The sequence below is a fragment of the Rattus rattus genome, chromosome 4, assembly GCF_011064425.1.
Source record: "Rattus rattus isolate New Zealand chromosome 4, Rrattus_CSIRO_v1, whole genome shotgun sequence".
NCBI lineage: Eukaryota > Metazoa > Chordata > Mammalia > Rodentia > Muridae > Rattus > Rattus rattus.
The window spans coordinates 112,784,199-112,926,359 of NC_046157.1; the positions used below are offsets into that span (position 1 = coordinate 112,784,199).

At 49.3% G+C, this 142,161-nt stretch overlaps 4 protein-coding genes across 6 annotated transcripts in view; 2 read left to right on the forward strand and 2 right to left on the reverse strand.

Moving 5' to 3' along the window:
* Positions 1-2,151: 2,151 nt before the first annotated feature.
* On the reverse strand, positions 2,152-88,078 carry Fam178b (family with sequence similarity 178 member B). 3 transcript variants are annotated; one of them, XM_032899512.1, is made up of 15 exons: positions 87,857-88,078; positions 86,566-86,627; positions 83,668-83,781; positions 73,872-74,024; positions 65,183-65,288; positions 62,708-62,792; positions 46,525-46,639; positions 39,952-40,045; positions 39,491-39,667; positions 39,229-39,326; positions 25,556-25,643; positions 18,123-18,248; positions 4,278-4,355; positions 3,800-3,952; positions 2,152-2,465 (listed from the first exon to the last, which is right to left on the reverse strand). In XM_032899512.1, exons 1-15 carry the CDS (start codon positions 88,070-88,072, stop codon positions 2,433-2,435), a joined length of 1,698 nt encoding a protein of 565 aa, XP_032755403.1. In that variant the 5' UTR covers positions 88,073-88,078; the 3' UTR covers positions 2,152-2,432. The 3 variants fall into 3 exon arrangements, with proteins under 3 accessions (XP_032755403.1, XP_032755402.1, XP_032755404.1); XM_032899511.1 differs by lacking the exon at positions 83,668-83,781 and having other exon boundaries at positions 87,857-88,072; XM_032899513.1 differs by lacking the exons at positions 39,229-39,326; positions 39,491-39,667; positions 39,952-40,045; ... (5 more) ...; positions 86,566-86,627; positions 87,857-88,078 and adding an exon at positions 26,559-27,069.
* Positions 88,079-117,609: 29,531 nt separating this feature from the next.
* Positions 117,610-119,488, forward strand: LOC116899295 (cytochrome c oxidase subunit 5B, mitochondrial). The gene is made up of 4 exons (XM_032900942.1): positions 117,610-117,775; positions 118,298-118,371; positions 118,534-118,633; positions 119,291-119,488. The coding sequence occupies exons 1-4, from the start codon at positions 117,673-117,675 to the stop codon at positions 119,401-119,403; spliced, it is 390 nt and encodes a 129-aa protein (XP_032756833.1). The 5' UTR covers positions 117,610-117,672; the 3' UTR covers positions 119,404-119,488.
* Positions 119,489-124,597: 5,109 nt separating this feature from the next.
* Positions 124,598-134,808, reverse strand: Actr1b (actin related protein 1B). Its single transcript, XM_032900943.1, has 11 exons — positions 134,647-134,808; positions 133,035-133,099; positions 131,701-131,776; positions 128,990-129,115; positions 128,614-128,738; positions 128,241-128,457; positions 127,886-127,978; positions 127,599-127,773; positions 126,984-127,045; positions 126,782-126,822; positions 124,598-126,624 (listed from the first exon to the last, which is right to left on the reverse strand). The coding sequence occupies exons 1-11, from the start codon at positions 134,692-134,694 to the stop codon at positions 126,522-126,524; spliced, it is 1,131 nt and encodes a 376-aa protein (XP_032756834.1). The 5' UTR covers positions 134,695-134,808; the 3' UTR covers positions 124,598-126,521.
* A 6,719-nt stretch (positions 134,809-141,527) lies between these two features.
* The window catches only part of C4H2orf92 (chromosome 4 C2orf92 homolog), a 30,946-nt gene continuing 30,312 nt past the window's right edge, over positions 141,528-142,161 (forward strand). Inside the window, exon 1 of the mRNA XM_032899514.1 lies at positions 141,528-141,612. Coding sequence (XP_032755405.1) covers positions 141,528-141,612 — 85 coding nt within the window. The remainder of the gene's footprint in view (positions 141,613-142,161) is intronic.

Below are 142,161 nucleotides of genomic sequence, written 5' to 3' on the forward strand. Positions count from 1 at the left end.
CCTTTGGCTACGGCTTAAATGCTTGTAGCCAGATAAAAGGAACACAAGATATGTTAAATACCTCCCAGACCCACTAGAGCCAACCCTTGCGGAACCCAGTACTGGGCATGAGACTGGGAGTGCACACTGGGGGCTCTATTCAAGGCCTGCCTGGATCTGGACCATTTCCAAGATGTCCAGCAGTTGTTTCCCCACTGGTGGCTGAGTGAGAAGATTAGGGTCAGCCATCTTTCAGGGAGTTCTCTAACCACTGGGACTCAGGGAACTGGGCCATAGGAAGAGGACGTCCTCCAGAAGGACAATTATCAAAGCTGTCCACCTGGGAAGCCCTTCCCTTCCCAGCCCCTCCCTTCCAGCCTCACCAAGAGGAAGCAGGAAAACATCCGTCATCGAGGCCCAGGATGCTGCTTTTCCAGTGCTTTTTTCAGGATATCCCTTGCCTTTTCCCCAAGGCTTAGGGTCAAAAACCTGGAGGGCAAACGGTGAATGGGCAAATGGTGAACTAGCAAATGGTGAGCAGGAACGGTTTCATAACAGAATTCTTGGCCTTGGAGAGGCTCCATTTCTATTGTCCCAACTTGGTTTTAGACCTGGTCAGCCCCCAGTGAGTCCCTGAGCGGGGAAATTACATGACCCAGGGGAGAGTGTCCACCCTTGAGTGACCTCGCATTGCATACTGCTGCTCGGGTTACAGCCAGGCTTCTGGGAGGGAATGAGTTGTCACCAACAACTCTTGCCCAGTAGATGTACCTCCCTCTCAGGGATAAGTATGTTTTGGGAGAAAAGGGCCAGGGAGGATTCCAGATGTCTACATTGATGGACAGTTTGATCCTTTCTCTTAGAGCCAGGTAAAGGCAGCTTCAAGAATGGAAACTCCCAGTTCAGCCTCTCAGGTCTCCCTACCCCAGCTCTGCCCTTGGCAATGAGAACAAAAGAGGGAAATTTCAAGGTGATTTCCAGGTTTCCAGAGCAAAACCAGTAACTGAGGATTAACTGTCAGGGTATGCAGTGTCGGGCAGGGGTGCCCAGAGGCTGGGGGAGAGGGGTTGGCTCTCCAGAGTCCCTGCCCTCCTGTCACCATCTGAGGCTGACCTGCTTGCTGCTGCTGGGGTGTGAGGGTAAGCCAAAGGGGCATGTGACACGTCCAGGAAGAGAAACCAGAACTATCAGTCAAGTCACTGGGCATCCAGGTTACCTGGCTCCAGAAGGGTTTCTTCCACTTCTCATTTGGCAAGGGCTTTGAGGCAGAAAAGATGTCTCTGTGGTACCCAGTAGTGTGCAGCCTATGCCGTGTCCTCTAAATAATAGATGGCCTCTAGCGCCTGGCCTTCTGGGGAGCCGGAGAGCAGGGTAGCTGGGTCTCAGTCAGGCCTGGTATATGGGGTTGACTTGGGGTGTGACCCCAACCCTGGGGCATCTAAACAGAGAAGATTGTATGCAGCAACCTTGGGCCTTCACTCACTGAGAAGTGGGCATGAGTCAGGGTGGTAGGAGTGTCCTCCTCCGTGTCCGGCTCCCTCTTGTACCTGATGTAGAACTCATCCTATCCTAAGTATCAGGGGGCCCGGGGATGAGCATGGATTCTGTCAGAGGAGCGGACAGTAAGAAAGTAAATAGGGCGGGGGGGGGGGGCCGGACTGCTGCTAGAGGTACAGAAGGACCCACTTACTCCTCTAGGGGTTCAGATCAAGGACATGGAGATAAGCAAGAAGAGATTAGGGCCCAGGAAACTGATCTGGAGACAAGGCAGAGAAAGAAACAGGAGGATCCAGGGCTGTCTTTTCCCTACTCCTAACTCTAGGACGTTGGCTTCAGAGCTCAGCTCTAAATTGAATTAAGCAAAACCGCAGCCCTGATCCACCATCCTCTCCGTATAGTGTCCCTAGCAGGGTGAGGTAGACCCAGACAGAGTCCAGGTAATTGTTCCTCATCCAAGAGTGTCCAGGCTCCAGAAATTCTGGTCACTGCACTGTGGACGAATCCTAGAATCACTGAGTCCTTGAGTGCAAGAGGTGGGTCCTAGGCCCCAGTCACATGACCTGAGGTGAACCCTGTAGTGGCTGGATTAAGCAGAGGTGAGTCTTCTGTCAGGCTAGGTGCTGGGCATGAGCCCTCAGGGTAGGGATGGAAGGAACACTCTGGAACCACGGATGCTGGAAACAACACTTTAATTTGTACAAATGAACATCATATTCAAGATGGGCAGAGAAAGCAGGGTGTGGGAAAGACAGTAGCCAACAGAGAGGGCTCGGGAGAGAAAAGACAACCGGGCCCTCAAGGGAGGGAGCTCATGGGCAGGATGGTCAGGGACACAAGGACCCTGTGCTGGGTAGTGGCAGTCGTCTAGCTTCCCTGCATGCCAGGCTGACTCTGGCTCCACTCTTCTCCTACAGTTCTCTTCCAGAGCCTTGGGCCACTTGTCTCTTGTCTCTTTAAATGTCTTTCCAAGGGCTGAAGTACTGGCCCTGTGAAGAAGAGAAAGGAGCCTGTAATGGCCCAGCCCCAGTACCCCCTCTATCCACAGGCCTCTGTACTGATGACATCCATTCTCAGGCTATCCCAGAGGTCTCCTTCATACCAGGTACTGTAAGACCTTTAAGACTCAGAGTCTAGACACAGTAGGTCAAGAGGCAGTGCCTAGAAGGCTCAGCCAGGGTCTCCTCTGCCTAACGCTAAGGTCCACGGAGTATGGAGGAAGATGCTGTCTATGTAGACTCAGTCAAGCTTTAATTGCTTCCTCTTTGTGACAAACAATGCTTCCCACCAGAGGCCAGTGGGATCCATTTCCTGGGGATCAGGGTGAAGTCTGAGTTCCAGCTTTCTTTTTCTCAGGGACTTGCGAAATTTGAGCACCAAGCCACAGCCTGTGGCCAGTGTGTCAGCCTCAAGTCAGGGGTTAAAGGGAATTGTAAGGGAGGAGTCAGGGAGACAGGCAAGTGAGGAGCAGAGTCCAGCTGTCTCCACTAAGGGCTTGGGAGCTCATGGCCAGCCCAGCAGGCACTGCTTGTTGGAGAATTAGGGGTGGAGGGAGTGTGCAGATGGGGCCGCTCTGTGCCAAGGAGTGGCGCTGGCTATGAGCCCTCATCCTCACATTCTCTCAAGCTGCCTGCATGATGGGGCAAGCTATTGACCCAGGAGCCTCTAGATTGCCCATCTGTAAAATGAGTTTCTACCCATCCCTGCTTCATGAATGTTCTTCAGGTTCCTATAGAAAAAGGTCTTCTGTAAACTTTAGCTATAAAATGTTACTACCTAGATGATCTGAAGCAATTCCAGGGATAGAGATTACTCCCACAGAAATGAGAGTGGATGCTGGGCACGTGGAGGAGGGACGGCGCACATGCTAGCATGCATGAGGCCCTGGGTTCAAGTACTCTCCCTGTGCTCCTTCAAAAAAAGCCAACCAACAAACAAAAACAAAAACACAGAGCAGTCTGGGAAATGCTCTTAACACAGCAAGAAGCCATCTGAGGTCTACAGGACAAGTGGACAGGGGGTGGACAACAGCTGCTACCTCGAGTGCCCCTTCCTGGCTGTTCAGCTCTCCCGGGCTGTGTTTTTTTTCGCATTTATTAATAAGCAGGCCTCCCCGTGTTCCCTTCTGCATCCCTCCCTGGGTCCTGGATTAGGAATGAAGGTCCCGGGAGACATCCCCACCCTGCATCATGCTTGCCCATCCCACCCTCTCCCTTTGGAGTCCAGCAGCTGCAGTGGGGGTGGATGTACTGCTGGATCTGCCAAGTCCTGCTCACTGACCACTTCCCTTTCCTCCCAGGTCTAGGGGATTATGGGACACCACCTGGGGCTGACAGTGGGCCAGCAAGTCCTGCCAGCGGATGTAAGTCTGGGTAGCCAGGTCCTTGAGTTTGGTCCGGTGCATGGCCTGGGGGCTCTCCCGGATATGGGTGCTGATGTGGCGGTCCAACTGCATGCACAACAGCTGCAGCTCACCCTGAGGAGGAGGAGGAAGAGGAGGAGAGGCATGGCATAGCCAGGCTTAATCTAGAGGCCAGGGCAAGGAAGAGAGCTAAGTCAGAAAGGAGGGGATCTCTGAGTGTCTGCTGGGAAGCTGGAGTGGGAAGGGCAGTTTCTAGGAACTGGGCCATCATCCCTTGGGAATGGCTTTTGGGACATGGTGGGAGGAGGAGGCCCTGGCAACCCTCGCCACTTCTTTCTTGGCCTCTCATCTGCAGTTCCTGAGGGAAGGCTGGCTCTACCCTGGGTGGCTGCTACTGACCATCCAAGCCTTTCTTGCTCCAGCATCTTGGGAGACTCACCCACTGATCGGGAGTAATGTCCTGGCTACTGACCACGACCCCAGCCAGTGTCAGGAGGCTGTGGCACAGATAGCAGACCTGGGGAGAGAGAGCGAGAGCACAACAAGGATGCTTTCCTGACTCCTCCTGAGCCTGTGAACATCCCAACCTCCTAGCAGCAGCAGCAGCAGCAGCAGCTTCTAGGAAAGCATCTTCAAGGAGGGCCTGCATGGGCAGAACTTGGCAGCACTGTCTCAGAGCTGTGACTGTCCCAGTAGCATGTACCCAAGACCCACATTTCTTCTAATTAATGACTGTCCCCAAATGGCTTCTGAAAAAGAAAGAATCCTTGCCACTCGGAAAGCCATACCCCCTATGCCTTATCCTGGGACTCCAGAAACAGCAGAAGCCCAGAGGGTCTGTACCCTCCCCACCTCTGCACAGCCCGTTGGCTAAGTCATCCACACTTGTGTTCAAGGACTGAGGTGACACTATCCCTTATGCCACCTCTAGGTCCCCATCTTTTAAATGTGACTCACAGCGGATAAGCACCTGCACAAACCTAGACATGCACCTTTGACAGTCAGTCCTGATGACAGACAGGAAGATGGCGAGGGAGGGGAGGCCAGTAGGAGCAGTGTGCAGCATGCTGCCTCCACTCAGTCCGCTGCCCTCACGGTTGCCACTGGACACTTCAGAGATCAAAGGCCATGTGTGAGAGGCCATACCTGGAGTCCCTAACTCAGAAGCTAAAGCAAGGAGATCATATTACAAGTTCAAGGACAGCCAATGCTACTGCAAAGACCGAATCTCAAAAAATGAAAGAAACAAATACAGCAACAATGAACACAGACAACAGAAAGAGGAAGAAAATTAGGACAGTTGCCAATTCTACTGGATAAGAAAAGGATTAGCCCATGACGCCCTTGAAATCTCTATCAGAGATATTCACTTAGGGGACATCTGCCTGCTATACAGAGTAAATGAACTGTGTAGTTCCTGATAGACAGAGTTACTGACACCAGGCAGCCTGCTCTTGTTACTGTGGACCACAGTCTGCAGGTACACTGTGGCCCTTCCCCTCTGTCCCTTTACATCTAAGACAAGGAGAGTGGCTGCACATCTGGGCCTGGGGCACATCTGCCATCCTGGGGTGAGGAGACGGAAGAGCCAAGCCCTGGGATGACCAGGAAGCGCCAGGGACCTTTCTGGATGACTTCCTTGCCCTTTGGATGACCAGACAGCGGCCAAGAAAGGACTGCAACAGTCTTTTTGCATGGACCAAGGGCCCTCCCCAAGACCCACTTGTGGAGGTGTGCAACTCGGAGCCATGGACTAACTTCTTTTTTTTTTTTTTTTTTTTTATTAACTTGAATATTTCTTATATACATTTTGAGTGTTATTCCCTTTCCCGGTTTCCGGGCAAACATCCCCCTCCCCCCTCCCCTTCTTTATGGGTGTTCCCCTCCCCATCCTCCCCCCATTGCCGCCCTCCCCCCAACAATCTAGTTCACTGGGGGTTCAGTCTTAGCAGGACCCAGGGCTTCCCCTTCCACTTGTGCTCTTACTAGGATATTCATTGCTACCTATGAGGTCAGAGTCCAGGGTCAGTCCATGTATAGTCTTTAGGTAGTGGCTTAGTCCCTGGAAGCTCTGGTTGCTGGACTAACTTCTTGAGACCAAATATTCCCTGTGGAGAAATGCCACCGGGTGCCCAGCAGCAGTCCTTGCCTTGCTTCAGACCAGCAGAAGAGCCAAAGCCTCTTGGGGGCCTGACTCTGCAGATAGACCTACTAGGTGGCAGTGAGGAGTTCTACACGTGACAGGTCCAAAAGAAACAAAGCCAACAAGCGTGGGCCTCCAGGAGGGCCATCACGGGGGAGGCAATAGCCAAGTTTCTCAAACTGGGCTCCTGCCCACTGCTGCCACCTCCTCTGGGCTGCCCCCGGAGTCCTCAGTAGACCCCCTTTGTTCTATAGCCTCAGGCCTGTGCACCCCAACTGTCTAAGTCAACTTATAAAGCAGTTTCATTCAGAGCAAGGAGCTTTGGGAGGCATTGAATGATTTGCTTAACAAATACCAAATCTCAGCTTCCCAGTAGACTAGAGAGGGAATGAGTCCTTCTGACTCTGGACAGATTGTGGTGGGGGCCTCAGAGAGGAAGTGACTAAGCCAGAGTGGGCCTCAAAAGGACAGGATTTGAGGCAAAAAATGGCCCTAAGGGGGCAGAGGCAGGAGATTACAACACCAGACAGATCCTGAGGGCTGATGCTAGAGGCAGGCAGGCATAGGGAGGGGGCAGGGCTGGTCAGCCAGGTAGCCCGCAGGGCTGGAATTGGGTGAGGGAGGGCATGGCTTGGGGGTGGGGCTGGCAGCAGAGAGGGTGAGGAGCTGAGGAGCACTGGGTTGTTGATGGCTGATTAGAGGTGTGTCTTTTATATTCCTATTGCTGTCCTCTGTATAGCAAGTCGTGTCTGTCTGTCTGTTTGCACTAGAAACTAAACTCAGCTTACATATGTAAAGCACACACTCTTCCATGAGCTGCATCCTCAGCCCACATCCTCCTTTTCCCTCAGCTATGAATACGGGGTGGAGGGGGTGGGGGGTGGATAGAGAGATGGCAGCGGCCAGCACCCCAGGTAGAAGGTTCACACCTATAACTCCAGCTCCAGGAGATTCCGATGCCTTTAGCCTCCTTGAGCACATGTACTCTACTCATGTGGACATTCCCCACCCCAACACACACACACACACACACACACACACACACACACACACACACACGCACACACACACACACACACGCACTATAACCTATATAAGTAAACAAAGAAAAAGAGATCACGATATTGGGAGCAAGGTGGTGGGCAGTACAGGGAAGGACAGAAAGAAAGAGGGGATGTAATTGTATTTTAATTTTTAAAATAAAAATATGTTAAATAAATAATAAAAATATTTTTTAAGTGGCTACTTCTGGCGACTAGGGATATAACTCATTTAGTACAGTGCTTGCCTAGCATGCAGGGGACCTCAGGGACAATTCCTGCCACCCTAAACCTGGGCCTGGTGTCACATGCCTGTAATCCCAGCACGCCTTAGAGGATCAGAAGTTCAAAGTCATCCTTAGCTACACAGTAAGTTCAGGGCTGGACTGGAGTAAAATCTGTATAACAGATTTCACTGATAGAATCAGACACAACTGAATTTGTGGAAGTTTTTTTTAGTGGGACCCTGACTACTTTAATTGAGCCTAACAGGGTTAAGAATAAGAAAGGAACATGGCCTTGGAAAGAAGTTAAGGCCCCTTAGTGACAACAAAGCATCAAGGTGAGAAGCAGGAGAGGATGCCCGAGAACGTCCGAGGGCAGAGGGGCTGGGGGTGGTGGGGCTGGGGGCAGGCCTAGTCTTGGAGGACTGGGTACCATCCCAGCTCCAGAGACCTCAGATGACTACAGCAGCAGAGGGGGAGGATCTAGTGTCTCCTCACCTCTCAGACCTTTCTCTTGTAAATGCCTTTCTCCGGCATACCCCACCCTACCCAGACTGACCCACCCAGAGTTCAACTATGGAGGCCTGTGCATGATCTGGGTGGCGGGGCTTAGCTACCCGGAGCGGGCGGAGGCTTGGAGGGCAGGCTGTGGGCTCCCAGGCATGTCCTGGAGGAAAGGCTACCAGCTAAGTGCCCTGTGCATGGGGTTCACTAGGAAAAGCAAGCAGTGCACAGCTCAGTTTCACAACAGTCCTCACTGCTGATTCCCATAACTTTATCTTCTAGGGAAACCGCAGATTAACTACTCTGAGGTGTGTTTGTGTGTTTGGTCTTGTTGGGGGAGGAGGGATAGGGTGTTCGCCAAATTCTCTAAGCTGTTTCTCCAAAGTAAAAGTCCAAACGCACACCAGTCTTGGGCTTGCTGTGTTTTCCCCTTACAAGAGCAGGCCCTTTAACAGACTCTGACTTGGAAGGCTCAGGACTCCAACTCAGGACAGGCAGATGCTTGGGTCCCCTGCTGGGAGGGAGGGGGAGGTCTGGCCTTGGGGTGTTGCTCAGTGCTAGAACCCTGGTCTGGCAAAGGTAAGATTCTCAGTTCCATCCTTAATCCTGCTAAAACAAGAGTAGAGTGGCTCATGCCTTTGAGCACATTTGAGAGGCCGAGCCAAGGACTACACAGTGAGAGCCTGTCTTAAGGAAACAAACTCCTGCTATGTGTATAATCCTAGCACTGGGTAGGTGAAGGAGCAAGTTGAGTTCAGCTTCCAATACATAATAAGTTTTAGGCAAACCTGGGCTACTTAAGACTCTGTCAACACAAACAAACAAACAAACAACTAAAAGCTGGGCGTTTGTGACTCACATCTTTAATGCCCGAGCACTGGGGAGGCAGAGGCAGGCCAGTCTGATCTACCGAGTGAGTTCCAGGACAGCCAGGGCTACACAAAGAAACCAAACTAACAAACAAAGCCAGCTTTCAGTGTGGACACGGCCATGTCTAGCCTTTGTCTCCCCTTACTTCCTCAGGACATGCAGGTGAAGGTCTCACTTGTGGAGGCAGAGTGGCTGGTTCCTCTGTGTCAGTCAGGGAAGCCAATCGTTAGCAGGAGCTAGGGGCTGCTCTGAGCCTAGAGCAGGCAGAACCTTAGACCCTTCCTCTAAATGTCACTACCTGGGGACCCCCGAGGTGGTTAGGGATATAGAGTAGGAGCAGGATGTATGTGAAGTGAACAGCCAGAGTAGAGAGCTACATTTTCCTGTCCCAGTTACCTGTTCTGTCCCAGCTGCCACTACAGAGACTTAGCAGGAAGCAGTGGCCAGAGGTGTGGACATGGGCTTTGTCTCTCTACCTTTAGGGACACAACTGGTCTTCCTCCAATTCCATGGGAGGTCCTATCAGTTTGTGTGCATGTGTGTGTGTGTACCCAGGGTGGGAGGTATAACTACTCCCCTCCATGACAGTGGGGCTGTGATGCCCAGGCCTCAAACCTCGCCTGGAGCAGCAGGGCCTCAGTCAGCTTAGGAGCCCGGCCCCTGCTGCAAGAACATGGATCCAGGCTGGGAAACCACAATGGGAAAGAGATCGGGAAATCTTAGCCAAGGACTCAGAGGTCAGAGGCAGAGGAGGAAGAACAGGGCGTGCCTGGGCTCAGTACTGACAAGCTAAGGCAGTATGTCCCTGGGTCACATTGCCAGCAAGGCCTTTGCTTCCACTTCCTGGGTCTCTCCCCAGAGTCTGGTGGCAGGGCTCTTCCCAGAAGCTCTCTGTGGCATGTCTCATTCTGGCCCTCCTCCAAAACAAGGACCCAGGGATGAAAGGATCCCAGGGCACGACACCCAGCAGGCAGCAGGCAGGGAGCACCTCTCGTCATCCTCCAGTTAGTTCCGATCTCAGCAACTGCTCCTTAAGTCTCATGGGCCAAGTGGAACTCATTTGCAAGATTTTGTCAAATGAGACAAAGGGAACATGGGTGGACATTTCCCAGGAGCTTCAACCTTTAGGAAATCCCCTGCTAGCTGATGCCAAGGAGGGGAGGCTGGGTTACTGACACCGAAGGGAAGAAGGGAAAAGGGGGTTCCCAGGAAGCCACTCTCTCTAACTCTAAAGCAGCAGCATAGTCTCTCCCACCTCAGGTCATGCCGGAGGATGTAGTCTTACCCCGGAGTCTTTAAATGGAACCCTTTCCTCAGAGCCTGCTGGGCAGAAGGGGACAGCAGTCTCATGGGCAAGAAGACTCTAGAAGCAGGTCAAGCCGGGCTCTAGGCAGCTGCTAGGTAGGGAGGAACTGGGGAGAGCTGAGGCTAGGCCAGGAATACTGAGGAGGAACTGGGGAGAGCCGAGGCTAGCCCAGGAATACTGAGGAGGAAGGATGAGAGACGCACGGGCGGTAACTCTCTAAGCCATGCTGCTGCGGCCCAGGCTGCACCTGCTCAGCAGCTCCAGGATGCCAGGACTATCTCCTGTTTCTGCCTCTGACATCACGGGCCCCGGCTGGTGGCTACCCTGGGGAACATGCATTCATCTCCAAGGTTAGAGGCCCAGCCCAGCCTGACAACCGATCCCAGAAGAATCCTGCACTAAGTGCCACTCCTGCCTCGATGTGGGTCCTCCCGGGTACGGATGAGCACACTGGCTGAAGATGAGCTCTAGAAGCTGCGCTGACCCTTAGGCCACCTGTGGCGAGAGGTAGACTATGATTCATTTGCCCTTTAAAATTAAATTTAAAATCCAGTATCACAGCATCCTGACGTACAGAGGGGATGTACAGAGAAGGCCTGGTAACCCTATGTCTCTATGGCATATGTGTAAGCTCAACTTTGGCTAGATACCCAACATGTCCAGTGAGGGAAAAGTCTAGCAAGAAACAGATGTCTGGGTTCTTCCTCTTCATCAGGAAACACTGTGTGAGTGTGTGTGTGTGTGTGTGTGTGTGTGTGTGTGTGTGTGTGTGTGTGTGTGTGTGTGTGTGTGTGTGTGTGTGTGTGTGTGTGTGTGTGTGTGTAACTGTTCTAAATGGGGACGACAGTGAGAACAGAAGTCCCTGGATATCCTAAAGACAGGACATAGGCCCAGCTATTTCTGTGTAGATGGGGTCCATAGGCCTGTGCTCCAAGGACATGGCTCATGTGTTCCTCCTGGGGTTGGGCAAACAACAACAACATCATTGATCCTGAATAATCCTCAAGTAGGGCTACTCACAGGCCCAAGCCAAGAGTTTCAGCTCAAGGAGAGAAGAGGGCTCTAACTATCTCAGGAGTCCTCAAAAGGACATGTGTGTTTCTGAGTATGCCTTATCTGGATACTGGCACTTTGCACCTGCTATCTTATCTATAAGACATTATTTCTTCTCTGTTCTATGTGCAAACCTTACAAACTGCTCTCCTCCTCCATTCGGCTGCAGGTCCATGGCAGGCACTAGATCAGCAACCAAGCAGACATCTGTTCTGAAAGAAAAGCTGGCTTCCAGAGTGCCTCTGCCCAGGACAGGGCATTGGCCACTAGCCCTAGCAAGTAGGAAGTGATGAGGACACATGATTAACTGCTAGGAAATGAGACGTGTGACATAATACCCTCCATAGCCCAGAGTCCCTGAAGATGCAGGGTCAAGAGGCCAGGCAGCAGACGTCACAGCATAGCCTGCCAGATTCACCACTGGGTAGGGCTAGGCCACCCTATTCTCGAAGCGAAAGTGATGGGCCATACGGGTGGGTGGAGCCCTGAAAATGGAACAGGGATGAGGCCACTCTAGGGTGAGAGGGGACAGACTGGCAGCATCTAGACAGGAACAGGATGTCCGGCTCAGCTGATGGGAACAACCGCTAAATGAAAAGTTGCTCTTAGGACCAGCTGGGTCCGGAGCAGGAGGCGGGAGGTATCTTCCCAGGGTGCTGGAAGATCTGAGAGGCCCAGGATGTACCCATATGTTATTTCCACCCCCAACATCTCCTCACAGTGTGAACCTGCGCTTGTTCTAACTTCCCAGAAAATGAGGTTTGAGCCTTCTCACAGTAGGATCCTCTTGTAAGTTCCACCTCAACTTTGAGAGTGGACCCTAAGGGGTTTCTGTTTCTGCTCTGAGGACTGGGTGGGAGCTGGGAAGCTTCAGCACAGGAGGCAGGGGTGGGACATAATCTCCAGGAAGGCTGAGGGCATGTGCTGAAGTGCTGCTATCCTGACAGTTGAACCAGGGCCTGTCTCCCTAGGGAGGAACCTCAGGGATATGAGCAAAGCCTCGGGAGAGTGGTCCCACCCTGCCCACCCTTCTCTCTGGGTTCCTGGGGTGGGGGTAGGGCAAGTAAGATGACAGGCAGCTGCTTCTCCAGCTGGGACCAGAGACCCTGATCCCACGGGAATCTAGACAGAAAGTCTAGCTCTGCCCAGGCCCTCTCTAGCTACAGGAGTCTACGTATGTGATTGTGTGAGAGTCCAGGCTTACACATGTGCATGCTTATCAGCGTGTGGGCCTGAGGGCATGGGTGAGCATGTGGAGCCCTTCGAGGAATAACTAGGAATGGCCATCTGTAAAGAGAGCTGGTTTCTCTCAAAGCCCATGACAGAAGAACAGGGCGTACTGCACAGCCCAAAGTTTCTAGGTACCTAGGACATACCCCTTCCTTTGTAAGAGTGGCCTAGCTTCCTGTCCCCTACATTTAGGCCAAACTGTTCCATGGTGGTGTCTACAGAGTTGACTCCAGCAGAATACATGTGACCTGGACTAGCCAATCATGGTCCATGCCAAGCCAGTGAGACTTGACTCTGGGACAGATGCTCTTTCTTTACTCCTGGCCAGGGTGGCCAAGAAAAGGAGGTCAACCCAGGGTTTTCCACAAAGGCAGCAGGGAGCCTCTCTGGGAATGCACCATAGGGTAGACCAAGCATGGGGAAAGTGAAGCAGGTTTTGTGACACTGTGCATGTAACCTTGGGTTCACTTAAGCCTGGGTCATCTAAAGAGGTCCAGCAAGGACAAAGAGAAGGGACTGAAGGGGTCAAAGACAGACAGCAGGCAGCAGGCAGTAGCTGAAATGCAGCACTTAGCATGTGCTCCTATGACTGATTCAGGCCTGGTGAAGAGAAGCAGCAGCAGCCAGGCTGGGTGCGGAGCTGGTGGGAAGGGTCCCTGGCATGCCTTACTTCTGCTTAGGCTGGGCATTTCAATGGAGGCCTGGGGCTAAGGTTGACTTGGGACCCAGCCTCGAAGGGAGTATACACAAGTCACAGGGTATGTGAACTGTTAGGACCCCCAGGTCCAACAGACAGGAAGTAGAAGATGGGAAGATGCGACAACAAGGCCATCAGCATTCAGGGCGCTGGGGTTTCATCTCAGGGCTGTAGGTGATGGGGGCAGAGGCTCTAGGTAGCCAGGTAGTTTGAGTATAACAGGTCTGAAGGCAATCTACAGAGCGCCCAAAGAAATGGAGACCCTCAGGTAAGAACAGCAGGACAAGCTGAGGAGTTACTTGCTGGAAAGGAACCCTAAGGGTCCTCAGAGCCCTGTGCTGACTGGGGTGAAGGAAAGAGCAGGCCAGCCCTCCAGCTGGCTGGGCTTGAATAAAAGCTCCCTGGACCCCACCCTGCCTCCTGGGCTTCACTCTGTCCCTGCAAGCCTGGCTCTTGTTCTTACAAAGAACCCTGATTTCTGGGAACCAAGCAAATCTGGTCTGGGCCCGGGCCCTGCTGGTCTACAGGTTCCTAGACTTGCATGTAGTTTAAGTCTCCTACAGGGTCAGCTTCTTGGAGGCCCAGGTTTCTGACAAAATACAGCTGATGCTCCTCATTTTGGAGGAAGGAAGATGGAACAGAAGAACCACAAGCCAGCCAGGGAAGAACCAAGGAGTCTTCATGTCTATTTTCTGTTCCTCAAATCCAGTTTCCTCCCAGCTCTCCTAACTCTGGCCTGACCCAAGTTTACAGCACTGTATGTGTGGGCCAACTACTGAATTTTCAGGTGACAAAGTGAGGAGAGGCTCCAGGATCCACTTGTCTTTGAAGATGACACAGGTTCAAGCCAAGCCCCAGAGAATAAAGGTCCCCTTGTTGGGGTTAGAAGTATCAGCAAGAGGCCAGAGGCGAGCATAGAGATGCCAGAGGGCAGCAAACCCTATCTTGTCCCTGCAGTGAGAGTGGGCCTCTCCCCACCACAACCTCCCATTAAAGCAGTTCTTGGCAAGGTCAGCCAGCACAGGCACAGGGACAGACTGCTGCAGTCTACAGTTGCAGCAGAAAAAGCAGCAAAACTTGTTCACCAAGTCTCTCAACACACCTGGCACACCACAAGGGTTTACAGGAGATACACAGAGCACTTGCACACAAACACATGGCAGGCCACACCCTCCACACAGGCTGGCAGACACACACCTCTATAGAGTTGCAGCTGGCTGGAGCCTATCCCCAGCATCACCCACATTCAGGAGCACACCCTACCCCCATAAAATCATTTCTTTGCAAACACTGCTCCTCCATAAACAAGCTTTCTCCAGGCTTCTGCAGCACACAGCAGCCTGGGAGTGAACCTTACACAGTGAGCGCACCTGCAGGAGCTGACCAATGTCAGTAAGTCCTCAGTGAGTCCTCAGGGAGCCTCAAGCTGCCATCCTTGGAAGGCATCCACTGACACACTGAGAGGAGGCACATGTGGGGTGGGGGGGTGGGGATGAGGGTGGGGGTAGGTGAGGCAGGCTCCCAGTGCCAAGTTATCCCAGGCCTCCTTATCCTTAGTTTTCATTCCACAATGGAAGACAGTTTTAACTAACTAGAGAAATACTCCCATCCTATCATCAAGATTCTGGTTCCCTATACCTTCCATATCTCTAACAGGGGGAAAAATTCCCGTTAATACAGCATCCTGGCTGTGAGGTAGTTCAGTAGCAAGCATATGCCTAGCATGTGACCAGGCATCATGACACTCAGCAGTGTCAGAGAAAAAGTACAAGTATGTATGTCTACATGTATATATGTATGTATCTATACACTTATGCATATAAATGTAAATGTATACACGCATAGCAACAGACACTGGAGAAAAGCAAAAATGAGCTGGAAGCTGTGGTGAAACACAAGGGCAGATCGAACAAGACCAAACATCAGCCATCTCTGTAAAAGCGAATGGGTCCCAACTCAGCTCGATAGAACTAGGCCACATCTGGCCACATGCAGATGACACTTACCATGGCTCAAAGCAAATACCCCAGTAAAGTCTGGTGCTGCATTGGAAGGCTGAGCTGGTCGACTGGAGGAGAAAACTGAGTCAAGTTATGCAATGTTTGTCTGCCTGCAGCCAGAAGGCCAGTCTCACAGAGGCCTGGGAAGGAGCTGTCTCTGGCAGAATCATGTCCTTGGGCCAAAAGGAAGCACTGGGAAGCCAGCCCTCCCGTTGTTATACTCTCCTCTTTGTAAACACTGTCATCTTCCACCTGCTGCTGACAGGACGCCTGCCTTAGTTAGTTGCCAGGCCCCAAGCATCTTCTCACCTAGATGTTTACCCTTACCCTGGGTAAACCCAGCTCAAATCAGGTGAGCCTAGGGCATAGATAGCCATCGAGGAGATCAGCTCTCTATATAAATATTTTGAGCTGGTGTCTTGTTATGCTGTCTGAGCTGGAACTGAACTCATGGGAATAAGAGTTAACCCCCACCCCCAACCCCCAGTTCCTTGAGTAGCCTGGACTACAGGTTCTAGGCACAGTTTAAAATGTTGAGCCCTCTAATCATCTAAAGTTCCATCTCAATTTTTTGGTACTGCAGAGGCTTGAACATGTGACTTTATTTATGTAAGCCAGGTAAGCATGCTACTACTGAGTTAGGCTCTGGCCTGCCACAGAAAGCCTTACTTTCCAAGCGTAATTTTGTATGTGCTAGTAGCACGTAAGTGACTTTGACCCTGCTAGGACAAACAGCCTGCTTGGGAACCCAGCCTGCCCCTGCCTCTAGTGCAGCTCTCACTCCTCCTCCCTGCCCCCACAGAGTGGAAGCCAGCAAGCAAGCAGTTGCTTCTTTTGTTCAAGTACTTGGTGGTTTGCTTTCCCAGGCAGGAACCTTACTAACTTATAATTACCAACAATGCCCTGTGATTGGCTCTCTCATTACCCAAGGTAATACTTCTCAAGTCCAGGGTTCCATAAATGCTTGTGGTCTTAATGATACAAGGATATTAAGAGACCGGGGGTGGGGGTGGGGGCTGCTGTAAAGGCAGAGAGAGGGCAGGAGAGCAGAACAGAGCAGAGTGGGGGAGGTGGAACACATTCATTTGTTCAGTTTTTCATTTAGTGCAAAAACCATGAGTGCTGAGACATACAGCTGTGCCCATAATCCAGACGGACAGCCAGATGTGCAAAGGGACAACAGTGGGACAGAGGGACAACAGTGGGACAGAGGGACAAAAGGAGGAGGGTTAGCCAGCCTGTGGCAGAGAGGAGGTGGGGAGAGCAGAGAAGAGCCTGCAGACGTGTCTATTTGCAGGACTGGGGTAGGGCTGTGACCCCTGCAGCTCAGGGCAGGAAATCTCCCAGACAGGAGTGAGTTTAGCACGGGATAGGCAGAAGCTCAGCATGGCTGCCCCAGAGGCTGAGAAGAAGCCATCTCCTTCGTGTATGATCACCTCCAGTTGACCTGAACTCTGGCCTCAGTTTCCCCACTGCACTCAAGAAGAAAAACAGCAAAGACTGAGCTCTGGGGATGAAAGGCTGCTCCATCCCAGACCACCACTCCCTGTAAACTTGGGCGGATGACGCCGCTGCTGCTCGTTTTGGCTGCTGAGTAGCCCCACTGCATCTTTGAAGATGAAACACGCTCTGCCCTAATGAGGAGTCAGTCGGCTGAGGTGGGTGGGACCTGGTCACCTGCCTGGCTCCTCCCAGGACCACAGCACTCAGTCCAGGCACAGGCCTGGAGCCACGTCACACTTCTCTCTATCCTAGCAATCCACGAGACCCCATGGGCACCATGCACACATCAGCTGTCCCTGCTGCCCTTCCCTGCTTGCCTCTGCCCTCGGGTGCTTCACTAAGGTAAAGATGAAGGGGAGCCCAGAGGCTCTACCGTGGTCTTGGCTGCAGCAGGGGCTCTGGAGCTGCCCCATGCCCTGACTATTGTCCCCACCTGCCCACTACGCTCTTTGCTTTGGGGCACTGAGCACCCAGATGGGCTGCTCTCCTCTTCCCCAGCTTTAAGACAAAACTCATGACCTCTAATGGCAATCAAGGAGGGAGAGGTGTTATGCATAAAGCCTTCACAAAGGATCCCACAGCCTGCTTCTCCCATCCAGTGACTACTACATACACACCTTCTGTGATTGCTCCAGCAGGCCAGAAATGTGGTGAGCCCTGTGGAAGCCTGGGGCCTGGGGGGGGGAGCCACACCCCTGTTGGGTGAGGCTGTAGCCTGACCCCCAAGGCTCCTTCCTGGAAGCCAGACAGTGTCTGCTCAGGCAGCCCAGACGTCAGCCTTGTCTTCCTTTTTCCTCTACTCCTCTTCTCTAGTATCCAGCTCTGGTCGACTACCTACCTAGAGGCTGACCCAGACTCTTTTCTAGAGCCCTCTAAGCTCACTGGAAAACATCTGGCAAAAGAAGAGGGACATTCAGGTGGCACCCACCTTCTGGGGAGATTGTCGCCTCATAAAAGCACTGATAGGAATCCTATGGTAAAGATAGCACACCCTGCACATTCTGGAAGGGGAGCGTGCACCTGGGGATTATCCCATCTTCTTAATGGCTCATTTGTGTTCATTAGGTAATTAACTCACTTATCTGATTCTCAGGGTGATGCCCAAAGGCTGGACTCCTGGACTGTTAGCACTCAACCTCAAAAGCGACATTTCTGAATCCCCACCTTCCTGAATTTAAAGACTCCTCTCTCCATTATTCATCCTGAGTCCCTAGGGATAGAAGAGCCCATGGAGATCCACTTGGAAGCCCTCATGCCCAGCTTGCTCCCTGCTCTGAAACTAACCCCAAGAATGCACATTCTGCTATTACTGATGCTCAACCTCCCCAGCCAGGGAACCTCAGTGCTCTTGACCTGCACCCAAATTTGGCTTTCAGGAGAGCTGTCAATGCTTGGAAGACCCGGGGGAAGGTCAACATTAGTGGAAATAAGCAGAGAGGCTGGGCAAAGCTCTGTTGTATGCCTGTGCCCACAACCTCACCTGCGCCTGCATGCACGGTGGGCACAGGTGCTAATTCAAGGGTTTGGAGAACTTCTGCATGCCTCCTCCTCACACAGTCGGCAGCCTGCTGGCCTCTGTCCTCCAGTGGCTTGTGGTTCTGGAAGGGCTAGCAGCCACAAGGCCTGCAGGCTGTGCAATGGGAATAACCCCACCCTCCCCACTAAATGGGGTAGCAGGGTGTTAGTGAAGGCAGGCAGGGCCTGAGGTGCTCACCTTGTGGTCTAGCTCGGCACTGGCCTTTGACTGTTGCCCTGGACTGGATGGCAAGGTTTCAGAGCCCAGACACTGCCTGAGGGATGATGGTCTCATGAGGCTGAGGAGCTGGCTGAGCAAGGCTAGCTGGGGAGGAAAAAGGAGACAGTGACTGAGTGAGCCCAAGTCCTCTCCAGGACACCAGGACACCCTCAACTCATGGCTGAGGCTCAGAACCCCAGCTTCTGGTCAGAACCCATCTCACTAGTGAGCTGTGTGACCTCTTAGACCTTGGTTTTGTTTTTTTGTTTTTATTTTTCCGGAGCTGGGGACCGAATCCAGGACCTTGCGTTTGCTAGGCAAGCGCTCTACCACTGAGCTAAATCCCCAACCCCAGACCTTGGGTTATTTGGCCCCTAAAACAGTCTACATCCCTTCTTCCTAGGAGGAGGGACATGTATATGGGCATGCGCGTGCGCGCGCGCGCGCGCGCGCGCACACACACACACACACACACACACACACACACACACGCGGTGATCCCTGTGATGAATTAGGAAGCTCCTCTAACATTTACAGGTTTATCGTAATTCCTTGGAAAACCAAGACTAAGAAAGAGATTCCCTCTGCCACTGAGCAGGACCTCAACCAATAGCACACTTTCCCCTGCATCCCTCTCCTGTCCCTTGGCTTGTGGCTGTGACATGTTCGATTTGCAGGAAGGGGACCATGTGTCCTTCTCAGCTACGCCTGCCTGTCCATCCTGTAAGCCGTGACCACAACTTCTCTGCCTGCTGTGCCTAAGTCCTCTTTATCCGTACCACACTCTTTCCTGTCCTGCAAATTCCTAATATTGAGTCTTTTAAGTCATAAGGAACTCACAACAGGAGAATCCCCCACAATATAACAGTGTCCACCAATACCAATAGCACTGTGTGTTTGAAACAAGGTCTCCTTTGTGTTCCAAGCTGGCCTAACCCTTGTGCGCCGCCCAGGCCCGCCCCCTGAGTGCTGGAGTTAGGAAGCTCGCACCACCACGCTTACCGTCCCTTTTTATTATTATTGCTGTTGTTGCTGCTGCTGCTGCTGCTGCTGTTGTTGTTGTTGTTGTTGTTGTTATTATTATTATTATTATTATTATTATTATTATTATATTTTTAGGTAGGGACCTGCCTGCCATGGTTTCTGGCTGGTCTGGTACTTCCTATGTGCATTAGGCTGGCCTCAAACTTCCAGTCATCTTCCTACTTCCGCCTCCTGAGTACCAGGATGTGTGCCTGGCCCAGCTCTCTTTTTCTTCTCCTAAAACACTGTATTATTTTCTTGTCTAACAAAATAACCAATAATCCACTCTTATCCAATATCTATATTCTCAGTCTCAGAAACATCCCCTCAGTTGGTCTGTTTAGATGGAGACTCCACATAAGGTCTGCAGGGGGTTTGGTCATGTGCTAATCTGCTAGGCACCCCACCTCCTGCTTCGCTTTGAAGACACAGCCCAGCACCGCCTAGTGAACCTGCAGCTAGTCCCTTCCTCTAGTTACCCCAAACTTGGGTTTGGGTAGTCTAGACAGGGCCCCAGCAAGGACTGCCCAGATGCTGGGCCATGGCTGGGTAGGCCCCAGTCCTCGCCATTCTAAAGCATCCATGTGCCACCCCAGGGATGGAAGGATGCAGATGAAGGCGCAGTGAGAGGGTAGCAAGAGGACAGACTGCTTAGATCTAGCAGGCGCAGTGTGGCTACAGGCAACAGGGCTGAGCCCCCAGCAGCGGGTGGCACAGCGCACCTGGCTTCCTCCTGTGACTCCCCCACCAGCACCTGTTCTGCACTTCAGTGCCCCCAACCTTGGAAGCCCTGGAGAGCAGCTGGGCAGGCAGGGAGGAGCAGGTGAGGGACTAGGAGTCAGACTGGCTTTGGCTCCTGGAAGGCGGCCAGGCCTTCTCTGCAAAGCGGAAAGGCGGCAGCAAAAAAGAGGGGAAGGTCTAGGCAGAAGCCGCTTCCATCTGAAGCAGCCACACTCAGAGCAGCACTGCCTTGCGCCCGCCTTCTAAGTCTGGGGATAATTTTCAAAACAGCCCTGGCCTCTAGCACGCTGGAGGCTCACAGCTGTGCAAGCATAGGGCTGCCCCGCCCTGCTTCCAAATCCACACCCCCAGAGTGACTGAAGGCCGGTTCAGCAGAGCCAGGACCCTCCCTGCTCAGGCGGTGGGGGCAGGGCTGGCAGGGGGAGGCACAGGCGGAGCACTTGCTCACGACTGTGTTTTCCCTTTCCCTCCAGGAAGCAGCTTGGTGGTGCTTTGGTGCACTCCTGCAATCTGGTCTCAGATTCGCTTTTGTTTCTCCAGTCGCCCCGCCCCCACATACCACCTTCTCTCTGGATTAGGGCTTTTCTGGTCCCTAAAGGTCCTGTAGAGGGAGGGTCAGAAGCAGATCAACATTGTCCCCACCCCCACCTCCACTGCAGAGTGCCAACTCAGCAAACGCTCGGCCCATTAGGGCAGACACCTCAGGGCAAGAAGTGAAGATCACCCAGAAGGACAGGCCTCCACTGGCCTTGCCAGTCTCCTGGCAGGAAGAGGCAGACGAGATCTTGGCAAAGCAGTCGTCTACAACAGCATGTGGCTCAGGCTCTCAAACCCTGGCAATGGCTCCAATGTGCGCAGGAGAGGCAACTGTGAGGCACTAGGAGGTCCAAAGTGACCTGCTGTTGCTCTCTGGAGCCGGGCCCTTCTCTGGCTTCTGAATGGAAACAGTGCAGAACTGCCCCCTCCTTGTTCCTACTCCACTGTCACATCTAACCCACAGCTTATACCACCTGCGCTTACACCTCTGCATCCCCTTCTCTGCAGTTTTTTTCTCTATAACACCATGTACTCTCCATCGGGCAGAGACTTCACCCGCTCAGTGTCTTATCGGCCCCGCCCTGGCTATGAGGTCAGGACTGTCATCATGGCCTTCTGCAGTGTCCACAGGGCCACCACCATGCCTGGCACACGGCGGGTGCTTATTAAGTATTCATTAGACAAGTGAATGGCTAAATAGCAGGTTAGGGCATTAGTTAACCGTTTCCTAGGAGATCCAAACTTTTGTACCCCATTCAAAGCCCTGGCTTTCCAAATTTCAAGACACGATTTAGGGCTGGATGTGGTGGCACGTGCCTCTAATTCCAGCACTTGGGAGACAGAAGGAGGGCGGGCAGATCTCTGAGTTTGAGGCCAGCCTGGTCTACATAGGAAATTCTAGGACAGCTAGGATTACCTAGAGAAACCCTAGTTCAAAATTTAAAAAAAAAAAAAAAAAAATTCTTTTGACCAAAGTGGTTTGCTGCTAGACACGGTGGCACGTGCTTGTAAGCCTAGCACTTGTGAAGCAGATGCAGGAGGAACTGAAATTCAAGAACAAATGGCTTCACAGCAAGTCTCCAAACAGTGGGTTGATAGGGCGGCTCAGAGGGTTAAGGTGCCTGCTGCCAAGGCTGAGGAACTTGAAGTTGATCCTTGCATCCAGCATTGCAGATGCAGACGACAGACAGCATGGGCTCGGCAAGCTGCTCTCTGCCCTCCACATGGACACTGTAGTTTGCACACACAATAAACACGTATTTTAAAAAATGGTTTGCCTTGTTTCTGTGTTGCAAGAGACTGATATAAGAAACAAGCTCCTGTGTCCTCCCAAACCTTCCTCCCCTGCATTGTGCAGGCTGGGGAAAGCCTGCCTCTTTCCCTCATGTTAGCTTCTGGAGGGCTCCTGCCTACCTTCCCCTAGCCCTGCTGGCTGTCCTTGGGAAGTGACCTGGTATCTGGCCACGACTCTGCTGCTGTCCCACCAGACCAGCTGCCCTGCAGAATGCTAGGCTCACCCTCCATGCTTTGTCCCCCAAAAGCTGCTTTCCTTTGTCAACACAGCCGCTAGCCAACTGTAAAGTTGTTGCAGATCAGTTTTTCTCTCTCCTTGCGACTCTGGCTCTTACCTACCTCTCTGAGCCCAGCCTCTGTGACCTACCTTCATCCCCTGCTCTTGCCACACCAGCCTCTTTGCTTTCCCTCCGACCCAATGACTATTCCTTCCTGAGCCCTGGGGCCTTTGTCATAGTTATTTCCTCTGGTGGAAGTGACCCCCACTCACCCACCCAAAGGAAACCTGGCTTCCTAGAGCTCTGTGTACACATGTCCCTCCGTCTCTTTGCCCTCATGAGACTGCACCTGTCCAGTGCCACTTCTCCCCTCTCTGCCTTTATCTCTCCTCAGCTCTTGGCATTCTCTATAGGCTCATCCCAAGGGTCACTTTCTCTTGGTGCCTCTGTTGGCCTGCTTCATCATCTCACTCAGCTCCTTCCTGCCCAGACTGGACTCTGGAGCACACTGGGGCCTGAGGCCAAACAGCGACTGTTTCTGAACATTCCCAGTATTTCAGTGGAACACTAGGAAGTACTGGTCCAACCTGGGACTCTCTTGGAACATGAGAGTGCTAGGTGGTTGCTGGCTACCTGCCTGCTGCCTCTCAAGCCCAGCTCTCTAACTCTGTCCTGCCCCTGGAGCTCTGGCTATGGTTTGAGACAGGAGCAGAGGGAGGGGGAGCAGCTTGGGGACTGAGAACCTATCCCATTTCAGGCCCTAAGCCTCTGCTTCTATAAGAGTCAACCTCAGAAGACTTTTCACAATTGTCTAGGCTGCCTAAAACCAGGGATTGGGCTGGAGAGCTTGAAGTGGCATGCTGAAGTGGTCAATGGTACAGTTCTGACCCTTGCCCCACCCCTGCCCTGCAGCCCCGGGGAGTGTCCCTGACTCAGTTTCCCCACTTATAAAACATGGATAGAGTAGGAGCTCTTCCAGCCCCAGGTTCTGAGGAAGACAAGCACTAAGAACAGCACTCAGAACAGTGAGAGCAGCTGCATGGATGCAAGTATTACAGGTGGAGGGTGAGGTTGGCTCAAGGGAGAAGACCCAGCCAGGGACTGGCGTGTGGAGGTGTCATGGCTGGCTGTGGGGACAAGGTGGTCCTTTGAAGGCAAGCGTAAGGAATGGGTGTGATAGGTCAGACTGCAAAGTCGAGTGCAGGGTGACCAGACACTGAACACACCTGCTGGGCCTTCCTCTCTCTACAGCGACTGAGGTGAGCTTCCGGCTCCTGCTCCTCCAGGCAGTAGGCCCAGCAAGCATGGACTCATCCTGTAAGCCCTCCTCCACAAGCCTAGCCTCAGGCAGAGTTAGTCACCCAGGTCACAGCTAGCTGGCTCACCCTCTTCTGGAGTTGTCTGGTTTTGTCACACCTGGCGTCTGAGGCTGAGCTTGGGCTATGAGTTTCCTAGTCAGTGTCTAAGGGGCAGACAGGTATACAGTTGGGCCCACAGTGGGCACAAGCAGCAGGTGGGTGTAGGGAAGAACCAGTTAGGAAGCTGAGCCCTGCTCTACTTGCCTCCAAGGCCTTGTGATCCTGGGTTTTTGTTTGTTACAGAGACCTCCTGAGCTAGCTCCCTGACTAACCAAACAGCACTCAGGACTTGCCTCCCTCCCTCCCCGAGGCCCCTCTCCAGGCCCAGGCAGCCCTGTAGCTCCCCTCACACTCCCTCAACAGTCTCAGGCCAAGAAAACCTACCAGGCCTTGCAATGAGCCCACCTTTGAGTCACTGCTAACACAGCTTCTGGGCATGAGGCCCCAGGGACCTGCTCCCTTCGAGTCCTGACTTCCCTCCTCTTCCTTCCTATCAGGTTGCCTGGCAGCTGCATCTCAGCTATGCCTGCTCCTAATTTCTAACCTTCTGCCCTCCCTTCTTCAGTGTGTCTGCAGTGACCTCAGAGCAGCCATGCCCTCCAATGATGGCTTTCGGAGCATCCTCTCCTCAGGTACCCTGACACTTACTTGGCTCTTTCTTTATCCCACAAGAATTTCACTGCCTTCCTGGTGAGGGCCAGGCCCTGGGCTGAGGGACAGTGGAGAGCAAGCAGACATCACTGATTTCTGGGGGCCCTAGAGATTCTGCCTGGGAACAGGAGTGTGGGCAACACAACAGATATAAGTGAGGGAGGGTGGCAGACAGGGCCAGTAGGCCTCCCTGAATGACATGTTAGCCAGAATAGAAACGACGTTGTCTCTGCCATGTTAAGCCCCCTCACCATGCTCAGGTGAAAGTGTTCAAGGCTGGGGGTGGGGGAGCAGGCCAGACCCAGCCCGCTCCTTCCTACCTAACCAACACTACCCTTCTTAGCTACCTCACAAAAACTTGGCTTTAGTTCTTGAGCAACCTGGTTTGGGGATGTGCTGAGCAGGCCTTTTCCTGTGTTCCTGGCTGCTCAGTGCTGACCCTGAAACCGCAAGGGCCCTAGGCAGATCCTAGGGAGGCCAGAGGCTTCAACTGCCTAACTCATCCTTGCAGTCTCCTGGGCTATGGCCTCTGAGCTTACAGGCAGTGGTAGAGCTCCTCCGAGAGGAGTAGGGGAGAAGCCAGTACTCACCCCTGCTGCCCCAGGGACATCTAACCCTGGAATGGGGGACTCTGGTTGGAGCAGCTTTCATAGCATTTCTTTCTGTCTTTATTTTTCTGTCTACCAAAAGTTATGGACAGGGGCTTGGGAAGTAAAGAACAGGAAGGCCCTGGGAACTGAGCTCTGGTCCTCTGGAAGAGCAACAAGAGTCTTAATTGCCGAGCCCTGCCAGAGTCCTTCAAGGGTATGGCCCCTGGAGGGGAGGCCTGCCCCAGTGGATGGTCCCACATCAGTATGTATGTGGGCAACACATGAAGTTAGGAGGGAATGGGGTGAGGGGTGGATCTAGGAGGCCTTAGGGGAAAGCAAGAGAGTGAGCATGTTGTGTGCAAGCATGAGATTCTGAAAGAATAAAAACACCAACAACAGACAGCACTACCCGCTGAAGCCGGAGTCTGAAACTCCAGCACTCTGGTGGCTGAGGCAGGAGGAGTAGGGAAACTGTCACAAAAAAACAAAACAACAACAACAACAAAACAAACAAACAAAACAAAGCTCAAATGACATCATGTTTTGTTGTTTTACTGTAACTCACAAACTGTAATATAACCTCTAAACTCACCGATATGATCAATCCCCAGTGCCTAGGACAGAGTAGTTGTGCAGACAATAATTTTTAGAGTGCTAGAATTAAGGTGTTGGAGTTAAAGGTGTGAGCCATCACATCCACCTTGCCCAGGCTGGACCCTTAACTCCTAGACTCAAACAGCCTTCCTGACCTGGCCTCCCCTGCAGCTGGAAACTCAGACTCGCCCTCCAGGCAGATAACAGAACCCAGGCCACGCACACACTCTGGGCAAGTGCTCTATCACTGTACTATGCCCTGGCTCCAGTAACTGTTGAACAATGAATTGGAGTGAGGCATTTGAACGCAGCTTAGGTCTGGGATGGTCTCTCTGATTATACCTCAGTCATGGGAGGGGGGTTGTGGCCCACCAGAGGTCTTCCTGGCCATGCTAAGGCAGACTCACCTGGGTCTTCTCTCCCCAGAGAGGAAGTGACTCCTGCTGACCCAGCATCCGGGCAATAACCATGAGACTCAGCTGACTTCTCAGCTGCCTGAGAGAGAAGAACAAGGGAATCTGAGAGGGGTAGGCTAGAGGAACAAAGGCTTCTGAATGTTCTGGGAAGCATGGGGTAAGTCAGGTTACCCAAGAGAGGATAATACACTTTTCTGTGGAGCTGTAACCCCTCAGATCGGTATGAATCTGTGGGTCTGGTTGGAAGCTCTACTCAGAAATGGACACCATTCCCACCTCTGCGTAATAAACACGCACAGATGAAGAGACAGAACCAGGTGAGGCTCAGTGGCAGAGCATAGCATGCAGAAGAGCCTGGGGACTGAACCATGAACAAAGCAATAATCTGACAAGTGTAAAGACAGAAGGGGCTAACACTAAGGAGGAAAACATGCGAATAGAGGGGAAATCACCCCCCCTCCTGCCTCATGCACTGACTCTCAAATTTCAAAGGACTTCAAGCAGACTGGGTGACTGGCCTCCTGAGGTCAGGCTTTATTACTTGCTCGTGTGTGCGTGTGCGTGTGCGTGTGCATGTGCATGTGTCTGTGTGTGTGTGTTTTCACCCACAATTCAGAGAACTTTCCTTTGGGATTCCCCTCCTACCATCCTGAGCTTCAGAGAAACTCACTCTGAAGTAGCTTTTGGGTCTTCATTGGACAGTTAAGAGAGTATAACTTCCCTGTGGGACAGCTAATGTGACAAGGTGGGTCGCCTTATAGTGCTGTTTGCCCTCCTGTCTCCCAGCAGGACAGACTTTAGTGGGGTCAGCAAAGAGAACAAGAGAGGCAGAGCACCAGGAATGCCCAGAGCCAGTTATACATGAAGCCACCAGCCCCAGCTCCTAGACCACTTGCTCCCCGAGCTGCCTGTGAGGTGGCACAGGCCTCTTGCTTCATTCAGCCGAGCTGGACGTCTGAAGCCAGCCATGTGGCAATTCCTAGTCAGTACTTACTCAGAACTGAGCCATCTTCTCCTCGGGAATGAAGGCCCCAGTGGCACTTCAGATCCTTGGGTCCTTAAGCACTTGGGGAAGTAGAGACGAAGGAAGAAGAGACCGGAGGATGGGGCTGGGAGTTGTCCTGGGATCCTTGAGCCTAGGTGACAGGGCAAACTCCCAAGCAAATACTCTGTATTTAATCACCCAACCTTGCTAGGGAGATTGGACAGTGGCCTTCCAGTATCTCCGGACACTGGTAACCCGGCAGTCGGCCCTGTGCATGGAACTATTTATTCTGATAGGGATGATACCGGGGGGGGGGGGGCTTACGAATGCCGGGCAGGTGCCATGCCACAGAATTTCATTCCTATTGTCTTCTGGAGTGACTTCTGTGTGGCCACCACACAGTGCTAGGTAACCCACTCAGAATGGAAGCCGGCTGGGTTTCAGATGCTACTGTCTTGAGCCATGCCAGGGAGTAAGGCGAGCAGAGGAAGGAGAGCAAAGAAAGGCCTGCATTAAAGCCTGCTGGGAAAGGCACATTAAGACTGGATGCTGAGGGAAATGCTCGAAGGTAACAGCAGTGCTGGAGAGAACCTCCGACAGGTCCCTGAAAAGACACCGCAGGGACCAGATGCAAGGCCCGTGGCTCTGGGCAGGCTCAAGTTTCACATGTGCTTGACTACCGAGTCACATGCTCATTGGTCTGTCTGTCCATCTGTACACTGTGGTTCAATAAAGCTATCATACTAAAAAGAGATTCCCCCTGGAAGAGATTTGTACATGTCAGGTTTAGCAAATTAAAATACAGGATGCCCTGTTAAACACAAACTTCAGATAAAGAACCTTTCTGCTTTACTGTCTTAAAAGAATGCTATTCTGCATCGTTTGTATTTCATCTGGCAACCGAGGGGAAAACTAGCCATGACCCCCCACTTATGACAGGGAAGACAGAATTCTGCCAGTCTTTAGTCTTGCCATCCTTCTGCAGAGGCATGGGGCGGGAGATGGGGCTCCAAGAGTTTCCCTGGGGACCCTGAGAACTATAGCGTTGAGCCAAAGAACGGTCAGTAAGAAGAGCCTATCCTGATCTCCATGGCCCCTACTCCAGGTCCTGCCTGAGCCCCAGCCTCCTCCTCCTCCTCCCCCCTTCTGCTCCTCTGCCTCCCCCTCCTCCCCTTTCTCCTCCTCCTTCCCCCTTCTGCTCCTCCTCCTCCCCCCCTCCTCCTCCTCTTCCCCCCCCCCCTGTTCTGCTCCTCCTTCCCCTTCTGCTCCTCCTCCTCCCCCTGCTCCTCCCTCCTCCTCTCCCCTCCCCTTTCCCCTCCTGCTGTTGCTGCTCCTCCTCCCCCTCCTCCCCCTCCTCCCCCTGCTCCTCCTCCTCTTCCCCTCCTGGCTGCGTGTAGCAGGACCTGCTTTTCAGCTGTTCTAGAATGGGAAGCCAGGAGCAGCTGGGCCCAGACACAGTGGGAGGTAAACAGTTCCTGCAAGTTGCTGCTGCCCCACTATAGAACTTACTGCCAGAGTCAGAAGTCCTGCATCTGGGCTTCATTAACCCCCAACCCCCAACACCAAGGCCCACAGAGGGTGGGGAGGGGCGGACAGGGACAGGGCCAGAGCTGGCAGGCCTCACAGCAGTACTGGGGGGTGGATCCCGAAGGGAAGAGGTGGGTGTGTGTGTGGGGTGTGGTGAGGGTCACACCAGGACTGCAATCTAGAAAACACATGCGGCACACACAGGAACACACGCACATACAGGAACACACACACACACACACACACACACACACACACACACACACACACACACACACACCTACTTCAACAGGCAACTTTGACAGAGAGGGTAAGTGGATGCAAGGAAGCCATATCTCCGAGCAGAGGCCCCCATGCTGGCACTGTCTGTCTCTGCCCACAGCCCTCCTGACACCCCTTCCTGAGTCCCCAGTCTCACTGAGACACGAGGACAGGGGACTATGTTTTAATTTGACAGATGGAGAGCTTACATTGGAGAAGCAGCAAGGACCCACCCAAAGCACCACTCCAGCTGTGCAGGGGGCAAGTGGAGGGCTCCACCCAGACTGTGGGCTCCTTTTCCACAGAAATTGCCTAACCCCACCTGGCAAAGTGTTTCCAGAACTCAAACTGGGCAAGCAGAGAAGCATGCAGGCTACTGGAGTCCTCCCAGCAGATGTCATATAAGGCAATAGGCTCCAACACAGTGCTTAGACCAGGCCAGACCAGGCCAGTCTTGATCTCTGTCCCGCCCACTCCAAGAGGCCTGTAAGACCAGGACACTGGATCAGCACACAGAGGTGCCCAAGGCACTAGAAAATTATGAAACAATATTCTTTTCTAAATCAGAGGATTCAGGTACTTTGCTTCGACTGACACTGTCCAGGGGGGTCTCATAAGGGACCAGGCATCCGGCAGGGACATCTAGTGTGCCACTGAAGTTAGGACAAAGACACACAGGCCGGTACAGCACACACACACACACACACACACACACACACACACACACACACACACACACACGCACCCTCCCTACTCCCTTGTCTTCACTCCTCCGAAGGGAACCAGGCCCTGCTGAGACTGAACTGCCCTAAAAGGCTACCAGGCATTTGGCCAAAGGCGTGAGCTGAGTTTTCCGATGTGTCCAGGGCAGCCCAGGATGCAGCAGCCTCCGACCTGTTCCTCTGTGGAAATGCTGCCTGACACCTCGCTGTATGACCTACATCTCCAGGGCTATGGACACCTGTCACACAGCTGGCTCCTCGGTCCCTAATGGGAATCCACTCCAATGCGAGTGTTTGCTCCCCAGGCAGGAAGAACCAGGACGTGAACTTGGTTAGCACTCCCATTCTGCCTGTGTTTACAAGTACAGGCCACCATGCAGCCTGGTTATCCACATGTGCTCGTGTAATCACATGGGCGTGGAGGAGGCAGGCACGCACAGTGTGGCCGGGATGAGGGAGATTACAGTGTCCACTAACCCCGGCAATGGATGGCTACACAACAGGATGAGGCAACAAGCATTCATGTCACCAGGAAGCTGTCCTGGTGTCCCCAAGATGAGAGCACAGGGAGGCAGCCTCACAGGACCTGCTGCACGGGCTCACTGGCAGCAGTGTTCAGGAACAGGTAAACGAATCATAAGATGAAGTATCACCAGGAAAGTGGTTTCCTTTGCAGAAGGGATGAGTGGAAGGGGCCTAAAGGGGTTTCTGGAAACCAGGTGACATTCTGTCCAGAGTCTGCGTGTACATAGATGGCAAACACACTCCCTGACTGGCTGTCTGACACGTCCTTTCCTTCATGTGTAGTTCTAAGTAAACGACATGGCACCCACAGGCAATGGACACCTGAACCAAAGCCATACCTCCCAGTCGAGCAGTGTCACAGTCCCTGGGCCTTCCCCCAAGGGTTTATGTCACAGAAGTGCAACATCTGCCTGACAAGCTGGTCCAGCCCATTCGCTGGGTAAACAAAGGGAGTTCTCCCTATATTTTGCCAAAATCTGCCCTTCTGTGGTTCTGAGCAGGCTTGTGGGGTCTGTGCTCTGGGAGCCGGCTGGTGGGTAGGGTCATCCCATCCTGACCACATTTGCTGTGGTCAGGTGGCAGCAGGTGGCTCTGTCTACTGCAGGCTCCGGGACAGCCTGGCCTTTCCATCTTTTTGACCATTTCCCTTTGTGTTTGTCCTTGGAAGACCCTGGCTGTCCATGCTCCCTGTCAGGTGAGGCACTGCTCTCAGGGCTGGACACTGGTGCTCATTGTCTTGGCAACTGTGGGGCTCAAAGCAGTTAACAGATTGAACCCAAGTCTTTTTCACATGTCTTCCTGTCAAAGCCCATTTCTCAGACCTTGTTCTTCATTTCTTAGAGCCTCTTTTTCTGACTCAGCCCATCACTGCACTGGCTGAGATCTTCTGGGATCCTCCTTGCCTCTGAATACGACCATTGTTCACTAATCGCCTCATTCGAGACATTGGTTTTGCTCCAAATGTGAACTAGGTGATCACAGAACACTGCGCTGCAGGTGGAAGCATCAGCTTGTCCATCTATGGTGTCCCCAGGACGTCATGACGGCTTCATCAAATGCTGTGGGACTCTCCACACACATTCCATAGTGTCCTCTCTAGTATTTATTCCTAAACACTCAAGACACCACAGCTTCCTTCTGTGAGCTTGTGCTCACCCACCATCTCCAGGGATGATGTCTTGCCTCCCAGAGCCTCCCAATGAAGGGCCAGAGTGCCTCACCTATACATCTCCCAGTGGTGAGGTGTGTGTGTGTGCGTGCATGCGCCTGTGCGTGTCAGGGAGAGCAGGGGAGCTGATCCTCATGCCACACTGCCAGGGCTGTCAAATGTCACTTCCACACTGAGACTTCAGCCCCCTTCAACCACTTCTGATTCCATATATAAAATCACTCTTCTCACCGAACAGACGACAGAAGTGAAACAGGAAGGATGAAGTGTTGAAGTTTCACAATCAGCCCCTAAATAGACCCCTCACTTCAAAGGCAGCGGAGCAGGTGCGGGAGGCAGCCCCTCTGAGGGCATTCTCTGGCAGGCCTGTCTCCCGTCCAGGCTCCCGGCTGGGCTTTGTTTTGTACTCTACTTTCCGGTTCCTTATCTTTCACCCTAAGGTCATGAGAGAGCCGCGCTGAAATCCAGGGGTCCAGGGCCTGCAGCTAGCTACACTCCTCCACAGGCCACCTTCCCTACCACATCTGCACAGAGCTCAGGACAGACCTCCCAGCTGCTGGAGCCACCTTGCCTCTAGAATCTGCTTCTGGGTGCTCCCTGATGCTCTAAATTCAAGAGGTATGCTCACCCAGCCTCAGAGCAAAACCACCTGTGGTCCTTCTCATTCTTCTAGCTCCAGGCTCAGCAAAACCAGCTAACCCTTAACCCTAGGGGTGGGGGTGGGTGTGCTTGGTGTGAGGCAGGCAGCCTGAGCCTAGCCAGTCAGGTGAAGATGGGAATGGAGCCTCTCCAGGAAATGTGAAGCAGATGCTCAGTTTAAGTTCAGATGGCTGCATAATTTTGGGGTGTGGCAGATATGTGGGCACGCACAGGGGACAGGGGACAGGGATGGGGGAGCACAGATTAGAGTTTGAGAGAGATGGTGTGAAATAGTAAGCCAGAGGCCCTGGAACACTAGCTGGGTAAGAATTTGTTAAGATGTATACGAGTGTTGAGCCTGTGTTTATGTATGTGCCCACATGTGTGCTTAGTTCAGAAGACCTCTGATGCTGAGAGTTGAAAAACAGATGGCTGTGTGGGTGCTAGGACACCAAGTCTAGGTCCTGTGCAAGAGCAGTCAGTACTCTTAACTGTTGAGCCATCTCTCTAGCACCATCCTGAACGGATTTTCAGCAAAGTGGGGAACTGATAGTGTTTGGTAAGGAACGTCTCGATCCTACAGAAAGGAGGATGGATCATCTTGAAAGAAGACAGCCGGCCTGGACTCTCCAGGAGGAACTGCAGGGTGCTAGAGTACAGCCTTATCCAGGAAAGAAAGAACTGTCAAGATCTGGAACTAGGGGTTCTGGTGGGAAGGGAGGAAGTGGAACTGTAGGGGTGGGAGTGCAGAGACACTGCCTTTGCTGGCAGTGGAACATTTCAACAGTGCTTGTTCATGGCGCTGGGATCTGCTGAGGGCCTGGACAAGGCTGTCCAGCAACCCACAAAGAGGAAACCTGAAGGGGTCAGGGGCTCCATCTCACCCCATTTTGGGGCAGGTAAATCTAAAGCAGATGCAGGAAGGGATTGAACAGTGGGTAAGAGGTGCTGTAACTGAGCTAGAACCTGAATGCTGTGTGGAGCACAGAGAAGCAAAGGTGGGCCCTCTGGTCTCTCAGCACACGCAGCAGGAGCACGAAATACAGGGGCACGAAATGCAGGAGCACAGCAGGGAGAGGGAGGGTCCAGGGAAAGCCCCTCTGCACCTGCACTTGTCTCTGCTTTGTCCCCAATGCTCACACCAGCTCCCTATGAAATCCCTTCCTCCCAGGCTGCCTTCATTTCTGCTAACTCCTTGTGGAGGGATCAAGGAGGCTGAACTTCCTTGATTCGCCACTTCAAACTAAAAGATGCTAAGAGGGCATGGGGGGAGGCGTTGGAATTCACTGGGCCCACAGACAATGGACTTGGTTCAGGAAAAGCCTGGGGGCTGCTGTCCCTAGGGTGCCTTCCTCAGGTTTAGTTTCCTTCTAACTCTGTTTCAACACAGGGCTTCCTGGGTAGCCCAGGCTGGCCTGGAACTCAGATCCGCCTGCCTCTGCCTCCCAAGTGCTCTAGACTTCGAAGCTGAAGCTTGTCTTTGGAAGGTTCTGGACTAGACTCATGTGCTGTGGCAACTCCTTGTCAAATATTTCAGATGTGCTCATGATGCTGTGGCTCACACTAAGTAAATACACACATGCATGCACACATACACACATGCACGCACGCATACATACATGCCTGCCCCACAGGAGCCCGATCTTTCAGAAATCCCAGCTGAAATAAAAAGACAAGAAGTTTGGGGTTTGTTTCCGTGACCTGGGGTGAGGGCTGTGTCAGCAGGAGCCACAGTGGCTACAGAGGGCTCTGATGGCCACTCCTTCATTTTCCATCGTATCTTAAGTTAGGACCAAGCAAACGGCTCAGTGGGTAAGGCACAGGCTGCCAGGCCTGGTGACCTGAGTTAGAGCGCCTGAGGCTGCAATCGTAAGAAGAGGGTTCTTCATTTTATTCATACTCATGGAGTAAAGTGATGCTGTAAACACGACTCTGGGAGAAAAGGCAAAACGGGCAGGAATCTGGAGGAGATGAGCCCAAAGGGCAAAGACACTTGTGCTGATCTCAGTGCCCTGAGACCTGCCCCTCAACGGTGTTGGTGCAGTTACACATTCAAAGTCTCATGTAGCCAAGGTTTGCCTCAGACTCAGGTAGCAAAGGCTAGCCCAGTACTTCCAGTCCTTCAACTGCACTTTCCAAGTGCTAGAATCACAGCTGTGTGACACCACACCCCGTCGGTTTGTTTTTTACTTTGTGAGAAAGCGTCTCATCAAGTCCACGTGGGCCTTGACCTTCTGATGGTCCTACCTCAGCCTCTCTGATCAGGGGCTGTATGGGCTGGTTTAGCAGCTCTCCTTTGTGTAAAGCTTTCTGACTCTGCAGCCTTCTCATCAGGACCCTTTCTTCTACCTACGTCCCACCCTCAGCCATCACTGGGCTGGAACGCCAGCCACACAAGGCGAGCATTCCACACCACATACTGTGCTGTATCCCTAGCCTCTCTTACCATGTAGCCTTGGCTGGCCTGGTACTTGCTGTGCAGACCAGGTTGGGATCCGCCTGCCACTGCCTCCTGTGTGTTGGATTAAAGGTGTGTATCTCCATGTTCAGCCAACTTTGCATGTATGTTTATATTTTATTTATATTACTCTGTGTTTGTGTGTTTGTCTGTGTGTGGGTTTGTGTACAGTGCCAGTGCTTCAGAGTTAACAGATGTTCCTGGAGCTGGAGGTACAGGTGGCTGTGATGTGAGTTCTGGCTTCTGCTCTTAACCACTGAGCCATCTCTCCAAATCAGGTTTGTACATTTTAGTCTATTGGATCCTGTCACATGGCCTTCCTGAGAGGCACGGAGCAAATGAGCACACAGTGAAGCTGGGAGTTGGTCCTGTCTCCTCACATCTTGTCAACACAGGCGAGATGATTCTCTCAGCTCTGCGCTGGTCTGCTAGGCAAAGAACTCTGGGTCGCTGTCGATTTTGTGGCATGTTCTAGTAAGCCTTGGACCAGGCAGTCTGTTTAAGTGGGCTTCCTCTGAAGGCCACAGTGCAGCAGCAGGCTGGGATGTTTAGTAAACAGTCACAGATGGTGAAGGAGGCAGGTCCTTGGAGCCTGGAACATTAGCGCTCTGTGGGGCCAGCACAGCCCTTAGCCTCCTTCTTTCCGATGGGGCTCCTTCCAGTGGCAGCAGGGGGTGGCTCAGCAGGCAATAGAGCCCCTAGCATCGTGGCTCTCAACCCGATTAGCAAACCTCTATCTCCCCAAATACTTACATTGCCATCCAAAACAGTAACAAAATTACAATTATGAAGAAGCATGGAAATACTTTCATGGTTGGGGTCAGGGTGGTAGGAAGGTTGAGAACCACTGCCCTGGCACTGTGCAGAACAGGATGGTGTTCTCTCCAACAGCCCTGCAGCTCATCCAAGCGGGGTCACTTTCCCTGTAGTTTTCCTTCGAGGACCCCCACTTCCTATTGTCCCCACTTCAGGTGGCTTGTTTTACAATTTGTCTTCATTTTTCATGGTTAAGCTGGGCGCTTCCCCTGAAGTCCTGATCAAGGCAGGGGTGCTGACCGCGCTGTGCAAATCTGTGGGTGTGGACATCGGAGGGAGTTCTTGCTTTGTACTTAACCAATCAATTAGATTCAGAGTGTGGCAGTTTCGTGCACTGTTGTTCTTCCCGGGGTCAGTCTGGGCACTGAGCCCAGTGGGGCTGCACCAGTAAGGGCAGAGCCAGGCATTCAGCAAGCTCCTGCATTACCACCATTGCTGCAGCTCTAACTAAAGCCCACAGCAGGATGTGAAAAAGAAAGGGAATTGGCTCTTCCCAAGCCAGTTTGCAAGGCTTGAGGAAACACACCTTGAGGCAGAAAGACCCTGCAGGGGGCCTGTGAACACACAGGCTTGAGAATGAGGTGGGAGGTGGGTGGTGGGGGCTGGCAGGATACTTCTCTCATTCCTTGCTACTGTCTTAACTTGGTACTTCTTGAATGCTCTCTTTAGAAAAATAAGTAAAGTTTCTTCTTTTAAAAATTATTATTATTATTACTGTGTGTGTGTACGTATATGCAGGAACTCAGATAGGAGCCTGGAGGCAGGAGTGAAGCAGAGACCACGGAGGAGCACTGCTTACACTGGCTTGCTACTCAAGGAGAGCTCAAGCTTTCTTATGTCATCCAGGACCACCTGGCCAGGGGTGGCACTGCCCACCGTGGACTGGGCGAACCCGAGCCATTCATCAAGACCATGTTCCACAGAGTTGCCTACAGGCCAATCTGACGGGGGGGGGCGTTTTCTCAACTGAGGCTCCTCCTCCCAGTTAAGATGACTGTAGCCTGTGTCACGTTGACAGGAACCTAACCAGGACAATCTGACTCTGTAGCTTGATGGTTTGGCTAGCCAGGCTGACTGGGCAAACACCTGGGATCCTCCTGTCTCTGTCTCTGCTCTCCCCCTTCCAGTGCTGGGGGGTGCAGGTGCTGTGTGCTGCTGCTGCCACACCTGACCTCAAGTTTGATTCAGCCTCCTCTCTTCTCCTCTCCCTTCCCTCCTCCCTTTTCTTCTCTTGACAAGGTCTTACATTATAGTTTAGATTGGCCTGGAATTCACTTTGTAGCTCAAGGTACCTTTCCAATTCGGCAACCCTCTGCCTGGGGCTCTCAAGTGGTCAGATTATAGGCCACTATGCCTGCCTGCTTTCTCTCTCTCTCTCTCTCTCTCTCTCTCTCTCTCTCTCTCTCTCTCTTTCTCTTTCTCTCTTTTTTATCTATGTATTTATTTATTTTTGGCAAGATCTCACCTTGAACTCAAGGTCTTCCTGCCTTGGCCTCTTGAGAGCTGGAACTACAGTACTCGCCACCACTCCAGCTAATCTAAATGGATGGCACCCCAATGAGGAACCCTCTTCCCACCAAACTGGCAGCCTAAGGCATTCTGTTGACATTCTGTCTGAAATACAGGGGGAGGACGCTCCATTTTACTCCCTGTCATTCAAGAGGCATTTGTCATAGGCCTGGGAGCTACAAAGACACTGAGTCCCCAAATCAGTGCCTACAACATGGCTAGAAGAATAAGCACAGCCATGGTTTGATAAGACAGTAATAGCTCAGCGCTTCAGGAAATGATGGATTAAAACATATGACTTTTAAAACTTATTATTCATGATCATACAGATGTGAAAACTTCTAACACACATAATTTACTTTATATGTAAATACATTTATAAATATACTTAAGGTATATAACACATTTCTTTTCTTTCTTTTATAATGGACTACTTAGTGTGCCACACCTGACTTCTACATTTTACTCCGCCTCCTCTCCCTCACCTCCAGTGATAAATTGGCATTGCACCCACACTCTTTGCAGTTAGATCTTTGGATTTTGGACAGGATTAAGAGATATTGGGAACGAAATACTGAAAAAGATTTTACTCTAGTCAGTACTGAAAGAAAACTTTTTAAAAAATGTACATGTGGTTTTAGGATGGGGAAGACATAGAGGTTATATCATTAAGTCCTAGTCAGTGCTCTGTACGGTGCAGGCCACTTCCTGCAAATCTCTGTCCTCAGACTACGTTATTGAGGGGCTTAAGGCTCAGCTCAGCAGAGCCTGAGCAGGGTCAGGCTCTAGCTTTGACCCCTGGAAATGGGCCACCCCACTCACTGACAAAGTCAAAGTACAAGCCAGTTCACTAAAGAAACTGCAGAGAAAGACACACACTTACTTACAGTCTGGGCATGGTGGTCCATGCCTGCCACCTTAGCCAACACTCAGAAGGCCAGCCTGAGCTACAATATAAGAGTTCTAGGCCGTCCTGGGCTACACTGCAAGACCTTGTCTCAAAGAACAAAATGACAACAACAAAATTTTAAAAATGGTTCAGGAAGAAGATCACTGGATAAAGGAGCTTTCAGCCAAGCCTGACAACCTGAGTTCGATATCTGGGTCTCACACAGTGAGAGGAGAAAACTGCCTCCCATAAGTTGATTGTGGTACACATGTATTTACAGTTACACAAAATAAGTAAATGCAATAAAAATTAAGAACAGGCTGGAGAACTGGCTCAGAGGTTGAAACTCTTGCTGCTCTTGCAGAGGACCTGGGTTTGATTCCCTACACTCACCTGACAGCTCATGACAGCTTAGCAACCATCTAAACTCCTGTTCCCTTCTTCTGGTCTCCCTGGACACCAGGCATCACACACACACACACACACACACACACACACACACACACACACACACACACACACACACACAGGAGAAACACATACATAAAATAAAACTAAGAGGTTTTTTTGCTTTTTTTTTGAGATAGAGTTTTTCTCTGTGTAATAACCCTGGTTGCCTGGAACTCACTTTGTAGACCAGGTTGGCCTTGAACTCACAGAGATCAGCCTGCCTTTGCTTTCTAAATGCTGGGATTAAAGGTATAGGCCACCGCTGCCCAGCAAAACTAAATTTAACTTTCAAAAGAGGACAATTTTCAACCTTAGGAGAAAATATACTGATTGTGACAAATATGAGAGTAACATGCAAATCAGGGTAGTTAATGAGAAGATAAATCACCTGGCAGGAAATCGGGTAAGGGATACCAGTAAGGGAACAACAAACAGCCAATAGCGGGAAGGAGAGAAGCTGCTCGCTTCACTGGCAATTGGGGAGGTGAGAATTAAAAACAGAGGACGCCATTTTCTATTCATCAGATTGGGGATGATTTAGATGTGAACGTGAGACATGCAGTGCACACGGTGGGCAGGCACTCCTGTAAGCGCTAGTATTAGCAACTGGTCAGTAGGTGTCTAAAGGCTGAGAGGAACAGAAAAGGCCGCCTCTGGGGTGGGGGGGGGTAGAGGATTGCTTTAAAATGACCCAGTCAACATAATGGCCTTCATGGAGCTGACAGAAAGATGCACCCAAAAATAGGGATGTAGGATTCTGGAGGTTCAGGGGAGAAGGGCGGGCGGTGAGGGGCCTGGAGGACGACTGAGTCCAGCTTGCTCCCTGGAGTGAATGTCCTGTGGGGGACAGATGATGGGGGCAGGCTCAGTCTTTTCGAATCAGATGGAAAGAAATCCCCCGTCCAGGCTGCATGGACAAGCCTCAGACGGGGTGTGGACTGGGCAGACTCACAGGGAGGAGCCTGAAGCTGAAACCAGTAGGCGATGGCTGACCCACCAAGTCTGCTGAGTATGAGCACGTTTGCCTGATAGGCCTGGCTGGCGTGAGGTCTCTTGGGAGGTCACAGGGGAACACCCAGGGACCACAACTGCCTGTTAGGCAGGGCCCTCCTTGTGGCTGTGAGTGAGGAGCAGGAGGAGGAGGTGGGGATGAAGGGAGACAAGGCTGGGTCCAGCCACAGCTCTTATCCTCCCGGCAGAGTCTGTTGTTCCCGCCATCGTTCCACAGGAATTTCACAAAACACTCCCAGCTGCCAGGCACACGGCTGAGGTTTGGGGCTGAGATATGGCAGAGATCCTAACAAGGCACCTGCTCAGGAGGTGACCGGGAAGGGAGGGAGAGGGAGTCCAGACGGGGAATAAATAGTAAGATAATTTATGGCAGAAAAAGGCTGCGCAGAAAATAAGTGGTGATAGATTAGGAGCAGGGATGGGTGGTGGAGAGAGGGGAAGGAATGAGAAGAGACCTAAGGCAGAGAGAGTTCCAAGGAAAGGTGGGCGGGCACTGCTGGCAGAAGCTAATTGCATAAGACAGTGTTTTACTAATAAGATCATGTTAAGAAAATTAGGCGTTTTTTCATCTGTAAAGAACTCATTAGTCAATTGTATTTTTAGTTCTTCCTCTGAGACTTTAGAAACCAGGCAGACAGTTTGTTTGTTGGGGTTGGTAGGGGATGAGCATCAGGGAGTGGGCAGAGTGGCTGAGAAGCACCCACCTGCCCCGGGGTGTCGCGTCCAGGAAGAACTGTACGAGGGTCAGCAGGTTGTGGTGGTGGTCGGACACCCAGCTCAGGGCGCAGCACAGGGGCTGGAGCTGTGGACAGAGGCACCCAGTAAGCTGCTGGAGGAAGCGGCCCTCACCTCTGCCCTGCTAACTTAGGGGAGCAAAGGTCTCTTCAGGAAGAAGGTCCAAGTGATGCTCTCCCCACCTAGAGTGCTCCAGGGGCCAGGGTGACCCCAGAGCCCCAGGCTGTGTACCTTTCCAGGCCACTCTTGGATGTTCTCCAGCAGCAGGAGCAGGAGTTGCTGGAGGTCGGTCTTGGGCAGCAGGCGCAACCCCACGTCCAGGCCTGCGCGACACAACAGCTCCATCAGGCCTAAGATGCTGGCATCAGTGTAGGATGTTGGCTGGACTAGGAAACACAGGATCAGGAACTGGAAGGAGAGAGAGAACAGAGTGAGAGCAGGGGGGAGGGGTCTGTGGGACCAGCTCCCTGAAGACCAGCAGGGCACTGTTCTATGGCCCCTTTGGCCATTCTGGCAGTCACAGGTGACTCCACCTTTCTGTAGCATGGGTACCAGGGCCACCACTGAGCCTGCACTGGGCTTGAGCTGGCTCTCTGTGGGTGCCTGGTGAAGCTACCCACCTAAACCACTGTGTAGGTCAGGGTTGCACCCCAGGACTTTGGGGTGAGTCAGGAAAGGAAAGTTTGGCTCACCCTGTAGATGTAGCTCAGCTTAATGTCCAAGGCCACTTCCTGGGGAGGATCCTGTGGTTCCCAGCAGCCCAGGCTGGCCTCACTCTCAAGTGCCCTGACACAAAACAGAAACAGGGACATTATATATAACAGGGCAGTAGGAAGTGCTCAAGGAGAAAGAGCAGCAGAGTCAGAGGGATGGAGAGTGCACAGAGGACCACTGTCCAGGGCCATTGTGGATGTGTGTCCCATCCATAGCCTAGGACAGACCTTCCCCAAGTAGAGACTTAAAAACCTTTATTATGGCCAGGCACTGATGGTGCATGCCTTCAATCCTAGCACCCGGGGTGCAGAAGCAGGAGGAGTTTGAGGCCAGCCTAGTCTATGTAGTGAGTTCCAGGACATCCAGGGATACCCAGAGAAGCCCTGTTTCAAAACAACAACGAAAACTACAAACAATTCTAATGCCACTGAGATTCTGAGAGCCAAGGGTCCAGGAACAGCTCTGGGGTGGGTCTACCGTTGTCTTCACGATGCCGGTGGGGCTACCTTCACATCAGGCTTGACTAAGTAGGGACCCTCAGCTCCACCATACAACCATGGATGGGGAGGCTCCTGGTTCCCTGCCACATGGGGCTCCTCAATATGGTGACTGGAGTCCCTTCCCCAGAGCAGGAGGGAAGTACTCCCATGAAGCTGTGGCCTTTCAGACCTGAGCTTGAAATGATATCCATTGCTCCTACTCATGTCTAACCCCGGCCAGCCTGCCTTGGTGTGGGGAGAGTCTACACTGAGGGGTGGTCATGAGTGCCTCTTACTTGCTCAACAGTCAGATGAGCTCTCCAGCTTCAGCATTCTGGGACCTCAAAAGCAGGAAACCCTACCTTTGATCTCTCTAATGGTCTTCCTTCCACAAAAGCCATCGCTTTGCCTGTTCCATGATGGTAAATACACCCACCACAGAACCACATGGTAACACTTAGCAAGTGAGACAGAAGTCAGAACAAAGCCGCACACCCCCACCAAAGGCCGTCATGCTGCATCTGACAGGTCGTGCGTGGACATGCCCCGTGTGGCCAGCCCCTCCAGTGATGGGGCAGATTGGTGACTGGGGGGCTGGGTAAAGAAGTCCCCTCCCAAAAGATCAGACACAGCCAGCCTGGAGCTGCTCCTGGCAAGGCTGGCATGAGTGGGCAGCCCTGAGAGCTTCTTAGTTCACTCAATTATTCTCTTTCAGACCAAATGTACATTAGCCACTTTGGGTCAGTTAAGTAGGTTTCAGGCAAAGCTCCCCTCTGCTGTCTCATTCATTCATCAATATTCTTTTGAAACTCATTACGTAGTGGAGGATGGTCTTAAACTTCTGACCCCCTATCTCCTGAGTGCTGGGATTACAAGTGTGTACCACCATGTCCGGTTTATATGGTGCTGTAGATCAACCCTAGAGCTTCATGCTTGCTAGGCAAGGGCTGTGCCAAGAGGGCTGCCACCAGGCCCATCCTGTCTTCCGCACTCTCAGGAACCTGCTCGGAGTCCCTAAAGCAGAGCGCCCTAATTAGCTACAACACTGCTGAGAACAGTGGGACTGGCTCTAGCACAGCTGCTCTGGCAAGGCACCGTGAGCGCAGCACCTACTGCGGCTTCAGGAAAAGTCTCCCTTTTCTTCACTTCTCGGCCTTGGTGTTTCACAGATGGGAAAGAGATCTGTCTTCTACACCAAGAAATTGGGGCCAACACACCAAAGTTGGTGGTGGGGAAGCTGGGGCTGGGCTCAGCCTTTCTTCTGGATTTTAGCATTTATTAGGACCAGAGAGTAGGCGAGGCTGGGGTTTGCACATCTGGGTGCCTGCTGGTCTCACGCCAATATGTGAGTGGGTGTCTTGGTCTGTACCAGCCTGAGAGCAGGCACCTGGCGCAAGCATGGGCTGGGCGTGTTTTCAGACGTTCACAAAGAGTGGGGCAGCCAGGGGCTGTTACAGAGAAACAGGCTTGCAGACAGTTTGCTGCTGCCAAAGGGAGGAGGGCAAAGAAAGTGTGAGCTGGCGACACGCCTTTTTAGAACTGTCTGAGGATGGGAAGTACGGCTGTCACAGAGCCTCCACTCCTTGGGAAGGGGCGCCAGCCTTCTCAAGTATAGTTACCTGCCCTTTTGAGCGACACATTTTTCCTAGCTCTTCTCTTTCTGGACAGCAACATCATTGGGGCCCTGTACTCACTGCTGGCATCTGTGACTGCTATTGAAAGGGTGATTTATTTACGCATTTGGCAGTGCTGGGTAATGAACTCAGGGCATCATGCTTGTGAGGCAAAGACGGCACATCATCCCGTGACATCTGTGACTGCTACTCTGACGATGCGCTGGCTTTACCCAGGGCTTTACCTAGCAAGAGGCCACGGAACAGCCAACACTCAGCAAAATTTCAGGATCCACTCTTCCAGCCTGAGCTCAGCAGGCCAGGAGTGAGCTGACAGTTCCTGGCAGCTTCTTCCTCAGCTGCTGCTGAGGGCTCATGGCCCGCCTTAAGGATCTGGACTTTAAGTCTGAGCCACACTGTTTTAAACCCATAAAGTAAACTTGCAAGAGCACATCAATTGACCTCTTCCTACACATCAACATTTGCCTTCCCTGGAGGATTGGGAAGACATTAGGAGAAAGTTGGATGTTGAGGTTCATGTCTGTCATCCCAGGACTTAGGAGGTAGAAGTAGAGATAGGATCAGGGGTTCAAGGCCAGCCTCTGCTACATAGTGCACTTGAGGCCAGTCCGGGTGACATAAGACCCTGTATAAAAAACCCAAACCAAAAGAAGTAAGAGGAGAAGAGTCACATGAAAGCCAGCATCTGCATGGCACTGTGACACCTGCGGAGGGAGATGGCACGCATAAGCACCACCACTGTGCACAACCATCTGACATTAAGCAATGAGCCGGCTGAAGTCTATAGGAACTGGACTTGGGTTCTCCTCACTGAACCAACAAGGCTGTGTGTATGCATACAAATTACACCCAGATCCAAGGCACCGCAGGAAGCTGCCCGCTACCCCAGTGCTGGCTGGGTGTTCCTCCAGTGTGAGGCCATTTACTCACCTGCTGGCCTCTAAAGAGACGTCCTGTCTGAGAACCAAGGGGACCCTGACCCCTGACTCCAGAGAACAGTAGCAGAACTTTCCTGGAAGGCCAGATCCATGTATGTAGGCCACCTCTTCAGCCTGCCTTTGTTACGATTGGACAGGAGACGTCCCGTGAGAGTGCTAACCTTATGGACTGGCACCTTTCTAGATCAGTGGGCTATTAGGAGAGGAGGTGTGGCTGTAGGACATGGTCACAAGGATGTAGCCTGACCCCACCACCAGCTGAGCACATGTCCTCCACTAGGCCCTCGGCCTTGCCACTAAGCAATGAAGCCAGCTGACCTAGGACAGATCCCTCTGAAATGATAAGCCCAAAGAAAATGTCCCTCTTCCCTTAGGTTGTTTTGTCACAGCCAAATGACAGCTTTGTAATCAGGAAGCAGCACTAGCAGACTATCGGAGCTACCTAAGGACCTTGCTGTTGTTCCCAGGGGAAACAAAACAAAACAAAGTCTAGTTGTGTAGCAGGGTATGCCCAAACTATGCAGGGATGCTGACGCTCCTCTCCTGCTTTCTTGTGCTCCCACACTGGTCCCTCCCCGTCCTTCTGTTCTCCAAATCCTCCTGCTGTTCTGGACCTCAGATGATTGACATAGTTCAGCTTGCAGGGGTATAAGTGTGTGCGTGTGTGCGCGTGCGTGCATGTGCATGTGTGACTGTCCGTGCCTCCCTCTTGTCATTCTCCACCTTGCTTTCTGGTTGTGACCTTAGCTCAGCTTTACTTAGCTTTTAGCAGCTAAGCTGCCTCTCCACCTTATTTTATGAGACAGGGTCTCTTACTGAAGCTAGAGCTCCAGCATCCTCTGTCTCCACCCCTGCAAAGCCGTGCCTCACTTTTCCATGGGTTCTGGGAATCCAAACTCAGGTCCTCACATTGCACAGCAAACATTTTACCAACTGAGCCATCTTCCCAGCCCTGCTAGAAAACCGTGCTGCACATTTCAGAAGATGGTGGCAGACATCTGAGCTTAGAACAAATAGTGCAAGACACAGTTTCTCACGGTAACTAGAGAGACAGTAGAGAGACAGCCAGTTGTGTGGCTCTGTGCAGAGGAAATTCCTTCCTTCTACCCTGAGTTGTTAAGAGACTCTGGGGGTGTCACCAGAGGTGGCCCAGAGGGAGCCAGGTAGGGACATGCCTTGAAGCCAATAGAGATGAGAATACCTAGCACCACAGAGCAGTGGTGGCAGTGCACACCTTTAACCCCTGGACTCAGGAGGCAGAGGCAGGTGGATCTCTGTGAATTCAAAGCCAGTCTGGTCTACAGAGAGAGTTCCAGGACGGCCACAGCCATTACACAGAGAAACTCTGTCTTGAAAGACCAAAAAGCAACAACAAAAATCAAACAAACCACACTATGGTGAACAAATGGCACAATGCCAGTACCCAAGACCAGCCAAGAGTTAGGAGGAACGGGACCATGGGACAAAGCGGCCTGAGCCATCATTTCCCTTGTCTACTCCTTGAGATGTCGTTGTGCTCTGGTGAAGGAGTGCAGGACTATCGGGACGTTTCATGAATAGTTATCAGGAGTTCTCTTTCAGCTCCACGATGAAATCTGCAGCGTTCTCAACCATCAAATATCATAGCAACCCAAGAAATGCCCGACATCTTCTCCACCTGCCTGCTCTAGGAGAGACACAGGGAGAATGAATGCAGGCAGAAAACCTCTGCAGACAGTTCCCAGCCGGCTCTTATAAGACACAAGCAGGAAAAACGCCATGACCACTGATGGGTCCTCCAGGACTACGCTGAACCCTCCTTCGAGCAACAGTCTTAACAGCTATGCCAATGTCCAGGGCTCATGAGGAGGGGGTCAAAGACATGTCTAGGAGCGACACCACGTGGCACAGCAAGTCTCCTCCTCTAATTCAGGGGTTCACTGTACCTGGTCTAGTTGAAGTCCATGTGCTAATGTTTGTGCATGGAACCCTAGGACAGCCTCCTCCTGGAGGGAAAGTCTTCACCCATTTCTGATCTCCCAGGTGTGCTCTGTGTCACAGTGTCTCACTCGATCCCCTCCACACCAGGCCCTCCCTCTACTTTGCTTTTCTGAGCAATTCCAATTCTCCCGACTCATCCCAGACACAGCAGGGTGTGTTAGAAGGCAGCAAGAGCCCTATTACACTCGGTATGGAGCGCTGTGCTCCAGAAGGGAGAGGGGCAGGAGCGTGGCGGGCTGGCACATGCATGGGGTATTTATAGCAGAGCCAAGTGTGGCTGGGTTTGGCAGACAATTACTAAACACAGTCGTGGAACAGGTTCTTAAGAAAGCTCTGCTTTCCCTGCAGAGGAACATCCGCAGCTAAAGAAAGGGCCCAGCTCTGCCTGGGTGGAGGGCCTGCTGCCGGATGCAGGGTGGGGGATGTCGCAAAGAGTTTTCAAGGAGGTTGGGATGTGCTGTGATCTGGAGAACAATGAGATACACAACACTTCCACAGCCTCTGCCCTTTTTGTCCACCGGTCACTTGGGATTTGTGTGGCTCTGTCCCTGGAGGGCAGGGATGCGCTCGCACAGTTAGCTCCACTCACTCCCCATCACCAAGCCCAGTACAGGCTCAAAATGGACTCTCAGAAAATAGGTCCGAGTGGGCACGCTCTGCAAGACAGAGCCTGGCGCAGGGAGTCTCAGCTGGTAGTCTGTCTAGCTGTTGTGAGCCCCTCGGTAATGGGGTTTTCCTTTTTCCTTCCTTCTTTTCCTTTTCTGTTTTTTTCTTTTGACAACAAAGTTTATTATAGATACAATTTTTTTTTTTTTTGAGACAGAGTCTTAGGGTGTAGCTCTGTTTAGTTTGGACCTCATGGAGATCAGGCTGACCTCACAAAGATCTGCCTGCCTCTTCTTCCTGGGACTAAAGGATATTCAAGAACATTTTCCATTTTAAGCCAGAGACACTGGTGAGAACCTGTAGCCTTGAGTTCGAGGGCAGCCTTGTATACACAGAAAACTCTAGGCCAGCTAGGGCTGTATAGCAAGACTCTGTCTTGATAATCAATGGTCTGGGGCATAGGTCAGTTGGCAGAGTGCTTGGCTAGAGTTCAAGTCCTGGGTTTAAGCTCCTGCATTACACAGAGGGTCTGAGGCCTGCTTGAGAGGTGTGAGCCCCTATCTTAAAACACCCTCTGACACACACATCCCCTCCCAGCCCAAGGTGACAATAAATTGTGCTTGGCTGGCCAAGAGCTGCTATAAGCACTAGCCAAACAGATTTGAATAGAGACTGAAATCTGCTGAGGGAGGGAGGTACTGACTAGGTTGAGAAGTCTGGGGTCTACCAGTGGGAGGGGGCAGGGGCCAAAGAAGTGGCAAAATTCTTTCACACTGGTTGTCTAAGTAGCCAAGGTCTGGATTCTGGTCACACTGGTTACGGAATGACACTTGTGTGCTTATGCAGCAGTTCCTACCTTACAGGCTAGAGTCACTGTCTAGAGAGAAGGCAGCAGTGAGGAGGAAGGGACACACCTTGAGCTGTGCTGGAAGGGCCCATGCGGGTACAGGGCAGGGTTGTAGGCTCCCAGGCAGCGGAACACCTCCTTGACCTCTTGCAGTGAGGGATACCACAAACGCATGTCTTCATCTGTCAGGCCAAAGGAGGACAGAGTTAGACCAAGGAGCGGAGGGGGTGTGGTCCCCAGCTCCAGGTAAGCAGGTTCTGCACGTCCTGCACCAGGAACATTCACTGCAGAAATGAAGCAACAGGTGCTTTGTGTTTTAGGACTCTGGGGACTCTTGCTTGGCTTTCAAAGAACGGGCTGCTCTGAAGCCACGAAGCCAGAGGAAACGGCCGGTCGCCTGACCATCCATCACCTGACCATCCATTCACACCAGGTAGCAGCTGGGCTCAGCAGCTCCCAGCCAAGTGAGAGACACAGCCGCAGCATTAAAGTCTCCCCGACACACACGACTCCTGTCCTTTCATGCCCACTGCAGCCCGTGGACTGCTGCAGAGACCTCTGTGGGCTTGCTGGGACACTGTCCCTGCCAGGAGGGACACTGGCCTCCCTTTCAGCCCACATCCACATAAGGGGGAACTGTATCCTTGGGGCTTTTGCCTTCAGACCATTTAAGGACAGGTTCAAAACCAACAACAAAACAATGATTGGCCATGCTGCTGGAAGATCACCCATCCCACAGGCCTTTCTGCCTCTTGACCCCTCTCATGCTCACTGGGAGGCCAAGGCTCTGTCTCTGTCCTGTTAACATTTCTCTACATTATCTTATCTGTTCCTTTACTTACTTCTGATCTGTCTCTCCCCAACAGCACAAAAGTGTGTGCTGGTTCATGTCTATAAGCCTAGCACCCGAACGGATGATGCAGGAGGATTGCTGTGAATCTGAGCTGTCTTGGCTACCAAATGAGACTATCTCTCAAAGAAAAAAAAAGATAAATAAAAATAGAAATACCACTGGGGAAGGGCCACACTGGCGTGGGCCATGTCCATACCTCCAGGACCTAGAAGCAGTCAGCATGAAAGAAAGTGAATGAATGAATGAACGAACGAACAAAGGAATGAACGCGTGAACAAAAAGAGGAACTCCAAACAGTGTGACTAAGCGCTTCACAGGTAAGAAGGAAGCAGTAAACAGCCTCGAGATGAGCAGGCTGGGTGCAAAGCCACAGGTGTTCTCAAATGTTGAATCAAGACCTTGGGGGCTGGGCTAAGACACTTGAGTAGAGCAGGGAGGATGAGTGTCCCACCCTAAGGTGAAGAGTAACCCAGTGGAGGCCTCATCCTCTGCTCTGGGAGCACAGGTCCAGGAGAGACTGGGGCCAGGGAGATAAGCAAAGGCCCAGGGTCTTCCTACAAAAATTCAAAGCAGGCAAAAGGTCCATCTCACAGCACCCATCTCACAGGTGCTCCTGTACCTGCAGCCCTGGCCCCAGCACAGGAGGGCAGGCAAGATAAGACAGTAAGGGTGCCTGCATCTAAACCTGACAATTTGAGTTCATCCCCAGACCCATTCAGTGGATGCAGAGAGTCAACTGGCTGTGTTCTGATCTCCATATCAAAGCATGCCAGAAACACACACACACACACACACACACACACACACACACACACACACACACACACACACACAAATAAATGTAATGAGATAAAATAAAACCCCAAACTGAAATGGAACTGAACCAGCCCAGGGCTGGGGAGCTGACTGTGGTGAACAGTGAGGTAGTGCTTGGGGAGGCACCCGCCTGAAGAGGGAAAGCCTTGACAAAAGCAGGTTAGCAAGACAAGGCACAGAAAAAGGGAAATGGCAGGGTCTTCAGGGCATAGAAAACAGGAGCCTCCTTCCACAAGAACCATGCAAGGCTGTTTCCTAAACTCATGGAGAGGGGTTTTCTACAGGTCGCACGTCTGCTGTGCTGACAGACAGCACCTGGCCAGGCACACAGTCTTTGAAAGCTGGCCAAGGCCAGGTTTTTCTCGGCAGGCACAAGGTGTCTCTCTCCTAAGAAAGGTATATGGGTTGGGACTAACCAAGTAAGTAATTAGATTCTTAAAGGAGGAAAAACTGTTTTCCCATCTTGGCAACCTAACAAGTCAGAGAGCGGTAATGACAGCCCTCAGCCTCCTCACAAATGAGCTGAGAAGACTAAAGGCTCCAAAACACAATACGTGTTGGTTCACCAGGGTGTTTACCTGGGCCTCCGGGGGCCTGTGCACGTACGTGCACGCACACGTGGGCGGGAGCATGAACTTTCCAGAGAGGGTAAGAGAATGGACCTAGGGTGAGGCCGGGCTGGATTGGAACATCCTGCCAGAGCCCGGAGGGGATGTGTCCTGCCCCACCTCAGCACCGGCCCCCTCCCCGCAGGTGCTTTGGGCTCTAACCCCCTGAGGGCAGCAGTGTTGAGAGCGAGCCGATGTTGGTACCATACCCTCTTTCTCCCCGCACAGTGGGACCAAGCCTGAAGTGACATGCAGTTTCAAAGGAAGGGGCCCAGATGTCAGCGTAAATCATCCCCATCAACAGCCTTGGAAGTTGGGTCGTGGATGACAGGAAAACACCACCCAGAGGCCATAATTAAGGCTTCCTAAGTAGGCCATGCGCTCAGCTTTTCCTCAGCTCTGTGTCCCAAATGAGGGATTTCTGGAGGCTGACACATAAGAAAATCCAGACTTAAGCTGCCAGGCTCTCCCCCTACCTCAGTTTCTCCACACCCAAGGCAGTCATTTTAGGTGACTCCCAGAGCAGCCCTGGGCACGGGGTCAAATGCCAGCGTGGGCAGCTGGGCTCTGCTGGGGGCTGGGCTGAAGGCAGCCTTCAGTGGCTCTCCTGGGATGGAATGGATGCTATGGGGTGGGGGCATCTGGACTAAAATAAAAGTGACTTTTCCATCTGTGTCACGGAAGAAGCTGTTTTCCAGGGCCGTGCTCCGGGCACCGGTGACATGGATGAGAACACCACGAGCCTCCTAAGCGTTCTTGCAGCCACTTGGCCAGCCCCAGCGGTGCTGAGCCCAGCTCTCTTCCCTCGCTGGGCCTCCAGCACTCATCTTAGGCCAGTGCGGATTTGACAACGGTGAAGCAGGTTCTGCTCTTGGCTGCTCAGCTCAGCTCAGCTCAGTTCAGCTCAGGTGTCTCATGCGTGCGCAGCCCCATCAGCCTGGCTCCTAAGTCTCTGATGTCCCACATACCTCAGGAGGAGCGGAGGCCCCAGGAAGGGGAGGAAACTGACTCTCAAGAAAAAGGAAGGTTTCATCCTTACATCCGCAGGCTGTAGAGTTCACAGAACTCACAGGAGGCTGGGAACTGACTTACTTCCCATCCCAGCTTGCATTACTTAACTTCCCACAGCTCTGTGGTGCTTGAATCTGAACTAGCTTCAGTGTCACTTGCTTTAGGCCGTTAGCTTCAACTTCACACACTGAGATGTTTACTCACTCAGCAACTGTTAACTGAACGCTGAGTGGGTGCCGCTGTAAATGTTCTCTGGATAAGAAAGAGGCCTGATTCTGGCTGTGGCAGTTTGGTGGGAGACCACAGTGCACAAGTGGAAGATGAACCTGGGGTGGGGGATGGGGGGTGGGGGTGGGGGTTGAGACACCAGTTGGCCCAAGTGGCATGCAGGTAGAAAAGGGTGGTCAGAGTGAGGTGGAACATACCCTGAGGAGTAATGGTGACAGAATAGGCTCAAAGAAACCTGAACCCATGGTGGATTTCAGAATCAAAGGAATGGGTGCTTGGCTTTAGGGTGCAGACAAAGGCACAGAGGCAGCAGCGTGTCCAGAAATGAATGGCAAAGGGAAGTTGTTGAACTTGAGAGGTGACCCTGTCATCAAATGGACCTATGTACGGAATGAAGAAGGACGCTCCTCCATCCGATCAGGAGATGGAGCCCAGCCCTTGCATGTGCTAAGCACATGCTCTACCACCACTGGGCTACATACCCAGGCCTAGAGTTCCTATTTTAAACCCATGTACATTTCATCACTCTGACCACATGTAAGCACAGGGCACAGCCACTCTCCCAGCATCCTCTATAAATCCTGCTGGTCTTGGTGTCCCTATCCTCCCCACCCAGCCCCATTTGTGAGGCTTCAACTCCTTTCCAAATCTTCTCTTCCCTGCTCCCCCTCTCCCTCTGAGAGAGGGTCTCACTATGCAACCCTAGGCTGGCCTTGAACTCTCTGCGATCCTGCCTGCATTCTCCGAGGTACTGGGAATTCACGTATGAGCCATCATGCCCTGTCATTGGGAACTTGCAGTTTGGTCTCTGTCCTTGCTCCAGCTCCAAGCCTGCTTTTGTCTTCTCTTCTCCCAGTCATCCTGAGCAGAGGGCCCTTCCTCTGCCGTTTCCCCCACCCCCCCCCCCGGCTTGTGACTTCCTGAATGTGCCCCTGGCATCTCTGTGGGCCTCTGGCCTGCTTACTCATGGCTCTGTGCACAGAATACATGATGCCGTCCCCGGGCCACCTCTCCTTTCCTCTGCCCTCTGTAACATACACCACTGCCTGGTGTCACCGAACACCAGGGTATCCAAGGCCCCTACCATTCAGACTGTATGGTGCCAGAACACAGAAGCATGCATACCTGCTAGACAAAAACAGACAAAAGCAAAACAAAAGCTCACCTGTGCTAAAGAAGCTTTAAGTCTAGGTTTCTACACTGAAAGGGGGATGGGCAGTGCAGACCACAGCAGGTACTGAGGCCTGACAGTACCTGTTGGGTCTGCACTGTCCACTGCTCTGCTTTGTTATTCTCAGCCTTGGGCTCTCAAACTCAAGGTCATCTTACGGTCCAAGAAGACAACTGCAGACCCAGCTATCACATCTTGGCTCTAGGCATTTTCCTCTTTCTTAAGCATATATGAATTATGTAAAATATGACATTTTCTTACATGTACTTCATGTCCTGCACATATACACACACACCCCTGAGGTCCATATGTGAGAGAAAACATGTTTGTCTGAGTCTGGCTTGATGCATTTAACATGATCTCCAGTTTTATCCATTTTCCTCAAAATGATATAGTTTCCTCCTCACTATATAGCCTCGACAGGCCTGGAGCTCACTCTGTAGACCAGGCTGGCCTCCACCTCAGAGATCTGCCTGCTCTGCCTCCAAAGTGCTGGAACCAGAGGCATGTGCTACCCTGCCTGGATGCTGTTTGACTTCCTGACGACAGCCATTCTGGTGGGGGTGAGATGTGGCCTGTTGCAGCTTTGATTTGCATATCTCTGATGGCTAAGGTCACTGCAGATGTCTCCATCTGTCCTAGTTTCCCCCCTCTGTTATGAGAAAACACTGTGACCGAAAGCAATTTAGAAGAGGAAAGGGTATACTTGGCTGATGCTTCCAGATCACTGTCATTGAGGGAAGTCGGGGCAGGAACTCAAGTAAGAAAGGAGAAACCACAGAGGAGGCCGCCTGGTGGCTTACTCTCTCGAACTTAATGCTCAGTTAGCTTTCTTATAAAGCCCAGGGAATTGTGTTGCGCTCCTAGTAGTCCTGTCACATGAATCCTCAAAATACCGTCTCCCACTGACATGTCCACAGGTCACTCTGAGGTGGGCAATCCCTTGATTGAGAACCCCTGTAGGTGACTGTAGGCTATGTCGACTTGACAGTTAAAGCCAAGTAGGCCATCCTCTAAGCGTGTACTGCTGTACTGCTCGGAATGATGTGGGGCTTAGTGTGACTCAGGAGACCATACCAACCAACCAGCCTTCCCTTCCAACTTCACACACCTGTTCCAAAGTGACTCAGATTAAAAAGCCTCCTGGTACTGCGGCATGCAGGCCTAGGGCAGGCCCTCACTCTGGGTTTCAGGACTATGCCTGATCTCTAGAAGGAGACGGAACCATATCCTGGCAAGGGTCCAGAGTGACAGGAGTCTTCATTCACTGCTTTGGAAGGTAGTACAGCGTTTCTCACAAAGCTCGCCATGCTTTTACAAGCAGATCCACCGCTCGTTGGGAGGCAGCCAGCTGAGCTGAAAACAGGGCCTGTGAGAAGCTGCATGTGTTTCCAGCAGGCTTATCCATACTTGATAAAAACTGGGAACCAGGCTGGGCCATGGTGGCTCATGCCTTTAACCTCAATCACTTGGGAGACAGAGGAAGGCGAATCTCTGAGTTGGAGGCCAGTCTGGTCTACAGAGTGAATTCCAGGATAGCTAGGGCTGTTATGCTGCAGAGAATCCCTGTGTCAAAAAAGAACAACGACAAAATAAAGAAAAAAGAAAGCAACTCTGCCTTTATGAATAAGGTGTAAGCAAGGAAGACCCACGGCATCTAAAAAGTCCCAAGTAGTATTAATGTACAGCCAAGCTTGAGTCCCATTAAGCATATGAAAGCTTGCTGTCATTATAGAACAGTATGTGTGGCTGATGACAGGAGATTAGGTGATCAGGAGTTCCTGCATGCCAATTCTCCTTGAATACCCAGAAATCTTGTCCCATGGCCCAGGAAAAAGGGGTCTAGTCACTGTAGCCCCATGTCAGGCTACAGAAGACAGTGACATTATTGAAATCATAGCAGCAGAGGAGAATGGCTTTGGCCAGATGCTGACTCTTGGGAAGCTACTAGTTCTCAGATTGAGATTTTTAAAATCTAATACTTAAGGTGGTTGGACAGACGGCTCATTGGTTAACAGCATTTATTGCTGCTCTTCTAGAGGATCTGAATTTGGTTCCCAATACCCATGTCAGGAACTCTAAGGGATCTGATGCCCTCTTCTGGCCTCCATGGGTACCTGCACTTATGTGCAGATGTCCACATGCAGACACATATAAGAGTTTTTTTTTTTTTAAAGGACCAACTCCCCCACCCCCCGAGCTGAGGACTGAACCCAGGGCCTTACGCTTGCTAGGCAAGCGCTCTACCACTGAGCTAAATCCCCAACCCCGCAGATGTGATTTTAAAAGAGACTCTATCCCCAGGGTGGTGGTACATGCCTTTAATTTTAGCACTTGGTGAGGCAGATATATGATTCTCTGAGTTTGGAGTGAACCTGGTATACACATTGAGTTGCAGGTCAGTCAGGACTACATGTGAGACCTTGATCTCAGAGAGAGAAATGGTGGTGGTAAGGTTATCTTGAGGACTCTACTAGAAAACCTTTAGAACTTCCAGCATCAATACTTTGAGCAAGATGGCAGGCTGTAAAATGAACACACAGAAATCAACGGCCAATCTAGAAACCAACAGGAAGCAAGCTAAAAAGAAAACAGGCCCCAGCCCACCTCCAGCCTTGGGCTAACCGAACAGGGGAATGAGAGCCCTCCTCAGTGAAGACCTTAGCACACTGAAAAAGACGGAGGAGGAGCTGAAGACTAAGTGGCTGTCCTTCCAAAAACACATCACAGATCCGAAACAATCACATTGGAATTCCAGAAACAGAAAAACAAATAATAAAATGTTTGTCGAAGCACAAAAGATCCCAGATAGGCTCGGCAATCCTGAGCAACAGTGTTGGAGAAATAGCTGTGGCTGGTTTCCAGGAACAGTGCAGAGCATAGTACAGAAAACCATGGCACCAGCATAAAACCAGAAATGTATGTTAATGCACAGAAGTCCAAGTAGAAACTCATGCAAGCCTAACCCCCTGATTTAAAAAGAAAAAAAAACTAAACTCACACATTTGTGCTGGGGAAACTGGATATTTACACATAGAAGAATGAATCTAGATTGCTGTCTCTCACCCTGCACACAAAACAACTCCGAATGGATCAAAGACCTTAACGTAAGACTTCAGCTCCAAAACTGTTAAGGGAAAAGGCAGGGGAAACACTTCCAAATTGCACTTCAGTAAAGGCTTTCTGAGAGCTCTGGCTACTCAGGAAGTCAGGCCACAATTGATGAATGAAATGTGTCAGGAAATTAAAAAGCATTTGTCCAGTAAAGGAAATCTGTCAGTCAAGAGAAGAGGAAGCCCACAGAATGGGAGAAAACCTCTGCCAGCTACACATCTGACAAAGGCTTAATCTCACAATACAGAATACGTTAGAATAAAACAAAACAAAACAAAAAACAGCAAACAGACAACCCTATTTAAAACAGAGGCCATGCCACTGCATAGAGAGCCCATAAAGGAAGAAATACAAATGGCTAATAAATATCTTAAGGAGTGTTCAACATCTTTAGCCATCATCATCAGAACTCAAAAGTACACTGAGGTTCTGTCTCAGCCCCGTCAGAATGTCTATCCTCAAGAAAACAAGTGGTGCTGGGCAGTGGTGGCTCATCACTTTAATTCCAGCACTCAGAGGCAGGTGGATCTTTGAGTCTGAGGCCCAGCCTGGTCTACAGAACAAGTTCTATGACCAACCCTGGAGGACTACATGGAGCAACCCTGTCTCAAAAAACGAGTGAAAGTCACAGCAAACTGGTGACAAGCAGAGCAGGTGACAAGTGGGGGTGGGATGGGGTGGTAGCACTGGCTCACTGTTGGCAGGAGCATTAACTGATGCAGCATTCTGGAAATCAACATGGAGGCTTCGCTAAAAGCTAAAAGGAGAACTAGTGTATGACTGGACTGTGCCACTCCTGGACATATGACCCTCAGCAACCTGTGAAGGAAAAGCTTTAGGGCTTCTCACTATAATAGTCACTATAACACAAGGAACTATATTAAATAAAGGGCTACAGCGTTCGGAAGGTTGAGAACCACTGCTCTAGAGGTAAATGACTAATCCCAGTACAGATGAAACAGAAGAATTCAAGGAAATGAAAAGACTATGCACATTCTAAAGAACTAATTTAAGATAAACTGCTTTATAATTTATTATCACTAAAACTTTTGTGGATACACTGGTTAGTTTCTGTGGCCAACTTGACACAACTTTGGTGACAGTCTCACGTAGCCCGGCTGGGCTGAGACTTGCTATGTAGCTAAGGATGGGCTTGAACTTTCGAGCCGCCTGCTAAGCACTGAGATGAGCGCTTTGTGCAGGCTGGGGACTGAGCCCAGGGCTTTGTGTGCTCCACAAGAGCTCTACCGACTTTCTTTTGTTGTAAGAAGGCACCTTATGAACACTGTGGAGGTATGGAGAGCTCAAAAAGGAAGAGAGGAAGGGGGAGGAAGGAGAGAATACACAAAAAGCCATGACTGACAGTGACCAAGGAGGAAGGAGTACCCAGAGACCCTGCTCAGAAAAATAAACTAAGTCCATTCTTAGAGTTGAATTGCTCGCCCACTTTCAAAGTATCCAAAGAATGTCCTGGCCAGGGTCGAGCTATCTTACTCTGACCCCCTCCTCCCACACAGATAGGATAGATTCCAGGATAGTGTGGACTGCGTAGGTGAAAATGAACTACATTGTTCTAGAAGTGGGAAAGGCCTTGGTGCCATTCGTCCCTTCTCTGGAGAGTTTGGGTTGGTCCCCAGCCGGGGTCTAGTCCACGCGATTCACTGGGACTGGGGTAGAGGGAATGGGCAGTCCCACAGCTCTGCAAGCCCTAGGACTACTCAGCCAAGACCCACTGCTAAACAAACAAAGTCATTACTTCCAAGCAGTTAATTGCTAAAGAATGTTTACTTTCAAACCAAACTCTACCACAAGAGAAACCCCACAAGAACAATTATAGTTAATAAACAGGTTTGGCAAGGCTGTGACATAAGGTCAGTGGACAGAAACGCCTCTCATATTTTGCCATGTTAGGAGTGACAGTATGAGAGGCTTTCTTTCTTTTTAGTTGTGTATGTGTAAGTCTGTGTAACCTTCAGAAGGAGCCCATGGAATCCAAAGGGTCTCTTGGTCTGCCAGAACTGCAGTCACGAGCAAACTGCCACATGTGGGTGCTGGGGGCTGAGCCTGAGTCCCCTGCAGGAGTGCTGAGAGCTGGTAGCTGCTGAGCTCTCTCCAGCCCCAGTATTTAGGAATAAATTTAACAAAAGAAGCATAGCTCATGTACACTGAAAACTACAGAACATCGTGGGAAGACATCCCATGCCCATGGACTGGAGGACAAGATTGTTACAATGGTGCTGTGGTTTGCACGGTTTCCAAAGCCATGGCAATGAGATAGGATCCTCACGGGAGATGAAGTCAGGAGGAGAGAATTCTTAAGAATGGGTTGGTTATCTTGGAAGCAGCTTCCCGATCAAAGGCTGAGCTCATCTGCCTTCTCTTACATACACTGTGATGCCCTCGGTGACCCACAGTGACACAGAAGCATGGTCCTAGCCAGGAGTGGCCCTCAGGCTTAGACTTCAGCCTCTAACACACTGAGTGAAACACATGTCTACTGTTTCCAAATAATCCAGTCTGTACAATTCCTAAGGCAACACCAAACAGACTCAGACAGAAGGCAGCACTACTCGGGTAGCTACAGATTCAACATAACCAAGAATAAAAACTCCAGCTGTTATTTCTACATAACCATTAAGAATCCCACAGTGTCTCAGATGAAAACGTGGAGCTCTCAACTGTGCGACCACTTCAGGTCAGGTAGAGATGGGTATACCTCATTGTTGAAATCTATAATTAGTCAACAATTTGGGGTGCTGGAGTAAAGACGAGCACATTAACTGTGGTGGTTTGAATATGCTTGGTCCAGGGAGTGGCACTATTAGGAGATGTGGCCTTGTCGGAGTAAGTGTGTCACTGTGAGGGTGCGCAATGAGACCATGTGAGAGCCAGTTTTTTCCTAGTCACCTTCAGATGAAGAGGTAGACCTCTCAGCTCCTCCTGCACCAGGCCTTTCTGAAGGTTGCCATGCTCCCACCTTGATGATAATCCTCTGAACCTGTAAGCCAGCCCCAATTAAATGTCCTTATAAGAGTTTCCTTGGCCATGGTGTCTTTTCACAGCAGTAAAACTCTAAGACATTAACCAATGAGGAAACTTAGGAGTCCAGAAAAAGACCCCCTACATCCGTGGTCAAACTGGCTTCCAACAAGGCTGCCAAGACAATTGAATGAAAAGGCAGGGAGCTGGGACAAAGGTGCCAGGTAAACAGGTGGCTCCAGTGCAAGCATCAAGCTGAGCCTCAGTATCACACATGCATACGGGAAGGGGAGTCAAAGTGAATCAAAAGGCCTACAGTTAGTTTGTTTGTTTGTTTTTCGGGACAGGGTATTTCAGTACAGCCCTGGGCTGGGTTGGAACTCAAGAGATCTGCCTGTCTCTGCTTCTCAAGTGCTAGGATTAAGGCCGTGCATCACCACCACACCAGGTTGCTGACCTGGAACTCACTCTGCAGACCAGGTTGGCCTCAAACTCGTAGAGATACGCCTGCCTCTACTTCTTCCCAAGTGCTAGAATTAAATGCATGTACCACCACAGGCTGGCCAAAAGGCCCGAACTTATGGTTTAAAAGGAGAAATCTAGAAGAAACCACAGTTGTCAGGAGCAGGCAATGGCATCTTTAAATTTGGCATCCAAAGTACAGATACAGGGGAAACAGATTGGTGAACTAAACTTTGCCAAAACACAAGCTGGGAGTAGGGGTCTGGGCTAAAGGTTGCTCAATAGACAGACTACTTGCTCTGCATGCAGAAGATCTGACCTCGGAACCTCAGCACCCATGTAAAAAGCCGGTACCAGCATGTGTGCCTACAACTCCAACATGTCCATGAACTAGCTGGACAGTCAGTCTCAGGGTAACGTAGAATAAAGCAGGCATGAACTTTGAAAGCATTTTGCAAGAAGCCAGAGATAAACATCCCAGACTATGTGATAGTATACACAATGGCCATTGTGACGCTGAACATACTGGTCCAGGCCTTTAATCCCCAGCATTTGGGAGGCAGAGGCAAAAGGCAGAGGTGAGTTTGAGTTCAGCCTGATCTACCTAGTGGGTTCCAGGTCAGCCAGGGGACATGGTGAGACCCTGTCTCAAAAGAAAAAGAATTCTAGGCCACTCTCAGATCCATGATATAGTCTGGGATGCAGCATAAGATCCTGTCCATAAAAACAAAAGAAAAGAAAAGCAAACTAAGTAACTATGTCTCAAAAAGGCAAAGCCTTAGAGACAGGGGGTTCAAGGTTGCCAGGAACTAGGGAGAAGGGCATACTGGGAGGGTCTGACTGCCATTCCTTTGGGAATGACAAAAGCATTCTGTAGGTAGACAGCAGAGGGGACTGAGCTGCAGAGACAGTGAGTGACCGGCCAGCAAGCTCCAGGTTTCCGCTTTGGTTCTCTGCTTTGACCTCCCTCAATGACTGGCTGTGACCTGGAAGTTTGAGTCAAATAGACACTTTCCTCTCCAACTTGGTTTTGGTCAGTGTTTTTTCACAGCAACAGAAAGGAAACTTGAAAATGTCCTGGTTTGACAGCGGCAGGTTCTAGGCTGCTGAGATGACAGCCACATCCTTTCTTCTTTGGTAAGGGAACTCCATTTATGCTGCTGTGTGCTCTCGGGACTACACGTCTGCATGCCCAAGGGTTAGCACTTAGTGCAGGAGCCTGGGGAGGGTGGGTGGCAGAGGGGCTCTGGGCCAACATCTGCAGAAACAGCCCAGGTTATTTCCTGACAGACGGCCCTGTGGGGAGGGCTCATGACGCCAGAGCTCGGGGTGCGTGTGCCATCGGAACATTTCCAGAAAGGAACAGAGGACATCTAGGAGACTCGGCCTTCCAGGGATGAGCACTTGATGTTTCTTTGGACAGTCTAAACTGTTACTTCCCTGCCACCTTTGCCATGTAAGGAACTAAATGACTGGACCTTACAGGCACAGACACAGGCTATGGTGGTAACTGTGCTCAGACAATGTAGCTGCCCTTGTAATCCTGGGGATTGGTTCCAAGATCCTCTTCAAAATCTGAAGCTCCTCGGATCCCTTATTGAAAGCTGCACACACTTCTTTTTCTTCAGTCACTGCACTTTTTTTTTTTTTTTTTTTTTTTTTTCCGGAGCTGAGGAATGAATCCAGGGCCTTGCACTTGCTAGGCAAGTGCTCTACCACTGAGCTAAATCCCAACCACTTCTTATTCTTCAAATCAGGTTCCTTCCATAGTCTTTAGTGTATTTAACACAGGGCAAGGCTGTGTGATTCGTTATGCTGATTGAGAGACTCATTCTCTCTCTCTCTTTTTTTTTAAGATTTATTTATTTTATGTATATGAGTACACCATTGCTGTCTTCATGCACACCAGAAGAGGGCATTGGATCGCATTACAGATGGTTGTGAGCCACCATGTGGTTGCTGGGACCTGAACTCAGGACCTCTGGAAGAGCAGTCAGTGCTTTTAACCACTGAGCCATCTCCATCCCCGAGAGACTCATTCTTAAATAATTTTCCTCCTCCTCCTCCTCATTATTCCGGAGTATCTAATGGAAGGCTGGATTTCTTGGGTTTTGTCCTAGAGGGTTGATTTGTGGAAATGGAAACTTCACACACAATCAAGGTGTTCAAAGGACACTGACAGAAAATATGGCAAGCAGCCTTGAAGCTTGTGGACAGTTCTAGAAATGAGAGGAATGCCCTGGTAAAAAGCCAGGTATGTTGGCACATTCCTTTGATTCCAGCACCTGGAGGCAGAGGCAGGCAGATCTCTACTAAGTTCAAGGCCAGCCTGGTCTACAGAGTTAGTTCCAGGACAAGACTATGTAGAGAGACCCTGTCTTAAAAAACTTAAACAATCCTGGTGAAAAGGGAAATGTGTGCTGGCAAGATGGCTCAATGGGTAGAGGTACATGCCATCAAGTCAGACAATCTAAGTTAGATTTGCAATAGCCTTCTGACTCCACAAGTAAGCATGTGGCACATACATGTGTGCACACATACATACATGTGCACACACACACAATCAAGAAAGGAAGTATATGTAACCCACACCATACAAACAAGCACTGTGGGTTTCCTGTTCTGTGCTAACAATCAAGGTACAGCTTCATGAAAACATGGCTTGACAAGAGAAAGTCTATGCGATGCCTTGACCTGAACCAAGCTTTACATAGGGCAGGGGCTCCATTGGGGCTTACTTGGTCTCCAGGCAAGTGAGAGTGAGGGCAATCCTGCAGTTTCCAAAGGTGGACTAACAATTCCTGAGTCCTGGCTCCTGGAAGCCAGCCTTACCCAGCTGGAAGTCCAGTCCCCCACTCTGCTTCCCCTTTCTCTGATCGTGATTGCCAACTCCATGCACTCCCTCCATGCCTTCAGAAGGTTATCAGTCTTCTGAGGACAAGGGCTGGCCTGGATCACCCTGTCCCCTTGCCATCCTGCTGGGTTCTAATGCAGGTGACCTCCAGGTATCTGTGAGTGGATGAGCAGACATTCCCTGAGGTAAAGACCAACAATGTTCCTGAATATTCCACACTCCATGCTCATCAACAGCTCCTTCTCAACACATCCTACCCTGGACTGCTCTGGCCTTTAACTCCCCTCACAGGATGTGCAGAAACTGAGTCCCACTCCAGACAAAGGAAGTGAGTGGGGCTAAAAGCAATTGAATAAGACCTTCCAAAGGACAGCCATCAGAGGACAGCCCCAGGTGAGCACACCGCCAGGGGACAGAAACTTACTCATGGAAGGGGTCAGGTGATTTCATGGACACAGGTGGTAAAGGCATGAGGCAGTGCTGAGGTTTTGCCATGAGCTCTACTGTGCTCACAGAGGCCCCACCCCGGGCCTCCAGCTGTGTGAACTTGATGAGCAGGCTTTCTTCTGTAGCTTTCTGGATCTAACTTAACCTTAGACATGCACCCTCTGTTGGGCGCAGCTGAGCGGTCAACAGTGGCCCTGAGAGGGGCAGTGGACAATGTACTTTTCCATTGCTGCACAGCCATCAGCCAGCCTCTCAAGCCAACCTGCTCAACAACCCCCATGGCCTCCTCAGCCCTGGTGGCTACAGTTCTCCACTTCATGTGAAATCGAGGCGTCTCATTGGTTAGTGTTTTATTCCAGTCAACGTGGCTTCGGGCTCCTCTGTGGCTTAGCACTGCCCCACCACATGGCTGTTCTGAACATCTTAGTATGCGTTGCGTTTCAGCACGCACACAATATGCACGCTCTGTTACCCTCCCGTCAGGCGGTAGGCTGCTTCCACTTTGTCAATTAAGAACAATGCCACAGTGAACACAGGTGTACTGTGTGTGCTTTAGTTAGTTCTTCTGTGGATCAGGCCTGACTTCTTCCTAATCAGGAGGGATCCTGACCTCAGACAGGGAGTTCTCTAGGCCAGGCTCGTGGGGACAGGACCCCATGCTAGGCTCTTAAGGAGCCAGAGCTGAGAATCAGGAACCTGGGAGTGATTGGGCTTGTAGGAGAGGAGAGTGGAGGAGACGCATACCACAGACAGCATGGAGAGGGTAGACAAGGAAGGCCTCTGTTTCCAAAAGGGCAGGCGTGCTGCAGAGGCGGCCCTGGGGCTGCAAATGGCAGCACAGGCCACAGGGGCAGAGGTTACAAAAAGGGAGAAGACGCTTGGACTGGTGGCTTGTCACTAGCCCTTGGTGAGGGGCCCGTGGGGGTGTCTGGAATGCTCTGATTTGACAGATCGCCCCAGCTTGGCAACTTCTGCAGCAGAGGAACACAATGAAGACACTCAAAGTGCAGAGGGTTCTGGCATACCAGGGGCTATAACCTCGGAGATGTGTGTATGTGCGATTTGGGGTAGAGGGTTATGGCTGGACAAAGGCGGAGTCCAGTCCTCTGAGAATCCCTCTTATTGCCAACCCTAAGCAACTTCCAACTGCTTATGTAATATCTTTTGGTGCCAAAGTGTCTAGGTTCAGGTACGGAATGATGACAGCTGAGGAAGGTGTAGCCACCAGCAGGACATGCAATGCTTCCCAGGAATGCTGAGTCAAACATACCCAAATGCCACAGCCGAGATACAGACCAGAGGCTGTCTGTCACTCAAGGGGCTCACAGGACAGCATGAGGGTAGAGGGGTAGCTTTTGAGGTTCCTTCCTGGTAATGTCAGCCCAAAATGCTATACGGCTCTCCTTCCTGGGTCCTTGGTAGAACCCGGATGACAAACTGTCCCTTTTGAAGCAAAGCCTGCCTGGGGCAAAACTCACCTTCCTGGTCAGTAGGGGGTCCCAGGTGGCCATGAGGTCAGCCTGGACTCACTCACTGAGAACTGCACCTAGGCCCCGGCAGAGGTGCTGAGGAGCCAGTTGCCTCAGCTTGTCACTAACACTGGAGCCAGAGCTAAAGATGTGTGGCCTGATGTCTGTGGCACAGGTGATGCAGTGTCCCATTGCATGCTGGGGGAGGACAGTGCCCACCGTGCACCGGGGTACTTACCAGGCTGACGGAACAGCCCATCTATACTGAGATCCCAGAGGAGACCAAATGCTCTCGAAGATGTTTCTGGAGGCCATGTTAACAACTAGAAACAAAAAAAAAGACATTTATTTATTTATTTATTTATTTATTTATTTATTCATTCATTCAGTTAGATTTTTTTTCTTTTCTTTTCTTTTTTTTTTTTAAAGATTTATTCATTTATTATATACAAGTACACTGTAGCTGTCTTCAGATACACCAGAAGAGGGCATCAGATCTCTTTACAGATGGTTGTGAGCCACCATGTGGTTGCTGGGAATTGAACTCAGGGCCTCTGGAAGAGTAATCGGGTGCTCTTAACCGCTGAGCCATCTCTCCAGCCCAGATTTTTTTTTCAAAACAGGGTTTTTCTGCATTGTTTTGACTATCCTAGAACTCACTCTGTAGATGGGGGTGGCCTTGAACTCACAGAGACCCACCTGCTCTAAAACAATTTTTATTACAAGTAATGGTAGCAAAACTTCATACTCAACTACAATGACTCACATGGTCTCCTGGCTCCAAAACATGCCCCCAGCCCACTCTCCACCCCTACCACACACAATGAGGACACTGCTGACAATGAATCATTTGCTCAGCTTCTGGCTTGGTAAGTCAAGAGTGCTAAGGCCTGGAGGTTCACTTGGTGTGGGCAGCATAGCTACAAGGGGCCCTGGAGCAAGGAAGATGCAAGTTCAGGGCCACCAAGTCCCAGTGACAATAGGACCAATGGAGTGTCAACCAAGCAGAGGCGGTCAACCAAGATTCGATGGTCACTCCTCATTTAGAATGGACCCAAGTGGGCTAGACAACCTGTGACCTGCCCAATCTAGCTGCTTTCCTTGGACCAGGTTAGCTAGTCTCCCATTCAGAAGTCCGGTCGGGCCATGCTCTTGCCTTGAGTGCTCACCCTCCCCATCCCTGGCTCTCCGCCCCCAGCTGAGGATCCCCTGCAGTGGCTTTAGGAGACCCCAGTGCTGTCTGTTAGGAGTCTGACAGAACAGCAGTACTGTGTCCCTGCTGCTGCTGTCCCTCCCTTGCCCAGGTCCTGAGCAGAGCTGGGGATCTGGGGGAGGAGACAGGTTTAAGAACAGACAGACTGTAGGGCTTTTTCATTTAACCCACACTGGACTGTTGGCTCCACCACACACAGCTGACGTCTGGGACTTGGCCAAAGCAATGCAGAAGTCAAAGTGGCAGAGTCTGAGCTTACACCTGGGGCTAGGCCTGAACTCTGCTCCCCTGTCAACCCCTCTGGTCCAAAGGACACCGCACAGGAGCTAGGGGAGGCCTCTCCATCCAGTCCATGGCCTGGATTTCAGAATCTAGTGGAGACTAAGCCACGAAAAAAGGGAGGGCACTTCTCGCCTGTCAGGGTCACACAAGGATCCTCTGTGGGCGATGTGTGAGAGGGGTTCTTTGTGCCTCCCAATGGCCAATTGTACATTTTGTCATAGTCTGTGGAAGGAGCAGAGAGAGACCGCACTGGGGGTGCAGAATAATAGCTTGACTGTTCTTGGCTCCTACTCACCCTGCAGGCCCAATCTCCCCACCCTAGGAACTGGGGGAGGTACTGAGGGGACAGCTATGCACAAGGGTTCCGGGGCCCAGTATCCTTCCCCTCTAGGACAAGAGAACCACAAGGATCCTGAGGGTGCAGAGTGAGCTCTCCCTGGAAGGCCAAGCTTGAGAAGTGCCCAGCATGCTAGGCTAGCCCTGACTGACAGCCGGGCTCCAGGCCTCAGCTGGAAGCTCTGGGACAGGCCTGAGCAGGGGCCAAAGCAATACAGGACAGTTGGATAGCAGCATTAGGTCCTGGACTGTCTGCTAGCCTCTCACCTACATTTACATTCTCAGGCAGAAGGTGTGTTGCCTCGAGGCAAAATTTTCCTCCAGGGAGGAACCTGAGGCAGAGGGAGCAGCTGTTCTTCAATTTTCTAGACCACCTACAACTTCATAGAGAGCAGCAAAGCCTTAAGCTCCAGAGAGTGGACAGCAGTGAACTCATGAGCCCCAACCTCCCCTGCTGCAGAGGAGCCCCCCTCCAGCTGCACCTCATGACTGGGACAGCCAGAAAGGAGTGGTGTTCACGACAGACTCTGGTTGAAAAGAATGCACCCAGTCATTCAGCTCTAAGCTTATTAGGAACACCAGGCACCCCAGGAAAGCCACACCTCTTACTCAGTGGCATAGGAATACCCTAGAGGCACACAGGCTGGGGATGCTGAACAGACACTTGCAGGCAGTCTTCATTTCTGGGTTCAGGCCCCTGAACCTCCCTGACTTTGGCACATTAGCATCATGGTGGAGATCAATCCCTGCCAGTCCTCCTCCATCCTCTGTAGCAGAAGCACCCAAGACAAGAAGAGACTGAGGACCCAGCCAACCCTTGCGCTGCCTAGGCTATGGGGCTGCCTCATTCCTGCCACCTAGTGGCAGTCCCGTGCTTCTCACCTGGAACAGCCACCGCAGCAGAGGCCGAGGGCAATCAGCAGCATGCAGGTAGAGGTTGCTCAGGAAGCCATTGTGCAGAAAGGAGAGCTGCTCGGGCAGTGAGGACCTGTGGGGTCAGGCAATTAGGTTAGGGTAGCCTCCCTCAGCAGGGGCTCTCTGGCCAGTTAGTCTCAATAGCCTTGCTGCAGCTACACCTTGCTTTGAGAGGAAGAAGCCATGAAGCACACAGAGACACATAGGACAAAGATACTTTTAGAATTCTTGGTATGAAGTATCATGGGAAAGAGAAAACTAGTTGTGACATCATCAGAATGGCTTGTTGTCTCCAAAGTTGCTTACACACCACTGCATGGTGCTTTAAACCTACAACTGACTAGTATTTTTGTCCTTGTTACATGACAAAGGAGAAAACAGGTAAGAGACCCTTGGGGTCAGGCACCTGTGCCTGAGGCTCCTTCTGGGGCTCCAGCTGCAAGGGGTGGACAGGATTACCCATGGGCACCTGCATCTTTGGGTCCAGTTACACAGCGTTTCCGCCTCATCTTGTGTTTTTCTGACACAGAGGGGACACCTGAGAAGATGGGAAAATAACAGAAAGAGGCCCAGAGCTGGGGACATCTTGGAAGGAGATACCCAGGAAGGGTTCCATGAAAACTCCCACACTGTTCAGGCTGCAGCCATCCCAGGAGTGCATGCGCATGCTCAGGCCAGTCACATGGCTTTAAACAAAACCTGCATGTGTAGTCCTGTATCCTGTCAGAACAGTCCTGGCAGGGACATGAACTCTGGCAGTCACCCTGCCCTGCAGGACCCCGGTCGTGAGGAGTTAGCTATATGGGGCAGTGTGTGTAGCTGCAGGGCTTTGGAAGGCTACACTAGACTCTGTCTGAATTTCCGATTCCTTGAAACTGGCTGTAAGGTGGGGTGCTCTACCCTTTCTCTCTAGAGAATAGCCTAAAGATGGCCAACGTGGACTCCAGGAAATGAACCCATGAAGTGAATACTCAGATAATACCCTATGTCCCAATCCTCTTTGGCCAGCCCTCTCTGCCCTACCCCGTTTTGAAAAGGACATCACACTGCCATCTGCCAGGAACAGAACACTCCAAAACCAAGGCTTTTCCTGAGCCAAGCTGCTGTCTCTCTGAGCCTGTCCAGGCCATTCACAAATTATATATATTTTTAAAAGTCATTTAAATTTGCAATAGAAAGAAGCATTGTGTCTGTGCTGACGATGGGATGACTACTGCGGAAACAGACTTCCCTGTGTGTGTACAGGTCCCACCCATTCTGTTCCAGGTGCCTGTCACGGAGATGCTTTCTTGGCACAGGGGAAGGAACGACACCCCCTAGCAAAGGAAAGCCTGAGCGCTTATACACTGACAAGACCTGCTAGAGACATGTGTTGAGGCCACTGGAAATCGGGGGGTTGGTGGGGGATCTGGGAGATACTAGCTCTGGCATTCTGCTGGGGTGGGGCAACCTGCCAGTTGCTCGGTGGGGGGACCAACTGTACAGGCCCCTGCTGGCTTGGAGCAACACATTTTCAATTGCTGCTCTGAGGGAGTGTCACTGTGTCTCCTGCTCCTCTGGCTTCCCGGTGCACTTCCTGCTGAGGAAATGAGAGCTGCCTGCAGGTTCATCTCTGTCGAGGTTGATTTTATCCTTAAGGGAAGGAGCCAGGGAGCCAGAGGCCTTGCCCCACAGTGCTTTGCAGCTAATGGCTTCCTAGGTGTTCTAGGTCTCTTGCTAAATGAGCTGCAAGAAGCAAGATGTGACTGGGGAATGAGCAAGTGAGGGTCTCTGGATATGAGGGGCCTGCTGACCATAATGACAGGGGCTCGACCCTGAAGAGCAAGGACAGACCCTATAACACTCCTGGGCATGGAGACCTGGAACAGAAAGGAAGGAGGCTATGCCACGAATCCTCAAAACCTTGGGTGGCACAGTCACTTGTCAGGTGTATAGATGTGCAGATGTCCGATCTCCACAGCTGGAGCACTGATTCTGAGCCGCAGACAGTGCGACTGGTAAAGGCGCTGCTGCTAGGTCTGATAACTCAGTCTGACCCTGGGACCAATACGGGAGGGGAGAACTGACTCTGGAAACTTTAGTCTCTACTGGCTTGATGTGGTATACACACACACACACACACACACACACACACACACACACACACACACACTCAGACACATACTCAGACACACACACACACACATGCAAATGTAATAAAAAATTAGACAACATTAACAAAATCTCCAAATAAGAACACTTGATGCTGGGTCCAAGTTCACACCTTTGCCAATGCTGAGTTCAAAAATTAGCTTGAGAATGTCAGAGGCTCTGGAGAAGGAAGGGACAGCAGATGCTACACAGATCAGACTGAGCAAGACACACTCAGTCCAGCTGTCATTCCCAGGATGCCAGTGAAGAAAGGTTCAGTTGGAAGGCCCTCAGCTATGACTGCAAATGAGAGGGACAGGGCACAGGCTAATCCCCAGTCATCGCAGCTATGACAGAGGGCAGATATATTCCCTCCTCAGTGTTTGCTGCAACAGGAGGGAGGGAGGCAGAAACTCAGCAGAGAGAGAGAGAGAGAGCGCAGCAGATATCAAATGGGGGACCATTCACATGGTGGGCTTCTGAACAAAGCTGCAGTGTCCTTGGAGTGTCTGACCCTGATATTGTCTAAGGGAGGAGCTTTACAGCTTCTGCCTGCAAGTCCACTGTATGGGCAGCAGTCCCATTGGGAAGAATCTCTAAATGGTGTGCGAATCCCAGGGACAGCAGAAGGATAAACACCAAGGGGGAACTATTTATACAGTATGACTTTCTGGGGCCTTGCCAATTTTTCAGATGCAAAGTTTCAATAAAATGCCCAAACAGAAGAGAATGAGTAATGGTAGGCATGTCTGCCTGCGCTCCACTTTTCTTCTCCTTTGTTTAAAGAGTGCGAATACCACCCCATCAGAAGCCCAGGTCTGCCAGCAAGGTGGTCCAGCTTTGTTGCTTCCCCCTTTTTTGGGGGCGGGGGGCATCTGCCATGAGCAGGACGGTCTACATTCCATAGCTGGCTTCAATGTGACAACCCTCTTCCAGGAACAGTACATAGAGCAAAACAGGAGCCTGGGCTGTGGGGGTGTCAGGATAATACAGGTGCTACATGGTGAAGTTCAGATTCACCATCTCCTGCTTCCTCCCAATCCTCTAATAGTCACAAAGGAATAGCCCAGTCTGCACCTGGGCTGCCTGACAGCTCGTCTGCCCTCACAGCAGGACAGACAGATGGACGGACACACACACGCACGCACACACACACGCACGCACACACACGCGCGCGCGCGCGCGCGCGCGCCCTACATCCTTGTGAACACCTCAGGGGCTGGGGAGGCAGCCTCTACCTTCCTGGGAGCAGGCATCTGCCCTGGCACAGCATGTGGTCCTCCACCTAGTCTGATGCCCTCCAGAGACTCCTCTATTTGGGAAGATCGAAATTCCTTTCAACTGCTGCCAATGAAGGGGAAACAAGCTTTGCCTTCTGGGACCCTGGGAGCTGATGCCTGTGGTCCCATGAAGCTGATCCCAGGTCATCTGTCAGTCAGCTGGGTGACAGAATGGGAGGCTGGTTGGGGGCTGCTCCCTTTAAGTGGTGGGACCTAAGGCAGCATTCCTGTACAAGGCTGGCCAGAGCTGGAGGCAGAGCCTATGTCTTGCCCTGCTACTCCAGAAGGATGGCTTGCCTGATCTTTGAGGACACTTCCATTTTCCTCAGAGGGAAAATTTTTCTCCCTTCCTGGAAAGGTACAGAGGTAACTCTTTTTAAGAGGTATTTAAAAGCAAAACAAAACAAAAAAGCACTCGTTGGGCAGTGGTGGTATTACACTTTTAATCCCAGCATTCAGGAGGCAGAGGCAGGCAGATTGCTATGAGTTTGAGGCCACCCTCTACAGAGCAAGTTCCAGGACAGCCAGGCTACTCAGAGAAACCCTGTCTCAGAAACAATACTGTAAAAAAAACAAACAAAAACAAAAAACAAGCCCCTCCCCCCAGCAGGTTTCCCCTTCTCCAAGGGCTACTGTGATACCTGCTAACTGTACAAAAAAGTTTAAAAATACAGGAAAGCAACTTGAAAAACTACTTGTCAGTTCACAAAGCATTAATTTTAAATTATGTGTGTATGTGTATGCGTGCAAGTGCATGTATGCACACGTGCATGTGTGATGTGTCAGTACAGGTACATGTATACCCTAGTTCACATTTAGAGGTCAGAGATCAACTTTTGGAAATTAGTCTTCTTCACTGTGGGTTCTAGGGATCAAACTTGGGTCACCAGATTTAGCAGCAAGTGTCTTTACCTGGCCTAGCCATTCCAAGGGCCCACGATCGACTGTATGGAAAGGCCTCATGATCTCTTAGGCAGCAGTTCTCAACCTGTGGGTTCTGACCCCAGAAGGCTCACATTTCAGATATTTACATTATTATTGAGCACAGTAGCAAAATTACAGTTATGAAGTGGCAATGAAAAAATTTCATGGTTGGGGTCACAACATGAGGAAGGTTGAGAACCGCTGCTCTAAGGTCATGTTTCTGACCAATACCGTAGAGTCATGATTGAATGGCTATTGCTCCCACTCTTCTATCTTGGGTATAATAAGGAAATGCAAGGCGATCTAAGGAGGTGGCCCTCACTCAGTGCCTCGCCCCCTTTACATATACACTGTGACACGGATATGTCACAAGGGCACTTCTCCAGAAAGTAAAGTATGATTCAACACCACTGACCTGGGCACCACTGCAACTGCTCATTAGTATATCTGAGGGAGGAGGGTCCGAATTCTTTCTCTAGGGAAGCTGGGCAGACACCTAGCTCCCTTGGGCAGGGCAGCTTGGATCCCAGGTCATTGCTCCACAGGCCATCTCATCTGTCAAATATTTCCTGCCTCCAGCCAGCCTGTTAGAGGCAGAAATGTGCTGGTGGTACCAACACCCCCATATATCCTACTCCCTTCACTCCCCAGCCCTCACACACACACATGCACACACACACAGACACACACACACACATATGCACACACACACACATATGCACACACACATACACACACACACACATACACACCCATACACACACACATACACACACACAGACACACATACATACCCGTGCACACACACACACCACACACATGTGCACACACACAGACACACACACACAGACACACACAGATACACACAGACACACACACACACACACACACACACACACACACACACACACACACACACACGCACCTGGGTGCTAAGGCAGTCTTTTTCTCCTGACACCCAGTCTTGCCTGCCCACGCCCAGTCAGCCCTGTCCTTGCTCCTTGGCCTGCCCCGTCCTTCCTTCTGCCTTTCATCACTTCCTGATTTGGCCCCTTTTTACTGGGGTAAGGTGATCCTTTATCAGAGGTCACATGCACACCTCATAATCATGTTGCAGGTAGGGACACCTTCTAGACTTTTAGGCATTGGTGCATTATTTACAACAGAGAAAAGTTGAAAGAAATGTAATTTCCAAAAGACTAAGAAGGTGGGTGCCAGGACATTAGAGCAATGTGGATGGAATTGTTATGGTGGCATCACATGATCAAACTGCAATTCTCTGGGTCATGGTTCTGACACCAATCAGAATGATCTATAAGTGTATAGGCCAGCAAGATGGCTGAGATGGAAACAGTATTTGCTGCCACGCCTGATGACCTGAGTTCAATTCCCAAGACCCATGTGGAAGGCAAGATCCAACTCCCAGAAGTTGTCCCCTGACCTCTACACACACATAAGACATCCAGGGTAGAAGAGAAGCCTTTAGAGGACGCTGGAGAAGCCTCAGTGGTTAGAGCCCTTGTTGCTCTCGCAGAGAACCTCAGATTTCCAGCACACACACGGTGGCTCACAACCATCCCTAACTCTAGTTCTAGGGGACCCAGTGTTCTCTTCTGACTCTTCAGGGCACCAGGCATGTGCAGGAAAACACTCATATAGATGTATGTGTAGAGGTATATATAATATAGATATATATAAAATGAATAAATGTAAAATTTTTTTTTTTGGTTCTTTTTTTCGGAGCTGGGGACCGAACCCAGGGCCTTGCGCTTCCTAGGCAAGCGCTCTACCACTGAGCTAAATCCCCAACCCCATAAATGTAAATTTTTTAGAACTTTAAAAGAAACATCCAAACTGACATGGCTCATGCTGTGGTTGAATGGAAGGGTGGTGGTGGCCTTTTCTCTATTCGTTTGGCCTCCACCAAAGTCACCAGCCTGTAAGTGTACCAGGCAGAGAGCAACAGCTCTGGATTCTCCTTATCTTTGTTATATTCTTTTTTTTTTTGGAGCTGGGGACCGAACCCAGGGCCTTGCGCTTGCTAGGCAAGCGCCCTACCACTGAGCTATATCCCCAACCCTTCTTTGTTATATTCTTGAAGATGAGCTCACAACTGCCAAGTGTTGGGGCATGATTGTGGTAAACGGTTTAGAAATCCCCTTACAGAGCAATCTGTCAGTGGTTACAAGGTAATGAGCATGAATTTACTCCCCAGCAGAGGAGGAGCCAGGCAGCTGTCCTTTTGTTATCACGCTTGCTTCTGGCTGGGAAGGCTTTCTGAACGGATGGCACAGAGAGTGAAGACACTCCCAGCAAATACACTCCTCCTTCTCTGTCTGTGGGGGATCTGACCCTTTGACCCTCAAGAGATGGTCAAAACAGTGTCTGGTACTGATTCCTACACAGTTTACCTGTGTGTATTGTGTACGGTACAATGCTTGAGAGCTGCACACATGGAGTAGTGTGCACTCAGCCACTGGGTCGTCTCTCCAGCTCTACTGTCCCAGCAACCCCAGCTTATGAGTCTTCTTTCTCCTTTTCACTTGGAGGAAGGAAGCATCATGTCGTCTCTTTGGCCTGTGTGAAGCCCCAGCAACACTCTACTTGTGCTCTGCGGTGGTCACTAAGTAATTTCCTTAATGAAAGCCCTCCACACTGCATGGATCAATCTGATAATGGAGCCAGCTACTAGTTGATTAGAGCATGCTCAGTGGGAATACAACAAAGGCAGGGTTCATGCATATGCCAGGCTGACGGAATGGGATGACACAAATTTCAACACTCATAATAGTATATAAGGTAAAAACCTATAAACTATTTCTGGATTTGCCCATGTAATATGCCTAGACCACAGCTGGCCCCAGGTAACTGAAATGACATGAGCTATAACTATGGTAAGGGCCCTGCTGTAGGGAGGAGTGACCGTCACTGTCTCTGACACCCCAGAGTTTGGCCCTGTGCTATGAAACAAGCTCCTTAGGCCATGCATGGTGAGTCTGGCTCAGAATGCTCTCTGAAACTGTGGTGTGGGGAGGGAAGGCAGTATGGACATGTAACGTGCGGCCTCATGTTTACTGTAATGTAGGCTTTAACAGAGTCTTTGCTTCCAGGGGCTGAAGAGAGGGCTCAGAAGTTAAGAGCATATTCTTTTGAGGGAAGAACAGGTTTATTCCACTTTCTACTCCTTCAGAGGACACAAAGTTGCTTCCCAGTATCTACAGCTGATGGGCCCGGGGCACCTAATTCTGGCTTTCTGAGGCACTACCCACACATATAGCATACATTTATACACACACACACACACACACACACACACACACACACACACACACACACACAAGTTTAAATCTTTCAATTAAAATGAGTTTGTGTATCTAAATTAGTAAATTTTCTACAAGACACACATAACCATGTTACTGTGGCAGATAATCTTGGTTGTCAACTTTATACACCGACAAAGAGGGACACTCAGCTAAAGAACCGTCACCTTCGGATTGGCTGTGGGCACGCCTATGGGACATTTCCTTGATTACTAATTGACGTAAGAGGGCCCAGGCCACCGTGGGCAGCATCATTCCTAAGCATGTAAACCTGGTCTCTCTCTAGGAAGGGTGCCTGAGCATGAATGAGTCTGGGAGCAACCAGTAAGCAGCGTCCTCTGCGGTCCTGCCTCCAGGTTCCTGCCTCCAGGTTCCTGCTTCAGCTTCTGCCCTGACTTCCCTTCATGATAGCCAATCTGTTTTACTACAGTTGCAGGGGGCAGAAAGTAACAAATACCACCACCAGTTTTCATAAAAGGTTACATATCCATGTTGTTCAGATCAATGCTTTGCATTTTCTTATCTGAGGTAGCTCCTGTCCCTAGAACAGAACTGTTCCTCTGTGTTCCCTATGTCTCAGTCAGTTTCTCATGCTGTGATAAAATGCTATAACCATCAACAACTTGAAGAGAAAAAGGTTTATTCCATCTTATATTTCCAGATAACAGCCCACCACTGAGGGAAGTCAGGGCACAAACTTAAGCAAAGCAGGAACCTGGAGGCAGAAGCTGATGCAGAGGCCATGGAAGAGTGCTGTTTACTGGATTGCTCCCCATGGCTTGCTCAGCTTGCTGTTTTATAGCCCTGAGGATCATCCACCTAGGGGTGGTACCACCCACAGTAGGCAGGGCCCTCTTACATCAATCATCAATCAAGTAAGTGCACCATAGACTTGACCACAGGCCAATCTAATGGAAGTATTTTCTTAATTGAAGTTCCCTCTTCCAAAATGACTCTATCTTGTACCAAGCTGATATAAAATAGCAAGCACAGTATGCTTACCTGAGGAAGAGCTCTTCCAATTGGCTGTGTGGCCTTAGACTAGAGGAGTCCAGGAAGCAAGGCAAAGGGTGACGCCTAGGCAAGAATACAGTTTCACCTGGGTGCACTGGTGGAATGACCTGCAGGGACACGGAGAACTTCTCCACCAGCATCCTGGCAAGGCAAGGGGTACGGCAGGGTTAGAGGTGTGCCTAGCTCTGTAGCAGCCTATACAGTGCTAAGAGGGGAACAGTGGCTGTGTAGCCAGGGCCAGAGTGATGTCTGGGAAGGGGTGAGGAGGTACCACCTGACAGGGCACCGTCAGTGTAGGTGTCCATGCTAGTTGGGCCAGTGACCCTCGAGCTCCAGCACTTGTAAGGACAACTGCCCAAGAAACCTACTGAAATGCAGACCCGGACCTGTCAGCCACTTAGGAGAGTTGCCTGCGCTCACAGACAGGAGTGGAGCACCAAAGTGAAGAAGGGACTCTGCGGTTCTGTTGAATCGAGAGGGAAGGAAGACCCAACTGGGTCTCCACACAGCTGACCAACACCGACAGCCAGTTACAGTGCACTGATGGGCGGGATGCCGAGCTGAAGACTAGGGTGTGCGGGTGTGCAAGTGTGCGCACGCATGTCATCTCCTAATAGATTCCAAGATGGATCCTAAATGGACGCCTGCCACCGCAGCCAGTATTATAGTATATAGTCATCTATGACAGAATGCATTTTTCACAACCGAATTCTTGTCACACACCATGGCTGTAACTTACACAGTTTGAAGTGTGACAGGAGACACGCCAATTTCTCCTCCTTCCCCACAGCTTTGCAGGTGGAAGATCTGTTCTGCAGACTTTAGCAAACAGCAGCAGACCATTTCCTTTTTTTTTTTTTTTTTTTTTTGGTTTTTTTTTCGGAGCTGAGAACCAACCCAGGGTCTTGTGCTTCCTAGGCAAGCGCTCTACCACTGAGCTAAACCCCCAACCCCACCATTTCCCTTCTTAAATGCTCACCTGTTTTCTTAAAGGAAGCGCTTTACAGCCTTTGCTGCACATCTCTGTCTCCTGCATCACTACTCGGGGCTTTGGGGCTGCATTAAGTACAGCAGGCGTGACCTGAACACATGCATTGATTGATCCTGTGGCTGCTCTCTGTCAGTCCAGGCGAATAATGGGTGGGCACCACAGTCAGTGTGGACCCAAAGGGAAAGGGGTAATTAGTGTCCTGGGCAAGATGGAGGAGACCACAAACTTTACTCACACTACTTATGCACTGTGTGTTTGGGAATTCCATTTAATATTTTCAGATGGCAGTTGACTATGGTTACCAAAAGAACCACAAGGGAAACCAGATAAGGAGTGACTTCTCTACACACATGCAGAGATAACATACCTGGACACAAAAGCTCCCCTAACCCGTTACCGATATTCCCAGCTACCGCCCTTCTGAACAGACTTAGGTGGGGAGCAGAGGAAAACACATTTTCTGCTTGCTTTAAAAAGCCACCTTCCATTTGGTATTTTAGCAATATAAAAGCCATCTGACAATGGTGACAGAGACATGTTACATTCCCTTCTCTACCTGGAAGGGAGCCCACGGGTTCCCAACCAGATATGCTGTCTGAGGAGGCATCACGACTCAGGAACTGGGACATGAGCAGTTGGCCGTGGCCTTGGGGTCACATTCCTGCCACCTGACAGCCAGCCTCGTAAACCTGAATCACTCTCTGGCCAGGTGACCCAAGGTAAGACTCTGAGGGCTGTCCTGGGGACAAATGGCACCATGTGTGGGAAGGATGGTAGAACCCAGAAGGTTCAGGCTCTGTGGGTTCACAAGGAGTTTGATGGCTACCATATACATGGTAAGATAACCTAATTTGGTCCTGTCCTTGCTATTAGAATGTTAATAGCTTCTTTTGTTACTTTTGTAGCTAGAAAAATGTGAAAATTATTAAGAAATCAATAATAAGTTGGTTCATCTGTAAAGTGGGTCCTAGCCCTTTTCCCTAAGGCATCACTCAAAGGGACTTTTGTAATGTTAACTGTAATGTATGTGTATCATTAGAGATTCCAAGACACTGTCACACGTCTAATTAGGGATTTCCTGTGTAGCCTAGAGCAGAGAATAAAGGGCCATGTTGTGGTTTAAATATCTCTCTTTCCCTTCCCCTGCCCTTCCCCAACTCAGCGCACACATAAAGTCTTTTAAGTTTAAGAAAGAGATAATTTAGGATGTCATCCTGTCAAGATTTGAGCCAATTCTTAGTGTATGAGCACACACTCTGCTTGGGAAGATCAGGGTCCTTTTCTAACACAGACAGTTGTGGCAATCACATGACGTCTTGTCTGGCAGATGATGCCTAGCCCCCACCCATATTGCCTTGCTGGCCCTCACCACTTCCTCTGGTCCCATTCAGAGATGGAACAGGTTGGTACTTCCCTACACCAGTGAGTCATTTTTAATTTTAAAGTGTAAGATTGAACCGTCACACCACAATGATCCTACATCAAAACCACCACCTCAAAGTGGCTGTTGTCCGAGAGCCTTTCTCAGAGTGCCACTGGAGAGTGTCATGTGCCCAGAAAATGAGCCATGCTTTCAAAGCACAAACACCTTCTGCTGGCAGCAGCTGCATGCACAGCTCCCTTTTGTGTGGAGTTTTCTGACCTTTAAGTTATGACTTCCACAATCCTGTGTGCACTCAGTAGAAAGGTCAAAGACAACAAAATTATTCTTACTACCAAGTTTTTAAAAACTTTTTTTAATTTTGGGCCAGGAAGATGGCTCACATGGTGGAAGAGAGAGCCAATTCCTCCAAACGTCTTATGACCTCACTCATGAGCTGTGGCCATACACACCCCGCTCCAAATAAATAGATGTAATACAAACGTTTAAAATTAAATGTTGGGTGGGAGTGGGTGGGTGGGTGGGGGAGCACCCTCATGAAGACAGTGGAGAGGTGACCAGTGGGGGGTTATGGAGAGGAAACCAGGAAGGGGGATAACATTTAAAATGTAAATAAAATCACCAAATTAAAAAAAGAAAAAATATATCTCATATTATTACCTCTAAATTTTTTTTAAATGTCTCTGTGTGTACTTTGTATGACGTATGTGCCCGTGTGTTCATCTGGGGGGTCAGAGGACAACCTTGAATGTTGGTTCTTACTGGCTACCTTGTTTGAGACAATGTCCGTTTGTTTATCTGACTTTTTTGTTTGTTCTGCTTTTGTTTGGTTTTGTTTTTTGTTTTGAGACACAGCCTCACTCCAAAGCAAGGCTGGCCTGGAACTCAATACATAGACCAGGCTGGCCTGGGGCTCCAGAGACCTGCAGGCCTGTGTCATTCTCGGGCTATGCACTACACCTATTTTTGTTTGGTTTTTCCTCTTCCTTCCTTTTCTGTGTCCCTAGGACTATGCACCCTAGGACAGCTGGCCAGCCAGTTTCTAGGACGTCTCCTGACTGTGCCTTCCATCTTGTGTTAGATTCCTAGAATCTCAGAAGAAATGAATGCTGTGCTTCTGGGGCTATGAACTCGCTTTGTCCATGGAGCTGCTATCATTTCAGCTCACTTCAGAGACTTTACCAAAGTTTTAAGAGGCCTTAACTAAAGGCTACATATCCCATGTTATGATCCCTGAAGTCAAGTCCACAGCCTGGGACCATTCCCAGTGACGCAGTCACAACATTCCCAACACACTGATTCAGCTCAGTTTCCGGCTACCACACTTCCCTACAGAGGTTCCTGGACACCAGGCAGACCCAGCACCTGCCCTATGGGGATCTGGCCAAAGCCTGACGACCTCTTAGCAACCCTGAGTCCCTAGGAAGCCTGCAAAAGGAGCTGGCTGTGCCCATCTGGTGGCTGTTCCTGTCAAGACATGTTCTGAGACTTTCACAGCGAAGAGGAAACAGAGGAAAAACCAGAATAAACACACGGCTTCACCTGCTTGTGATCACTGCTGCTCCCTTTAATCCAAAGGGCAGCAGCTGCTGTCGGGTGGCACTGGTTCTTTGGGGGGCATTAGTCCAGCTCACATCAGCTGGAATCACGCCCTGTGCACTGAGGGCTTCATACATGTCCAGTGGATGACCTCTTGACACTAAAAGACCAAAAAGCCTTACCCTCTGACCTCTACCACGGAGCCATTTTCTGAACAAGAATCCTACGTTGTTGCAGGATATTTGATCGCACTGCGAACCCTGACATTGTGAACTGGAAAAATCTGTTTCTTGTTGAGAGGTGTCTCGGCCCTAGCACACATCTCTAATCCAAGAGCTTTCTGTAAACAAGAGCTAAATAAAGTCAACGATAGGTCAAGAGGCAGAGCAAGCAACCAGTTGACAGGGCGGGAACGTAAGGAAACCCAGGAAAGAGAGGAGGGACTTTGTGTTGAAGGGCACTTAAGGCAGCGTGGAGAAGGAAAAGGAGCCTTTTCCTCTGGGACTTCGGTGGAGTAGGAAGGTCAGCTGGGCATTTTCTCTGCCTCTCTCAGCTGGCAGGCTTTCACCGTAGGCTCTGGCTCCTGAGTCTTTATTAGTAAGATCCAATGTTTGAAATCGTGTTAAAAACAACTCTATGTAGAGCTATGAAGCTGACTGGGCATGTGTAGACCCTCAAGTCCTTCACTTTTCTCTCCAGCCATCTCTCCCCACACCTGCATCCTTATCCCCGAGCTCTGGCCTAAGAGTGGCAGAGTCACATTTCTTTCTTTCTTTCTTTTCCTTTTTTTTTTTGAGTCAGGATCTCATGTAACCCAGGCTGACCCTGAACTCATTTTGTAGCAAAGGATAATCCTGAGCTCCCAACCCTCCTTTCTCTACCTCCCAAGTACCAGGGTTATAATTATACCCTGCCTTGCCCTATTTGGGGAGGTAGTTATGTTAAAGACTTGGGACTCTCTTCTTAGTTTGACTGTCTGGTGAATAAACTCTTCTGCAATTTTTTTTCCTTTGGTGATTGGCACACTGAATGGGGAAAGACTACCCATTTATAACAAAGCCTGATACCAGTCAGGAGGCAGGGTCCCCTAAACTAAAGCCTGCCAGCTAGTCCCTGCCCAGGGTCCATTTCCACACCCGGGTATTCCTGTTGCATCGTCAGACTCTGTCACTGAACTCTTGCCTACAGGGGACCTATGTTTAGGAAACTTTTGTGAAACTGTAACTCCAGAGCCTACTCCCTATGCCAGAGACCGGCTGGCTCTAGGCCTAAAGCATTTACTGTCTATTTAAACTACAAAAACCAACCAAACAAAAAACCAAAAACCAAACAAACAAACAAACAAACAAAAACCCAAAACCTTTGTCTAGGAATAATCTGTGAAAAAGACAAATGGCCAACCACATAGACCCTAAAATCATCTCTGGGTAACTTAAAATAGTGTGATGCCTTTGGGCATTCTTAAGGCAGGGTCCCAAGGATGTCAGCATGTTGTCCCTGAGCAAACCCTGAGCATGGTCAAAGCTACAGTCATTATGCCTGGGTTGAGGCTAATCTGTGCACTCAAACTCACAAAAAAGCCACACCTGGACATCACACAAGTAAGGCTACCTGAGGCCACCTTCTTATCACTCCCCTCCAGTTTCTCCTGTCACCTGCATTCTATTATGTCCCCCAGCCTCTCCAACCACAACAAAAGACAGCCATTCTGTCTTCCAACATCAGCACATCAGCTTCCTCATTTTTTGTAGTGTCCCCATGAAGGAAAAAAGGAAACAAGTGATCAACAACCACAAGCTGACCAACTAGTCCATCAAGCCTCTGCCCTACCTGAAGTCCTGCCCTACCTTCCTCTGAAGCTCCTTCCTGACCTTCTCTTTGGCCTGTCTGCCTGCTTGCCAGACAGGTTGTTCCCACACAGCTGCTCTTGACAAGGTCACAGTTACTGCTGTGCTGCTACATGCTATTGTATTTCCTGACCCCTACTGCCCAGCTGTCCACTAGCGCTGGCTCTGGGACAGCTTCCCCAGCACGCTCAGTTGCCTTTTCTGTTTCCCTGCCTCAGCTGTGGACCTCAGCTCTTGGACACTGGCTTTTCCTGCGGTAGGTACACTAACCCCCAACACTGTCTCATCTTGTTTCCATGCTGTTTCTTTGTTTTTGAGCAGGGTCTTGCTTTGCAACCCTGGAAATACACTATATAATCCAGGCTGGCCTTGAACTTTTGGTGACTTTCCTGCCTCTGCCTTCCGAGTTCTAAGGTAACAGGTATGTCATGTCATGTCTGACTTCTTACAGGCTGTTTAACATCACCTGCCTGTGGTGATTCCTAACCTTGCCTCAGCCATCTACCTGAACTTGAACTCTACTTCTAAGCCCGCCTCTGCTCACTGGATCTCCCTTCCTGTATTAGAGATGCCTCCATGCTACATGTGATGGTGCTCGCTTTGTCTTAGTATTCTATGGCTGTGAACAGGCACCATGACCAAGGCGACTCTTATAAAGGACAACATTTAATTGGGGCTGGCTTACAGGTTCAGAGGACTAGTCCATTATCATCATGGCGAGAGCATGGCAGCAGGCAGGCATGGTGCTAGAGAAGTAGCTGAGAGCTTTACATCCTGATCCTCAGGCAGCAACCAGAGACGCTGAGTCTGCCATGGGCTTTTGAAACTTCAAAGCCCACTCCCAGTGGCACACTTCCTCCAGCAAGACTACAACTCTTTTTTTTTTCTTTCGGAGCTGGGGACCGAACCCAGGGCCTTGCGCTTGCTAGGCAAGCGCTCTACCACTGAGCTAAATCCCCAACCCCTAGACTACAACTCTTAATTCTACTAAACATTCCACCAACTAAGGGCTCATATATATTCAAATATATGATCCTATTGGGTCAGTCTCCTTCAAACCACTAACATACCTGTAATCCCCAAAAAACTGGGAGGCAGAGGTAGATGGATGAAGTTTGAGGCCAGCCTGGGAGACCTAGTTCAAAAGATAAAAACAAAGCTTATCCCCATCTTCCAGTTGCTCAGGCCCAAGACCTTGGTGCCCCTGCTTTGCTTCTTTTTCTCCTACTCTCTAGCCCACTCCATAGCAAACTGTCACTTCTCCCTGAAGCAGCCAGCACTTGCCTGCCCTGCCCACCTGCCTATGGGTCTGATCAGCATCATTTTTCCTAGATTACTTGCTGGGACTGTGTGTGATACACGAGTGTCTTGTGTTTTCTTTTTCTTTTTAAAGATTTATTTATTTATATAAGTACACTGTAGTTGTCCTCAAACACACCAGAAGAGAGCATCAGATCTCATTTACAGATGGTTGTGAGCCACCATGTGGTTGCTGGGAATTGAACTCAGGACCTCTGGAAGAGCAGTCAGTGCTCTTAACCACTGAGCCATCTCTATAGCGTCGTGTCTTTTTTCCATGACTTTTGGCTTGTGACTCCCTCCTTCAGGGGAACCATGGAGACTAAAAAAACTCTCCTTCCCAAAGGAGTCCCCTAAAGTCACAGGAACTCCCTGAATCTGCAGAATCTTCCTCTGATCTACCTTACTTGACAGTCATAAGACAACCCCCATCACAAAGGACTCATGCCCAGATGAAGGAACGCTGCATGCAGATGGAGGCTAAGACCCTCCACAAGTGGGCACAGGGGGTGTTTCCTGTGCAGCCCATCATGCCTATGCAAGGAAATTTCCAGAAAGATCCAAAAGGGCAGATTTCAGAGAACTCCTGATAGTTAAGGAGGCTCCTGGGCAGCGGCATGCCCAGAGATGGGGAAGCTCTGTGCCCCTCCCCAAAACTCATGTGTCTCTTCACAGGTTTCCTAGCGTCTTTTATGGAAGCAATGCTGAGTCCTGTGAGCTATCTTCGCAAATTCACTAAGCCAAAGGAATGGGCTGTGTGTCTGAATCCCCAGTTCATACTGAGTCAGTCGGAAGGACAAGTAAAACAATCTGGGCTTGTGACAGGTATCTGGAGTGGGGACAGGGCGCTATCATCAGGATGGAATCCCTACTGTGGGATCTGACTGTCTCCAGGTAGACAGTATATAGACTTTAGAAAATATCACCTGGTTTGATTCCCGGTAGAGAGAAATCCCCATCTTCTGTGTTATAGGGTGAATCCAGGAAAAGGAACCATTTTAATGTTTTATCAACACATGCTCTCCACCCTGTGACTTCCTTCTGCCCCTGTCCCACCAGTCTGCCCTTGCTATAGGATGCCATTTGGGTGTGTGTCAGATCAATGGTGCCTACTCACCTGGAACAAAGGCCTCCAAGACTTACTTCTAGTTCCCTGACCTGTGTCTGGCTCTTACTGCCTTTAGATTTGCTCAACAGTCACCTTCTGAAAGGCCTTTCCCAGCATGCCTTGCACTTCCTTCCCATATCTTCCTCTCTCATCAGCCTTGTCTTGTTTGTTTGTCTCTCTGAGCTGAGAGCAAATGGTGCCACAGAGCTTGGTACAAGTTGAGGAACACTGATGGACAGATGAATGAGTCAGTGAACAGGCAGACAGACAGATGCCTGGTGACATACAGATGGAACGAGTCCTTCTGAGTCACCTACAGTGAATTCAGTGAATTCTAGTCCCCAACATGGCAGAGTCTCTTCATCAATGAGAGCATCATGGTAAGAGAACCCAGGCTGGGGCTATAGTTTGGTGGAAGAATGTCTTCTTGGCATGCATCAAGTCCTCCAATACAGAAAGAAAAAACTCTAAACACACCCAAAACACATCAGAGAACTCTGAGGGGTCTCTGAGAGGCCACCTCTCTTCCATCTGAGGACTGAGAGTCTTCGCAGAAGCTGGGCAGGCACCATGACTTCAGATTCCCAGTCTCTGGAATTCACTGTGGAGAGCAGAGTTCTAAGGGCTGATGTGGCAAAGCACGCCTTTAATCCCCACACTGGGGAGGCAGAGGCAGGCAGATCTCTAAATTCAAGGCTGACCCGGTCTACAGGGCAAGTTCCAGGACAGCCAGGGCTACACAGAAGTCTTGAACAAAGAAAAAGCAGAGCAAAGCAAAACAGAGAAGCAGATTCCTGCTGCCCTCCACACCTACGTCACAGCAGCCCTGAAGGACTAAGCGTCATACGATCTCAGTCACTGTTCTGTTGCTGTCAAGTGACACCATGACCAAGGCAGCGCTTAGAGAATAAGGCAGTTAATCAGGGACTTCCTCCCAGAGTAGTTCATTATTGTTATGGCAGGGAGCATGGCAGGCTGGGCTGCTGGAGCTGGTGCTGGAGCAGTAGCTGAGAGCTACATCCTGACCCACAGGCAGAGAGACTGGGCCCACCATCAGCTTTTGAAACCTCAAAGCCCAGGCCCACTGACACACTTCCTCCAATTCTCTAATCCTTTTAAAGAGTCCACTTCCTTGTAACAAAGCATCACATATATGAACCTGTGGGGGCCATCTTATCCAAATACCACACACAGAAAACAGACTATCATAAAGATGGATTCCGTTGATGTCCCCCGGCATCTCAGACCTTGTGGCAGAGATAAATTCAGCCCTTCCTCAAACCATAGCCCAATGAAATCAGAGCCAGCAAAGCTGAGGACAGCACTGATGGCCATCTTCCTTCCCCTAGTCAGGGGAGATGAACAATTTCCTGTGGCCATAATCTCCTTCTAGGCAGTTTTCAGTTACGACTGTGGTTTCTGTGTGCCTATTCCCCATGAAACAGAGCTCTGTGAACTTGGCTGATAACTGGGCTGCTTTATCATCTGTCTCCTAGAAGGCCACTGGCCCTCTGAAGGCCAGCAGCAGGTGACTCTGTTATCTGTGACTCTGGCTATAAGAGGAGGAGGTGACACACATTCCAGGTGAAACTCCCATCCCTACAGGGCTTGGCTCCTACCTGTGCTCAGGTGTGAGCACTGCTTCTCTGTCGTCGTCATCACGCGTAGAGGACTCCAGCCTGGGATGTTCCTGCTGCAGCAGCTGCTCCCATTCCTGCTCCAGGGCCTGCTCCCTTTGGGGGAAAGGAGAGTCTGAGCCAGTCACTGTCACTGCTACCTGAGGCCCACCTGCAGGCCCCAGGCTGCAGGTCACCCCCACCCCAGAACACAGCATGGCTAGGGAGTGAAGACCACATGCTGGAGCAGGCTCTGAGACTTCTCCTGCAGGACAGAGCTCTGCTTTGTCTCCAGTGGCGATGGGGAAAGTAGAGAGTGTCTGCCACACAGTGTCCAGCGTGTCTATTTGTGGATCTTGTTTTGACATTCCCCCATTCTCTAACACCCCCAGAACTGGGTCTGCTCTTCCATTACCCCAGGGCTCAGCACATGACGAGAGGAGGCTTGTCCTTTCAGGTCCTTGGCAGCCCCAACTCATCACTTGCACCGCCATCCTCCAGAGGCTGGAGCCCTCCCACCCCTGCGCACCCTTCTCCCTCATCCTTTGGCCCTTTCCAGCAACAGAGAGGGTAGGAGTGCCATATCTCCTTTCCTCACCCAATGAACTTCGCTCCCACCTCTGGCCAGCCTTTGCTAAGGCCCTTGTGGACCCATCATTACCCTGCTGGACCCACACCTCCATGCTATGCCCTGCATGTAGTCTGTCCTTTCCACACTCGTGTGGAAATGTACATTTCAGAGAAACACTACACAGACAGGTAGAGGGCTATCAAGAGGCACTGCGCTCTGAGATGGAGCTCAATTATGGGTGAATACTTTTTTTTAAATGCTGTTTTCCTGCATTCCCTTCCATCTGCCATGGGGGAGAAAACATAAAGCTTTCACTAGACATTGTACAGACACCAGCACCATGCTCTTGGACTCCCAGAACCACAAACCAAATAGCCTCTCTTCTTTATAAACCTCCTGGTCTCAGGTATTCTGTTACAGCAACAGAAAACGGACTAATAGATTCTTTCACTTCCTCTGACCCTAACAGTCCTGTACAGCCCTAGAGAGCATAAAGCACCCTTTAGCCTTTGCTGTCCTTGCTTCTGAAGGCTGTTGAAAAAAATCTGGGGAGTCCTCACCCTCTACCTGGCCCTTCTTGGGGGTCCTTATAGTTTTCATAGCTCAAGATGAAAACTTCCTTCTCCTACCAAGGTCTCTATCACGTGTTCAGACCTGACCATTTCTGGTTCAGGTGAGCAACTCTTCTCAGGTCACATGTCTAAGTCTTTATTCCTCAAACAACCTAGAGCCCAGCAGCTCTGGCCACAAGACCTGAGCCTGCACACCTCCCACCCCCTAACCTCCAAGGAGCCCACTCTCTCAGCTCTGCTAGTTCTCAGCACTGTACCCTTTCTTCCAGGGCAGTCCATGTGAGTCTTTTTTTTTTTTTTTTAAATTTATTTTTGCTTATATGAGTACACTGTAGCTGTCCTCAGACACACCAGAAGAGGGCATCGGATCCCATTACAGATGGTTGTGAGCCACCATGTGGTTGCTGGAAATTGAACTCAGGACCTCTGGAAGAGCAGTTGGTGCTCTCAGCCTCTGAGCCACCTCTCCAGCTCTGTGTGATCTTTTTTATCATGCAGAAAAGAACATTTCTGTCTCTTGAGAAGCTCTCAAGACCCAGTGGGTGTCTGTGTCTGATGACTTTACCACATCACCTCTTTATCTATGGCCACATCCCTCCTACCTGTCAGCACCCAAATTTCCTGTCCCAGCTGCCCCCCAGGAGCAGCATGGTCTGTGCTATCCGCCTTTACAAGACAGCACCCCTCCCTCTCCAAGGTTCAAAGGCAAGCCCTTCTCAGCAGTATGGAAGGAGCCAGAGTCAAGATGAATTTCAAGGCAAGTAGAGTGGCACCATCAACTCCCTACATCAAGTCCCAAACAATAGCTTTGAGATATTAAAAGCCCAAGTCACTATGTGGAAGAAGAAGGTGGACTGACTCTGAAGTGGGCAGAATGCATAGAACCAGAGAAAACGCTGTTAACCCAGTGTGCCTAACTACATTCTGTGGGCAAGAAGGCAGGGCATGGGTTCTAAGAAAGGATTCTGAGAAGGTGCAGGCATAGATACTTCCAGAGGGAGTCAAGAGGCAGGAGCTCCACCTGCACTCAACATGTGTGTACACAGACCTGCATTGGGTCTATGTGCACACATGCACAGGAGAGAGTTAGGTCATGAGAACAATCTGCTTACAGTACATCAAACAGCCGGCCAGCAAACAGGCCCCACATGTGAGCAGCTGTTCCTGGACACCTTACAGTGCATCTGCTGTGCACAGGAGGAGCCTACAGTTCCACTCCAAAGGCCCCTCCACACAAGTCAGCCTTCTCCCTGAAAGGTCACTCCAAAAGAGACTGACCGGTGCAAGTGTCTGACACCAACTCTACCCCACTAAGACATGTCTACATCTGACCAATATGACTTGTGCCTTCAGAAACTGCAGAGGGGAACAGCCATGCTGAGCCCCGGCCTCTTCATGAGATGTGATGGCTGTGAGCAGGAAGAAGAGGAGCAGGACCAGATAATGTGAGAAGGAAATTGGCCAAAGGTGTTCCAGCACCGGGACAGGCCAAAGGCCAGGCTCCTTGGAGGGGACATCTTGTGGCATGAACTGGGCAGGGCTGGAGGCTGGGAGGAAGAAGGACCTGGGATAGGGGCTTTGCTCCTCCTGTGGGTGGGGTCCCGAGCCTCCATTTTGGACCTGCTTACAAGCCTATGAGCACACAGGGCAGGACACGCCTGCTGGGAAAGGCTGCCTATCCCACATAGGCTGCTCAGGCCCTGGTCTACCAGTCTTTCACAGAAATGGCCCGCCCCATCACAGACCTCACATACTCACCTCTTTTCTTGCAGTAAGTAATCTAAATTATTGACATAGCACTCCGAGCCCCCAGACGAAACCTGGAAAGACAGGACACAGGTATGGGAAGGAAGGGAAAAGCAGGTGGGAAGATTGATGTTAATGTATTCTGCTCACATTTCTTAACATATATATGATTTTTAAAGATCACATGATTTTTAAAAAAATTCAAAAGTATGAAGGATCTCTCCCAGTGCCCGCCCACAGGCTTGCGTGCTTTCAGATGTTGCTATACAAACACACACAAGCAGTAATTCAGTCCCTGTAACTCCGTAGACATAGACATATGCCTCATACCTCATCCTGCACTTCGCTCTTTCCAATCAGAAATACATCTTGAGTGTCATGCCAAAGAGACTGCATATGTAGGCATGTGTATGTATTTGCATGTATGTATGGATATGTGTGAATACAGCATACATGTGCGCACACACAGGTGTGTGTGTGTGTGTGTGTGTGTGTGTGTGTGTGGTGTGCTCAGTTAACATTATCAGGGTATTCTTACACATGGCTAGAACATAGTTTCCTGGTTCCCCAGTGGCAGGCATTAGGTTACTGGTAATCTTGGGTTATGGTAAAAAACGAAGCACTATGTTTAGAATAAACTTCCTGAGCCCATGGTCCTAAAGAGTGTGCCACACTCTACTCCCCACAACATCACTGAAGTCTTACTTAGGATCTCTATTATTGAACTTCTGTCATAGGCTTTGTGTGCTACCAAAACTGGATCCTGATACTGAGGTTCCTATTTGCTCCGAAGCCAACCCCTAACCTTAGTCAGGGAAGTCTTGAGGGGGCTCATGCAGAAATGCATTCGATCTGCTGTTACCCCATGACTTTCATGAGTAAGAGTTAGGAGTGGGGGCTGGAGAGATGGCTCAGCGGTTAAGAGCACCGACTGCTCTTCCAGAAGTCCTGAGTTCAAATCCTGCAACCACATGGTGGCTCACAACCATCTGTAATGAGATTTGATGCCCTCTTCTGGTGTGACTGAAGACAGTGATTTATATATAATAAATAAATCTTAAAAAAAAAAAAAAAAGAGGAGTAGAAACATGGGGAGGAGTGAAATCTGACTTGAAGCCTGAACTCTTGGCTATGAGACTTGGGAGATGTAAGGTATGTGATCAGCAAGAATTGGAGAGACTGGGTGTAGAGTGAGAGTTGGAACATGACTGTAGAAGGGGTCAACAAAAAGGGTTGGCTTATGAGAGGTTACTGAAAGGAGAGGCCAATGAGGAGAAGCCAAGATGGCCACTGGCTTGCTTACCTCCGGGGTCCCAGCCTGTTGTTGGCTTGGACCTGACATGTTCCAGAAGAGCTCCTCCAGTGAGGCCAGCTCCACCTTCTGGTCTGAATCTGGAAGGTCCATCTCCAAGTCCTCCAGGGGCCTCCTTCTAGCAGGAGGTACTTTCTTGCTCTTGTTTAGGAACTCTACAGGTGGTGGGCTCCAGTCAGTGGGGAATGAGTCCCGAGGCATCTGCATCTTGGGTCTCTTCAGTGATCTGGGAGTTAGAGCCACTGTGGGGCTGCAGAGCTGTGACACTGAGTGGAGAAGGAGGTGGTCCAGGGGCTGCACTTCAGGCTAGGTGAAAGGATAGGCAAATGAGAGGCTGCCTGGACTCCTTTGCATATGTAAGGAGTCCACCCCGTTAGTATGCAGGACATCGGGCCACACTGGGTAAGGGGAGAGCCAGCTTGCAATTGCTATGTGTGCACGGCTAGGGTTGTAATCCTCCAAATGGCTGTCTACAGCCCTGCCCTCATCTTATCTCTACCTGTGCAGGTGATGTGGCCTCTCCACAAGGAAGGGCTAGCAAAGTCATCTGCAGCCACACTGGAAGCCCCTGGGATACTCTGTCCTCAGTGGAGCTCCTTACAGGTGAGGTGACCGCCAGAAGGAACCTAGAGATTCTAGATCCCTGTGTTTCCAGAACAGACCTGGTACCCAAGAGGTCTCTCTCTCTCTCTCTCTCTCTCTCTCTCTCTCTCTCTCTGTGTGTGTGTGTGTGTGTGTGTGTGTGTGTGTTGGTGGTCTATCATGTCCCCCAAATCTGCCCAGACCTGGCACATGGTTAGGGTCCATACGTTTGTCTTGAACAAAGAGCATTTTAAAGAGATATTGGGAGTGCCGGGATGGACGTGTCCCACACATAAACTTGACATCGACTCAGGACCAGGCTCGGAAGACCAGGCTGCAGTGAAAATGGATGGCCAGCAGCGAATTAAAGCCTGGAGTCCAGTGATCTAAGGAAATGAGTTTATAGAGGTTTTTCTCTAAACCAACTAGGTTCATACCCAACAACAGTGGAAAAGTTCAAATCAGCTGTGCATGGTGCACACCTGTGATCTCAGCACTCAGGAGGTAGAGGCAGGCGGATCTCTGTGAGTTTGCGGCCAACCTGGTCTCCAGAGAGAAACCCTGTCTTGAAAAAAAAAAAAAACCAAATCTATATAACTGCACGATATCACCAAACATTAATTTAGATAACTAATCAAAAATTAAATGATTGCAATGAATATTGACATGTGAGAGATGATTACTGCTTACACCTAGAATGGCTTGTTTGGGGCCAGCAAGGGACCTCAGCTGGTAAAGGTGTTTGCCTTGTAAATCTGGAGACCTGAGCCCAACCCTTGGAACCCAGAGAAAGGTGGGAGAAGAGAACCAATTTCACAAAAATTTCTTCTGACCTCTGTGCATGAATTTGGGTATGCAACATACTACTACACACAAGTGCATGTACACAACACACACATACAACAACAATAATAAATTTTTTTTTTTGGTTCTTTTTTTCGGAGCTGGGGATCGAACCCAGGGCCTTGCGCTTCCTAGGCAAGCGCTCTACACTGAGCTAAATCCCCAGCCCCCAACAATAATAAATTTTAAATGGCTTATTTCTTTTGTTAATTTGTTTGTTTTTTTTTTTTTTTAAAGATTTATTTAGTTGTTATATATACAATGTTCTCCCTGTTATGTATGCCAGAAGAGGGCACCAGATCTCATTACTGACGGTCGTGAGCCACTACATGGTTGCTGGGAATTGAACTCAGGACCTCTGGAAGAGCAGTCAGTGCTCTTGACCTCTGAGCCATCCCTCCAGCCCCCAATTTGTTTGTTTTTTGACACAGGGTCTCACTATGTAGTGCTCTGACTGTCCTGGAACTCACTCTGTAGACCAGGCTGGCCTTGGGCTCACAGAGATCCTCCTGCCTCTGCCTCCCGAGTGCTGTGCCAGGGCATGCGTTACTGGCTAAATGGCTTGTTTCTTTAAGGGACCAACCTGTCAAGGAAATGTAACCATTAAAAATGTGTGTACCCTGAAACAACATCAACAAATAGTGATTCAAGAAAGCCCTAGGATATGAGCTGCCACTGGCCTATAAGCTGGTAAAGCTCTCAGAACCAACACTTTATGAACTATGAAGTTTAATAAAAACAAACAAAACGAAACACCTAAAAACAACTGGATGTGGTAGTGGCCGCAGGCAGACATTCTATTCAGGAGTCTGGGGGTCAAAAGAAGGGTCACCTGAGCTCTGGAGTTCCTGGCCATTCCAGGCAACAAAGTAAGACTATCTCAAAAACTAAACTAAACTGGGTCTGGTGAGATGGCTCAATGGTTTAGAACTCACTGCTTTTACAGAAGACCTGGATTCCATTTCTAACACCCTTACAGGTGCTCATGGCTGCCTGTAACCTTAGTTCAGGGCAGTCTGACGCCCTCTTCTAGTGTCCATGGGCACTGTGTACATGTGCTGTGCACACTTGCACTCACATACACATACACATAATTAAAATTTAAAATGAAATCATCTTTAAAAACAAAACCAAACAACTAGGCATGGTGGCAGGCCTTTAATCCTAGCACTCAAGAAGACAGAGGCAGGCAGAGCTCTTGTATTTGGGACCAGCTTGGTCTACATAGAGTTCTTGGCCAGCCTGGAACACCTTGTCTCAAAACAAACAAATGAGCACAACAAACAACACAATAATTAAAACACCCAGAAAACAAAAAGTGAATCCAAATAAGGGATCCACCAGCTGGATCCCTTTGCTCGAGCTGGATAGATTACAGGAGTGTAAGTGAAAATACTCTTCAGGGTTGTCAGCAGTCCCAAGTCCCCAAATGCCCAAGGCCCAGGGACCAGACTAGAGATCAGAAGCTTATCGCTCTAAGCCATAAGAGCTACGAGCCTCTAGTTCAGGCTGTAGACGCTAGAGACTTAAAAGTTCTAGGCATCAGGTTGGGGGTTTACAAAAAAAAAAAGTTTGACTGCCAGCAGTCCTGGCACTTGGAGGCCACTGTAATCCTCAACTTCCAGCAGCAGTGTGTGGCAGCAGCAGTAGCAGCAGCTCCAACTGTGGCCTCCTAGCAGGCCTCCGGTGCTGGAACCCTCAGCCCTGCAGTGGTCAGTGCATCCTCAGTTCTTGACAGAAGCTGGTGATACAGCTCTTGGCCTCAAACTCTGGTCTTTGAGGCTTAGCAGCTTCCTGGAACTTTTGTGTCCATTCCCCCACCCCCACCCCCCTCCCCTGCTGTACTTCTGGAACTCTTCAGCTGCCCTCTTGTGGCTGCTGTTGCTATCTTCAAGGTTGCTCTGTAGCCACACCCACCCTCTTGTGATAATATTGAAGCCATCAAGATAGCTCAGTGGGGAAAGGCCTTTGCCCAGTGAGTCTGATGCAAGCAAGTTCAACTCCTGAAATCCACAGTGGAAGGAGAGAACCAACACCCAAAGCCGTGTATTTGTACGCAGGCCAGAGGCACTGGTTCCCCAGTAGCTGTAGTCTTAGGTGGTGGTGAGCCACCTAACATGGGTGCTGGGAACTGAACTCCAATACTGTGGAGGAACTCTTAACCACTGAAGCCATCTCTCTAGCAGCGTCCCCACTCCCCCACACAAACCCAGCAGTGCACTCCTAAATCCTACCCTTGGGAGGTAGAAGCAAGGAAGATATGAACTCTGTTCTTGGCTACACATTAAGTACAAGGCCAGCCTGAGTTATTCTGAGACCCTGTCACACAAAAACAGAACAACAGTCATACCAAAGCAAAACAGCCTCTAGAACAATAACAACAACAAAATTTAAAACAAGTGAATTAAAAAGACCAGTGAGAGCAACTGGGCTTAATGCTATAACATTTGGAAACCAGCGCAGGATCATGTCTCCTGGCTGACTCAGAAAAGGAGAACAGCCTGCTCACCCCAGTAGAGGGATTGGCAAACTATCTGCATCCCTTCCTGCAAATGAAGGACCACAAGTGAACCAATCACAGAGATTCTGCTGGGCCACCTGGAGAGGTGCTCCTCCTCTGGCCTGGGTGAGAACTTAGCTACAGTGCCAAGAGGCTTTGATGACAACCAGTCAAGCAAAAGTTGTTTTGAAACAGTCATTGCTGAGTTAGCATTCTGGAATTGGGACTACTTCAGCAGCAACCAGCTATGGCTGCACTAAGGCTTACTAAGGATATGTATGGAACATTCAACTATGGCTGGCATGTGGGCATTCAGCTGGTGCTTGGCTCATAGTCCTCATGCAAGGCAGCAGTGCACCAGCGAAGAATCAAATGATATCTGTGTGTGTCACACACATTTCCTACTCCCTAACACTGTGCCTGATTCAAAGGAAAAACAAGCAGTAAAGAGGTTGTGGTGGTTTGAATGTCCCCACAGACTCCTGTGTTTGTTGCCTGGCCCATGGGGAGTGGCACTATTAGGAGGTATGGTCTTGTTGGAGAAGTGTGTCCCCTGTGAGGGTGAGCTTTCAGCTTTCCTATGCTCAGGCTCCCCAGTGTGGACTGCGAGCCTCTTCCTTGCTGCCTTCTGATCAAAATGAAGAATTCTTGGCTCCTCCAGCACCATGCCTGCCTGGATGCTGCCATGCTTCCACCATGATGATAATGGACTAAACCTCTGAACTGTAAGCCAATTAAATGTTTTCTTTTATGAGTTGCTGGGGCCATGGTGTCTCTTCACAGCAATAAAACCCTGAGAAGTAGTGGCCGGGGCCTACAAATATGGCTCAATGGGTACAGTGCTTGCTGGACAAGCATGTGGCAGAGTTCAGATCCTTAGCGTGCATTTAAATTCCAGCTGTGGGGGCGCACATCTGGGGACGTGTGGCCAGTCAGTCTAAACAAAACAGTCAGCTTCTGATCATCGAAGAGACCTGATCTCAAAAAATAAGGCAAGGTTGGCAGGTGGCTCAGCAGTTAAAGTGCTGGCTGCAGGCACATGAAGACCAGAGTACAGAGCCTCAGAACCTATTTAAAAGCTGAGGGGGTGTGGCCACCCACCGGTAATTACAGTGCTTAGAGGGTGGAGACAAGGAAGGGATCCTGGACATTTTCACAGACGCACATGCACATGTACACACACAGAAAAAACAAAATGTGGAGAACAGATTGAGGAAGACCTATCTACTGATGTCAAATTCTAGCCTCCTTATGCACCTGTACAGGTAAGCACACTCCCACACATATACACACAGGTATGCCTACACACACACAACAAAATAAAATGAAGGCATAACTATAATAAATATTTTATTAGCATCAACAGTAATTTTTGTATCTAATAGCACCTACGTAACAATCAACCCATGACCCCATGCTCAGGGAGAAGTGGGTTGTGCCAAGTTGAGGTTTCAAAAGTCAACACTCTCAGTCTCTTCTCTCTTCTACCTCTCCACCCCCAACCCCCTCCTCTCTGCCTGTGGGTCAAGATGTAGCCCTCTCAGTCTGCTTGCATGGTACCATGCTTCCTGCTATGATAATATGCTAACCTCTGAAACTTTAGACGACATCAAATTAATTCTCAAAGAGCTGTGGCTGAGGTTTGTGGTACCCAGGATGCAACCTGGGGCCTCTCGCTCTTTACTCTACCATTGAGATAATTACCAGGCCTTGGTTCTATTTTCTGACCCCAGCCAAATCTGGTGACTAACTGGTCCCAAAAATACTCTCTTGGGCCTTTATTCCACCTTCCCCTCACTTAGAACTTCTTCAGAGCTGGAGTGGCCTTTGGGGAAGTATTTGTCAAAAGCATCCCAGGCAAATATGCTGGGTTGGATGGAGAGAGCAGCAGAGAAAACAGAAGAGAGAACAGAGAACTCTTGGAAAGGAGGTCACATGGAGATAAGGCTGTTGTGGGTCTCCCTGGGGAAGTACCTGGGAAGACCCTCAGGTTTAACCAATGGCTGATCTTTGAGTAGCTCCTAGTGAGGAAGCCACAGTTAGGCAGTGGCAGAAGACCTGGCTATGAGCTAAAGGAGCACTCAAGGGAACCAATAAGCAAGGCCAGGACCTCTCCTGCTGCAGGTCTCTCCTCTTTCCCTAACTTCCTTTCTCTTTTTTCTTCTTTTGCTTTAAGCTCTGGCTGTTTAAGGCAATCTCTATTAAGTCTCTTTCAAAGAAAGAAAGAGAGAGAGAGAGAGAGAGAGAGAGAGAGAGAGAGAGAGAGAGAGAGAGGGAGGGAGGAGAGAGAGGGAGGGAGGGAGGGAGGTGAGAGAGCATAAGAAACAGGAGGGGAAGGAGGGTAAGAGAATGTAAGAGGGAGGGAGAGACAGACAGACAGACAGGGTCTTAATATACAGCTCTGTCTGGTCTCAAATTCATACCTGCCTCAGCTCCCTGCCACTCCCAGCTTTTAAATAATGTAATAATCACTGAACTAAAGCAACAGAAGAAACAAGTGATCATAACCAATACAAAATAGTCTTTAGAGAACTCATTACACACACATATATATGAGCCATAGGGACAACAAATCCTGGAGTGTAGTAAGAAGCCAGCTGCAAGCCAGGTGCTATTAAATATACCCACACAATGTCCAGCTGTGCTTTTTTTTTTTTTTTTTTTTTTTTTTTTTTTTTTTAATGGTTTGTAGTCTCTCTTGTAGTTCTGGCTATGCTGGAACTTGCTAGGTAGACCAGTTGGCCTCACAGAGCTTCTCCTGCCTCTGACAAGACAAGCACATTGTGTCAGTTTTCTACATAAAATTAAAAGGATGCAAAAAGTAGAACAAATCCCAACATTATGATCCGTTCATAAGAAAGGTGGGAGGCAACAGACAGACACAGTTCCCGAGGAAGCCTGGACAGTGGACCTTTTAGACCAAATGTAACCAACAGTCTGGAGTATGTTCAAGGAATTCAGAGTGACCATGACAAGAAGCCAAGAGAAATCAAGAGAATGATACACCACCAAGCTGTGTGTCGGCAGAGAGGTAGGGGAAAAAGAGCCAAGCAGAACTCTGGAGCTCAAAAAGAATAAAAACAGAAATGAAAACTCTATAGCAAATGAAATTATTTTCAAACAAAGTCAGAGACAGTGAGACCTGGAAAAACGCAGGGAGGAAAATAAGCTGCCAGCAAACTTGTCTTAGCAAATATACCAAGCTCAAATATGGGCAAAGGGAAAGTCAGCTTCTCCAATGGAGTCTCACTGGGTACAGCAGCCACACCTTAGGTGTGACCTCATGCCAGGAGCAGTCAGGAGTCAGGAGACATAAAACAAGCTCAGCAGAACTGCGGGCCTTCTGTCTCACTTTGCTTTGTTTGGATATTTTTGTCTTATTGGTATTTTGTTTATTCTGATTTCCATTTTTGTGGTTGTGTGTGTGTTTCCTGGGTTTTTTCTTTTGTTTGTATGGTTTATTAAGAGAAAGAATAGAAACTCAGGAGGAGAAAACATGATTAAAATTATTGTCTGAAAATTGTTTTAAATTAAGAGAGAGAGAGAGAGAGAGAGAGAGAGAGAGAGAGAGAGAGAGAGAGCGCTATATCTAAAATGAAACAAACAAAAGAATGGGGTATCAGGGCTGGAGAGATGGCTTACTGGTTAAGAGCACTGGCTGCTCTCCCAGGTTCAGTTCCCAGCACCTACGTGGTGTCACATACCATCTCTAACTCTAGTTCCAGGAGATCCAATGCTCTCCTATAACCTCTGTAGGTACTGCATGTCTGTATGCAGTGACACACATAAACGCCAGATACTTATACACATAAAAAACTAAGGGAAAGGTGTTAAATGGCATACCAGTAAGCAGATGGGTGTAAGCGGTGTGCGATAACTCCTTCTCTCCTGACTGACTTAAAAGCTGTTATTTATATAATAATATCAACATAAAGGAAGACTATATCTGTATTGGTGTACAAGGGTTTTGTGTGTTTGAATTTAAGGCCTCTAGCCTAGGCTGCCTCACACTCTCTATGTAGCCAAGGATGGTCTGACCCTTCTGAGCCTCCTCTCTCCATCTCTTACACGTTGAGGTTACAGGCAAGTGTTACCATGTTTTGTGTACATAAAGAGTATGTTAGACTGGGGGTTGAACCTAGGTTGGTGGCCTGAATGTTTCCATGAGTCTCAGGCATGTGAATGCTTGGCCCTCAGTTGGCAGCTCTTTAAGAAGAATCAGAAGGTGAGGCCTTGCTGAAGGAAGTGTGTTACTGAGGCAGGCTTTGAGGTTTCAAAAGACTCTGACCCTTTTGAGTTAATTCTGTTCCCTGATCCTGTTTTAGGATGTGAGTTCTTGGCTGCTTCTCCTGCCACCTGTCACCTCCACTCCTCCATCATGGTCAAACCCTCTGCAATCCTAAGCTCCAAGTAAGTGCTTCCTTCCTTCTACAGGCCGCCATGGTCTTTACCACAGCATGAAAGATGTCTTATACAGCAGGCCCTCTTGCACTGAGGCAAACAGTCCTGTCCTCACTCCTGGGGCCTCATCCTCAGCTCCACATTCAAAAGAACAGATGGGTAATAAATAAGTAAATAAATTCTAGATTTATTTTATTTCATGTGTATGGATGTTTTGCCTCTCAAACAAGAGGGAGACCCTAGCAAAGTCGACTCACTAACCATGGTCAAGGCTGAGAATCAGCCTATGGTAGATCACTTGCCTAGTGTGTCTCACATCCTAGATTCAATCCCTAGTACTGCCAAAATAAATTTTAAAACCCTGCAATCCAAAGGCAAAAAGAGGTTGAAAAGTTAAGGGTGGGAAAAGATATTCTGTACAAATAGTAACTGGATGAGAGCTCTACTGGCATCAGACAGGATGCACTTGACGTCTAAATTTAGTATGGGAGACAAAACAGACATCACGTGCAGTTTCAGAGTCACGGGCAGTATCAGAGCCTGTCATCAAGAAACTGTAGCAGGGATGTTGGTCAGAAGGACACAGAGTTTCAGTTACAATGAGTACTCTTAAGAAATCTATTAGAGGGGCCAGGGATCTGCAAGAAGAGTGCTTACTGCCATTTCTGACTGACCTGAGTTCAAACTCCTGCAAGACAGAACCGACTCCCATAAGCTGCCTCTGACTCCAAGGTCCTCACAAACACTACATATACAGAAAAATATAAAAAGAAATAGATGATATGACAATGACTATAGATAATAACAATGTATATAGCAGTCTTTAAAATTTCTGAAAATAGACAAGCTTTCTCAGCCAGGTGATGGTGGTACATGCCTTTGAACTCAGCACTAGGGAGGCAGAAGCAGATGGATCTCTGGGTTCAAAGCCAGCGTGGTCTAAGTGTTCTCACTAGGAAATTAAGTATGTGTTTTAGTTTCTTTTCTATAATCATGATAAACACCATGACCAACAGCAACTTGGGGAGGGGAGGGTTTATTTGGCTTCCACTAGCCCTTCACTGTTCATGTCAAATGGAATCAAGTAGGGCAGGAATCTAGAGGGAGGGGCTGGTCAGAGGCCGCAGACCAGGAAAATAACCTCCAGGCTTGTCTACGGTTCAGTCTTCTGGAGGCAGAAGGGGCTCCCTCTTCTCAGATGACTGTGGCTTGTTGATTAAAACCAAACCAAGCAAACCAAACAACCAACCAACCAAACAAAAGCCAACCTGCTTGCATGGTGACCAAAAGCAACTTGAGGAGGAAAGGATTTATTTCAACTTCTACTTCCAAGTCCCAATCCACCATTAAGGAATCAGGGCAGGAACTGAAGCAGAAATCATACAGAGACACTGCTTGCTGGTTTGTTCTGGAGCTTCTGCTCACCTAGCTTTCTTAGGCATCTCAGGACCCCACCCCTACCCCCAGCCCACGACACGACGCCCACAGGCCAATCTGATGGAGACAATCTCCAGTTGGGTTCCATCAGATAACTCAAGTCTGAGCCAAATTAATAACTGCAGCCACCTAGGGGTGTGTAAACCAATGCTTACACTCCTTATCACACTTAGCCATTGCATAACGTAGTCCTTCAAAGTGACAGATTGTGCATGACGAGGACACACAAGTTTTGCCAGCTAAAATTAAGGATCTGTAGCAACTATAAATATTAACTATAGTTACCTAAAAACAGAGCTCTAGAATATATAAAGGAAGCTGACAGAATTGAAGGAAAAAAACGGGCAATGATAGTCAGGTGGGTTTTATATAACACTACTACAACCCAGAGTGTGGTTCTGTTGTGTGGTAGAGCATTGCTCAGCGTAGCAGAGGTCCACACCGAGTGGCAGAGCATTGCTTGTGGAGCTTTAGCACAGCTACAGGAAAGGAACACTGCATACATAGTTTAAAATTCTGAAGGAAAGTGTGGGATCTGAGCAGTACTAAAGCTGGGTCTAACATACACCTCCACCTTATATCAGCTGGATATACATAATCCTGAAAAACACAGGAAGGGGGCATTGTCCACCAACGAACCACACAAGGCCTTGTATATAGACATCTAGGACAGCATTATTCATAACAGCTAAAAGCAGAAACCGCAAATGCTCACCAGTGGTTGAATGGATAAAAGTGCTATTAGTGACATAATGAAACATTGTTCATCAATTAGAAAGGAATGGAATCCAGGCAAATGCTACCACACAGATGAACTTATGAAAGCACCCATTCACAAATGAGTACAGATTGCATGAATGACATGTCCACCAAAGGCCAGTCCTCAGAATAGGAAGTAGGTCAGTAACTGTGTCTAGCAGGAGAAAGGAGGGACGCTGGGTGTGGCAGCAAAGGCATGCATGCTCCTTTTTTGGCAGCGATGACAATGTCTGACAACAGTGGAGAAGCAGCACAATTCCACTGTGCTCCCATCCCCCGAGCAGGTGGAGTTGCTGCGGGAACCACACACAGCTCAGTAAAGCTGCAGGAAAGAACGGGAGCAGCCTTGTGCAGTACAGTGGTATCTGCCTGGCTACTGGACAGGCTGAGGCAGGAAGGTCCCTTGAATCCAGGAGTTTGGGGTGGTCCTTGGCAACACAGTGAGGAGGAAGAAAGAAGTAAGAGAGGAGAGAAAAGGAGGGAGAAGAAAGCAAAAAGTCATTGTTGCTGCTCAAGCTGGACTCTAGAAAAGACAAAAGAGGACAATGATGGAGAGACATATCAAACAAAGTTACTCACATCAGGGCTGGAGATGGCTCAGTGGTTATGAGCACAGAGGACTGGGGTGAACATGGTGGCGAATGACTGCCTCTAAGTACAGTTGCAGGGGTTCCAACATCCTCTTCTGGCCTCCACCAGCATTCACACATGTGGTACATTGATATGAATGTAGGCAGCACCCATACACATAAAAATATTTATTCTGAATGTGGCCGGTGTCTATCGTACTGCTGACAGAGACACAAGAGGGAGAGACAAAGCCCCTGGAAGCTCCTTGAAAGTAGCCATGCCTCTTGAGGTCTTCCAAGTGCGGGACAGAAGTCATAAAACTTCTCTTTAAAAAGACAGTTTATTTTATCTGAGGATTTTAAAGTAGCAAGCGAGTCTGCAACATCTGCTGAAGACAGGGAGCAGCTACTGAGATGATAAATCACACAAAAGGAATGGCTGATGGAGGGATGGGAGGAATTCCATGTGGTCGGGCCGAGTGCGGGGGGTGGGGGGGCATTTTCTTCTTTTTAGATCCGTTTCTTTTCTGAGCACAAGTGCTGTCTGTGTCATCCTGACAATGCAGAGCCCTCTGCTAAGTTTAGGAGACATAATACCAGCCTTTGTTCAGTCCACTCCGGCTTTGCTGTTCCCATTTCGGCTGCTCCTCAAGATCACCCAGCGGTTCTCCAAGTCAGCAGTGCTCCACTCCCCGGAACTGGTGGCGGGCTGGGGGTAGGGGTTAAGAATGGGGGTAATCCCAAATGTGGATCAGAGGAGAAAATGTGTCACCACTGACTGAAAAAGATGACGTGACACCCAGCCCCTCTTCAACCTCACAAAAAGGCTTGTGTGTCTCAAGCACATTGATGAGCCTGAGTCACTCGGCACACAGATGAAGAGTCTCTGTGCCAGGCGCCCAGCCTAGGGCCTGGCTCAGCAAGGATTCGCAGAACGTTAGGGGCCGTTGTTCCCCAATGTGCAACGCACTAGACACAGAACACAGATGCAGACGCAGTTATTACTGTACAACATACACACAGACAAGTGTACACAAGTGCCAATAGAACAAAGACACTCTTAATTAAAATATTACTGTGTGTGTGCATGTGTGCGTACGATGGCACACGTGTGAAGTGAGATGACACCTTGCAGGAGTCTTTCCTTCTACCATGTAGGCCCCAGGTAGCTGCTTTACTTAGGGTTCTCTAGAGGAACAAAACTTATAGAATGAATATGTAGATCAAGGGGATTTGTTAGAATGCCTCCCTCACAGGCTATGCCCCAGCTAATCCAACACTGGTTGTCTTTATGAACAGAAGGTTCAAGAACCCAGTAGTTAGATCACATTCTTGACAAAATATGACAGAAATACTCACGTTAACTATAATCTTCATTTTACTTGTCACGTGATCTTAACTGGTATTTATACTTCCTCTACTACCCAGTTTATACCTCACCCCCTTATCCTTCACCTCCACTAAGCACCTCAGCAGGTCTTGACCCTTTTCCTAGAGGAGTAAACCACACCTTCATCCATGACCATGAAGTGTCTGTGCCCTTTGTCATGCGGCCTGGATTAGGCTGTCATAGTTCCCCATGGACTTTCCTCTTGGACCCTGGAAGCACCAAGAGACACCCTGAAAGACCTCCTGCACTCTAGACAATCTTTCTTACCTACATGTAGAGAAGCAATCCAGTTTCCCCTTGGTGATCTCCATCAAACATCTCTCCTAACCCCATAATTCCTCTTAGCCCATTGGTTTAAGGGCATCAAAAGTTCAAAGTGATGGGGGGGAGGGGAGGTTGGGATTTACACCTTTAATCCCAGCACTTGGAAAGCGGAGACAGGATGCTCTCTGAGTTTAGGGACAACAAAGGCTACAAAGAGAAACCCTGTCAAAAAACCAAACAAATCCACAGTGACAAACAGAATGCTTGTTATGGCTCCTGACAGGAGCACTCCGTACTCTGGGACCAAAACTACTAGGCCAGCAGAACTTAAGGTCACAGAAAAAGGAAACAAGATTTTTCCTAGTGGGTCACTAGGGTGATAGTGAGTGGTACTATTTCCTTTTCCACCCCTTGATTCCTGGCTACATGAGAAACTGCACCATATATCTGATATATGGACAACGACTAAAAGCATATACTGACTTCTCGAGAACCCTGCCCTACCTCCCTTCCAGGATGCCGCCACCTTATTAGACCTGTAACTGTCTTCAAAAGGCCATTCCATCTTCCTGTCAGGCCAGCTGATTCAGACGGTGGGACATGGTAAGACCAGTGGAAGCCATGATCGTAGGTCTACTCTCACACTTCTGATTGTAAAGTGAGTTTCTAGGGCAGAAGCAATGCCCTAGAATACAATGTGGAATGCCAAGATGGCGGATGAGGCATTCTCTAAGTCCATGGATAATGGTTTTGGCAGAAATATTATGTTCAGGAAAGGCAAATCCATTACCAAAACAAGTATCTATTCCAGTAAGGACAAAGTGTTATCCTTTCCATAAAGAAAGTGGTCTAATGTAGTCAACCTGCCACCAGGTTGCTGGCTGGTCACCCCTGGGGAATGGTGCCATACCTGGGGCTCAGTGTTGGTCTCTACTGCTGGCAGATCTGGTACTCAGCAGCAGCTGTAGCCAGATCAGCCTTGCTGACTGGAAGTTCATGTTGTCTAGCCCACATATAACCTCTCTCTCTGCTACTGTGGCCACTGCGTTCATAGGCTCATGAGGTAATGACAGGGATGGCCCAGGAAAGAGGTTAACTGTCCACAGAATGGGCTGTCCTATCTACTTGATCACTGAAGTCATCTTTTGATGAGCATTTATATGGGATACATCCTATGTATCTTCATATCCTCTGCCCACTTGACAATCTAGTCACATGCTTCTTCCTCAGATGTGTTTCTCATCAATTATTCAATTGTGATTTTTCCAAGACATTGACCATCCAGCCAGTCCACTGGTTCAGTGAATTTTTGCACATCTGGCCATTTTTCCTTCCAAACAAAATGTATGATCATGTGCATTACCTTAAGTTCTATTATCTGTGAAGATCTCCCTTTATCAGGGTCTTTCAAGGTTCCCCCAGAAAGGGGTTGTAATGCTGCAGCTGTCCACTTCTGGGTGCTGTCTATATAATGTATAGAACCATCAGTTAACCAGGTCTAAGTCGTCTCTTTCTAAGTCAACCAATCATATGTCAGGTCCCATGAGGCAATAGGTACATGTTTGGTAGCAGTCTGCATTGTAGCAAAAGTAGAAACCACAGGAAACATCTTTATGTAACTTGCCTGTGCCTTCAGGACCTGCTCGGTTCGATCGTGTATATATACCACTTCAGTCTGACAATAGACTACTGCTGCGCACGTCCTACTTAGTGACTTTGGGAGTCAGATAATACCCAGCACATAGTGAGCAGCTCAGACTGTATGGTAATTTAGTGGCCCATTGTCAAATGTTCAGTTTCCACTAAGGCCCAACAGTAGGCCAAGAGCTGTTTGTCAAGGGGAGAATAGTTGTCTGCAGATGATGGTAGAGCTTTGCTCCAAAATCCCAAAGGTCTCTTCTGTGATTCACCTACAGGGGCCTCCAGAGTCTCCAAACAGCATCTCCATCTGCCACCGACACCTCAAGTACCAATGGGTCTGCTGGATCACATGGTCCAAGGGTAGAGCAGCCTGCACAGCAGCCTGGACCTGCTGAAGAGCCTTCTCCTGTTCCAGGGCCCACACAAAGCTAGCAGCTTTCCGAATCACTTGGTAAATGGGCCTGAGTAACACACCCAAGTGAGGAATGTGCTGTCTCCAGAATCCAAATAGACCCACTAAACATTGTACTTCTTTCTTGGTGGTGGGAGCGGCCAGGTACAGTAACCTTAGAAGGAATATCTCTGAATGTCCCACACCACTGGACTCCTAAGAATTTCACTGAAGTGGATGTTCCTTGCATTTTGGTTGGATTTATTTCCCATCCTCTGATAACTCATATGGGTTACCAATGAGTCCAAAGTGGTTGCCATTTAGGGCTCACTTGGTCAAATCAGCATGATGTCATCAATATAATGTACCAATGTTGATATTTTGTAGAAGAGAGAGGCAATCAAGATCCCTTCTAAGTTATGTCACATAGCAGAAGAGTTAATACATCTTTGAAGCAAAACTGTAAAGGTATACTGCTGGCCTTGCCAACTGAAAGCAAATTACTTCAGGTGGTCCTTATGGACAGGTTCCAAGAAAAAGGTGTTTGGATAGGCCAATAGCTGCATACCAATTACTTAAAAAGGTGTTATTCTGCTGAATAAGGACACCATATCTGGTACAGTAGCTGTAATCAGAGTTACTATTTGACTACGTTTTTGACAGTCAACTGAATTCTCCACAATCCATCAGTCTTCGGCCCTGGCTAGAGAGGAGAGTTAAGGGAAAAGTGGTAGGGACCACCACTCATGCATCTTTCAGGTCCTTGACGGCGGCACAAATTTCTGCAATTCCTCCAGGGATTCAATAGGAGCCAATGGTCTGGGGCATGTAGAGATGTTCCTTCTAAGGTTTTATTTCAGTTTTCTTTGGCAGAGGCAACTCAAAAGGCTTCCATTTAGTCTTTCCAACCATAGTAGCCCTCTCTTCAAGTCAGGGAACCAATGTGTGAATTCTGCCAACTTCTAAGTATATCTATTCCATTAAACATTATGGATCTGGCTGGAGAGATAGCTCCGCGAAGAGCACTGACTACTCTTCCAGAAGCCCTGAGTTCAAGTCCCAGCAAACACATCACTCTTCTGGTGTGTTTGAAGACAGCTATAGTGTACTCACATACATAAATAAATAAATCTTTTTTCGGAGCTGGGGACCGAACCCAGGGCCTTGCGCTTGCTAGGCAAGCGCTCTAACCATTGAGCTAAATCTCCAACCCCTAAATAAATAAATCTTAAAAAAAATTTAAAAAACAAGCTTCTATATTAAACCTAGAATTTTCACTCAGAGTACCCATATCAATAAACTCATCCTGATCCAGTTTTATTCCTTCCACCATTATCCCACACCCTTAGAATCCATTCCCACACATATTCCCAGACTTCTGCTTGAATGAATTAGCAAACTCATCACCCTTTTAGTAGTATACACACTCCTCATGGATCATACTTTCTGGCTCTCCTCTGGGAGCCTGCTTAGTTTGGTTGTACACCAAACTAAGGGACACCAATATTGTCTCGCCTGGCATCTCCTTCAGAGATAAAGGACAGTGAGGGATTAATTCTCAGTCAAAAGCAGAGAGGGGTGGAGTAACATCTGCTGAGAGTGTCCTTTATACAGCTGCCCACAGAAGGTGTGGCCCGGGTTAAAGGCAGATCTTTCTACCTCAAAAGGTCCATATTAAAAATGGGTTTTCACACTTTAAACCATTTAACTAAGAAAAAAAAAAAAAACCTCACAAGTGTATACAGTGCTTGGGTTTTAGTTAATTCCAGGCGTAGGAATGCTGACAACAGAAATAGCCATTGCAACTCCAACAGGGCATCTGTGCTGGCAAGCACCTTTACCTAGTGTGCCAACTCACCACCCCAAATATCCAACATTTTATACCCTAGAAAGACTTCTTGTTCTTAGTCAATAATCCCTCACTGAGGAAACACACCTTAGCTTGAACAGTGACAATTATTTTGCCTATTCTGGAACTCAACGCGAATTTATAACCATATGTTTTTCTTTTCTTTGTATTTACTTAATATATATTATATACATATTTAATTTTTTGAGACAGCATTTCTCTGTATAGCCTTGTCTGTCCTAGAACTCACTCTGTAGACCAGGCTGGCCTCCAATTCAGAGATCTGCCTGCCTCTGCCTTCTCTGGGCATGTGCCACCACACACAGCTTCAACATATATTTTATCTTCTTTGTGCCTGACTGCATTTTACCCAGCATCATATGTGGGACTCATCCATGTTGCCACATGAGGTGCTAGCCCACTTGTCTTTGCCACATGGCATTTTATCACAGGAATACCTCACAGCTCACTGATCCACTGCAGTGCCCTTCCTCCAGAGCACTGAAAGCCCCTCTCTACTGCCGAGATTCTCAAACTGTCTCTTTAGGGATGCAAGAACTTATTTCTGTCCCAAATTCACCAGATCATATGAGATTCTGATGTTATCATACCATAAAAGGCACCTGTGAAACGTTCTCATCTTACATGTATAACGTTTTTCCTTCCTTCCTTCCTTCTTTCCTTCCTTCCTTCCTTCCTTCCTTCCATTTTGGTTTTTCAAGACAGAGTTTCTTCATGTAGCCCTGGCTATCCCGGAACTCATTCTGTAGACCAGGCTGGCCTCAAACTCCAGATCCAGCCACCTGAGTAGGTAGGTGCCTCTCAAGTGCGGGGATGAAAGGAAAGCACTACCACCACCCTGCCCTTGATCTATTTTCTACTTGGAAAAAATTCCAGACTTGACTCAATTTCCATAGAGTAGAAAGATTTAGCCGGTCATCAAAATTCCCAAAATGTGCCCATTTTTGTGCACGCTCTCTCAGTACTTTCTTTACTCTCCACACATGTACACATGGCTTCTACTTTTGCTAAAATAGACTTTGCCAGCCAGGAGTGGAGGTACAGGTCTTTAATCCTAGCAAAGTGGAAGTGGAGGCAGGTTGATCTCTGAATGTGAGGCTAGCCTCATCTACAGAGTGAGTCCCAGGACAGCCAGGGCTACACAGAGAAACCATGTCTGGAAAAACAAAAGGACAGACTTTGCCTCCATGACTTCTTCCTGTTGAAGCCTCCTGAGTGTTGGGATGGGGGTTGGGGGGTCGCCATCACACCTTACTCAATACTGATTTTCATACTGTTTGAGTTCTGGTGAGTCATCCTGGATGTAGGTGACCAGGCAGGGTCTGTGTGGAGGCTGTGTGGGGATGAGACTCAGGCTGTATGCCTTGGGCAGCCCTCTGTGCCCCTCATGGGAAGGCACACACGCAGCGCCTGTTTATCCTAGTACAGCTGTTGCTGGACCCACTTCGTTTCTGTGCTGCCACCCAGTTTTCTTCTTCTAACTATCAGTCCCTTCCAGGAAGATGCCCCGAGGCAACATAAACATCTCATTTCCTGCCGTACTTTCTCTCCCCAGTTTCAGCATCCACTGATGATCTTTGCCGGGAAAGATTTTCATTTCGGTGCTCAACAACTAGCTTTGTTTACTTTTTAAAAATAACTTTTAGTACTTCGAATGAATCAAACTCAAAAACAGAAGATCAAGTGAAATCTACAAGTAAAACCTCCCCAGGGCTGGCAACATGGCTCAGGAGGTAAGGATGCTTGCTGCCAAGCATGAGTTCAGTTGGACCGGAGGATATCTACCTTTGGAAGGAGAGAACTGGCTCCTGAACTTTGTTCTCTGGCCTCCACATACACCTTATGGTACAATATATGTGACCTCCACATGTATATTGGTGTGCCCACAAATATACATACGCATACAAAATAAATAACAGTAAAGCAAAATAAAATTAAAATGGCACCCCAAAGTCACTCTCAAAGATGAAGAAAACACAAAGCTGGCCCTGGTGCCCACATCTTGACCCAGTATTCAGAGGCAGAGGCAGACGGATCTCTGTGAATCTGAGGCCAGCCTGGTCTACATCGAGTTCTAGGACAGCCAGGGCTATATAAAAAAAAGACCCTGTTTAAACAAAACAAAGCAGAAGGAGATGAAAAGGCAAAGCCAGCCACCTGGGGGTGGCAGTAGGTGTGACTCTGTCTGAGAGCTGGGAGTGTGCTGTCCAGAGGTGAGAAAGGCGACGGCCATACATACCACTGCAATGTTAGCTGCAATGTTTTGCATGCTGAAGAACCTAATTTTAGAAGGAGCTAAAATATCACCCAAGACTGGGCACAGCAGGAGTCAAATCCACAGAACACAAGGCTTCCCTGGGGGTCTAGCCTGTGTCTTCTCTCACAAGGACAGAGGCCAGGATGATCCTCGGCCTTGGGTTGCCAGGGGATTCTTACTCAGCCCTGTAGGCTCAGTACCTGTCCATCTGTTTAAACAGACAACCTGTGGTCCTGACTGGTAACTCTAACATCCTGCAGCTTAATTAGAGAACCTCACCGGGAGCACAGTCGCTAAGCCGGTTTAGACTATGGTAAGTAGACTGAATCCCCAAGGCTCATCTGGCAAGCTAACTTAGAAACAAAAGAAGTAGGGCTGGAGAGGTGGTGCAGTAGTAGAGTTCAGACTGCTCCTCAGAGGACCTGTGTTCCACTCCTAGCATCCATATCAGACAGCTCACAACTGCTTGTAACTCTAGGTTCAAGGGGTCCTCCACCCTCTTCTGGCTTTAGGTGCCCTCAGTATATGTACATACTCCTGACATACCACACACATACACACACACACACACACACACACACACACAAGAAAGGGTGGGGTGGGAGGAAAAGACCATCTCCAAGTGAGTTCAGAGTACTAGTAACTCATAAAGCAGCTATAGCAGCAGACGTTTGAGACCCAAGGGCAGGACCTGCTGCTTGCTGGGCAACTAAATCTGGCTGCTTTAAATGCCTTTCACTCCAAGGCATTTGTCTATCCACAAAAGAACATAACATACATACACACATACACACACACACACACACACACACACACACACACACACAGACACTTAAACACACACACACACAGACACACACACACACACACACACACACACACACACACACACTATACACGCTTATATACATCCTTGGCTCACATTTCTTGACTACATAAAGATTTTCAAAGAAGTCAGTCCAAGGATTTCGGAATCCAGTGTGACAGCAGCTCACTCTTTCTCCAAATCAATCTCTCTGAGTCTCCAAATCTGAAACTTGAAATCATTCCATCAATAAAGCAGTTGACAGAGACGCTAATGATTTCAAGGACACTGGTGACTTTTGAGCTCACTAAGACTCAAGACAGCAAAGGAAAGAGACCCTATCCTAGCAATTATGGGACCCAAGTTCAGCCGCTGTCTCCATGTGAATAAACACACATCTTAGAATTAGAAAGAGGTGAGCTGTTAGGTGTCCCGGTTAGAACACAGGAGGAGACAAAGGCCTCCTATGGTCAGAGAGGCAGAATTAAGACCCAACCTCTACTTTTTTCTCTTCCTTCCTAAATCCCTCATTATTCAGCCAGCTAGGACCCAGACCCTCTGCTTCACTCATGGTGACCTCAGGCCCCCTGGTTGGTGTGACACCATGCCCAGCAAGCACTCCCTCCTGAGTTATTGCTTCCCCCAAATCACGGACAACCAAAGCTCTCTCCACTCTCCATCTCGGGCTCACGGTGTGATTTCAACACGTGACCACCCACCCTTTTGTCTTTCTTATTCTCCTGGCTTTATGGAGAAGAAAATAAGAACAGATAATCCGAAAATAGGAATATACTATTTTCTACACTGAACATGGAAAATCCAAAGCGCTTTGAGTATCGATGTCAAAACAGTCAAGATGAACGTGGAAAAATCACATCTGCCTTAAGTTCCCAAATATTGCTGCAGCAACATGCCTTCCTCCCGACATTATGTTTTATGTCTTCTTTTAAACAAATATTTACTGGCTAGGAATGCTAGCAAGGGCAGTGGCTCTGGTCAGGGAGGACTCAGCTCACAAGCTGAAAGGCTTTAAGATAGGAGTGTCATCCTCAAAGAAAAATTAAGCAGACCCCAGCGTTGTAAACTCTTATATCCATCAAACCAAGCAGGGCCTGGGAATGTAAACCAATGTTTCCAGAAAGACAACTCATTTTTATGCCCTGGGAAATATTAAGAAACAAAACACAACAGGCCACACCACTCCAAACAGAAACCATCACACCAGGCCTTGGCATATAGCAGCACCTTTCGTAGAACAGGGTTGTGGGCTAACCTGAGAGCATGGGGGTTTAGCCTACTAGTAAGGGCTAACTCTGAGTTAACCCAGGAAAACTAAAAAGGGACCCAGGCGACTGTGCTAGAGCGGCCCCCCAGGCCCAGGCTAATGACAGACACGAGCCCTGGGTGAGTAAAATCGTATTCCCCGAGGAACTCACCAGTAAAATGAAGCTACCCCGCGAGCTGTGATGGAGGCCTACTTCCGGGAGCCCGGGATTTAAGAACCTGAAGAGCAGGAACAGGAAGCTGTGGAGCAGGAAAGAGGCCCCGAGGCAGCCTCAGAAGATGGGGCTCAAGAAACTGGAGCAGGATACCTCGGTGGAGGGGGGCACCAGGTCAGCAGGGGCGGGGGAGAGGAGGGACCTTCTGTGGAGGCCACTGTGCCTGCCACGACCGTTGCGACAGGCGTCAGCCTCTCACGTGCCCACCCCCAATCACGTGGCAAACCTCCACGTGCACGCAGGTCACGTGGTGCCCCTCGGCTTCGGAACTTCAGCCAGACTTCCGGTTTTTCGGCAGGGATAGCTTGGGCTTGTGGCCCAAAAGAGGAGGGAAGGTGCGGAGATTTGCACTCTTTGGAACGCACAGCTAGCATTCAGCGGCCAAATGATCTCACTTTTCCAAAAGTCGAGGCACTGCTGCAGTTGTGCGTAGCTCGACGCCCTTCACCGGTTAGCATTGGCCATGTTTCTGCTTTGAGAACCGATCTGTTCTGGGTGTGGACATCAGTGTGGACATGCAAGTGTGAATGAGAGGAGGCTTAAGGGATGTCGACCCTCCAGGATTGACAGTGAGCTAACACTGGTTGAGCCCTGTCCCAGCATCTAACATTGAGCGAGGCCATTTACATGTGTTATTTCGGTATAACCTCAGCCAGATCTGTCTTCAGTGAAAAATTCGTGCCCTACACTCTTAGGAACCGCTACTTAATTAGGCATTACTTGTAGCTAATTAATGATCTGCCAGCCCTGTTCTCCAGGAAGGAGGGCAGTGGAGCTGAGTTTTGCCAGCCTGTCTCTGAGATTTTAGCAAAATCTGTCTCCCGAGGGAGCCCTTCTTTGATGGCCAGGACGGTATGGGCAGGATTACAGCTGCCCTAGAGTGCTGGGGGAGTCTTCCTCTTTGACCTTTATTTCTTATAGTGGTCTGGTTAATTCAAGCATTTTTACTTTTAATTTCATTAATTGATTTTGAGACAGGTAGTCACTGTGCACCACAGGCTGACCTCAAACTCCAATTAAAATATCCAATCTCCTCTTGCCTTAGCCTCACGAGGGCTGGGTTTACTCAAGGAATCAGCCAGTCCTCTCTGGGCTCCTTACTTTCCTTTGGAAAGCGCAGGCTATCTTAAATGTTTAGGCAGTGTCTTAGTCAGGTTTCCTATTCCTGTACAAACATGACCAAAAAGCAAGTTGGGGAGGAAAGGGTTTATTCAGCTTACACTTCCACCTTGCTGTTCATCACCAAAGGAAGTCAGGACTGGAATTCAAGCAGGTCAGGAAGCAGGAGCTGATGCAGAGGCCATGGAGGGATGTTACTTACTGGCTTGCTTGCTCTGGTTTCTCAGCTTGCTTTCTTATAGAACCCAGGACCACCAGCCCAGGGATGGCACCACCCACAGTGGGCTGGGTCCTCCCCTCTTGATCACTAGTTGAGAAAATGCCTTACAGCTGGGTCTCATAGCAGCATTTCCTCAACTGAGGCTTCTTTCTCTGTGGTAACTCCAGCTTGTGTCAAGTTGACACACAAAACCAGCCAGTACAGGGGGGTTTCTATTAATGAGCATCATTTGAAAGTTTAACAGAAAGCCACAGAGCCAAGCCCAGCAAGTCAGTGGACAGAGTCCGTTTGCTGCCTGCTGCCCACTAGAGGGTGCAGGTAACCAGTTTCCAGATAAGAAACAGACTGTAGGGCCACCTGCTGGGGCCCAGAGCCACTGTAGGTTTCTGAGAGCCCAACTGCACCCTGGGGCTGTTGTTTCTACTGGCCTGTCTTTCCCCAAATCTCTCAGGGGATTCCTTTCATTTTAGGGACTTCCCATGTTCCAGTTTTGTGTCTTTAGGATATTTGCATTCATCCAGGGGATCCTGGAAAGAGTGGAAACCGTGGTTTGGTAAGCCAGACTGCTTCAGACCCTGTAGACCTGACTGCCCTCTCCAGCTGACCTGCCAGCTGATGACCCATTCTCCTCTTAGGATCTACTTCCTTTGATCGTGTTCTAGGGAACCACATGTGTGTGTGCCCACACCTGCTTGGTGAGACTACTGAGTCAGAATCAATCTTTCTCTCCTCCTCCTCCTCCCCCTCCCCCTTCCCCTCTTCCCCACCTTCATCCCTCCCTCTGCCTAGGCTGATCTTGAACTCACTACATAGCCTCGAACTCACTCTTAAGTCTCCTTCCCCAGCGTTCCAAATGGCGAGCTATGGAGGTTAGCTACCACCCACGACTGTGAATTGTTCTCTTAACACAGTAAAACAGGTAGCTTTAGGGCTAAAAGTCTAGGCTGAAGCAGAGACTGTCTAGACAGAACAAGGCTGAGCACTCTGCCCTCCCAGAACCTCCCTGAACTGTTCGGGGAGGGGTGCTTTCCTCCACATCTGGATATCAAAGATTTCCTGGGGTCTAGACTCTCCCTCTGGATTGCCAGAGGAGCTCAATGGTAGAAATGGGGGTGTTCGGGGTGTGTGGGGGGGAAGGTGTGGGCTTTTGTCTCACACCCGAATCCCTCCTACGGCCCTGCACAATCCTTACCACTGACAACCCTAGGTTCTGAGTGGGTCTCAGAAAACTCAGTGAGGCACCTGAAAATGGGGTAGGGGCTGACTCAGCTGCCCAGCTGTCACGCTAGACTCCATTACATAAAATAAAAGATGTTTTCAATAAGCGTCTTAGTCTAACCCCACTGAGCCCTGTGGTAGCCAGGCTCCATGCTGGCAGCAATTTCAGATGACCCAGTTTGGATTTGTGGTGTCTGCATAAAACATTTCACTCTGACCTGAAAGGCTTATGGCTCCAAACAGCAGACCAGAGAGGGTCAGCCTCGGGTCTCGTCCTCCTCAGGCTGCCAGAGGGGTCTTAGGCTTCGGCCTAACAGGCCTGAGCAGCCTCTACCTCCTCACCCCCACTATAATTAAAAAATTGCCCAGCATGCATCTTCCAATGGTGTCCAGGGCCTCTAGGGCCACTAGAGGTCAGAGTTCTTTCACAGGCAGCAGATCTGAACCTGAAGAGCCTTGTTGTTGTTGTTGTTGTTGTTAGATTTAAATTTTATTTTATGTATGTGAATACACTGTCTTCAGACACACCAGACAAGAGCATCAGATCCCATTACAGATGGTTGTGAGCCACCATGTGGTTGCTGGGATTTGAACTCAGGACCTCTGGAAGAGCGGTCAGTGCTCTTAATCACTGAGCCGAGCCATCTCTCCAATCAACTGAAGAGTCTTTTGACCCCACCATTTCAGCTTTGGTGATTCTGACCATACTAAGGACACAGATCCACGGACAGACAGACAGACAACACATAAGAATCAGAAAAAAAAGCAAAACAGTTCCCCTGAAAAAGAATATCATAATTTCTGAACAGGTCTTAGGGTTCTCAAGAGTCACAGAACTCATGGACTGTCTGTCTATATTGAGGGAATTTATGGTGATGACTTATCGTCTGTCGTCCAACTAACCCAACGATGGTCAGCTGTGGAGGGGAAGTTCAAGGATCTAGTAGTCGCTCAGTCCCATGAGACTAGTTGTTTCTGCTGGTCTTCTGCAGAAGTGGGTTCCAACAGATGTGCTGGCAAGTAAATGCAAGCAGGTGCAGAAGAGCGAATCTTCCCTCTTCCAATGTCCTTGTGTAGGTCTCCAGCAGAAGGTGTGTCCCAGATTAAAGGTGGATCTGGGACTTGCTTTGTCCCAGGCTGACCTTAAACTCAGAGATCTCCTTGCCTTACTGTCCTGGGGTTAAAGGTGTGCACTACCTTGCCTGAGTCTAAACTTTTCATGGCCACTATGCCTCAACATCTCCATACCAAGATTCATTTAAGAAACTTTTGTCTTCCAGCCTCAAGATCTGGTGAGCCCTCCAATTCTGGATTATAGTTCATTCCAGATATAGTCAAGTTGACAACAAGGAATAACCATTACAGTAACACAGTCACAGAGTTAAACACAAACTCAAAACAGTCAAAACAGATAATGAGAAGTGTTCTTTGCACTCCTGCCCCCAACCTCCACCTTGCCTCAAGGCCCAGCTCCCTCCAAGTCGACCCTTCAACGTCCGTATTCACAAAGGTAGCAGCTTCTTTTTTTTCTCTCTCTCTCTCTCTCTCTCTCTCTCTCTCTCTTTTTCTTTTTCTTGTTTTAGATTTATTTATTTATTATATATAAGTGCACTGTAGCTGTCTTCACACACACCAGAAGAGGGCATCAGATTTCATTACAGATGGTTGTGAATCACCATGTGGTTGCTGGGATTTGAACTCAGGACCTCTGGAAGAGCAGTCAGTGCTCTTAACCACCGAGCAACTTCTCCAGCTTGCTTCTTTTTTTTTTTTTTTCATGTCTAGGATTCTCCTCTCCCCTCTCGTTTGTTCATTCATTCATTCATTCATTCATTCAGTGTATAGTCTGTGGGCACATGTGTACTATGGCATGACTGTGGGAGTCAGTTCTCTCCTTCCCTGGGGGTTCCAAGTATCAAACTCCTTCTGCTCTTGGCCATTTTCCTGGCCCCAGAATTCCGTTTTGTGAAAGGATAAAACCATGAGCACATTGAATAGAACACCTCTAGGCCAACATTTACCACTAGCTTACATTCGCTGTGTTTTAGGCACTTGCTTCATCATCTGCAGCAAAATGTGGAGACATGGAGGACACTGTGTCAAGTGACAGAAGAGACAGACGCAGAGTGAACAACCAGCACCACAGGTTTCCTCTTACACGTGGAAGCTGAATAAGGTTTCCCTAACTGTAGAACAGTGTGATGGTTTGAATATGCTTGGCCCAGGGAGTGGCACTATTTGGAGTTGTGGCCCTGTGGGAGTGGGTGTGGCCCTGTGAGAGTGGATGTGGCCCTATGGGAGTGGGTGTGTCACTGTGGGCCTTTTCCTAGATGCCTTGAAGCCAGTCTTCTGTTTGCCTTCAGATGAAGATGTAGACCTCTAAGCTCGTCCTGCACCATGCCTGCCTGGATGCTGCCATGTTCCCGCCTTAACAAAAATGAACCTCTGAACCTGTAAGCCAGCCCCAATTAAATGTTATCTTTATAAGAGTTGCCTTGGTCTTGGTGTCTGCTCACAGCAATGATACCCTAACAAAGACAGATAGTAATTGCTAGAAGCTGGGAAGGCTGAGGAGGGGAAGGGCATAAAGGAAAGCTAGCTTTGATTAGTGCCTGCCATATACATTTGGGAATATCACATGCAGAAAACTCCATTCAAGGCCTCACGGTGTATTCCTAGCTGACTGGGACCTCACTCCATAGACCAGGATGACCTCAAACTCACCAAGATCTACTGGCATCTGCCTCCTGAGTCTCGAGATTAAAGGATGATACCACCACTCTTTAATACATCTTAATAAAAAATAAAATAATAAAAAGAAGAACTGGGCTGGAGAGATGGCTCAGTGGTTAAGAGTACTGACTGCTCTTCCGGGTTCTGAGTTCAATTCCTAGCAACCATGTGGTAGCTTACAACCATCTGTATTGGTATTGGATGCCCTCTTCTGGTGTGTCTGAAGATGGCTACAATGTACTTATATATAATAAATAAATAAATCTTTTTAAAAAAACGAAGTGGAAGGAAGGAAGGTTAAGAGTTCAAGGGCGGGGTTGGGGATTTAGCTCAGTGGTAGAGCACTTGCCTAGCAAGCGCAAGGCCCTGGGTTCAGTCCCCAGCTCGAAAAAAAAAAAAAAAAAAAAAAAAAAAAAAAAGAGCTCAAGGGCCAGCCTGTGGTACAGAGTGAGACTGTCAAAAAAAAAAAAAAAAAAAAAAAAAGGGGTTCTCAATCTTTCTGTGACCCTGTAATCCATTTCCTCATGTTGTAGTGACCCCACCCATAAAATTATTTCAGTGATACTTCATAACCGTGATTTTGCTACTGTTGTGAATCACAGTGTAAATATCTGATATGTAGGATTTCTGATACTTGAACTCCAAAGGGGTCCTGACCCACAGATTGAGAACTACTGGTCTAAATCAAAAAGGGCTGGGATGTAGTTCAGTGGTAGAACACCAGCCTAGAGAAATACTCTACAGCAATGGCTCAACCACATGGTGTCTCTGGTGCTTCTGACTGAGCTCAAACAAAACCTCTGAAATCTCAGTATCCACCAGGGGGACAGTTGGAGCCATTCCAGCACATCCGTAAAGAATATTATGCGATTATATCTTATATTTATGTTTTGATCTGAAGGGATGTCCACAAAATATTCTGTTAAATTAGAAAAGCAACTTCTCAATCATTTATATTTTTATCTCACAAGCAAATATATCTCGTGTATATGCATTCCTTTGTACTCAAGATACTTCTGTTGCCACCCTGGAGAATTCCAGGAGGTAGAGCTCACAAGTCCCACAATACACAAAGGAAACCCTCAACCCCTCCTTGCTTCAAATCATTTCCAGACTCAAAATATTAATGGTGCTGAGGTTGAGAAATTCAGGTTTAGAATGGAAGGGGGCGGGACAGAAAGAATAAATGCCAAATTGCCAGTTTGTGTTATTTGTGTTATGTGATTTTTTTTTTTTTAACAATGTGCGTTTGCTGGCTGTGGTGGTTTGAAAAAGATGGCCCCTGTGGGTTCATATATTTGAAGGCTCAGTCATTAGGGAATGGCACTACTTGACAGAGATTAAGAACTATGGCCTTGTTGGAGGAAGTGTGCTTTGGGGTCTCAAAAGTCCAAGCCAGGCCCAGAGTCTCTCTCTTCCTTCTGCCTGTGGATCCAGAGGTAGAACTCTTGAGCTCCTTCTCCAGCACCATGTCTGCCTGTGTACTGTCATGCTTCCCTCTATGAAGATAAGGAACTAGACTTCTAAACCGTAAACCAGCCCCAATGAAGTGTTTTCCTTCATAAGTGTTGCTGTGGTCACGGTGTGTCTCTTCACCCTAACTAAGACATCTAGTCTTAGTTTTCCTGAGTGTTACTTAAAGGAGAAAACATGGCAGAGCTAGCTGATGGGGCTGCCTGGATTTTTTTCCTCTTAATACAGGCACAAAATAATTTCTCCACAGGGGGAAAGATGCCTTGAATTAAGGAATTATTTTTCCACTTTAATCCAGATGATTGTAGTGGGGATAAAGAAGTAGCAATGAAAACCATGCATAATGTAAGCACATCTTCAAACAGAGTCAAGAAATTTAGAGCTCCGGTATAGACTATTTTTTTTTCTTGATGAGGGCAGCCACAAAGACCAGGTTAGTTCCTCTGAAGGAAAGTTCCACCAGACCCTTTTGAAAATAACCTACAAGGGGTAATGGCAACACCCAGGAATTTAGTCCTTTGTAGTTTTCCTCAAATTTACCTTTTGGGGTCCCAAGCCCTATAAACTATATATTTGGTCCAAGGGCAGGATTTACTAAAGTCATTTGATATTATGACAGGCCTCTGCAAAGTATTGAAGAGTCCATCCCTGGGACGCAATTAGGGAAGCATAGATGCTGTACGCAGCCAGAGTGTTTCAGGAATGTTCCACAACGAGAATAAAATGAAGAAGCCAGTGTTTGGAAGTCTCTAGTGAACGCTCTGCCACAAGTTGTCATGCTTCACCTGTGTGCAATGGGGAGCAGTGGGGGATATTTTCTGTCTAAATTAAGAGACTCTGGCTACAGTGCTTATTGTGATTTCCACTTGTATTATTAACTTTCCTTCCATCCTTTCCTTCTCCTAGAATCCTTATTTGTTCATAACTTCATAGAGTGGCCCCCAGGCGGTATCCTACATCCATGCTTCCAAATACCCCCCCCCCGCACTCCTCCCTCCCCTCTTCCCTCCCTGGGGTCAACACCGTCACCTCCCATGACAGTACTGTAGCAGGAAAATTGAGGGCTGTGCAAAACCTTTAATCCCAGCAGAGGTAACCAGATCTCTGTGAGTTCCAAACCAGCCTGATCTACATAGGGAGTTCCAGGTCAGCCAGGGCTACGTAGTGTTACCGTGCTTAAAAAACAAAACAAAAGGGGTTGGGGATTTAGCTCAGTGGAAGGGCGCTTGCCTAGGAAGCGCAAGGCCCGGGGTTCGGTCCCCAGCTCCGGAAAAAAAAAAAACAAAAAAAAAAAAAACAAAAACAAAAAAAAAACAAAACAAGAGAGTGGAGGCGCGGGGATTGAGGCTAAGACTGTGGGGAGGTCCTGTCAAATTCTGACCCAGTGGGCCATTGCAACAAGTTGGTAATGGCTAAAGCTCTGTCTGCAGACACGAACCTGCAGCTCACAGGCATAACAAACTCAACAGTCTTCCCGAGCTCACGCCCAAGGTTGTACCATTCGTGCTTCAAATCCCTAACTGAGAGGGACTTCGGCTTCCACAGCACCTCCACTACTAAGTGGCTTCGACTCTGGGGCGCGAGCAGCAAGCGGAACAGTCACGATAGCCACAAGGTATCACGGTAACTGACGCTACGCCCCCAAGGCGGCGGGAGTCTGCGCGACCCGCGAAGAGGCAGAGCTGCGCATGTGCAACATCTACCTTTAGCGCTGCTTCGGCTGGCCGGGGGCAGGAAGCGGAAGGCTGACCGGGCGTTGTTAGACACCTACCAACGGAAGTCCCGCCTGTCTTGCTCTGTCTGTTCCCGGAAGTGCATCTGCTTGTCTCGAGCGAGATGGCTTCAAGGTTACTTCGCGGAGTAGGCGCTTTGGCGGCTCAGGCCCTGAGGGCCCACGGACCCCGTGGCGTGGCCGCTACCCGCTCCATGGCTTCTAGAGGTAGGTGACTAGCTGGGTGCGCCAGGTTGGTGTCCTTGGCCTCCGACGTGGTTGGTAATGGGCGGTCGACAGGGGTCGGCCATTAGAGCTCCCTCGAGCCCTGCTGACCACCTTAGTCTCCCGGAGCCGGCGCTCCGCCCGGTCTTGCTGTAATTTCGGCCGCTCTCCCGATTGACCTCGCTTTCAAAGTGCCCTAACTGGAAGGTGCCGGGTGACCTTGGGAGATAGGGACTTGGAGGGAAGAGAAAGCGCTGGACCGACATTCAAATCACTTGCCCGCCTCCAGCCAATATACTGTCATTGACTTGATTTTAGGGAAAGTCGAAAACCAAGCTTCCGCGATAGGAAGGGAAAACCGGTTCGGTTTAGGAGTCATGCCTCAGTGGGCTTAGGGGACTGTGGAAATGGGTAGCTTGGGAGCCCACCAAAGAACCGTATAATGTCACCTTTCCCGTGTTGATCTTTTTAGCGCGTGTTCATCTTGGTCATATCAGGTCCCATAATTCATTTTTCTTCTTCTAGGTGGTGTCCCTACTGATGAGGAGCAGGCTACCGGGCTGGAGAGGGAGATCATGATAGCAGCACAGAGGGGACTGGTGAGAAGCTCTGTGTCCTCTGGAGCCCTTGGGCTTGGGTGGGATCAGAGGAGTCTCCTTTCAGCCAGCTTTTGGTCCTGACAACTCAGCTTGTAGAACAGCCCCCTTGCAGTGCAGTGGCAGGGGTTATCTGTCATAACAGTCATCACTTGTCTCTTTCAGGATCCATACAATATGCTACCTCCAAAGGCAGCTTCGGGCACCAAGGAAGACCCCAATCTAGTCCCATCCGTTAGCAACAAGAGAATAGTGGGCTGCATCTGTAAGTACCTTGTTTTTATTTTTATTTTAAAGATTTATTTATTTATTATATATAAGTACACTGTAGCTGTCTTCAGACACACCAAAAGAGGACATCAGATCCCATTACAGATGGTTGTGAGCCATCATGTGGTTGCTGGGATTTGAACTCAGGACCTCTGGAAGAGCAGTCAGTGCTCTTAACCACTGAGCCATCTCTCCAGCCCACTACCTTGCTTTTATTTTCTGGCCCATTTTGTTTAAAACCTGCTACACAGAACATCTTTAAATTGCTTCAGATACGTGTGTGTGACTGACTATATGTGCATACAAATATGTATATTTATGTGTGTGTGTGTGAAAAATTATATATATAAACAAACTTGTATGTCAAGTACTGTTTGTTTCAGGCACTAGGGATACATATGAGTACAGATCCTGTTTTGGAATTCTGCGTAGGAACTAGGATTGTTAGAACCTACAGGGACCCCATACGTGGTTATCTTACAGATAGACTCAGGTCCATTTTTTTTCATTTGAAGGAGCAGAGCTTGACGTAGTCACTTAGTCAGCAGCAGTTTTGTTGCTATGTCTGGGTATCTGAAGGAAGGAGGTGAGCATTGAGAGCTTCCCTTGGTACCCGGGTGCTGGATAACTTTGAGCCGTCTCTCCTTTTCAGGTGAAGAGGACAACTGCACTGTCATCTGGTTCTGGCTGCACCAAGGCGAGAGCCAGCGATGCCCCAACTGTGGAACACATTACAAGTTGGTGCCCTACGAAATGGCCCACTGAGCCCACCCCTGGTTTAACATTTCAGAATGTAAAGGAAAGCGTCTCTCTAATAAAGACTAGCCAACGCACTGGCTCCTTCCATGGCTGGCTAGTCTGATTTCTATTTTTTTTTTTTTTTTTTTTTTTTAAAGATTTATTTATTTCATGTATGTGAGTACACTGTAGCTGTCTTCAGACACACCAGAAGAGGGCATCAGATCTCATTACAGATGGTTGCGAGCCACCATGTGGTTGCTGGGAATTGAACTCAGGACCTCAGAAGAGCAGTCAGTGCTCTTAACCGCTGAGCCATCTCTCCAGCCCGTTTTTTTTTTTTTTTTTAATTGAGAGCACCTATTCTGGCTTGACATCCACTTAAAATGTAAAACCAGTAGAGAGTTGTTAGATTTTTATTTAAAAAAATTTTTTTTAAAACCTTTTGTTGTTTATATTTTTGTTTTTCAAGACAGGGTTTCTCTTTTCTCTGTGTAGCCCAGGCTGTCCTGGAACTCACTCTGTAGACCAGGCTGGCCTTGAATCAGATCCTGAGTGCTGGGATTAAAAGCATCTGCCACCACTGCCTGGTTAAAAAAAATTTAAACTTTAACTTTTATGTAATGGTAGACCAACCAAGGGGGTTGTTAGGGGCAAGACCAGTGAGGAGATGCTGATCTCACTCGGGCCTTCATGGTTCTGTTTGCTCTGCTAATGACTGAATGACTGGGCCACACACTCCTGAGCCATACACTCCTGAGCCACTCCAACCCTGACACTGGATTTAGGGGAAGGACATTGTAGGGCTCCAGTCCACTCTGTCCCCCAGAGACCCCTCCCTGTGATCGCTGCACCTGTCCATGGCTCCTTTTAAAGGAGAGAGAATGAAGAAAAAGAGACACTAAGCTGGACACAGTGATGTCGTGGAAGTCCCAGTCACTTGAGAGGATACCTGAGCCTGGGTAACAGACTTTACCCAATAAAATAATAATGATAATTTGAACTTAGTATTGGTATCTAGGTATTTACTAAATTTTTCTGTGTGAGGAGTTTTTCTTTAGAAATACTCGTGGGAATATAAACTGGGGAGGACAACAGCTCATCTCGGCCAGCCAGTTTATGAAATGGTGAATTCTCAAAGCAGAGACCTATAAAATGGGAATATCTTTTTTTTTTTTTTCTTTTTTCTTTTTTTCAGAGCTGGGGACCAAACCCAGGGCCTAGGCAAGCGCTCTACTACTGAGCTAAATCCCCAACCCCAAAATGGGAATATCTTATCATTCTGTGTTGAAATTTGCCAGAGTTGACTTTGGTTATTATCTATTAAATAATACATACATAATTTCGGGGTTGATTTCAGGGATGGCAAGCTGAGGAGAGAGGCCCACCATCTTGGTGGCCTGTAGAAGGTGTAGTCTAAGCCTTTGCTCCCACTCTTTGCTGTGAGTGATCATCTCTGCTTCCAGGCACTCAGGCATCGATTGGCCTTTCCTGTGGGAAAGGAATCCCCAGAGCTATTAAATCTTACTCAGTGCTGTTCCTCACTAGCTGTACACTGAAGACTCTGCATACTGCTGGGAAGCGCTCCTGTCTGCAGCCTGGTGCACACCACGCTGTTTTCACACTCCTTCACACTGTGCAGAAAGATCTAGATCATTAGGTCAGTCTGTGCTCTCCCAGGCTTCTCACTGTCAAATCCCCCTCGCTGTTTTTTAACAATTGTTACCGCACAGAAAGTAAAGTCTCCAGGACGTTTCCAGGCTGTGATATGCAGAACAGTAATCCCCTCAAGGTGTCCACATCCTGCTCCCGACCCCCAACCCTGTCCGTACTTTAGGTCATACAGCATATAGGAGAAATAGGAATTAAGGTAGATGGAATTGAGGTTGCTGACCTTGGAGCTAGGGCCAGCTGGCTGGCTACCTCTTGCTCGGCAGGTAAACAAATGTACCAGCTACCCAGCCTGATGACCAAGTTTGATCCCAGGGACCCTCACGATGGCAGGAGAGAACCAACTCCCATGTGTGGTCCTCTGCCCTCCACACATGTGCTGTGGCATAGGTGCACACGAATAAATGAGCCAAGAGATGCAAATGGTCTCTGGAAGGCAGGCAAGAGTGATTACCTAGTCTCCAGGTCCGAAGGTCTACGGACAGACGCTCTTGAGTTTAGCTCAGTGAGACCCATGTTGAGCTGGTGTGTGAGATAGCAAAGATTTTATGTCCTAAGTCGCTACATTCGTGATTTAACTTTTTATAGCATCAATAAACTAAAAGACTAGTAAATTCTTGAGTCCATGCATAGGCCTCTAATTTAGCTGCACTTTGGAATTACCCAAGACCTACAAGGCTTAGGACCCAGGCCATCCATACCACGGAAGCAGTCTGGGGGTTTGGGGGAGTGGGTGGGACTTGAGAACACTTGGCTATCTAACCACATGGGCTTGAGTAGCCCCTGTACCTCCCAGGAGCACTTGGGCTTGGAAGGAAGTGCCGTGTTCTGCACAGAAGAGGGCCTCATCTGAGCCTTTGGTTCTGTCTCCTGTCACAAGGGAAAATAGTCATTAGATAGTCCTGCAAGTTCAGGAATAAACATTTCCAGGAACACTTGCAAATTGCCAATCTGGTGCTCCATCATCTGTGTATGTATGGGTTTTGTTTTTATTTTGATTTGACTGGTGTGGAACTCTGTGTAAACCAGGCTGGCTCAAACCTACCTGCCTCTGACTCTTGAGCGCTGGGATTAAGGCTGCATGCCACCACTGGTGTGGCTTTTGGTTTTGATTTTAAGTTTATTCTGTGTGCATGCATGCATGTACACAGTTTGTGACCATATGGTCTGTAGCACACATAAAAGTCAGGACAGCTTTGTGAAGTCGGCTCTGGCCATCCATTGTGCATGGGTTTGGGAGGTTGACTCATGACACCAGGCTTGTGTGCCTTACCCACTGAGCTGCACCTCATCTCTCACATCTTCTAGACTCTGCCTAATCCCTCCGGGATGGCTATCAAAGTTAGGAAAGCACAGTTTATATATTTAAGTCACATAATCCCTAGGCATCACGACTTCCTAAATGTTCATTAGTTTTATTTATTTTTTATGGTGTGTGTGAGTGGGAAATGTTGCTATATAGCCCAGGCTGGCTACAAACTCAAGGTCCTTCTGCCTCAGCCTCCTACTTGCTGGGATTACAGGTGTATGTCACCACATTCAGCAGTTCAGTATCCTTTCCAGCAAGAGGGTCCAGTTCAGAGTTGAATTTTCTTCCATTGTGATGTCTGGGGCAGTTCCTGTCTTATTCATTCTTTGTGTTTTTCTTTTCTTTTCTTTTTTTTTTTTTTTCTCTTTTTTTTCTTTTATCCCGGGGCTGGGGATTGAACCCAGGACCTTGCGCTTCCTAGGCAAGCGCTCTACCACTGAGCCAAATCCCCAACCCCTGTCTTATTCATTCTTTTGACCTTGTCTATAGTTTTTAAATTTTAATAGCCCAACTTCCATTTGTGCTATTTTATACTTGTGGGTGTGGAGCCATCTATTGGAACATTGTCAATTTAGCAGTGACTTAAACACTTAAAGAACAGACTCTCTCCCACAGAAGCAATCAACGGCCTGTAGTTCCTCAGATAGGGGTGGGAGTTCATGAACATGTTTCCAAGCCATGCTAGAAGGCTGACTGGCTTGGTCTTGCGCAGGTGGCTAGAGCTGCTTGCTGTGAGTTCCCGAGTGCACTGGTCCTGCCTGCCACAGCAGAAGACAGTTTCAGTCCTTCCCAACCTCTGGCTCATACAAACTTTCTGCCTCTTCAGTGATGGTCTGAGTCTTGGGGAGGGGAAGAGTCCCACCACAGGTGTCTCTTCTGTGTCTGAGATCTCTAAGGGGTCACGGAGTCTTTGCACTTTGACCAGTTGTGAGTTTGTGGTAACCACCACCCACTGTACAAACTAACTTCTCTGTTAAGGTCTGAGAGCTGCACTAATTAAGTGAGAATTTAGAGGGGAGTTTGATGCTGTCTTTTTAGCAGAATAATAGCCATATGTTCACCCTGGAGGCAGTAAGCTGCCCTAGCCACTCCTTGGGCAGACTTGCTGTGCTCAGGCATGCATTTCTTCAATCCGTGGTTGGTTGCTCCCCAGACTTTGGTGTCACAGTTGCCCCCATGGGCACCTCTTGCCGGCCAGTCATTTCAGTTCCCAGCTGGGTAAGACAATTCTTCCCCCATAGCAGCCTGCATAATACCCTGCAGTGCTGTGAGCCAGCAGGGAGAAAGCTTCTGTCAGTCCCAGTCTGATTTTTACATGCCCTATCACCAATGTGTAGGTATCCTCAGCAATACGGTCTTTTCATCAAGTACTGGGGGTAGCCAGAAGGAAGCAACAGCCTGAATTATTCTGAGTCCCCCAGATATGGCAGCAACACAAGGCAGGGAAGGGGGTCAGGGGGAGGAGTCTATACATGATGGCAGGCTTTCAATGCATGGTAAGCACTTTATCAACTGAGCCATCCCTCCAGCCCTTAGTCATGGATCACTAAGGATTAACAACTATTTTATCGTATTGCTTATATTACAGATGAGAGTATGGGGTCCTGATTCAAGCTGGCCCATGTGTTGCTTAGACACTTGAGCTCTGTACAATGCCATGAGACATTTGGATCTTTTTTTCCCCCTTAGGGAACTGAAGGCTAGTGACTAGAAGCCAAGGCCTAGACACCGTGTTCACTGTTTCTGGGGTGTCACTACTTCTAGGTCTCCCAGCAGACAGGTAGAAAACCCATGTACATATCCCAACCTGGTGCTTTCTTGAACACAGGGAAGTGTTCTTGTCAGCATTAGAAGAGTAAAACCAGCTCATACCTGTAACTCAGTACAAAACGAGGCTTAGTCTGGCTGCTTTCCTCAGCTGTAGCTTCTTCCATTACAGCAGGCTACCTCTTACCAGGCTATCCCTGCTAGAGGAGTATGGAGGTGATGCAGGGCTTTACCTTAAAGAATGGTTTTTTTTTTTTTTTTTTTTTGGGCAGATAGAGGGGCTGTTCCCGTGAAGAAAGCAAAACAGGACACAGGCTAGGTATGCTTAAGGTAGGGATGTTAGAAGACCCCAGATGTGGCAGCCTGAGGTTCCTCGAAGTGACTTGGCCAGCATTACACAGCTGGTTTGTGTTCTACTCAACAGATAACTGCAGTTCTTCCCCCAACGCCCCACGGCTAGATTTACTCATATCATAAGGACTCATGAATATTTTATTGTATGGCTTATAACTCATTACAGGTTTGAGGTGGTTACCCGCACAGTAGATTATGAGCAAACACACTGGTGGGCAGGATGGAGCAGGGTTGTGAGCTGGGGCTTAACAGGAAAGCATGGGTAGCAGAGGCACTGTAGGAGACCAGACTCAGACGGACAAAATGTGGGCATGAGGAGGGAGGAGCTTAGCAGGGAAGTTCCAAACACAGGTGGCTGGGAGCCAGTGTGCCAACGGAGGCCTGCACTGGAGCTGGTTTGCAGGGTCCCTTAGCACAGGCTTCTGTGTAAACTTTTGATGCTATGCTGCAACCAAAGGGCTGCACAGAATCTGCTGCACACATTCCTGATCAGCACTTTGGCCTACAGCTTTCAACACTTGGCTCTGTTCACTAGTCTTCCATAGTGGAAACTTGTCACCTAGCACACAGCTAATGTCCTTCCTTCCTCAGATCCTCGACATGCTAGCCCAACTGACCTCTTTGGTTTATGTCACTGTGCCACAGACCAATTTACCCTTCCTTGCCAATGTTCCCTCCCCAGCCTCACTGTCAAAGTACTCTCCCTACCCACTGACTGACCAAGCTCTTATAAGCCAGCGGGCCCCACCTATTGGCACAGCCTGTCAGCCCAACACCGTTCCAAAATGGCTGGCATTTTTCTCCTCTAAGATGAACGCTTTTGGGGGGCAGAGTTGTACCTTGTTCTCCACCAGCCTCAAACATGTGTTGTGCAGTAAGCACCAAACAAGCAAACTTCTCTACTTGCTGAGCTCTTGCCGCCTGCAGGCCTCCTGCAGACTGTCCTCCTTCCTGTGGAACCTGGTCCATTCTTAGGCTGCCCTTCCTTCTGGTCCTGCCCTAAGCTGGGACCTGCACACCTCTGCTCCCAACACACATCACATGAAGCACACACAGCAGCCCTAGCAAGCCTCGCAGGAGGGTGAGGCTGCTCTCCCTTGTTCTGTTGCCTCAAGCTCCAGAGCTTTCTGCCAGTGTCCTTTCTCTCAACACGCCCAGGGACTGCTGAGCAAATGAGAGCACAGAGCTACAAGAATCAGAGCCACACACCGGGCCTTGTCCATAATTATTACTATGATTTATAAAAACAAGTATTTTTCAGGCAACTGTGTTAAATTACTGTTCAGATCTGGAGAGGGGGGTGAAGACCTTTCTTGAGGGAGGTGAGAACATGCCTACCCTTGGGGTCTGAGTCCTGGTTAAATGGCTTTACCTCAGCAAATAAAGACCATTAACCCCTTCCTGTCCAGGGCACCGAGGGAAAGAGGGAGTAGCAAATCAGTGTAGTGCTTTGAAAGGGAGTGGGGCAAACCACGGGCTGTGGCTGCCCATGGCTCTGATGCTCTGACCCTCAATGGGAATGTAGGACTGCCCCTAGTCAGTCCTATACAGGACACTTGCCTTTTCAGGCCAGAAAGAGGCAGTGGCAGGAAACACACCAGTGAGCCTCAACACCCTGAAGGAACTCCTGGCTGTCCCTCCCTTCAGCCTACTCCAGAGATTCAGGGAGTCTAGCCCCACCCCACTGTTACAGCAAGAGGAACACGTGGGTCTGGTCTTTGAGCTTCAAGGCCAGAGCAAGGAACCACAGGCCAAAGTAGCCCTGCTGAGAGGGTCACTTGCACCAACTCAACATTGGGTTCCTCAGTCCCTACGCTCCCGCTTGGGACCGCCGTCCACGCAGCTAAACGTTAATCTCTGTGTCTGTGTGTATGCTGAGCACAGGGGGAGGGGAGGGCTACAGGTGACCATGACTGCACCACCTGCTCCGGGGACAGGGCATGCAGGGGACCCTAATCTTTAAGAACACGAACCCAGACCAAAAGGGGTCAGGGCTCTGGCTCCCCTTTCCTCCCTCTCCCAGTATGTCCACCCTCCTTGGGCATTAGAAGGTTTTGCGATGAATCGCACGGGAGCCATCTTCTTCATATTCCTTTTTGGATACCCACATCTTCTTGAAGGTGTCCAGTGAGGCGAGGATGGAGCCACTGTGAGGGTGGAGAGGCAATATTCGTTAGTTCCTGTGGGATGGGCCACCTGCCATCCCTGGGTCCTTGAATCTCACATCCTTTCCTTGGGAAAGAAGCCCATTGGTTTTCCCTGGCCAGCCTCTCCCCAAGCCCTTCTCCGTGAGCCCCATCTCACCCGATCCATGTGGAGTACAGCCTTTCCTGAGGAGCAGAGATCTAGGAGGAGCAAAGGATTGTGTGAACACACAGCTGCCACCCTTAAACCAAGGCAGCTAGGCCCATGCATGGGTGGTGGGACACAGTGCAGAATGGGCAGCGGGCCCAGCAGGGGTCCCATCTGCCCACCCAGCGCCCTGTCCTGAGGCTCTCAGTCCTACCTTGATTTTCACATCCTTTGGGGCAAGTTTCTTTACTTCACTTAGTAACCGGTCTCCGAAGCCTGCAGATACAAAGGATGACCAAGCCTGGACCACAGCCAGCCCCCCTGCCATGGTGGCCTGTAGACCCAGGCTGTTGCTCTCCCTCATCCTGCACACCCTCCCAGGGCTGAGCTGCCATGCTGTAGCACCCTGGCTGTGGGTGGGTAGAGCTTACTCAGAGACTGACTGGAATGTAGTCTAAGGCCACACAGCTCCACTTGACTCCATGTCCTCTGCATGGGGTCATGAGCACTGCAAAGCCATGGCTAAGGAAAACTTACTTTAGTGCCTGATTTTGTTTTCGTTTCTTTCTTTACATTTTTTAAAAGGGGTGTCTCATCCCATTTAATCCCGGCTTGGCACTCAACTCATGATCTTCCTGAGTACCAAAATGGCAGTTGTGAGCCCTCAGACCTAGCATGCAACAAGCTAAAAGCATCTCCTATCAGAAAACTCAGCTCACTGAGAACTACCAAACAGGTGATGGAAACGGCACACTGCTGGCTCCAGAGAGTGCTCTGAGGTGCCAGACATCCTGGGCCTGTGGTCTTGCTACCATTTCCCCAACAGTACCTTTAAAGAGTGTTGAGCCCCCTGACAGCACGATATTGGAGAAGAGCGTCCGGCGGAGGTCCATGTCCGACTTGTGGATGGCGAAGGCCAAAACTTCATGGAGTCCCTCACTCTCATCCCCAACCAAGTCTGGCTGGAACAGCAGCTCAGGGGCTCGGAAGCGTGCAGGCCCCACCTGTGGAGAAGACGCCTGAGGCACAGGATCTCCAGGGAAGCAGGCCCGTTCCGCCCCCACTGTCCCACTGTCGGCATTAGCTACCATCGTGGAGTCAGACCTGTCTACTTACATCGAGCGTGCTGCCGTCTGGAAGGGTGTACTGCACCTTCTCAGTCTCTAGAGCCTCGTCCTTTTGTGGGTTGATGGACAGGTAGCAAGCTCGCTGTATGGGCAGGGCAGGCTCTTAAGCAGGCTGTAGCAGGTACACTTGTAGACAGAGCTTGCTATCTTGGCTTCCTTAACCACGCCCCCACGCTCTTTATCCCCAGTCCCGTCCACGCCCACATGCTCTTTATCCCCCCCCCCTGCCCGGTCCCTCCCAAGCCCCAAGCTCTTTATCCCCAGCTCCAGCCATGCCCACATGCTAACTCTATCTCACCCCACCCCCACCCCTGGCCACGCCCACAACCCATGCTCTTCATTACCTCTTTGATGGTCCGCACAACCTCAAACTCAGCTGAGGTGTGGAAGTCAGCGCCTTCCTTGCGCAGCAGCAGCCTCAGGTATCGGGAGACGTCCCGGCCCGCAATGTCTACCCGCATGATGGAGTGTGGCATGGCAAAGCCCTCATAGATGGGGACAGCATGAGTGACCCCGTCCCCCGAGTCTAAAACCACTCCTGTAGTGCGTCCTGTTGCGTACCTGTCACCAGGTCAGTATTCTTATACTCCAGCCACTGAGGTGAGAGATCTCCTCAACCCCGCAGGGGCCCCTGGGATATTATTTTTACTAGTGTAGAAGGCATGGAGGGGAGCACGAGGCGCTGCCTCCTGGGACATCAGGGCTTAGGGCACTCACAGGCTGAGCACGGCCTGCATGGAGATAAACAGTGCAGGAACGTTGAAGGTTTCAAAGAACACCTCTGCCGCCTTCTCCCGGTTCTTACTGGGGTTCAGTGGGGCCTCCGTTAGAAGAACGGGATGCTGTGAGAGATGAGGGAGTCACACAAACAGAACAGGCTAGGCCCTCTAAGAGCTTTCCTGGGCTAAAAGCACTGAACAGCGTCCCTCCTGAGGACACCATATGAATCAACTCTAAAGCCCAGGCCCTGGAACATTCCGCCAGGTGGTCACTGGGTGTACACACATACACAGAACACCACAGAACAGGAGGACCTATGAATAGGCAGTCAGAAAGCTGGCAGTGTAGTGGGAAGGAAGGGTGGGCACTACACCTCCTCGGAGAAGGTCTGCAGCTGGTCCTTAGAGTAGACGTACTGCCAGATGCGCTCCATGTCGTTCCAGTCCTGTACCATACCGTGCTCCATGGGGTATCGGATGGTCAGCAGCCCCCGGTGCTCCTGGAGGACAGGGAGAAAGCCAGACTTAGCACCTGACCCTACATGTTGCAAACCATGAAGCTACCTCTTGCCTCTCTTTGCCTGCTAGTAATCTCCTGCTGTGTACAGAAACTCCAAGAGCTCAGGGCTCAGCTCTCTCAGGTCGAGGGAAAATGACAACATGCTCTAAAGCCCAGGCCCTGGAACATTCCGCCTGGCGGTCACTGGGTGTGTACACACACACACACACACACACACACACACACACACACACACACACACACACACACACACACACTGGAACATTCCACACACAACAACACACACACACACACAACACACCTGGGTCACTGGGTGTGTATGAACACACACTGGGTGTGTATACACACACACACACAACACACACAACACACACACACACACAACACACACCTGGAACATTCCGCCTGGCGGTCACTGGGTGTGTATACACACACACACACACAACACACACAACACACACCTGGAACATTCCGCCTGGCGGTCACTGGGTGTGTATACACACACACACACAACACACAACACACACACACACATACACACACACCTGGAACATTCCGCCTGGCGGTCACTGGGTGTGTATACACACACACAGAGAACACACACACACACAAAACACACACACACACACACCTGGAACATTCCGCCTGGCGGTCACTGGGTGTGTACACACAGACACACAACACACAACACACACACACACACACACACATACACACACACCTGGAACATTCCACCTGGCGGTCACTGGGTGTGTATACACACACACACACACAACACACACAACACACACACACACCTGGAACATTCCGCCTGGCAGTCACTGGGTGTGTATACACACACACACACACACACACACACACACACACACACACACGGTCTTCAGAGCCAAACAGCAGCCATTCTCATCAGATCAGCTGTGCCTGTTGGCAAGACACCATCACAAGCAGGTGAAGGCCAACTGAAGGGGAGTTCCACTCACGATGGGTGGAAACTTTCCAGGTGCTTCAGGTTTCCCTATGATTATCCCCTCATCCGCACGCCGAGTAAGCCCGATAACGTCACTGTTTGCTGCAGTTAGAGTTGGGGTTCCTTAAAAGCTCAGTTGTATGAATAGGTTTTTGTTTTAATCCCAGGTGTGTGACGAGAGCCTGCTTCCCAGCAGGTGATTATACCTCGTGCACTAGCAGGGGTGTGATTCTGCCAACTGAGATAGTTAAATTCTGGGAACTCTGGAGAAGGCATAAATGCCAGAGCCCCTAGAGGGGTTGGGACCACTCTGAAGACAGTCTCCCCATCCTTGGTTGTTGTTGTTTGAAGCTAACGATGAAGACTGGATTCACCCTAGAAACTCAGTGTCTCTAATCAGCAGGAAGTAGCTTCAAGAGGTCTACACTCCCTTTCCCTCTAACCTTCTTCCCCAGGGTGGACTCTGGTGGAATCCTAGTCTGGTTTCTTACTGGGGCCTTAGAAAGAACCACTGTGGGGCTGGAGAGGTGGCTCAGAGGTTAAGAGCACCAACTGCTCTTCCAGAGGTCCTGAGTTCAATTCCCAGCAACCACATGGTGGTTCACAACCATCTGTAAAGAGATCCGATGCCCTCTTCTGGTGTGTCTGAAGATGCTACAGTGTACTTATATAAAGAACCACTGTTCACATCCACCCAGGGAAAGAATTCTCAAACATGCCCATCCCACTCCCTCCTCTTTCCTCACAGATGTTCCTCACTCACTGCCTAGGCTCTCCCCAGCGTCTCCTTATGCACTGACTGGCATCCACCTGTAGCACTGCAGCCAATGTTCTGTCAGCACTGTCCCTCCTAGGCCACCTGAGCCCATCATTCCTCCAGAGTATGGCTGGAGCTCTGGCCTCTTGGCCCAGTTTCTCCCATTAGTCCTCATCTGTCTCCTACAGGATGATGCCACGTCCACCTACCCTCAGATGTTCGTCTAGGGGACACTTGGCTTCTTGTACAACAGTGGCTGGCTTTCATCTCCCACAGCCTCTCAAGTGCCCTTCTATTCGTGCTCGGCTGGCTCTTCCCCCACACCTTATACTGGCTCCCTCAGAGTCTGATCCGCTGTGCAGTCCCCAGGTAGGCCATCCTAGCCAGAATAAGAAATGGCCCCCAGCCTTCCTCAGAGCAGGTATCAGATCCACCCAACCTAGGTGATTCTAATTCTTACCTCACTTTTGGGGGTAGCTGAAGATGACTTTGAACTTCTGATCTTCCTGCCTCCACCCCTCCCAAGTGCTGTGACCCCAGAAGACTTGTGATCTTAATCAGTTCTTTCTCATACAGTTTCTAAAAATCAGACACGACGAGGTGGAACCAGGAGTTCCTCAGGAATGTCGGTTCATTGGCATCGCACAGAAAGAGGATGCCTACACACGTGCACGCGTGTACACACACACACACACACACACACACACACACACACACACACACACACACAACCAAACTGAAGGCAAGAGGCCCAAAAAGGTACAGACATCCTGAACAGGTTGCTCTGACCACCGGCCAGCTCTCCTATGACTGACAACGAACTCAATTCAGGGACAGTTACCTCTGCTTTCGGTCCAATGAACAGGTCCCCCTCCAGGGCTCCAGCCATAACCCGCATGTGCTTTGGCCGTCCGACACTGTAAGGTCACAGAAGGTCAGTGAGTTAGGCAGGTGCACGGCTGAACCCATGTCCAGGAAAACTATAGTCCAACCGAGAGCAGAGCTCTGGGTGGGGGGTGGCCTGCTAAGCACTGGGAAATGGCTCAGGGCAAAGGTCAGAGCCTAGACCTATGGGGAGTGGGGCAGCAGCGTGGGTCTTAGAAGCACAAGCAGTTTGGGGTCTGGAGCAACGAGTCTCTCCCCAGGGAGGGCTGAGTGTGAATGACAGGATTCCGTCGGGGCTTGGCTCTAGCAAGGCCACACTTTTGTAGCCACACTGAGCCCACCCCACCCTCTTGTCTGCTGATGGATGGAAGACAGCCCCAGAACTCTGTGGTGGCTTCCTGGTGTATCCCTCCCACAGTAGCCACTCTTCCCCCGACTGCAAGGGCTTCCAGAATAGAGATTCAGTTCTTGGCAAGCATGTATCTGAGGAGCTACCATTCTAAACTGTGACCCACATTCCCCACAGACTGCCAACAGCCTTCCCTGATACCCACCCAGAGTTTGGGATGGAAAGATGAAGCCCTCTGTGAGCCCAGGCTGGCCTTTTCCCCAGAGAGGCTTGGAGCTCTTAAAGCCACTCCAGGGTCCAGCTCTGATCTGCAGGCCACTGACAGATCCTTCAAGCTCTGAGAGGTGCTTCAGGGGGAACCTTCCCAGTGGGCAGGCAGGACCTGGGCGCTCCATGTTTTGGGACAGAACCACCCTGCATTCCTGTTACCATTGGCATTACCTGGGGTGTGTGGAGTGAGCTGGACAGGAGCAGTTCCTAGATGCTATACGTAACTGAGCCCCGAAGAAAACATTTCTGGGGTCTGGAGAGTATACCTTAGAATGTATGCTTAGCTTTTCGGGTTCACCCAAACTCCACGATAATCAGAAAAAACTTTCCAGGGAAAAAGGGGTGGCTGTGAACCCTCCCCCAACTCTCTGTGGGAGTTTAGCTCTTTCCCTGGGAGAGGTCCCTCTTATTCTTGCTCCCGCCTTCACCACACCCCATCCCCAGGGCAATGCTGGTTGCTTCTAACAGACTCATCCAGAAACAAAGGCAGGAGGCTCTGAAGAGGAAATCCAGCAGTTAATCTCTCAGGGTCACCTCCATCAATCTAGTGTTTCCTCTTCCAGGTAGAAGAGGGACTTGGCCTCCTGGAAGGGAGCCGTAACACCACAGGGGCCTCTTATTCCCAAAAGCAAATAAGGGGCTCGGGGAGCTGCTGCCCCAGTGACACTTACTAGTTTGGGAAACAGTACTTAGGAATCTGGTCTCCTGCAAAGCCAGCCTTGATCACCCCTGAACCCTGAAAGGAAAAGCAATGTTTAGCTCCTGCTAATGACTCCAGATGCAGTCAGTGTCCCCAAGTGGAGAGAGCTGGCAGTTCCACCAAGGCTGGGCAGGGAGGAAGCCAGAAACAAGACCTAGAGAAGATCACTTGCAAGCACTAACGGTTCAAAACTAGGTGTGATGCTGCAGTTCCTGTCCTGGGGGTTTTTACTTGGCAGGGGGGTGTGGGGACTCAAGGGGGAGACAGCTGTTAGGGGCATCTTGTGGGTGGAGGTTAACGACAGTGACTGGCCCCAGACGGGCATCAGTGAGGAGAAACCACACATCTCTTCTGTGAATGCTGTGGCTAGTACCTGAAGGGAGAGGAATACAGACAGCTACACTCTAATGCTATGCCTCAGCCTTCTTCTCTCTATTCAAGAATCCCTGTCTTCACCAGCAGACAGAGCACATACTGGGCCTGTGGGCAGGGGGTACCACTTGGTGGTCTCCAACTACGTTCCTTGGGTAGTAAGAGCAGAGACAGTCCCTGCTCCTGCTGGAAGCTGGACCTAGGCTTTCAACGTGAACCTGGCACACCTTCCACGAATGAGTCACCTACTCACACCCTTTGCCTACCAGTCTCTATCAGGGCCTAAATAAACAAGTCCAAGTTACTAGAGAGGGGCTCCAAGCCCAAAGGAGGCCAGGACCTCTGAGCCCATAAGCTTGTTGGCCGTCAAACAGGTAGGTAGCCTGATATACACTGTAGCGTGACACAAGCACACCTCCAAGTCCAGGACTAGCCCGCCCCCCATAAACAAGTTATGATTTAAGGGAGCCCACATGGGTGCTCCAAAAAAAGGCAGCCGCAAAGGGATTCAGGGGCTCACGTGGGAAGGAGTCAGTTCCCAGAAAGAGAAATGTGTCACCGGCAAGTGCTCCAAGGCCTACACACCAGAAGCATCAGCTCTGGGCACAGCCACAGAAAACCCCAGCCACGTCAAGGCCTCTGAGACTAGATAGCTCCTAGGGCCGCTGAAGGCAAGCAGAACCCAGGCTGAAAGACAAAGCCCCGGGAAGCAGGACCTCTTTTCTTCCAGGCTTGCAAACTACTACCCCAAACTACTCCGTCCTGGGGAAAGTGGTCCTGCACTCTCCAAAAAGATCATTTAGAGTAAGGGGGGTTAGTTAAAGCGGCAAAGAGAGGCCACCAGGTGGTGGCTGGAGGAAATTAACGTGCAGTGTTTGCATCTGGGTGCAGCCTCTTGGGAAGTGTTGTAAAGATCACCAGGCCCTCCAAGAGATAAAGCTAGCAGTGTTCAAGAGACCAAATGTCAGCCAACCTCCATGAGGCGGCCAGAGCTGACCACCAAGCAAAGGGCCAGGGGTTTTAACTTGCCCAGCGCTTCCACCCCAGACAGACACGTTCAGCAGCCTAGAATACTGGCTGTGTCTAGCTGTCCTGCACATCCTGGAGGTGCTCCCGAGGCCCACCCCTGGCCCGACCCGCGTGGGCCACCGCGCGCCACCCCCTGCGACCCCGCGGCGGGTCACAGCCCTTCCCCCGCTGCCCGGCCTCACATTGTCGATGACCACGGGCTGGTTAGCGATGATGTCGTAGGACTCCATGGCCCGGCCGAGCCGGCCCTGCCCAGCAGGCGGGCTGCAGGAGGACCGGCAGGCTACAAGGCTCGCGGGGAGACCTGGACGGACGCGACTCCAGACACCGCGCCGCTCCCCTCCCCCAGTGCGCTGCCTACGCGAACGCGGCCCCGCAGCCAATCACAGGTGCCAACTGACCTGATTGACAGTGGGTGCCGGGGAGGGTTGCTGGGGGAAGTGGGAGGGGCCTCTTGGAGCCGGCTGACCAATTGAAGCTTCCCGGAAGGACAGCCGGGCGTTGCCAAGGTAGGCTGCGCGGCGTCAGTAAGATGATGTCATGGCTGGGTTCTTAAAGGGGGCAGGAGTTAAAAAGGAGGTGCTTGGTCTATCTATCTAATTGGGAAGTCTTTTGAGTTCACCTACTGGAAGCTCGTCTTTTGATGAGATGTTTGTGAGCACACCTCCTCTTAGGAAGCCAGCTCTGATTATTTCAACGGGAGAGTCGGTTTGAATAGATTTATTCATCTTTTTGGGTTTTAGAGGTAGGGTCTCTGTGAAACCCGGGCTGGCTTTGGAACTTGTGATCCTCCTGCCTCACAAATGCTGGAATTACAGGCACTTACTACTGTATCAAGCATTAGTTTTGGATTTAATAAAATTCAAACCCTAGGTGAATAATTTCTCTTGTATTTTATTTTAGAAGTATCGTAGGTTTACATTTAGGCCTATGTTTAATTTGAGTTAGTTTTTGTACACGTATCAGGTAAGCATTGGGGCTCATTTTTTTTTTCATTACTCATCAACTTATTCCAGTATTGTTGAAAATAATATGCTTTCTGTAGATGAGATGGCTCGGCATGTAAAGGCATTTATTACTAAAGTTGCCTACCTGAGGTTTGATCCCAGAGACCCACATAGTAGAAGAAGAGAACCGGCTTCCACAAGTTGTCTGATCGCTACAAGTGCACCATGGAATATGGACAACCACATGCACATACAAAATAAATAACGTTAAAAATAGTAGGGGGTTGGCAGGGAGAAGCTGGGTGTGGTGCTGGCATATGACTTTATTCCTAGTAGTAGGGGGGCAGAGGCAGACCAGTCTCTGAGTTCCAGAGGTTGACAGAGGCTACATAGTGGGATCCTGCCTCAAAAAATTATATGTAATATATAATTTGTATTTATATGAATTCATAATGTGAGACTATATGTAATCTTCGTCGAATTGCCTTGGTGCCTTTGTCAATAGTTGATATTTTCTGTCTACCTTCTATTCTGTTTCATTGATCCATTAGCCAATGATACATTGACTTGTGCTGTCAGTTTTATGTAACTGGACCCAACATCAGAGAAAAATCATCTTAAGATGATTGCCTCTTGGGGTTGGGGATTTAGCTCAGTGGTAGAGCCCTTGCCTGGGAAGCGCAAAGGCCCTGGGTTCGATCCCCAACACAAAAAAAAAAAACAAAAAAAAAAAAAAAAAAAAGATGATTGCCTCTTAACTGTTAGTAGAGTTCACTAAAGTTACCTAGCTCTTGAGTTTTCTTTATGGGAAGATTATAATATACCTATTATGTTTCTTTAAAAGAGATGCAGACAGGTTCTGGTGATAGTAGCAGCTTCCCCTTCTCATCCTCCTCTTCCTCTTCCTTCTCCTTTTGGTCACTGAACATGGAACCTGCACCTAGGCAAGTTCTCTACCACTGAGCCACACTTGTGGTCTTGCTGTATCTTCTTGAGTTACATTGTTTTGTTACTTTGTAACTGTCCTGGAATTTGTCAGCTCTCTGTAAATTCAATGGGCAGAAAAGGGGGCTGGGGAGATGGCTCAGTGGTTAAGAGCACCCGACTGCTCTTCCAGAGGTCCTGAGTTCAATTCCCAGCAACCACATAGTGGCTCACAACCATCTGTAAGGAGATCCGATGCCCTCTTCTGGTGTATCTGAGGACAGCTACAGTGTACTTATATATAATAAATGAATAAATCTTAAAAAAAAATGGGCAGAAAAGATGTTCACAATGTACCCAGGTTATTCTTTCAGTGTTTGTAGAGATGTTTCTCTTCTCATTGGACACCTGAGATACCTTCCTTCCTCCTCTTTTTTTTAAAATCCTGATCAGGCTGGCTAGAGTAGTGGTTCTCAACCTGTGGGTTGTGACCCCTTAGGAGTCACCTAAGACCAGGGGAAGATAAGATATTCACATTATGATTCATATCAGTAGCAAAATTTCAGTTATGAAGTAGCAATGAAAATAATTTTATGGTTAGGGATCACCACAACAGGAGGAACTGTATTAAAGGGTCACAGCATTTCCTCAAAACACTGACTTTGGAATTCACTGACTAGTCTTCCCAATGGTGCTTGCATTTTTAATGCATACACGCGTGCGCACATACACACACATATACACACACATATACACACACACACTCCAAATAAACAAATACATACAAAAAACAAAACAAGGCACAGAATTGTATGAAATATTAGAGCAAATGAGTCTCAGCTGTACTCAGCCTCTGTCGGGACTGAAATCCCACCCTAATTCATCCCCAGGTCTTTCCTGTGAAGAACTGTTTGTTCTGTCTATATGGACTTACCTTTTGCATTTCTAATGTAGGGTAAAGAATTTACCCAAGCTGGGGAGATGGCTCAGTGGGCAAAGCGTTTGCTGCCTGTGCTTGAGGACCAGAGTTCTGATCCTTAGAGGCCATGCAAAAGCCAACAGGTGACAGTGCCAACATATAGTCAGGAGCCAGAGTGGGGTTCCCCAAGGCAAGCTAGCTATCAAGATTAGTCAGAGTCTGCCAGCTCAGGAAAAGACCTTGTCTCTATAAGTAAATCGGAAAATGTTCAAAGAAGACAAAGAGCATCAACTTTGGGTTCCCATACTAATGATATTCACAAATTTGCCTCTACACATGAACACACAGACAAAATACACTCTACATATGCATGCCCCAGATTTACATAACAATTTTAATTTAAAAATCTCCAATGTAAGGCAGGCAGTGGTGATTCATTTTATTATATATAAGTACCTGTAGCTGTCTTAATCCCAGGGCATCAGATCTCTTACAGATGGTTGTGAGCCACCATGTGGTTGCTGGGGAACTCAGGATCTCTGTGCCATCTCTCAGTTACCTTTAAAGCACTTGGGAGGCCGGGTGGATCTCTGTGAGTTCAAAGCTTAGCCAGCAGTGAGTCTGCAGAGGACGGCCAAAGTTATACAGAGAAACCCTGTCCCAAAAAGAAAAAAACAACCAACCAAACAAAAAAACCCAACTCCCCCAGAACAAAACAAAAAACAAAACTGAAAGTATTCAAAATGTAAGACAGCCTGATGCTGGCCTTCAACAGAAACAATGAAACAACATATGTTACACCAAGAATCAGTCAGCTGGGCATCCTAGCCACATCTTTGATAACAGCACTGGGGAGGCAGAAGCAGGCAGATCTCTGAGATTGAAGCCAGCCTGGTCTATAGAGTAAGATCCGGGATAGCTTGTGCTACATGGACAAACAAGGTCCAAGGATGGAGTCTTTCAAGAGAAATTCTGAGTGTTTGTCAGAAAACTCCAAGAAAATGAGGCAAGAGTCTCAGTTCCTTCCAAAACACAGACTTGTTTTTGGAATATGCTTTTTGCCCCTCCCAGGTATATCAGATAGGAGTGAGTTAACTTTAGTTTGTTCATTACAAATGACTATTATTTTTTATGTCTTTATGGAAAAACATGTTTGTTTTTTTGTTATGTGTGATTTGTTCGCTACATGTTGCTTTCCTGTGTGATTGGATAATTTACTCTCATGACTCTTTTTTTTTCTTCTTTTCTTTTCTTTTCTTTTCTTCTTCTTCTTTCCTCTTCTTTCTTCTTCTTCTTCTTCTTTTCTTCTTCTTTTCTTCTTCTTCTTCTTCTTTCCTCCTCTCCTCCTCCTCCTCCTCCTCCTCCTCCTTTTTTTTTCTTTTTTTCGGAGCTGGGGACCGAACCCAGGGCCTTGTGCTTGCTAGGCAAGTGCTCTACCACTGAGCTAAATCCCCAACCCCTACTCTCATGACTCTTAACTCACAGAGTATAAATTGTCTGATGCTCTAAAGAATGCTGGCTATTGCATGAGACTTTAGTCTCCCTCCTTTTTTAGGCTCTATTCTCCCAGGTTCACACAGCCAATTAGAGCAACAAACAAACAAACAAACAAACAAACAAAAAACCCTCCTATCTCAGGGCTGGAGAGATGGCAAGGTAGCTCTGTGGTTAAGAACATTGACTGCTCTTCAGAGGTCCTGAGTTCAAATCTCACCAACCACATGGTGGCTCACAACCATCCGTAATGGGATCTGATTCCCTCTTCTGATGGGCATGAAGACAGTGTACTTATATATATATAAAATAAGTCTTTAACAAAAAAACCTCTCAAAAAATCCCAAAATACTTCATATGAAGGTTGGAGATTTGGCTCAGATATTAGGAACTTGCTATATCCAGGTGAGGGCCTTACAACAACTTGTATGTAACTTCAATTTCAGGGGATCCACATCTTCTGGTCTCCAAGGGGGCATCCACACATACATGGCATTCACTCACTCAGATACATACACATTTAAAATTTACTTTATATGCTGTAAGGGAGTGTATTGTTTCATTAGTTTGTATATCCTATTAAAATCATTTAACATGCATAATATTTAAAATAAGTATTGTGGCATCAACTTGTTTATTTACATTTAAATATATTTAAAAACACACACACACACACATATATATACATATATACATATATATATATGTATATATGTATATATAATAGAATTTTTTTTTCTTGGAGCTGAGGACTGAACCCAGGGCCTTGCGCTTGCTAGGCAAGCGCTCTACCACTGAGCTAAATCCCCAACCCCAGAAATTTTTTTTTTTTTGGTTCTTTTTTTTGGAGCTGGGGGGGAACCAAGCGCTCTACCACTGAGCTAAATCCCCAACCCAGAAATAGAATTTTTTTTTTTTGGTTCTTTTTTTTTGGAGCTGGGGATCGAACCCAGGGCCTTACGCTTCCTGAGGCAGCGCTCTACCACTGAGCTAAATCCCAACCCAAAATAGATTTTTTTTTTGGTAAAAATTTTTTTTTTGGGGCTGGGGATTTAACCCAGGAGACATGCGCTTCCTGAAGGCAGTGCTCTACCACTGAAAGCTAAATCCCCAACCCAAAAGAAAAAAAAAAAAAAAAATTTTTAATTTTATTTTTTGAGAATTTCATATGAGTACTGTATTTATATCAATCTCCTTCCTTCTTTTTCCTCAAATCCTGTCATTTTCCTCCCACTCGTGAAGTTCATAGCCTATTATTCTTTAATTATAATGATGTATGTGTGTATTTAAGTACAGTCTTCTGAGATAATTTACTGTTGCTCATATGTACTCAGGACTGACTTCTTGGGACTGAATAACCTATCAGGAGCTTGACCTGGAGAAGACTGAGTCAGTCAGTCAGTATCTCTTTCTCTCTCTCTCTCTCTCTCTCTCTCTCTCTCTCTCTCTCTGACCATTAATTGTAGAGATGGTCTAGTTTCTAATTTAAACACAAACTATTATTCTGTAATTATGCCTCAGATAGACCAAGATTACTCCATTACTGTAAACACTGCTTCTATTAGAGATGATTTTCAGCCGGGCAGTTGTGGCGCACGCCTTCAGTTCAGGCACTAGAAAGAGGCAGAGACAGGCAGGTCTCTGAGTTCAAGGCCAGCCTGGTCTACTTTGATTTACTTTGACTCTTTGTTTCGGCAGTTTCAGTACATGAACCCAGGGAGGCAAAGCATCATGGTGAAACAGGAGTGCTTGGTAGAGCATCCTCCCTTACGATGGTCAAGAGGCATGATGGGGCAGGGTCCCAGTGTCCCCTTGTTTGTTTACTCTTCTATTGGTGTGGAGACACCATGACCATGGCAATTCTTACTTTTAAAAAGCATTTAATCGAAGCTGGCTTACAGTGTCAGAGGTTTAGTCCATTATCATCATGGTGAGAAGCATGGTGTCACACAGGTAGACATGGTGCTGGAGAAGTAGCTGGCTGTTCCACATATGGATCTGTAGGCAGCAGGAAGAGCAGAGAGACTGGGCCCAGCTTGGGCTTTTGAAACCTCAAGGCCCCACCGCCAGTGACACACTTCCTCCAACGAGGCCACACCTCCTCTGTCCTTTTCAAGCAGTGCCACTCCCCGGTGATGACTAAGCATTCACATATATGACCCAATTGAGGCCATTCTTATTCAGATCACCACATCCCTGTCAGAGCCTGTCTCTGGTGATCTTCCAGCTAGGTCCTGCCTCCTCAAGGGTCTGTCATCTCCAATGATACCACAGGCTGGTGACCAGATCTTTAATATCCGGCCCTTCCAGACCCAACCCATAGAGAGTACACTTCACAAACGTGATCCCTTTTTGTTTTCTTGGTGCTGAGGCTCTACCTCAGAGCCTCATACATACCAAGCAAGCCCTTGACCACCGAGGTACATCCCCTCCTGTTAATGTGCTAGGTTGACCAATACAGTATTCCTGGTGGCTCTAGCTGCTCAGTTGGCTTAAGTGGCCACAGTTGAGTCTTGTTCTGTGTATCCTAAGAGTCCTGTTGATACATTCCCTTCTTTAGGTTGCAGGGCATGCAAGATGGACCAGACAGACCTCAAAGAGCTGAGACAGTGAACAGAGAGACTGTTTGAGGGTCACAGGTCTCTCTCTCAGTCCCTGACTACAGACTTCCCAGTGTGACCTCACAGAGTTCCACAGCATCCTGGAACCCAGGGCTGTTGTGTCCTCGAGAAATCCAGGAGAATGGCTCCTCCCTGATGGCCTGCTGGTTGTGGCAAAAATGAGTGACGTTGTGTTCTTCTCCTTCCTTGTCTTCCTGGGCAGCCGTTGGGGTGCAGAGCCCCTGTCTATCCCTGTGACTGAAGGTATCGTCACAAGTCTATTGTCGTGGCAACAGGGATGGAAGACTCCCAGGGAGCCTCAGCCAGGCTGGCTGGTGGGCCCTCCTCCTGTCCTACTTCCTTTACCTAAGCTTGCCTACCTGTGATGCTCCCTCAAATTCTAGTGCTTCATAAGACAGTCCATATTTAGAGGCATCAATCCTTCATTAAAAAAAATATTTTCAAACATCTCACAAGTAGAAAGATCAACAGGAAGAACAGCTATCCACAAACCTCTCAATCCCAGCCCTCGTGCGGGAGGCAGAGGCAGTCAGATCTCTGTGAGTTCAAGTCCAGCCTGGTCTACATAGTGAGGTTCAGGACAGCCAGGGCCACAAAAAGTTTACACTAATTATATACAACAGGTTAGGACATTTTCACACTTGTGTGTAATGTGTTTAAATTCACCTGTCACCTCTTGTTCCCATCTCACTCTCTCCCCGGGTCCCCTTCCTCACCCAAGTTAGTCCCACTTGTAATTTCATCTCTTTTAAAAGTAGCCCAGTGAGTTGCATTGCTCTGCTTCTAGCAGGA

Excerpts from the sequence above, each read along its gene's own strand:
- Fam178b (XM_032899512.1), bottom strand. The coding sequence starts at position 88,072 with ATGCAGATGCCTCGGGACTCATTCCCCACTGACTGGAGCCCACCACCT. Across the intron at positions 46,640-62,707 it reads TGGGCTGTTCCGTCAGCCTG|ATGAAGACATGCGTTTGTGG; the intron begins GTAAGTACCCCG and ends TTGGCCTGACAG. Across the intron at positions 18,249-25,555 it reads TCTGGGGAGAGAAGACCCAG|CTAGCCTTGCTCAGCCAGCT; the intron begins GTGAGTCTGCCT and ends TTTCCTCCCCAG.
- LOC116899295 (XM_032900942.1), top strand. The coding sequence starts at position 117,673 with ATGGCTTCAAGGTTACTTCGCGGAGTAGGCGCTTTGGCGGCTCAGGCC. Across the intron at positions 117,776-118,297 it reads CCGCTCCATGGCTTCTAGAG|GTGGTGTCCCTACTGATGAG; the intron begins GTAGGTGACTAG and ends TTCTTCTTCTAG. Across the intron at positions 118,372-118,533 it reads TAGCAGCACAGAGGGGACTG|GATCCATACAATATGCTACC; the intron begins GTGAGAAGCTCT and ends TGTCTCTTTCAG.
- Actr1b (XM_032900943.1), bottom strand. The coding sequence starts at position 134,694 with ATGGAGTCCTACGACATCATCGCTAACCAGCCCGTGGTCATCGACAAT. Across the intron at positions 128,739-128,989 it reads TGCAGACCTTCTCCGAGGAG|CATCCCGTTCTTCTAACGGA; the intron begins GTGTAGTGCCCA and ends CATCTCTCACAG. Across the intron at positions 127,979-128,240 it reads TTGTGCGGACCATCAAAGAG|CGAGCTTGCTACCTGTCCAT; the intron begins GTAATGAAGAGC and ends CTGCCCATACAG.